Source organism: Callorhinus ursinus, unplaced genomic scaffold, assembly GCF_003265705.2.
Source record: "Callorhinus ursinus isolate GAN/ISIS: 27379988/994484 unplaced genomic scaffold, GSC_fseal_2.0 scaffold66, whole genome shotgun sequence".
Classification (NCBI taxonomy): domain Eukaryota; kingdom Metazoa; phylum Chordata; class Mammalia; order Carnivora; family Otariidae; genus Callorhinus; species Callorhinus ursinus.
Genome location: NW_027397128.1, coordinates 1,914,481 through 2,031,159, shown reverse-complemented (window position 1 = coordinate 2,031,159; position 116,679 = coordinate 1,914,481). Strand labels below are relative to the sequence as shown.

Genomic DNA, 116,679 nt, shown 5'->3' with positions numbered 1-116,679 from the left:
TTCTCTTTCTTTCTTTCTTTCTTTCTTTCTTTCTTCTTTCTCCTTTCTTCTTCCTTTCTTCCTTCCTTTCTTTCTTTTTTTTATCTAGGTTCTTTTAACAAGGAGACCAAAACACATCTAGTTAAAATGTACTACACGTGGACAAAGTTCAAACACCCCCCCCCCAACAGCAGGCAAGGAGAAACTCTGAAGAGGACTGACCTGACAGAAGGAGCCAAAACACAACAACAGAGTGCATATAGAACCACCCCCCTTTTTTTGGACCTCTTCTTAATATAGCCATTACTCTTAAGAGCAGGAATATAAAAGCCTTCCTTAAAAATCACACACACACAAACACACACACACACATACACACACACACACAATAAACAAAACAAAAAACAGTGATCTAGACAAAAGGACAAGACAGAGGAATTTCACCCCAAAAGAAACAACAAAGAGAAGTAACAGCCAGGGATTTAATCAATACAGATAATAGTAAGATGTCAGAAATAGAATTTAAAACAACAGTTGTAAGGATACTAGCTGGGCTTTAAAAGAGTATAGAAAACATTAGAGAATCCCTTACTGCAGAGATAGTAGAACTAAAAACTAGTTAGGCCAAATTTTAAAATGCTATAATTGAGATGCAAAACCAAATGGATGCCATGACAAGAGGGATGGACAAAGCAGAGGAATGAACAGTGATATAAAAGATAAAATTATGGAAAAAATGAAACAGAAGAGGGAAAGAAAACTATTAGATCACAAAGGTAGACTTAGAGAACTCAGTGACTGCTTAAAGCATAATGATATTCAAAGCATAGGAGTCCCAGAAGAAGAGAGAAAAGGGGACAGAAGGATTAAGAAATTATAGTTGAAAACTTCCTTAGTCTGAACAAGAACACAGACATCAAAATCAAACAATCACAGACAAATTCCATTAAATTTAACAAAAGCCAGCCATCACCAAGACATATTATAGTCAAATTCACAAAGTACACAGACAAGAAAAGAATCCTGAGAGCAGCAAAGGATAAAAAAGTCCTTAACCTACAAGGGAAGATATTTCTTTTTTTCATAGATTTATTTTATTTTTTAAAGATTTTTATTTATTTGTGAGAGAGAATGAGATAGAGAGAGAGCATGAGAGGGGAGAGGGTCAGAGAGAGAAGCAGACTCCCTGCTGAGCAGGGAGCCTGATGTGGGACTCGATCCCGGGACTCCAGGATCATGACCTGAGCTGAAGGCAGTTGCTTAACCAACTGAGCCACCCAGGCGCCCTACAAGAGAAGATATTTCAAGTTCACAGAACATCTATTAACAGAAACGTGACAGGTCAGAAGAAAGTGGCATGATATTTTCAGCATACTGAATGGGAAAAATATGCAGCTAAGAGAACATTAGACAGGAATAAGAGAGATAAAGAGTTTCTCAGACAAACTAAAACTAAATGAGTTCATGACCACTAAACCAGTCCTGTGAGAAATATTAAAGGAGACTCTTTGAGTGGGGGAAAAAGACCAAAATCTACAAAGACAAGAAAGGAACAGAGAACATCACCAGAAACAACAACTTTACAGGTAACACAATGGGACAATTCATATCTACCAATAATTACTTTGAATGTAAATGGACTAAATGCTCCAATCAAAAGACATAGTGTGTCAGAATGGATTTAAACACACACACACACACACACACACACACACACACACACACACACAAGACCCATCTATATGCTGCCAACAAGAGATTCCTTTGACACCTAAAGACACCTGCAGATTGAAAGTGAGGAGAAGGAGAACCATCTATCATGGAAGTGAATTTCAAAAGATAGCCCGAGTAACCATCCTTATACCAGACAAACTAGATTTCAGACCAAAGAGTGTAACAAGAGTTGAAGAAGGGCATTATATCATAATTAAGGGTTTATCCAACAAGAAGATTTAATAATTGTAAATATTTATGCTCCCAACTTGGGAGCACTCAAATATATAAAACAATTAATAATAAACATGGAGAAATTCATAGATAATAATACATAATAGTAGGGGACATTAAGACCCCACTTACAGGAATGGGCAGAACATCTAAGCAGGAAATCAACAAGGAAACAATGGCTTTGAATGACACACTGAATCAGATGGTCTTAATAGATCTATTCAGAACATTTCATCCTAAAGCAGCAGAAAACACATGACTTTTGAGTGTATATGGAACATTCTTCAGAAGAGATCACATACTGGGTCACAAATCAGCCCTCAACGAGTACAAAAAGATCAAGATGCATATTTTCAGACCTCTGAAACTTAAAAGTTTTCAGACTACGAAACTTGAAATAAACCACAAAAAATTTGGAAAGACTTCAGAAAAATAGAGGTTAAAGAACATCATACTGGGAATGAATGGGTTAAACAGGAAATTAAAGAAGAAATTTTAAAAAAATACATGGAAAAAAATGAAAATGAAAACATGACAGTCCAAAACCTTTGGGATGCAGAAATGGCAGTCCTAAGAGAGAAATATATTGCAATACAGGCCTACCTCAAGAAGCAACAAAAGTCTCAAATACGCAACCTAACCTTACATCTAAAGGGGCTAGAAAGGGAACAACAAATAAAGCCTAAAGCCAGCAGAAGAAGGGAAATAATAAATATTAGAGCAGAAATCAATGATATAGAAATTTTTTTTTTAAAAAAAGAACAGATCAACAAAACTAAGAACTGGTTCTTCCAAAGAATTAATAAAATTGATAACCCCCTAGCGAGACTTATCAAAACGAAAAGAGAAAGGACCAAATAGATAAAATCATGAATTAAAGAGAGATCACAACTGACACCAGAGAAATACAATTATAAGAGAATACTACCAAAAATTATATATCAACAACCTGGACAATCTGGAAGAAAGGGACAAATTCCTAGAAACTTAAAAACTACCAAAACTGAAAAAGAAAGAAATAGAGAATTTGAAAAGACCCATAACCAGCAAAGAAATTAAATCAGTGATAAAAATCTCCCAACAAAAAAATGTTCTGGGCAAGATGGTTTCCCAGGGGAATTCTACCAGACATTTCAAGGAGAGCTAATACCTATTCTTCTAAATTTGTTTCAAAAAGATTGAAATGGAAGGAAAACTTCCAAACTCATTCTATGAAGCCAGAATTACCTTGATTCTAAAACCAGAAAATACCCCACCAAAAAGGAGAATTATAGGCCAATATTCCTGATGAACATAAATGGAAAAATTCTCAATAAAACACTACCAAATCAAATGCAACAGTACATTAAAAGAAGTATTCACCATGATCAAGTGGGGTTTATTCCTGGGCTGCAGGGGTGGTTCAATATTCTCAAATCAATCAACGTGATACACCACAGTAATAAAAGAAAGGTTAAGAAGCATATGATCCTGTCAATGGATGCAGAAAAAGCATTTGACAAAATACAGCATCCATTCTTGATAAAAACCCTCAATGAAGTAGGGATAGATGGAAAATACCTCATAAAGGCCATATACAAAAGACCCACAGCTAATATCTTCAGTGGGGAAAAACTGAGAGCCTTTCCCCTAAGGTCAGGAACAAGACAAGGATATCCACTCACACCATTATTATTTAACACAGAATTGGAAGTCTTAGCCTCAGCAATTAGACAAGAAAAAGAAATAAAACGCATACTATTTACAGATGATACTCTGTAGAAAACCTGAAAGGCTCCACCAAAATATTGATAGAACTAACACATGAATTCAACAAAGTTGCAGTATATAAAATCAATATGCAGAAATGCACTGCATTTCTATACACCAAAATGAAGAAGCAGGAAAAGATATCAAGGAATCAGTCCCATTTGCAATTGCACCAAAAACAGTAAGATTCCTATGAATAAACCCAAAAAAATAGGTAAAAGATCTGTACGCTGAAAACTATAGAGGACTTAGGAAGGAAAGTGAAGAGGACACAAAGATATGGATAAGAATTCCATGCTCATGGATTGGAAGAACAAACATCATTAAAATCTCTATACCCCCCCAAAGCAATCTACACATTCAATGCAACCCCTATCAAAATATCACTAGCATTTTTCACAGAGCTAGAATAAACAATACTAAAATTTGTATTGAACCACATGTAAAGACCCTGAATAGCCAAAACAATCCTGAGAAAGAAAACAAAACTGGAGGCCTCCAGATTTCAAGCTATGTTACAAAGTTGTAGTCATCAAAACAGTATGGTACTGGCACAAAAATAGAAACTGAGATTAGTGGAACAGAATAGAGAGCCCAGAAATGGATCCACAACTCTATGGTCAATTAATCTTCAAGAAAGCGGGAAAGAATATCCAGTGGAAAAAAGACATGTCGTCTCTTCAACAAATGGTGCTACGAAAACTGGACAGCCACATGCAGAAGAATGAAATTAGACCACTTTCATACACCACACGCAAAAGTAAATTTAAAATGGATGAAAAACCTTAATGTGAGAGAGAAAGCCATCAAAATCCTAGAGGAGAACACAGACAGAAACCTCTTCAACCTTGGCCATAACAACTTATTACTAGATACGTCACTGGAGGCAATGAAGACAAAAGCAAAACTGAACTATTGAGACTTCGTTAAGATAAAAAGTTTCTACACAGCTAAGGAAACAATCAACAAAACTAAAAGGCAACCTACAGAATGGGAGGATATTTGCAAGTGACTTATCTAATAAAGGGTTAGTATCCAAAATCTATAAAGAACTTATCAAATTCAACACCTCCAAAATAAATAATCCAGTTAAGAAATGGGAAGAAGACAAGAATAGACACTTTTCCAAAGAAGACATCCAGATGACTAACAGACACATGAATAGATGCTCAACATCACTACCATCAGGGAAATACAAATCAAAACCACAATGCAATACCACCTCACACTTGTCAGAATGGCTAAAATTAACAACACAAGAAACAATAAGTGTTGGGGAGGTTGTGGAGATAGGAGAACCCTCTTGCATTGTTGGTGGAAATGCAAACTGTTGTAGCCACTCTGGAGAACAGTAGGAGGTTCCCCAAAAAGTTCATAGAACTATGCTATGACCCAGCAATTACACTACTAAGCATTTATCCAAGGATACAAAAATACAGATTTGGAGGGTTACATGCACCCCAATGTTTGTAGCAGCATTATGAACAATAGCAAAACTATGGAGAGAGTCTAAATCTCCATTGACTGATGAATGGCTAAAGAAAATGTGTTTTATATATATATAAGGCATCAAAGAGAATGAAATCTTGCCATTTGCAATGACATGGATGTAACTACAGTGTATTATGCTAAGTGAAATAAGTCAGTCAGAGAAAGACAAATACCATGTGGTCTCACTCATATGTGGAATTTAAGAAAGAAAACAGATGAACATATGGGAAGGGGGAAAAAAGGAGAGAAACAAACCATAAGAAACTCTTAATGATAGGGAACACACTGAGGGTTGATGGAGGGAGGTGGGTGGGTGATGGGCTAGAATAGTGATGGGTATTAAAGAGGGTGCTTTTTTGATGAGCACTTCGCATTTTATATAAGTGATTAATCACTGAATTCTACTCCAGAAAGCAATATTGCACGGTATATTAAGTAAAATTTTTAAAAATGTCTAATTCATCTGATATAAGTATTGCTATTCCAGCCCTTTTGACATCCATTTGCATGATAAATGTTTCTCCATTCCCTCACTTTCAATCTGCAGGTGTCCATAGGTCTACAATGAGTCTCTTGTAGGCAGCATATAGATGAGTCTTGTTTTTTAATCTATTCTGACACCCTATATCTTTTGATTGGATCATTTAGTACATTTACATTCATAGTAATTATTTATAGATGTATATTTAGTGCCATTGTTTTATTTGTTTTGTCATTGCTCTGGAGATTTTCTCTGATTCTTTCTTGTCTTTGTGACTTTTGGACTTTCCTTTGCACTCACAAAGTACCCTTTAATATTTCTTGGAAGGCTAGTTTAGTGTTCATGGACTCCTTTAGTTTTTGTTTATCTGAGTACCTCTTTATCTCTCCTTATATTCTGAATGATAGCCTTGCTGGATAGAGTATTCTCACGTGTAGATTTTGCCATTCAGCACTATGAATATATCATGCACTCCCTCTGTCTTGCCACGTTTCTGCTGAGAAATCTCCAGCAAGCCTTATGAGCTTTCCCTTTTAATTTAACGACTTCTTTTGTCTTGCTACATTTAAATTTTTCCTTTATCACTATATTTTGCAACATTAATTATAATATGTATTGGTGTTAGCCTGCTTTTGTTGATTTTGATGGGAGTTCTCTGTGCCTCCTGGATCTGAATGTCTGTTTCCTTTCCCAGATTAGGGAAGTTTTCAGATTTTATTTGTTCAAATAAATGTTCTGCCCCTTTTTCTTCTCTTCTCCTAATGGGACTCCTATAATATGAATGTTATGATTGATGGAATCACTTAATATCCTAAGTCTATTCTCATGTTGCATGAGAATAGACTTAGAATCTTTCTATCTTTTGTTGAGCTTCATTATTTTCCATTTTTTAAATTGTTATTATTATGTTCAATTAGCCAACATAGTACATCATTAGTTTTTGATGTAGTGTTCAGTGATTCATTAGTTGTGTATAACACCCAGTGCTCATCACAACATGTGTCCTCCTTAATACCCATCACCCAGTTACCCCATCCCCACAACCCCCTCCCTTTTGTAACCCTCAGTTTGTTTCCTGGAGTCCAGAGTCTCTCACGGTTTGTCTCATTCTCTGATTTCTTACCATTCAGTTTTCCCTCCCTTCCCCTATGGTCCTCTGCACTATTCCTTATGTTCTACATAGAAGTGAAACCATATGATAATTGTCTTTCTCTGTTTGACTTATTTCACTTATTATAATCCCCTCCAGTTCCATCCATGTCGATGCAAATTGTAGGTATTCATCCTTTCTGATGACTGAGTAATATTCCATTGTATATATGAGCCACATCTTCTTTATCCATTCATCTGTTAATGGACATCTCTGCTCCTTCCACAGTTTGGTTGTTGTGGACACTGCTGCTATGAACATTGGGGTACAGGTGCCCTTTTTTTTCACTACATCTGTATCTTTGGCGTAAATACCCAGTAGTGCAATTGCTGGGTCATAGGGTAGCTCTATTTTTAACATCTTGAGGAACCTCCGTACTGTTTTCCAGAGTGGCTGTACCAGCTTACATTCCTACCAACAGTGTAAGAGGATTCCCCTTTCTCCACATTCTTGCCAACAAGTGTTGTTCCCTGTCTTAATTTTTCCCATTCTAACTGGTGCAAGGTGGTATCTCATTTTGGGTTTGATTTGTATTTCCCTGATGGCTAGTGATGTTGAACATGTTTTCATGTGTCTGTTAGCCATTTATATGTCTCCTTTGGAGAAGTGTCTGTTCATGTCTCCTGTCCATTTCTTGACTGGATTATTTATTTTTTGGGTGTTGAGTTTGAGAAGTTCTTTATTCATCTTGGATACCAGCCTTTTATCTGTAATGTCTTTTGCAAATATCTTCTCCCATTCTGTGGGTTGCCTCTTAGTTTTGTTGACTGTTTCCTTTGCTGTGCAGAAGCCTTTTATCTTGAGGAAGTCCCAAAAGTTCATTTTTGCTTTTGTTTCCCTTGCCTTTAGAGATATGTCTTGCAAGAAGTTGCTGTGGCCGATGTTGAAGAGGTTACTGCCTATGTTCTCCTCTAGGATTTTTATGGATTCCTATCTCACATTGAGGTCTTTCATCCATTTAGAGTTTATCTTTGTGTATGGTGTAAAAGAATGGTCCAGTTTCATTCTTTTTATTTTGTCTTCCAAGTCACTAATTTGTTCTTCTGCTTCTTACCACCTGCTGTTCATTGCATCAAGCCTGTTTCCAATTTCATTTATCGTGTTCTTCATTTCTGACTGATACTTTTCTAACTCTTTTATCTTTGTGTTAAGGGTCTCCTTGATGTATTCAATTCTTTTCTCAAGCCCAGTGAGTAATTTTATGATTGTTGCTTTAAATTCTCCATTTGGCACGCTACTTATATCTGTTTCACTAAGATCTCTCATCCTAGTCTTATCTTGTTCTTTAATTTGGGATAAATTCCTCTTTCTTGGCATTTTGTCTGTGTCTCTGCTTTCTCTCTTCTACAAAATCCAGTGGATCAGAATCCTGCTTCTGAATATAATGGCCTTATGAAGAAGAGGTCATGTAGTGTCCAGGGCCTGGTGCTTCAGAGAGTGTCTCTGGTGTGTGCTGTGTGCAGTCTCCTGTTATGTTGTGGGTGCTCTATCTTTCAGACTAGCTTTCTGCAGAGGCTCTCCTTGCCTGCTGTGGGAAGTGTTTGGTTCCTGGTCTTAATGTCCAGTGTTTTAACTAGGTGTGCTTTGGTCTCCTTGTGAAATGAGACCTCTGGGGCAGGGACCCACTGTGCTGGGACCAAGGCAAGCTTGACTGAGAAGGGCAGTCCTGCCAAAGCACAGGAGTTTGTTGTTTTATGTAAGCAAGTTAGTCAGCCAGTGTCAGCACTGAGCTGAGTCTCTCAGGTGGCTCTGTGTTTATCCTGAGGGGCATGGGAGGTCAATGGCTCCAGCCAGCTCCTTTGTTCCCAGTGAGGTCTCTGTGAATGCTGTCTCTCAGGGATTTGCTCCAAGAAGAGTGAATAATCTCCCCACTCTGTGCCCCAAGCATTTTTCGGGTCACTGTTTCCATGCAGTCTACAACGCCCCCTACCCCCGCTTGTTTGCCTGCCTTCCCTTCAGTAGTGCAGTGCCTTCCACGCTGTGTCACAGCCAAACCCACTGACATTAAAACTCCAGGCTTTAAGCTGTGCTGGTTGCAAGAACTCAAGAAATTCAGCCAATGGCTTTGGGGAAACAATTCTCCTTGGGCATTCCCCTATGTGCTCCTCTCTCTCTCTCCATCTCTCCTCTGCACTATGGCTCCCTCCCCCCCCGACAGCTCCTGTGATCTGTTTCTCCCCTAAACCATGTCTCCACATTTCCTACCTTCTTCAATATGGTCTCTTCTCCCCCTTTAGTTGTGGAGTTTTTTCTGTGTCTTCAGGTCAATTTCTGGGGTATTTAGGATTATTTGATAGTTACCTAGTTGTGTTCATGGGACAAGATGAGCGTAGCGTCCTCCTACTCCACCACCATCTTTCCTGTCCTCCCTGGTCATGGGCCTTTCTGTGCAGCAGGCATCCTGGCAGGACAGGGTCTTGGCTGAGGTGTCCCAGTTCTGTGCACAGAGGACACCATAGCAGGTCAGCTGAAGTTGTAATGGGTGCAAGCCTGCATGTCCTAGGGTGCTCTGTGCAAGGATGGCTAGAGCTGAGGCAGTGTGTAGGACTGGAGGTCACTGGGCTTATTGTGCAGAAGGTGCCTTGACAGGATGGCTGAAACTAAAGTGGGTACAAGCTGGGGTTTTCTAAGACTCTACATACAGAAGGAGGTGTGGTGGGAGGGGTGGCTAGAGCTGAGATGTGGTACAGTCTAGGGGGTTCCAAGCAGAGGTAACTAGTTAATTTAGGAATGGAGTGGTGTGGTCCCTGAGTTGTCCATGCAAAATGTGTTCTAGCAGGACCGTGGATGTTGAAGTGGTTAGAAGCTGGCTTGTCCTGGGAGTCTCCACACTGAGGGTGACCTGGCGGTAAAGCTGAAGCTGAATTGGATGCAAGTACAGGTGTCTCAGGATACCCATCAGGGGGTTCCCTGGCCAGGTGACTCAAGCCAGGGCTGATATGGTCAGGGATGTCTGGGGTGCTCTATACAAGAAGGCACCCCTGGTGGGGTGGTTGAATATGAAGCAGACATTATCTGGGAGGTTCTGGAGCACTATATACTGGGGGTGTCCCAGCAAACCATCTGAGGCAAAAGTGATATGGGCCCAAAGTGTTCCAGGGTGCTTCGTGCCAGTGCTACCTTGGTGCAAAGGCTAGAGCTGTAGGGAGCACTAACCAGTGGTGTCTCATTGTGCACCACCTTGTGGCCATTTTGGTAGGATGGCTGAGGCTAATATAGGTTATGGGCCAGGGCTCACTGAGACTAGTTAAGGACCCAAAATGTGCACTGGTCTGTGCTTTCTAGGTGGTGGAGGACTGTAAACTGTGTCTTTCAGCTCCTCCCATCAGGAGAGAGTTCTAGCAGCTTCCTCATAATTTGGTGGAGTTGTAGGACTGGCTCTTTTATACGATAGTTGCTCTTTTAATCCATGCCTTTTTTATATGCCCTAGGGCACCAGGATTGTTGTGGGGACCAGGTGTTTCCTGAGGTGGCAGGCCAGCTTGGCATCTACCCTGCTCTGGTCTTCACTTTCAAGGTAGAAGGGAGGTATAAATGATGTCATTCTCTAGACCCTCTGACCAAAAGAAACTTCCAGCAGCCCTTCCACTGTTTGGCAGAATTCTAGGGCTGGATCTTTTATATGTTAATTCCTTTTTTAAATTGCCAACGTTTTTTGTGCCCAAGGACGGAGAAATCTGCTCCTGGTCCTTCAGTACTATCCTTCCCCACTGCAGTTTGAAGCATCAGGGATGGGAGTTTCCTTCGTTGCTGTGTCTCTGTCTCACTTACTGTTCTCTTTCACCATTCTCTCCTACCTTTTCTTGTGCAGAAGCTGTTCAGTCAGCCCTTAGCTCTTGCTCAGGAGGAATTGCTCTATAAATAGGCGTAATTTGGTGCATTCCACAAAAGAGATGAGTTCAGGGTCTTCCTACAACACCATTTTGTTATCGTTGTTGGTAGTGGTGTTTATCCATTCAATCATCTTTTCTTCTGATTGGAGCATTTAGTTAGTTTACATTTAAAGTAATTATTGATAGAAATGCATTTATTGCCATTTTGTTAATTGTTTTCTGGTTGTTTTTGTAAGTTTTTGTTTTATTTCCAGTTAACATACAGCATAATATTAGTTTCAGGTGTACAATATACTGGTTCAACAATTCCATACATCACTCATTGCTCATCATGGCAAGTGCACTCCTTAATTCCCATTACCTATTTTAACCCATTTTCCCTCTGGTAACCATCAGTTTGTTCTCTATAGTTAAGAATATGTTTCTTGGTTTACCTCACTCTCTTTTTTTCCATTTGTTTGTTTGTTTTGTTTCTTAAATTCCCATATGAGTGAAATCATATGTTATTTGTCTTTCTCTGACTGACTTATTTAACTTAGCATTATACTTTCTAGCTCCGTCCACATCATTGCAAATGGCAATATTTCATTTTTTATGGCTGAAAAATATTCCAGTGTGTGTGTGTGTGTGTGTGTGTGTGTGTGTGTGTGTGTAGCAGTTCACTTGGACTGCTTCCATAATTTGGCTATTGTAAATAATGCTGCTAATAAACATAGGGGTGCATGTATCCCTTTGAATTAGTGTTTTTGTAATTTTTGGTAAATACCCAGTAGTGCAATTACAGGATCATAGGGTAGTTCTATTTTAAATATTTTTAGGAACTTCCATACTGTTTTCCACAGTGGCTGTACCAGTTTACATTTCCACAAACAGGGCACTAGTGTTCCTTTTACTCCACATCCTCGCCAACACATATTGTTGCTTGTGGTTTTGATATTAGTCATTTTGACAGATGTGAGGTGATATCTCACTATAGTTCTGATGGAAAATGATGATGAACATATTTTCATGTGTCTGTGGGCCATCTTTGTGTCTTCTTTGGAGAAGTGTCTGTTCGTGTCCTCTGCCCATTTTTAAAATCAGATTGTTTGTCTTTTGGGTGTTGATTTGTATAAGTTCTTTATATATTTTTGATGGTAACCCTTTATCAGATATGTCATTTGCAAATATCTTCTCCCAGTCAGTAGGTTGCCTTTTAGTTTGTTGACTGTTTCCTTCACTGTGCATAAGCTTTTTATTTTGATGTAGTCTCAATAGTTTATTTTTGCTTTTGTTTCCCTTGCCTCTAAAGACATATCCAGAAAAAAGTTAAGGCCAATGTCAAAGAAGTTACTGCCTTTGTTCTCTTCTAAGATTTTTATAGCCTTATTTCTTACATTAAGTCTTAATCCACTTTGAATTTATTTTTGTGTATGGTGTAAGAAAGTGGTCCAGTTTCATTCTTCTGCACATGGCTGTCCAGTTTTCCCAACATCATTTGTTGAAGAGACTGTCCTTTTCCCACTGAATATTCTTTCCAGCGTTGTTGATTAATTGACCATATAATGTGGGTTTATTTCTGGGTTTTCAATTCTGTTCCACTGATCTATGTGTCTATTTTTGTGTCAGCACCATAGTGTTTTGATCACTACAGCTTTATAATATAGCTTGATGTCAGAATTGAAATGTGTCCAGATTTGCTTTTCTTTTTCAGGATTGTTTAGCCTATTCAGGATCTTTTGTGGTTTCATACAAATTTTAGGATTGTTTGTTCTCCCTCTGTGAAAAGTACTGTTGGTATTTTGGTAAGGATTGCATTAAATATCTAGATTGCTTTGGGTAAGTATAGACATTTTCACAATACTTCTTCCGATCTATGAGCATGAAATGTCTTTCCACTTATTTTTGTCATTGTGAACATATTTCATCAGTGTTTTATAGTTTTCAGAGTACAGGTCTTTCATTTTTAGTTAGATTGTGTTCCTAGGTATCTTATAATTTTTGGTACAATTTAAATGGGATTGATTCTTTGATTTCTCTTTCTGTTGCTTCATAGTTGGTGAATAGAAATGCAACAGATTACTGTACATTGATTTTGTATCCTGAAACATTACTGAATTCATTTATTAGTTCTAGCAATTTTTTGGTGGAGTCTTTTGAGTTTTATAGAGAGAGAATCATGACATCTGTAAATGATGACCTTTTTCCTTCTTTACAATTTGTATGCTTTTTTTTTTTTTTTTTTTTTTTTTTTTTTTTTTTTTTTTGTCTGACTGCTTTGGCTAGGACTTCCATTACTATGTTCACTAAAGGTGGTAAGAGTAGATATCCTTGTCTTTTTCCTGAGCTTAGGGAAAAAGCTCTCAGTTTTTCTCCATTAAGGATGATGTTAGCTGTGGGGTTTTCGTTTATTTTGTTGAAATATGTTCCCTCTAAACCTATTTTGTAGAGGTTTTTCATCATGAACTGATGTTGTACTTTGTCAACTGTTTTTACTGTGTCTATTGGAATGGTCATATGGTTTTTATCCTTTCTCTTATTGATGTGTTGTATTACATTGATTAATTTGCAAATATTGAACAATGCTTGCAACCCATGAATAAATCCCACCCTCATGATGAATGATTTTTTAAATATCTTGTTGGAATTAGTTTGCTAGTATCTTGTTGAGGATTTTTATGTCAATGTTCATTGGGGATATTGGCCTGTAGTTCTTGTTTTTAGTTGTGCCTTTACCTGGTTTTGGTATCAGGGTAATGCTGGCCTCATAGAATGAATTTGGAAGTTTTGTTCCTTTTCTAGGTTTTGGAATAACTTGAGAAGAATAGGTTTTAACTCTTCTTTGGTAGATTTCACCTGTGAAGCCATCTGGTCCTGGACTTTTGTTTGTTGGGAGTTTTTTCATTACAGAATCAATTTCTTTGCTCTCTATTGGCCTGTTCAAATCATTTCTATGAATTTTTCCGTTTCTACCTGGTTGTTCAATTTGTTGGCATATAGTTTTTCATAATATTCTCTAATAATTGGTTGTATTTCTTTAGTGTTGGTTTTTATTTCTCCTCTCTCATTTATGATTTTCTTTCTTTGAGTCTTCTCTTTTTTACTTGATAAGTCTGGCTAGATGTTCATCAATTTTACTGATTTTTTTTCAAAGAATCATCTCCTGATTTCATTGACCTATTCTATTGTGATTTTTGTTTGTTTGTTTTTTAGTTTCCATATCATTTATTTCTGTTATAAGATTTATTATGTCCTTCATTCTGATGGTTTTACATTTTGTTTATTGTTCTTTCTGAAGCTCCTTTAGGTGTAAGGATAGGTTAGATATTTGAGATTTTTCTTGCTTCTTGAGGTCGGCCTGTATTGCTATAAACTTCCCTCTTGGACCATATTTGCTGAATCCCAATGGTTTTGGACTGTTCTGTTTTCATTTTCATTTGTCTCCATGTAATTTTTAAAATTTCTTCCTTGATTTCCTGTTGACCCATTCATTGTTTAGTAGCATGTTATTTAATTTCCATGTGTTTATGGGCTTTATAGATGTTTTCTTGTGGTTGACTTCTAGTTTCATAGTGTTTTGTTCAGGAAAGGTGTATGGTATGACTTTGATTTTCTTGAATTTGTTGAGGCTTGTTTTGTTGCCTAATAGGTGATCTATTCTGGAGAATATTACTTGTGCACTTGAAAAAAATGTGTATTCTGCTGTTTTATGATGGAATGTTCTGGATATATCTGTTAAGGCCATCTGGTCCAGTGTGTCATTCAAAGCCATTGTTTTCTTCTTTATATTCTGTTTAGAGGATCTGTCCATCAATGTAAGTGAGGTGTTAAAGTCCCCTACTATTATTGTGTTATTATCAATTAGTGCCTTTATGTTTTGTTATTAAGTTTTGTGTATTTATGTGCTCCCATGTTGAGTGCATTGTGGGTTTTTTTAAGTTTTTTTAATTTAAGTTCAATTAATTAACATATAATGTATCATTTGTTTCAGAGGTAGAGGTCAATGATTCATCAGTCTTATATAATACCCAGTGCTCATTACATCGCATGCCTTCTTTAATGTTTATCACCCAGTTATCCCATCTCCCTACCCCATTCCCCTCCAGCAACTCTCATTTTGTTTCCTATGATTAAGAGTCTCTTATGGTTTGTCTCCCTCTCTGATTTCATCTTGTTTTATTTTTTCATAAGTGTTTACATTTGTTATATCCTCTTACTGAATCATCCCCTTAATTATGATATAGTGCCCTTCTTTATCTCTTGTTACAGTCTTTGTTTCAAAGTCCAGTTTGTCCAATATAAGTATTGCTATTTCAGCTTTCTTTTGACATCCATTTTTATGGTAATGTTTCTCCATCCCCTCACTTTCAGGCTTCAGGTGTCTTTATGTGTAAAATGAGTCTTTTGGAGGTAGCATGTAAATGGGTCATGTTTTTGTTTTTGTTTTTGTTTTATCCATTCTGTCACCCTAGGTCTTTTGATTGGAGTATTTAGTCCATTTACTTTCAAGATAATTATTGATATATGTGTATTTATTATCATTTTGTTATTTGTTCTGTGGTTGTTTCTGAAGATTTTTCTCTCATTCTTGTATTTCTCTCTTTCATGGTTTGCTGATTTTCTTTGGTGATATATTTGGCTTACTTTCTCTCTATTTTTTCCATATTTATTAATGATTTTTGATATATGGTTACCATTAGGTTTGTATATAACCTCTTCTGCATATAGCAGTATAATATGTTGATGGTTGTCTAAGTTTGAACCCATTTTTTACTCCTCTCCTCCCCACATTTTAGGTATATGTTGTCATATTTTACATCCTTTTATTTTGTGAGATCATTGATTTTTTTTTTTTTACAGAGATATTCATTTTTACTGCTCTTGTGTTTCCTACCTTCATACTGTCGCTTTTGGTTTCTGCTTTTGCTCAAAAAGTCTTAAATATTTCTTGCAGGGCTGCTTTAGTGGTCATGAACTCCTTTCATTCTTTTTTAAGATTTTATTTATTTATTTGAGAGAAAGGGAGAGAGCATGAGCAGTGGGAGGGGCAGAGGGAGAGGCAGACTCCCCACTGTGCAGGGAGCCCCAAGTGGGGCTTGATCCCAGGACCCCGGGATCATGACCTGAGTCAAAGGCACACACTTATACTGAGCCACCCAGGTGCCACCCCCCCAATTTAGTTCTTATTTTCCTGGAAAATACTTTATCTCTCCTTCTATTTTGCATGATAGCCTTCCTGGATAAAATATTCTTGGCTGCAGATTTTTGCCATCAGCACTGTGAATATATCATGCCATGCACACTCTGGCTTGGAAAGTTTCTGCTGAAAAATCCCTTCTTACCCTTATGGTTTTTCCTTTGTATGTTATTTTCTTGTTTTGTCTTGCTTTAATTTTTTTTCTTTATCAGTATATTTTGCCAATTTAATTACAGTATGTGTTGGTGTCAATCTGCTCTGGTTGATTTTGTTGGGGGTTCTCTGTGCTTCCTGGATGTGAAAATGTTTCCTTCCCTGGAGCAGAGAAGTTTTCAGCAATTATTTTTTTTCAAATAAATTTTCTTCCCTCTTTTCTCCTTTTCTTCTGGGACTTCTATAATACGAATGTTATTGTTTGATGGAGACACAGAGTTTCCTAAGTCTATTCTCATTTTGTGTAATTCTTTTTTCTCTCTGGCTCAGCTTGATTAATTTCCATTACCATTTCTTCTGTCAATTCATTCCTCTCCTTCTTCCAGCCTGATATTCATTCTACCAAACATGTTTCTACTATCATTTACTGAGCGCTTTAACTCTGCTATGTTATTCCTGATCTGTGTTAAGTTCTCACTCATGTCTTCCACTCTTGATCTCAAGTCCAGTGAGTATCCTTCTGATCATTGCTTTAAGTATTTCATCATATATATTATTTACATCTGTTTTGCTTAAACCCCTGGCCATGGCTTTGTCCTATTCTTTCATTTGGGATAAATTCCCGTCTCCTCTTTTTGTCCCAGTCTCTGTGCCTGTTTCTGTGTGTTTTATATGTCTGCTGTTCTTGAGAGTAATGGCCTTATTAAGAACAGGTCCTGTAGTCCCCTGCCATGTAGTGTCCCCTGTTCTCCAGGGCCTGGAGAGTGTCTCCAATGTGTGCTGCATGTGCTCTGCTTTTTGTCCTGGCCAATTTTTCCTTTAGGCCTTTCATTTGCAGAGGCTCTTTTTGCCTGTTATGGGCAGTGTTTGGTCCCTGGCTTTAATGTGGCATGTTTTAACTAGATGTGTTTTGTTCTCTTGTGAAATGAGACCTGTTTCCACTGTCACCAAGACTCTGCAAATCTCCCAAGTCATGAGATGCAGTGTGAACAGTGTTTTGGGCTGGTCTTCTGGGGGAAGAGGGCTCACAAAACTGGGACAGAGGCAGGCAAGAATGGGAAAAACAGTTCCACCAGAGCACAAGGAAGTGGGGCTTAGTGCAAGCAAGTTAGGTATCAGGTGTTGGCACTTTGCTGGTTCCCACAGGTGGCCCTGTACTTATGCTGAGGGTCCAGGGAGGGAAATGGTGCCAGCCAGTTCCTTTTTTCCCTGGAGGGGTCTCTCTGGGATGTGCTTTGAGATGACTAAATAACTTACCCACTGTGTGCCAGAGGCATTCTTCAAATAGCTATTTCCATATTGTGTGTCCATGGGTTGTTTGCCTGCCTTCTCTCCACAAGCAGCACAATGCCCTCTGGGCTCCATCCCAGCCAAGCCTGCTGACCTTTAAAACTCCAGATGTTAAGCCACATGGATTGCCAGAAGTCACAAAATTCAGTCCCTCTCATTTTACAAGCCAATTGGTATACGGATGCATTTTCCTTGTGCATGCCCCTGTGGGTTAGTCTATCACCCTTCTCTGCAACCAAAGATCCCACCCCACTATGGTTGCCAGGAAACATTTCTCTGCCAATCCTCCTTTCCACACTTTCTTCCTTCTTCAATGTGACCTCTTCTCTACCTTTGATTGTGGAGTTTGTTCTGTTGGTCTTAGGGTCAATTCCTTGGGTATTTACAATTATTTTATAGTTATCTAGTTTTATTCATGGGGCAAGGCATGCCTAGGCTCCTTCTACTCTACCATTTTCCAACCTCATGTTGCTCTGCTACAGCCAAGTCTACTTCTCACATGGCTCCCCACCCGCCTGTTAACTGCTGTTTGCCATTTATATAACATTGTTATTTCAAAAATGGCAAATTTTGAGAAATGGATAATAATATTTTACTGGCCTAAAACTACAAAAATCTATTACCTTACTCTTCTGGAGGTCAGATAGAGGTCCAAAATGGATTTCATTGGGCTTAAACCAAGGTGTCAGCAGGGTTGCATTCATTGTAGAAGTTCTAAGGGAGAATGCATTCCCTTGTCCTTCCCAGTTTATAGAAGCCACTTGCATTCCTCACCTTGTGGCTCCTTTCTTCATCTTCAAAACCAGCAGCACAGCATATTCAATTCTTTCTGACTACACTGTGACAACCTGGATGATATAGCATCATCTCCCTGCCTTAAAATCCTTAATCATAACCCCAAGTCCCTTTTGCCACATAAGGTGATATATCCACAGATTCCATGGATTAGTATGTGGACATCTTTGGGGATGGGGTGAGCATTATTCTGCCTACTATATTTATCTTCCTGGAAGCAGAAGTCTACCTTTAAAAAAAAACTGCACACATATAGCCCCACATATAGAGCATACAAAAGCAGACATCCTCTGATTGTTGTTGGAAGGAACCAAGAGTTCAGTTCCTTTTCTCCCCAAAGCAACATTTAGGACTACCATAAGCAGAAATTCCTAAGGCTCCCTCTTACACTGATATTCTATGGCCCTAGAACGCTATTTGCTACCTTAGAATTGAAGCTCGGTATGTATCTCCTCTTTTCAGTGAATGTCTGTCTTTCCCTAGGCCCTGGTAGGAATGGTAGAGAGAAGGTATAGTGCAGTGGTTAAGAACATAGGCTGATGAACTAAATTTCCTGTGTCCATGTCCTGGCTGTAATACTTCTATCTCTCTGACCTTGAACAAATTAATTATTCTTGTTGGGCCTCACTTCCTCCATCTGTAAATGGGGAAATAGTATGTCCTCAACTCATAAAATTACAAATGAAAAAGAAATAACCAATACCACAGAAACACAAATAATTACAAGAGAATATTGAGAAAAATTACATGCTGAGAAATTGGACAAACAAGAAGAAATAGATGAATTCAAAACTGAAGCTAGGAGAAATAGAAATTTTGAATAGACTGATTACCAGCAGGAGATTGAATCAGGAATCAAAAAAACTAATGAACAGAAGTCCAGGATCAGATGGCTTCACAGGTGAAATCTATCACACATTTAAAGAAGAGTACTGGAAGTCTTAGCCACAGCAATTAGACAACAAAAAGAAATAAAAGGAATCTAAATTGCTAAGGACAAAGTAAAACTGCCACTATTTGCAGATGACATGACACTATATAGAAAACTCAAAAGACTTCACTAAAAAGCTACTAAAACTGATCAACGAATTCAGTAAAGTCACAGGATACAAAATCAATGTGCAGAAATCTGTTGCATTTCTATATACTAATAATGAAGCAGCAGAAAGAGAAATTAAGAGAACAATCCCATTTACAATTGCATCAAAAATAATAAGATACTTAGGAATAAACCTAACCAAAGAGGTGAAAGACCTATACTCCGAAAACTATAAAACACCGATGAAAGAAATTTAAGATGACACAAAGAAATGAAAGACATTCCATGCTCATGGATTGGAATAACAAATATTGTTAAGATGTCCATACTACCCAAAGCAATCTACACACTTAATGCAATCCCTATCAAAATGCTGTTGCATTTTTCACAGAACTAGAACAAACCATCCTAAAATCTGTATGGAACCACAAAAGATCCCAGATTGCAAAAGCAACTTTTAAGAAGAAAAGAAAAGCTGGAGGTATCACAATTCCAGACTTCAAGTTATATTACAAAGCTGTAGTAATCAAAATAATATGGTACTGGCACAAAAATAGACACACAGATCAATGTAACAGGATAGAAAACCCATAAAGGAACCCACAACTATATGTTCAATTAATTTTTGAGAAAGCAGGAAAGAATATCTAGTGGGCAAAAGACAGTGTCTTCAACAAATGGTGCTAGGAAAACTGGTCAGCTACATGCAAAAGAATGAAACTGGACCACTTTCTTACACCATACACAAAAATAAATTCAAAGTGCATTAAAGATCTAAATATGAGAACTGAAACCATAAAAATTCCAGAAGAGGGCACAGGCAGTAATGTCTCTGATATTGGCCCTAGCAACATTTTTTCTAGATATGTCTTCTGAGATGAGGGAAATAAAAGCAAAAATTAACTACTGGGACTACATCAAAATAAAAAGCTCTGCACAGTGAAGGAAACAATCCACAAAACTAAAAGGCAACCTACTGACTGGGAGAAGATATTTGCAAATGGCATATCTGATAAAGGGTTAGTATCCAAAACATATAAAGAACTTATATAAATTAACACCCCAAAAAACAAATAACCCAATTAAAAACTGAGCACAAGAAATGAACAGACATTTCTCCAAAGAAGATAACCAGATCACCAACAGACATATGAAACGATGCTTAACATCACTCATCATCAGGGAAATGCAAATCAAAACTACAATGAGATACCACCTCACATTTGTCAGAATAACTAAAATCAAAAACACAAGAAACAACAAGTGTTGGCAAAGATGTAGAGAAAACGGAACCCTCTTGCACTGTTGGTGAGAATGCAAACTGGTGAAGCCACTGTGGAAAACATCATGGAGGTTCTTCAAAAAGTTAAAAATAGTACCACCCTACGATCCAGCAATAGCACTACTAGGTATTTACCCCCCAAAAATGCAAGGACACTGATACAAAGGGATCCTTACACCCCTATGTTTATAGCAGCATTATTTACAGTAGCCAAATTATGGAAGTAGCCCAAGCATCCATTGATAGATGAATGGATAAAGAAGTGGTATACACACACACACACACACACACACATACACACACACACACAATGGAATATTACTCAGCCATAAAAAGGAATGAAATCTTGCCATTCTCAATGACATGGATGGAGCTAGTGAGTATAATGCTAAGTGAAATAAGTCAGTCAGACAAAGATAAATGCCATATGATTTCACTCATGTGTGGAATTTAATAAATAAAATAAATAAGCAAAGGAAAGATATAGAGAGATAGAGAGGCAAACCAAGAAACAGACTCTTAGCTATAGAGACCATACTGATGGTTACCAGAGGGGAGGTGGTGGAGGGATGGGTGAAATGGGGGATGTGATAAGGAGCACACTTGCTGTGCTGAGCACTGGGAGATGTATGGAATTGTTGAATCACTGTATTGTACACCTGAAACTAATATAACACTACATGTTAACTATACTGAAATTAAAATAAAATTAAAAAAAATAAAAAGTGTTAAAAAATAGTATGTCTTCAGAGCAGTGGTTCCCAAGTCTGTCTACACATTGAAATCATCAAATGTACTGATGTCTGTATTCTACTACTACAGATTGTAATTTGATCTGAGGATGTGGTCTAGGCTTTTCAACCTTTAAAATTCCAATGTTCAAACAAGTTCAGGTGCCCTGGTTCAAAGGTTTGTTGTGAAGGATTTAAAGCTCACAGAATACCTAGTTTACTTTCCCTGCAAGTGTTGGTTCACCAAGAAGGGGACTGGTAAGTGAGATAGAATCACTTGCTTGTTTTTCTTTTATATCGCATATATATATGGCTCTAAACAATATAGTTTAGTTTGTTTTTTGAACTCTATATAAATGGAATCGTTTATATAGTGCTTCATGCACTCAATCTGTAAGATTCATTTGTGGTATTGTAGTTTATTCATTTTATTGCTGAATAATTTTCCATATGAATATGAATATGTAGCAATATATTTCTCTCTTCTGCTGTTGATGCCCGATAGGGTTGTTGAGGTTATTGTCAAAATGCTGCTATGTGTCAGGTTCAAGACAGCCTAGAAATCTTATCTGGGTCTCAGTTTCCTCATCTGGAAAACTAGAATAACCCCATTTAGGCTACAAAATTGACATGTTTTGTAAGCCATAAAGTACTTCCCAACAGCTTTTGTACATACTCCATCTCACTTCACACTCCACTCCTCACTGCCTTTTACAACAGGGCTCAAGGTAATTTTTCTGACCTTCACTGGTACTGCAAAAAGTGAGGGTAGTAGGAAGTTGGCAAGCCTGGAAGATTTCCTGACAAGAAGGCAGTACAAGGCCTAACTATCCCAGGAGGAATCTAGAGATACAAACCATTCCTCACAAGCAACCCAAAATCCCAAGTGTAAGTGAGCCCCAGAGCATCACATGGTCAATGCAGGGCCCACTACACTGGAAAAATTGGCCTGGAGCTGTGGAAAGGGCATAGGTGATTAAGACAGTCCTATGCCCTTGGGCAGTTATTCTTTTTTTTTCAATTCCATTGGCCCCTCTCTAAAATGAGGATGGTCATATCCACTTTCTATAGGACTGAAATGAGGATGAAATAAGACCAAGGATTGGAAGGTGGTCTACAGAATGGAAATTACAGTGTAGTATCTTATAGCCACCCACTCACACCACAACAAAAAATCAAATAACAGAGAAGTCTTCCTAAATTTTATTGGCACTGAAATAGAACATGGGTTGAGCATAAACCCCTCCAAAAACAATTTTTAAAAACCCCAAAAATACACACAAAAAAACTGAATACAAAATATAACCTTTCTCCCCAGCCTCCCTGTGGGTGCGTTATTGCCCTTAAGGCAGCTAGATTGCCCCACAATTCCAGGTTTGAATTTAGCCAATATAGGGCATATCACCAAGAGACTGTCAATATAATTCACAGCAATGCACGTAAGACTCCCCAAGTCAGGCAGGATGGAGTCAGGGAGGGATTGAAGCCAAGGGCTTTGGGCTAGGAGCACTGCATGGAGGAACAGTTTGACCCTTTGGGGACTTAACTCTGGGGAGAAGAGAAAATAAAAAGAACAATAAAACCAAATACCAAGTACTTTAAGAATGAACTGTATGACCTATAGTGACAGGTGACATCACTAATACTGAAAGCTTCTTACAATAATGTTTCTGGCAAAATACTTTATAATATAGTATATGCTTCCCAGGTGTGGGGATGGTAAGGAAATGAGGCCAAAATGATCCTGCCTCAAAACTAATATCTTCTAAGGGTGCATTAGCAAGAAACACAGAAATCAATATTGAATTAGATGCCACTAGAATATATAATACTGGTAGGAAAAAAAAGAGCACACATGAAACAAAGAGGAGGAGGTTGCTCCTGTGTTGAGAGAAAGGGGTTAGAGTGTAGAAGGGACCAGGCCAGAGCCCCCAACAGCTCTCTGAAGCTCAGTGTGAACTTTTCCCCCCATTGGCAAGAGTCCTGGATAGGGCTGGCTAGGTTTTGGGGTAACCATCCCTACTATTCTAGCTGGAGGGAATTTGGGGATTAGAATGAGGAGGGGCAGGTCCCAAGAAGGGAGGAACCCAGAATAATAGTAAGGGATACCTCTGCCCATAGAGCTCACTTGAAATAAGCCTAGGCTCCCATAAGGCATTGGGGGAAGATCTTCTAAACAGCCTTGCCTGAATAGAATGGCCAATAGCCTTATAAGATGTTGGTGAAGTCTCTTAAAAGTACTGTCTCCTCCAATCTCACTGTGGAGAAAAACCGAATTCCTGAACTCAGGGACAAGACTTGTAAGAATTTTGTAACAGGTCCATTCTGGGAGGTATAGAGAAGAATGACTGAACATCTTTTTCGTTTCCAATCATTATGAAGCCTAAATAACTCTAGAAGAAATGGACATAGGAAGGTCTAATCCTTGGTCGGTTTGATACCCTAGAGCATATACCCAGAGCCCTGCCTCCTTCTGTAAACCTTGTGATGCTCCAGTTCTGCAAATCACAGGACCCTGAAAAGGAAGGCAGTTGTGGAGCAGGGATGGGGGCTAGTTTTCAACCTACACCATGCTTAAGTCCTACAGAACAGTAAATGTGGGGGTATTTCCCCAGTCAAGTGGGAAGTGTCTCTGAGCTTCAGAAGTGGTCTCTTCTAGTAATCTAGATTAAAATGGGAGAGGGAAAAGAGGGTCCAATTGGTGCCATAGTGGGCCATTTATTTGCCCAAGGAAGTGAGTGAGGGCTGAGGGGCTAGGTTTGGTCCCATAGGGGCACTGAAGGCTTGGCATGACTCCAGGGCTGCTCTAGTTAGTAGCTTCAGCACAGTGTGAGTTAGGCAAGAGTATAGGAGTGTGGGGGCAAGGAAGAAGGGAGGAGGGGTCCCTAGAGGCTGGGTGACCATTACATGGACTCAAATTCATCAATACGCTGCTTGGTATTGCCCTGCCGGATTTGACGCAGGGTCTTGTATTTGTCTCGGCCAAGTCGCATGTTCTCAGCATGGATCATGTCATTGGCAGTCTTCTTGGACTCATCGCGGGCATTGGCCAGTTCTGAAGTGAGGGCCTGTGAGGGTTTAAGGGGATGAGAGGTTAATGGTTTGCTCTCACTTTATCCCCTTATTTAACCAGATTCATCAGATTCATTCTTTCTCTCTCTCTCCCTCTCTCTCTCGCGGCACACACACATACCCCCTCACTGCTCTCTTTCTGCACACAAACACATACACCTATTTTTGAGGGCCATTTTCAGCCCTGTTGGGAATGCGGTGGGGCAAGAACAAAACAAAAAACCCCACAAACTTAGGGGACCAATGGCAGGTATTCTCTGAGAGTAGAACAATGTATCAAAGATTCAGGTAGACATTGGGTCAGGGTATTTTCTGAATATAAGAGATAAATGGAGTGTGGGGCAAAAAACAAAAGGAAGAGGTGGCCCAAGTTCTGACTGATAAGTGATGGGTGCCTATCCTTAAACTCTCATTAGAGAAAGGCTCAGACTCTCATACTCCACTGAGACAGGCTCCTCTACCTAACCCCATGATGATCTAGGGAATGCACATGGTATCTTTGACCCTTTGGCCCTGCCAGGATACCTTCAGGTGCTTCTGCACACGCTCATTCTTCTCTGCCTCAGTGGTACGTTCCTCCTCACTTCGATCCTTGGCCATGGCATCAGCCCGCAGGTCAGCACTGGCCTCTGCCCCATTCTCATCCTGCTCATCCTGCTCATTCTCCGCCGGCTCAGCTACATGAGGTGTACTCATAGCAGTCTTCAGCTCAGCACGGGTCTTCTCCAAGTCTTCTTGTACCATCTGAGCCTGTCCAGTAACAGAGGGCAAGAAGAACCAGCAGTCAGATCAGGCTAACTTGTGGCATCCTACAAGTGCATAGAATGGCTCAGCAGGAGGCAGGCACCAGGTAGGCCAAGTCACTTTTTCTGCCTTTAGTTTCTGCACCTGTACAATAGGAACAATTTACCAACTTCCCTGGTGTACTGGAGAGTCCTGGGAAGTATTTGAGAAAGCCTCGAGCTCCTTCTCCCGTGATGCCTGCTGTCAAGGAAGGATGGAAGGAGTAAGGAGCCCAAATCTGAGGAATCTAAGGTATCCTCTTTCATAATGTTTTTACTCTGGGCATTGTGTCTCACCTTCTGCTGCCATTCCACAGCCTCACTTTCCTTCTTCTGTCGGGCCATCTCCAGCTGGGAGATTCGAGCTGTCAACTCTGCCATTTCCAAGGCCTATGGACAAATTGGAAGCTTGTGAGAGCTGAGCCTTCTGGTCCTCAGGACCTAGGTATCTTCAACCCCAGTTCCCCTGGGGAACCGATAGGAAACTTTCTGTTCTACTTGCTTGCTGTCCTGGAGGCTCTTTTTACCACACCTCCTCCAGGAAGCCTGGAAGACCACTCCTATTCTCAGATCTCCTATTCTTATTAACTCCAAATCATTTCGTTAGAAGTCAGAGATCCACTCCTAGACTACAGACCTCCTGAACACAAACATGTCATTTCTCTCTTCCTCATCTCTCTCTCTTTCTCTTTCTCTCTCCCCCCCCCCTTCCCTCTCTCCCTCTCCCTCTCTTTCTCTTGTGCATGCACTGTTGCCCACTGCATATTTAGGGCCTTTGTAAAGATTTGGAAATCACCATGTCACTGCCTGAAGTGCCAGACTCTTTCCTGTTTTCCTAGAATGCTCCACTAAGACTTCTCTCAGGACAAGTATAGGAAAGACACTATAGTGTCACAAGGCAATCTGAACAAGGGAAAAAACTTAGGCACACCCTCACACCTTGGACACATCTATCTCCTAGAGGAAGCTTTCCCCTGCTAATTAGGTCTTAGTTCCTGCATTCACACTCCAAACAGTAGAAGGAAAGAACATACATCAAGGAATTTGGGACACAGGTTCTTAGCTTTTGAGTGACAGAAGTAAATGAAAGTAAGGATGCTCACCCTCTTCCCCTGAAAAGTGCACAGACACATAGTTTTACATACAATTTTAGTGAACAAATCCTTCAAAGAGAGGCAAAAATGGGTTCTCATCCTTACTTAGCCACACTGTGTGATCTTTGACAAGTCTCTTAAACCTCCCTGAGTCCTAATTTCCTTATCTGGGCATAGTATCCCATGTGGGTTAATCCCGTAGGATTATTGGGAGAGGAAATAAGAAAGTAAGGGGAAAGGAAAAGTTGCTAGCATAGCTTTTAACACACAGTAGGTAGTCAATTAAGTGTCAATTCCTTTGCTTCTTTCCTCCCTCCCTTTCCTTTGTCAGGTCATCAGCTCAGATCCCCAAGGGCTAAGAAAGTAGAATAAAAGTAAGGGTTAGGGAAGACTGCAAAGCTTTCTGGGCCACATCAGTGACTTTGCAGCTTGCTTCTGAATAAGCTATCTGCTGGGGGCCTGTTGACTGGCACCCTGCTGGAAGGAGCCAGCCCTGCAGGCAGGGGCAACTGTGAATAGGTAGACAGACAGGGAAGAAAATTCAGGTACCACAATCCTAGTCCATTTTGTAGCTTTACCAGCTGTTCCTGAGTCTTCTTCTGATCCCGGGAGGCCTGCAACAGGGCTTCCTTGGCCTCTTCTGCTTCTTGACGCTCTTTGGCCAGTTTTTCAGCCTCGCTCTGGGCACGCTTCCGCTCCTGTTCAAGCTCCAGAGCCCTGCGGGTCTGTTCTTCTAGTTCTGGAAAGAAAAGAAGGGGGAAAGGTGGTGAAACATGCAGACATGGAAGGAACACCTAGTTTCCTTCCTGGAAATGCTTCACCCCACGGCACAGCTGGCAGAAAGCTCTGGGTACTCTTCCTTTTGCCCCAACTTTCATCTATCTGTAGCCACATATGGATTATATAGCCTGAGTCTGCAGCTCAAGCAGGAAAACCCAGTCTCCAAGGTGACTGACTCTAAGCCTCACCCTGTTGAGCCTTCTTAGTCTGTTCCTCAATTTGCTTCAGCCTCTCCATCAGTTCCTCCTTTTCCCGTTCAATCTTCTCCTTCTCCTTTTCTGCCATCTCACGCTTCTTCTTCTCATTTTCCAGCAAAGCACTAAGAGAAAGGGATGGAATAGGTCACATGGAAAGGCCCTAAGGCTCCCTGGCCCTGGATCCTCAGCCCCTACCCATCCAACATACTTAGAGCCTGTCAGTTGGGACCACGCTTCTGTATCTCCACATCCTGTCCTTACATCATAGCCCCACATGGGTCAGTACACTCAGGACCCTGTCATTTGTCCCAGAGTCATGAGATCCAACCTGAATTCCCAGCTCTACTACTCACCAGTGGGTAACCAGTGGGTAAACTTAGCTATGTCACTTCTTTGCTCTTGTTCTCAGTACCCCTATCTGTAAAATGGTCTGATAAGTCCTGCCCTGTCTACTGTGCTTCAATCCCAGCCATCTGGGTATCAGTCCTTAGGCCTAACTCTGCAGGCCCTCTGAAGCCCAGCTCTAGGCTCTTTTTTCCCATAATTTGTTGCAAATCTAGAACAACTATTCACTTTTTCTTGCCCCGATACCTCTTCCAGGAGGTTGCCTTTTCACCCTAGGTTAGGTGTCTTTTCTTTCTCTGGGCCCTCAGAATACTTGGCCTATCCTTCTCCCCATCCCTCTTCTTTATTATTTTTCTCCACAGCACTTCCTTACCATTTCACATACTGTATAATTTGCTTATTTGTTCTGTCTCTTTCCACTAGAATGTCAGCTTCCTGATAGCAGGGATTTTTGTCTGTTTTATATTTCACTGCTCAATAAATATTTATTGAGTAAAAAAAATGATACAGCATTTGTACCTTGAACAGTTATGTGTATATTATTTTTCCTCTTTCTCCAACCAGACTGTGAAGTCCTTGAGGGCAAGGTTCCTGCCAGTTCTGGCTCTGTAAACTGTCCCCAATCTCAGTAAAATTTTTCTGAATAAGTAAGAACTTCGGGTGTCTAACTTCTCAAACATGGACTCCTTTTCTAGCCTACTAGATTTAGAAGCCTCCTGAGGTTCCAAACTCTTTATGACAGTACCTACTAGTACCTACTAGAACAGGGCTCTCAAACCTTAATGTGCAGAGGAAACACCTGAGATCTTATTTTTTAAATAACTTATTGAGGTGAAATTCACATAATAGTAACCACTATAAAGCAAACAATTTGGTGGCATTTTAGTACATTCACAATGTTGTACATTCACCACCTCTATCTAGTTCCAAAACATTTTCATCACTCCAAAGCAAAACCACATACTCATTAAGTGAGTTTCTTCCTATCTCTCCTCCCCATAACCCCTAATAACCACCAACCTGCATTCTGCCTCTACACATTTATCTATTTTGGATATTTCATATAAATGGAATCATATGGTATATGAAATTTTGTATCTGGTTTCTTTAACTTAGCATAATGTTATAGAGGTTCATTCACATTGTAATATGTATCAGTACTTCATTCCTTTTAATGGCTGAATAATATTCCATTGTATGGCTATACAATGTGTTTATCCATTCATCTGTTGGACATTTGGGCTGTTTTTACCTTATGGCTATTGTAAATAGCACTGCTATGAACACTTGTGTACATGTACTGTTTTTAATTATATTGAATATAGACCTAGGAGTGGAATTGTGGGATCATATGGTAATTCTATGTTTAACTTTTTAAGAAACCACCAAATATTTTCCATAGTAGCTGAAACATTTCCACCAGCAATGTACATGAGTTCCAATTTTTCCACATCCTTGACAATAGTTATTATTTTCTGTATTTATTTATTATATCCATATTCGTGAGTTATCAAGTGATATCTCACTGTAGTTCAGATTTGCATTTCCCTGATGACTAGGGATGTTTTCACATGCCTGCTGGCCATTCGCATAACTTCTTTGGAGAACTGATCATCTAGGATCTTAAGAAGCAGATTCTGAATCAGCAGGTCTGGAGCATGGTGTCAGATTCTGCCTTTCTAATAAGTTCCCAAGTTGCTGTTGCTGAGCCTTGCTACACTTTCAGTAGCAAGGGAGTTACACGGCATAAGGGCTTCATAAGGAAAATTCTGTTGGCTCTTCCCAATTCCACTCAGAAATCCCCATAGAGTCCATGTTTAAATGTGCATGGAGCCTTCTGCTAATGCCACTACGCTGGTCAGATAGCCCGGAGCAACCCAGAGTCTATCTAGAAGAGCAATGGCATGAGGGTCAGAGACAATGTGGAACTATGAAATACCCCTCCCTCCTCTGAGCCTCTGAAATCCTAGGCTTCTGATGCCTGCTTCTTGGGGAAGGGGATGCCTGAGACTTAATGGAGGAGGTGATAACCCTGTACAGCTCTCTCTCCCCCCATCCAAGATGGTTTCATGTCTTTCCTTTATCAATCTTGACACTTTTGAGAAGCTTCTTTGCCCTAGCCTCTGCCTCCACTCCAGTTCCACAGAACCTACCGTTCCATCTGTTTCTGGTGCTTCTCCTCCCGGGCCTGTGCCTTCATCTGCTGTACCTCAATGGTGTCAGGCTTGCGACGGCGCATGTATAGCTCATGGTTCCCCATGCACAGGGCCAAGATACGCTTGTTAATCCGCAGCCGGGGAGCATAGAAGACAAAGTCCTGGTGGGAAACCAACAATCAAAATGAGATTGGAGGGACAGATGAAGGTGAACTTCTGCCTTTTGAAAGCACTGGAAGGGTTATTTAGCCCAGTTTTCTCATGTTACAGATAGGAAGATTAATTATCAGAGTGGTGAAGTGAGTTGCCCATGGTAACACAGCAGACTAGTGGCAAACCTGGGACTAGAACCCAGGCTTCTTGACTCTGAAACCAGTGCTCTTTCCACCAAACCACAATTTCTTTCAACCTTTGCTTGTGAAAGCATCACATCCTAAAATATCCTCAATCTAATTGAAAGATAGGAACTGAATCTATCTGCTAATTAGGGATCCTGTTAAATCTCAGGGGCCTCTCTTTGAGGCCCAATAATCCCTGCATAATACACTGGTATATACAGTATGGGGGGCAGGACTGTTTCTGTAACCTCCTAAAAGCATATCCTAGGCATAGCCCCTTAAATCATTTTTGGAATAAGGCAAGTTGTAAATATATACATAAATACATAAATCTGAACATTGATTGTCCTGGCTGTCATTTTTAAAAATAAGCCCTTGATCTCAGCTGGCTTTGTTACTTACCTTTTTCCAACAAAAGTTGAACACAGCAGCAATTAAAAAAAAGAAAAAGAAAAACCACACACACACACAAGAAAATCTAGTTTGTTTGTTACTATAAATACCACTGGACCAAGGTTACCAACTCATTGGCTAACCACCAGTTCCTCTGCCATGGAACCCAAACTACTACTGTTTCATATGGCTTAGTGTACAGCGGACGGAGCACAGGCTCTAGAGGTCAAATAATGTATATATAAACCCCAGATTTATCATTTTTAGCTGTGTGATCTTGGGCAAATCACCACAATTCTTTGAATCTTAATTTCCACAATTATAAAACAGGTATGCTACTACCTACCTGACAATGTTGTTGAGGGTTAAACAAGATAACATATATATATAGTGCCTAGCAGCAGAAGTTCAGAGACCTTATAGCTCTATAGGAGCTTATAGGAGAAGAATTGTTGAGGCTTCATGAGAAGGGTCTGTCTCAGCATGGCCTTTGACCCTTGTTGGACATGAGGTACACCAAAAGACAAGACCCTTTTCTGTTTTCTATCCTACTCTCAATCACCAGCTTTCCAGTCTTATCAACCACAGGCAACTGAGTAGGTGAAAAGTGTGGTGAGCATGTTAGAGGAATGACTGGACCCAAACCCCTTTCTTGTTCTTGGGTTGCTCTGGAGATAAGTCTTGAGCGGACAGCAGCAAAGTTATACCAAAAAGCAAGTTTGGAAGATCATCTTTGGATCTGGACTTCTGGCTTTGTCTTTTCTCCACAATTAAAAATAAATCAAGTACATAAACAATTTCACTTTCTGGAGCCTAGAGGCTTTAAAAAATAAGATGCACTCTCTGTTTCCACCCCACAGCATCAGGGCAGCAGAAGACAGTGGTGGAGAGGCAGTACTTAGACTGCCTGTGGCTCTCCCTCATCTCTGCTTCTCCTAACATACAGGTAGCAGGGTGGCATCAGCTACAGGATGTCCCTGGTCATGTCCTGTCATCAATATCCCCTTCCACTGCCAATCTCCTTTTGTGCCTCCTATTTCCAGTCCCCGCACACATACACACACACACACAAAAAGCCAGAAAAATGAGAGAAAGATACAATAACCTGATTGCTCCTAGCATTATCCAGGTCTTGGCAAGTACCTGTCTTGTTCAGTAGGAGGAATCACTTACCGGGGCTTTTTTGTCAATGGGCTTGATGACAAATTTCTTGTCATTGAAAGAAATATTTCTGATTTCACTCCAGGGAAAGCCTATCTTGGGAGTCAGTCTGTAGAGAACAAGAACATTAGGACAAGGGAAAGACAGGAAGGACACAGAGGGTCGGTGGTGTGCCCTCTGTACCCAACTTCTTCCTTAAGGAGGTAGATTCATTGTCAGCTCAGCCAGTGTTATCACATGCCACCAAGTCAGTTGCCAGCATTGAGGGTGCAAAAAGGACCTCCTGATACCACAACCAACTTATTATTTCTTGTCCCAAACTCTGAGGTTTGTTTTATTGTATTTTTTGTTGAGGCATGGACCTTGTAAAAATCTCTCACAAGAATCTCCAGCCCTATTTTACTGGGACTCTTTCACCCAAGGTTGTAATAGTTGGGGAGAATGTAAACAATGAGCTCCAAGATTCAGAAGTTACATGGAACAATCATTTATTACATCCATCCTCACCAAGAGCAGACCAAGGGAAAAAAAATAAGTGAGAGAAGTCTGTAGAAAGAGGGAATATAGGCCAAAAAGCATTTAATCATCATATGGGAGTAGAATTAATTACAAATCCTGACAAGGCAGGTGCTAGGCTAATGCTGTCCAATAGAAATATGAGATTTTAAATTTTCTAATAGCCACATGAAAATAAGTAAAAAAAGGAAACAGATGGGAGTAACTAGAATAACAGTTCATTTAACCCAGTACATCCAAAAGACTATCATTTGAACATGTAAATTAATATTTAAAAAATATCAATGAGACATTCATCATTCTGTTTTTCATACTAAGTCTTCAAAGGCTTGTGTACAGTTTACACTTACAGCATATCTCAATTTAAGAGTAGCCACATTTCAAGAGCTTAATAGCCACATGTGGCCAGCGACTACCATAATGGATGGTCAATGCAAGATTTTAGAGGCCTGAGAGGTTATGCAATCATTTGGGCTGATCTAACTAGGTAGAAAAAGGTGGGACCCAGGTAGGACCCAGAGGTACAGTCCTACTTCATGATGAGCCCTAGGTGTAAGAGTGGCCCAAATAAACTAAGATAACTCTAAGCTATACCTGTCATTCTGCTCATAGATGTTGAGACCTAGGGCATCCACTCCCAGCCACAACTCTGAGCCTTTCTTGTTCTTGATGCTGAAGTAGTTCACACCATACATCTCCAGGTCCTGGGCAATCTTCAGATATTCTAGAACAGCATCCTCCCTAAATAACAGATTTGGGAGGGGGGGTTATAGAGGGAAACCTGTGAATCAGACCCAGGGGGATAGCCTACCTACTCTGCACTTCTGACAAGAATCTTGCCATTAGGGGAGAGAAAGGGGATAGAAGGTGAGCAGATGATGGAAAATAGAGCACAACATGACTTTTGTCAAACAAAACTTGCTAACAGGAGCCGAAGATCTGAGGTTCCCAAGGGTAACAAGGGTGGGCTGACCCTCGCTGGCCTCTGGCATGTTAGCTGCAATAAAGCCTCTTATGTTCTTAGCAGAGCCCAGATGGTGTGGTGATGGCAAAATGATAAGATTTGATCCTCAACTAGACAACACCAAATGATCTGCCATGTTTAGAGAGCTCCTTTCACATTTCTTTCTTGGGGAGGAGTCCCTGGTACTCTAGAAGCTCCCTAGGGATCCTGAGGTTCCTTTTGTTTCTTTATGGTCAAAACTCTTTGGGCTATCAGTTGCCATCATTCAAAAAAATACAGCTTTATAATGATCCTTAATTGCCTTCTATCTCTAATTTCCCCTATAAATTGCATTCCTGTCCCTTTCTCTCCAACATCCTCTAGTGCCCCTAGTCCTTTGCCTCTTTCCACCAGAACCTCTCTCATTCTCCTTGAAAAAGCAGTAGAACCCACAGTTGCTAGGGTGATCTTACCTGAGCATGCCCCGGTGCTCCTCATGCCACACCTGGATCCGCTCCTCCCACTGGTCCTTGTTGAGTTTATGCTGTTCTAGAACCCTGGAAAGACAACAGATAGTAGTTTCAAGCACAAAACCCAAATGCAGGAATAAAGGGAAGCCCACTTAGCTCTCTGACAGGTTGATGCAAAGAAGATATGAAATCAGCCCACTGAGATCATACTGGAAGTAGACTGAAATTATAGCAGGAGGTATTAATTAGACATAGGGAACTGCATGAGAGGTAGGAGAGACACAAGAATGGGTGGAAAATAAAGACAGTGGAAACACCTTCCTTTGTAGTTTTAACCAGAAAATCCAATAATATGCTATGATTTCCAAGTAGGGCAGTAATGTATCAAGAGTCTATGCTGACTTGAGGGGCTAAAAGTAGAGATGGGCCTCATGGAGGAGGCATGACTCTCTCTCCTAGATCCTTATGGAACAAATGATTTGTGTTTATGAGAAAATTGCTCAGAGATGAGATTACAGCCTACAGCTAAAGAACAGAGAACTGAGCCCAAATGGCTTTAGAAGAAACCAACAGGCTCACCCTCCCAGATCTACTAGATCATAAGCAAGACTTGTTTTAAATATGCCATCTCAGACATCAAAGCAGTGACTCAGGTAGAGTTCCAGGGCACAGCCATTATCCATAATACCTCCAGTTAAGTTGTACATATGCCACAGCTCCAATAGGACTGAGGATCCCAGAATGAAGAACATTTCCTTCCATCCAAAACCTCATGAAAATGGCCGCTGGATGCAGTAGGGAAAAACCCAGGGTTAAAAATTCAAAAGACTGGGGGTTCCAGGTCTGGCTCTGCCTCAAACGAGCTGTGGGAGATCTGGCAAGTCAGAGTGAGCACTCTGCTCTATTTCCCTAGCCAGGAAATAAGGATAATGCTTGCCTTATTCGTTTTGTGTGTTGTTGTGATGCTAAAACAAAAATGAGTGTTTGAGAGCTTTCAGCTTTGAAGTTTATAAAAGCAGAAAGCTCTGTACACTGGTTATTGATATTAAAATACTGTTGGAGCTCCCCCACATCCCTGGCTTGGGTATTTCTCTCTCCCTCCTGTGAACCTCTGATACAAGAGGTCTAAATCAGTGAAAAGGATTGAAAAAAATGGAACCAGGGTGGGAGGAGTCAATCTGTCTCTGGTAATCTATATAAGCACCTGTTTCCAGAGTAATGCAATTCTGTAATCAGGCAAAAGAAGAGAGGGGGTAAAAGCTTTCTATTTTGAGAGTCAGGGTAACAACCGGGTATGGTGCCATATGCAAATGTGTGTCTCATATACCAACTGCCCCCAAATTTTGAGGTTAGGCTTAAGAAAGCTCCTCTTTTAAGGCTCCCCCCACAACACCATAAATTAGCAAAGTAAAAACCAGTATGCATAACATGGTCTTCGGACAGACCCTAGTAGAAAGGAACAGATCTGGCAATCCCTGTATGACAGGGCTTAGTCAGCCACGGACTTTCTTCATGTGAGGGCAGATGACCAAAGGCACCACCTCACCTCTGCGGCAGCAACTTGTCCCCAGCCAAGTAGCCAGACTTGTGGACTTCCTTATTGAAGTCGCCATACTTAGACTGGACAGCATAGGAGGCCAGCAGCACAGCAGTCTCAGGTGGGCAGTAAATATCATCATTGAGAATGCCCTCTTTCACTTGCAGGAAGAACAGGCGCTGTGTGATATCCTGGATCAATTCCTCTGATACATCCTCAGGATAGAACTTGGCCCGGAACTTGAAGAGCAGGGGGCTTTCCTTCCGCACATCCTGGGCAGTCACCTGGGAGCAGCAAGGGGTTATGGGCTCTTAAAAAATAGTCTTTGGCTGTCGGGTGGTGAGAGACACTGAAAGGTCATCAAATTTGGGTAATCCCAAAGAGCCAGGTGGCAACTGTTCTGGTAATTCCGAAAAGAGAAACACTGCTTTCCCTGGGAACCTGATCCCATGTCCATAATTGCTTCTTTTTGGGGATTACTTCCTGAAATGACCTTACACCCACTGATGATCATAAGCCTTCAAGCCACCATCTGACTATATACCAACTGCCCCTAAATCTTGAGGTTAGGCTTAAGAAAGCTCTTCTTTTAAGCGCCCCCCAAACACCATAAATTAGCAAAGTAAAAACCAGTATGTATCACTGAGGCCTAGGAATTGGCTAGACATGAGAACAAACTAGACTGTCTTTTAAAGCCCGAAATTGGCTCTTAACAGCAACACATTTGTCCAGCAAAAGTCTCCACTTCTTGGGAAACAAGACTCTGCCAACACAAGGTGAGGCACCTATCCCCTAGACACAATCAGAAACACAAGCCACAAGACATTGGAAACCTCCAAGGAAAAAGTTAGGAAGTTTGAGGATATTGTGATAGAGGACTGCCATGTTCCTGCAGAGACACTGTTTAGAGGTGAAGAGCTTGAATGGACTTAACTCAAATCATCTCATTTGGAGCTCAGTTGAGATAGACAATCAAGAAAGAATGGGTTAGATAGGTGATGGGTATTAAGGAAGGCACTTGTGATGAGCACCAGGTGTTGTATGTAAGCGATAAATCGCTAAATTCTACACCTGAAAATAATATTGCACTGTATGTTAACTAGCTGGAATTTAAATAAGTACTTGAGGGAAAAAAAGATGTGTTAATAAACTTATGTGTAGATGCCTATGGGAGAAAAAAAGAAAAGAAAGAGAGAAGCATCTGTATGGAGCTAACCTCCATATCAGGTGACAGGTGGAGAAGGGACAAGATAAGATTATGAGGCCTTCAACAGTCTTTCCAGTTCAAGAGTCTGTTACTCTCCTTTTAACAAACTTCCTAAAGTCCTTGAGTTTGGAAAGAAAAAATAGGATGCCAATCCCCTCTTGAAAATGCATTAATGACTATGGTATAAAACAAGTCAACGTTTTAAGACAGAGCTCCCAGGAGAAAGGGAAAGGTCTCTTTCTCCTTGGACACTGGCCATTCTCACTGTTAGAAGTCAAAGTGGGGACAGAGCAGGAGCTCTACCTTGGCTGAGTTCTCTGCCCTTATTCTGTTCTAGTGGTCAGTAGACCACCCAGTGAAAAGCACAGCCCTGGATTTGCCAGCTAGCACATGTTACCCCCTTGAATATAAATATGATGGAGGAATGAATTCCAAACCCAACAATGGGGTAAGCAGTTACCTTCTTATTGAGTTTTAGCCAAGTGGAGAAATTTTTAGTGTCCTGGTATTGCAGACCAAAGAACCAAACTTCCCTCAGGCCAATAGTTTTCACCACCTAGAAAAGAAAAAAAAAAAAAAACAGAAACAAAAAACAAAACAAAACATTGACTGAATGCCTACTTTGTGCCAGACACAGAGGACACAAAAGTGAAACTAACATGGTCCCTGATTTTAAAGGATATAAGGCGTCCAGGGTCTGGCAAGGAAATACACCTGGGCAGCAGTCAAGAAATGATGGCAGCATCTCTCTACACAAAGTACTTTTGCTAAGGTAGGAAACAGGTTTATCACTTTGGACCACTACCACACACCAATAACTCTATTCATTATCCCCTTTGATTTTCACAATAGCCCTGTAATACTTTGACAATTAGGGCCATTTTATAGATAGTAAAAGTAAGTTTCCAAGAAAAGGTTCAGTTAGTGAGTAGCAGAGTCAGGTCTGTTTGACTCCAAACCCATTCAAATCCAGTATTTACTGCCACTTCTTCCTTCTATTATGCCAGGTGCCTTTCTACTCCCAGGATGAATTAAAGGCTGGAAGTAGAAAATGTTGGCTTAACTCCTATATCTTCTTCTCTTGGGTTGCTCCATTATCTTTAGCAACTAGGAATATGCTCACACTCTTCTAACTGAATCCCATTTACAATGCCCCAAGAAAGAATGTTCAGGGAGACATAGCAGGTATTGTGGTATCTATATACTCCAAAGATGTGCTGTGTCTGGGTGCTGAGATGCTTCTTTCCAGCCCTGATTAGAGGCTAGTCATGATTCCCTTTACCACCCACACAAGCTGAGAATAGAAAAGAGGGTAGAAACAGGTGAGTACCTCAGTATAGTAGCTAAGTGGCCCCCGGTGTTCTAGACCTCTTGGCTAAGCAGTGGGTAGGAAAGGGAGGCCAGCCAGGAGATGGAGTTTGTTTTCCAGTCCCTGAGACCCTGACATTAGTATGTTAATGGTTCGGGCTGATAGCTGAACCCCAGCATGCCCACCACTAGAGATGGAGGCAATAAAGCTGACTCATATCCTAATGAGGTTATGCTGATGGTCTTCTTTCTTTTTTTCTTTTTTTTTGGGGGGGGGAGTGGGCAGGGGAAGTAGGGGAGTGAGGTGAAAGAATTTACCTGGATATAGAAATTGGAAAGAAGGACCCAATATTGCTAACGTCCCTCCTTGTGAATAAATCATATCTCCCCTCAACACATAGACACACACACACACACACACACACACACACACACGCATGCGCACACACACGTACATACCTCCACTATATCCACAAAATTTCTACCATGCATCCAAAGCCAGACCCCATAGTCACTCCTAAAGCTTAAAATCTAGAGCTTTAGAGGCCCAAAGGAAAAAGTAGCACATCTCTATTAAGTACTTACTGTGTACCAGGTACTGAACAACCCTGAGATAGCTATTATCTCTATTCTATAAACGAAGAAACAAAGGCTTAAGGGGCAACCTGCCTAGAAGACATGAATAGACACTTTTCCATCCAGATGGCTAACAGACACATGAAAAGATGCTCAACATCACTTATCATCAAGGAAATACAAATCCAAACCACAATACCACCTTACACCTGTCAGAATGGCTAAAATTAACAACACAGGAAACAATAAGTGTTGGCAAGGATGTGGAGAAAGGGGGACCCTCTAGCACTGTTGGTGGGAATGTAATGCAAACTGAAGCAATCACTCTGCAGAATAGTATGGAGATTCCTAAAAAAGTTAAAAATAGAACTACACTACAATCCAGCAGTTGCACTCCTAGGTATTTACCCAAAGTATAAAAAAATACAGATTCAAAGGGGTACATGAGCCCTGATGCTTATAGCAGCATTATCAACAATAGCCAAACTATGGAAAGAGCCCAAATGTCCTTCGATGATGAACGGATTAAGAAGATGTGGTATGTGTGTGTGTAGAATGATAGATAGATAGATGATATATATATACACACATATATATGTATAGATATAGATAGAGATACAACGGAATTTTACTCAACCATCAAAAAGAATGAAATCTTGGCATTTGCAATGATGTGGATGGAGCTAGAAATATATTATGCTAAGCAAAATAAGTCAATCAGAGAAAGACAAATACTATATGATTTCACTTATATGTAGAATTTTTTTTTTTAGATTTTTTTATTTATTTGTCAGAGAGAGAGAGGGCACAAGCAGGGATAGCAGCAGGCACAGGGGGAAGCGGCTCCTCACTGAGCAAGGAGCCAGATGCGGGGCTGGATCCCAGGACCCTGGGATCATGACCTGAGCCGAAGGCAGATGCTTAACTGACTGAGCCACCCAGGCATCCCTATATGTAGAATTTAAGAAACAAAACAGATGAACATATGGGAAGGGGGAAAGAAAGGAGAGGGGGAAACAAACCACAAGAGAGAGACTGTTAACAATAGAGAACGAACAAGGTTGATGGAGGGAGGTGGGCGGGTGATGAACTAGATGGGTGATAGCTATTAAAAAGTGCAGTTGTGATGAGCACTAGGTGTTGTATGTAAGTGATGAATCACTGAATTCTTCCCCCGAAACAAATATTGCACCGTATGTTAACTAAAATTTAAGTAATTTTTTTAAAAAATTGCACACCCCCCCAAAAAGAGGCAACCTGCCTAAAGCCATAGAGACTAGACTAGAATCTTGATGTATATGACTCCAAAACCTGTACCCTTTCTTTTCTAGCATGCTCTCTTTTATTTATTTATTTTTTTAAAGATTTTATTTCTTTATTTGACAGAGAGAGAGCACAAGCAGGGGGAGAGGCAGAGGCAGAGAGAGAAGCAGACTCCCCGCTGAGCAGGGAGCCTGACTGACATGGGGCTCGATCCCAGGACCCTGGAACCATGACCCGAGCCGAAGGCAGCCGCTTAACCAACTGAGCCACCCAGGCGCCCCTAGCATGCTCTCTTTTAATTCCAAGGATTCATATGAGCTTAGAAGCCCTGGGGTTCCCAAGTGACTAACTGCCTTGTCTCTCTTTTGCCCACATATCTCAGCCCTGTAATGAACTTTGATCATCTCTGCATATAGATACGGTTCCTGGCTTTCCACTAGGCTTAGTCAACAACCACTTTGGAGAGAAGCCATATCCCCAAGTCCTCAACTTTCATTGCTCACTGAGGCATGCATGATGTTCACACTTCCTTTCATAGCTTGAATCAGGTGTCAGGAAACCTGAGTGAAAGTCTCACCTCTGTCTCTAATTTGCTATGTGATCTTAAGGCAGCACATTTCCCTTAGCTTCCCCATCTATCTGGCTTCCCCATCTACTACAACTGGTGACTTAAATGGCCTCTTTCTTCCTTCAAGTTCATTCCACTAATTAGGTTATTTGTAAATGAAAAGAAATACAGTCCCATTTCCCACCTACCTCTTGCTGATTTGAATAACCAGGAACATGTTTAGAAAAAATAAGTTGTGTGTAGGGGGTGTTGAGGGAAGATTAAAAGACTTCCAGGATTCAATGGCAAGGTGAGTCCCTGAGTCTAAGTTAATAGGCAACAGGAATTGCCTATAAGTTTTAGATGGAGAACATAAAATGCTCATGTTGAAATTGATATTGGCTTTTTTTGCAGAGGATAGAGGGGGAGGGTATTAGAAAAAGATTAGAGAAGATTATTTAAAGCACCTCTTATCTCATCCTCGATCTAACTAGAGCCCAATTAACAGTTCTAAAGATTTTCCACAGGGTTGTAGAAGAATAGTGTGTCCAGATGCAATTGCTGGAGAAGTAATTCAGTCCCAGTAAGAAAGAGACACACTGAAGATGCTAAAGATGAACCATTAGGGCCAGGACACTAGGTCATGTGATGGCAGACTCAGAATAGAACTGGTAGGGCAGCAACTGGCCTCTGCCTATACCAACTGTAGAGGCTCGGCGACCCCAGAATTAAAAGGGACTAAGGCAGGTACAGACTACATAATCAGTCCTAGAGGTCCCAGGAATGAGCTCCTTAGCCTCGTTTTGCACCATGTTGTCTGTTTCACTAGAAGGATGAATAGGGGTGTAATGAGAGGAAGATCACAGGACCAAAATAGTTCCAGGATGTGGATTATCTCTGAGGAGCAGTTGGACAAATAACAGCAAAAGTGATATTAAAAAAAAAAAGATTTCAGGATCAGTAGCAAATTTTATCTCTCTGAGCTCTGCCTCTTCCCTTATGAACATAGAGAAATCAGATGCATATAAATTTTCCACTTCCTTAGGCTTCAGGGCTTTGGAGAGAGCAATCTCTCTCAGCCTCCACTGAAGTCCCAAAGTGAGGAAATAAGGGTGTGGAGGGAAGGAAATATGATCTAAGGTCAGAATTGAGACTGAAAAAGAACAAAGGATAAAACAGATGACCCCTAGACTCCAGGCTATAAGGAAATCTCCAATTAAGGTACACAGGGTACTGGGAATCATTTGATCAAGCAACTCTTGTCTCCACTTGGGAATGAGGCCAAGCTTTGCTTACTTCCAGCTTTGCTTCCAGCTGAGACCTCCACCCCAGACAAAAAAAGAAATCTTATTTTCTAGTGGGAGAGAGTCTCCAGGTCCTTGTTCCAGGAACAACATCTGTGGCTTCAGTGACTAGGGTCCTTCCCATTCCACTCTGAGAAATGACTCCATCTCTGATAAAATATATATATATTTTTTTTTTCTTGGCTCCCTTTGACCCCAGACTGCCAATTTATCTGGCCTGAGCTAGCATTTCTCAAAGCTTCTATGGAAGAAATCCCTAAGCAGCAGAAAATAATAAATGCATATACCCCAGGGGACACAAAGGATAGGGGGATATAAGTAGATGGCTAAAGCCAGAATTTCTTTGAAGACTCAGGTTTAATGTTAATTACATGTGCACATTTTACAGTCTATTCCTTAAATATCTATTTTTTTTGTTTTTTAAGGTTTATTTATTTAAGAGAGAGCGTGCACGTGCGTGCGTGACTGGGGGGAGGGGCATAGGGAGAGAATGCTCAAGCAGACTCCCAGCTGAGTGTGGAGCCCCAGGTGGGGCTGAGTCCCACAACCCATGAGACGGACAAGAGTTGGACACTCAACCAACTGAAACACCTAGGCACCCCATTGTTTTAATAATGAAATAGATAACATCTACAAGTAAAACTGATGCTCCAAGATACTAAATCAAGGGACACCTGGGTGTCTCAGTAGGTTAAGCGTCTGTCTTCAGTTCAGGTCATGATCCCAGGATCCTGGGATCAAGCGAGTCCCACATCGGGCTCCTTGCTCAGCAGGGAGCCTGCTTTTCCCTCTGTCTGCTACTGCCCCTTCTTGTGTGTGCGTGCTCTCTCTCTCTCTCTGACAATAAAATCTTAAAATAAAAGATACTAAATTACTAAATCAAATTCATCACACAGCTCTGTGTACTTCCTAAAACCTGCCATATACACCTACAGGAACTAGGACTTCAGTTTTTAAGACACTGGCTGTGAATTCTATTGAGCCACACAACACAAACCCTCACAACAGACTGTGAAGTATTATCGGGTCCAAGCAGCATAAACTAGAAAACTGAGGTCCAGTGAGGGGAAGAGATTTGCCTCTAAGAAAATCCTCACTAATTACTAGGAGCATTTGAATGTAAGAAAGAACCCTCTTTTGTCTCTCCTCTGCATGTGAAGGCCGCCTACATCTGAGATCTATGGAGGGAAGGGGCAATCAGGTCAATTCCAGAGCCCAGAGCCCTCCTCTCCATATCCCCCATGCATCTGAGTAAACCAACTAGTGATGTAATGAGCCACTTCAGAAGCCCAGAGCAAAATTGGGAAGCAAGGCTGGAGCCTCAAAAGGAAAACTGTGTAATGTGCAAAAATTATGTGCAAACTCCATCAATGCCCAAACACTTTAAGGCCCACTGAGATCCCATTACAGGCTTGGCAACAGCAGCATCAACCACCTACCTGAAAACAAATCAATGCACAACTGGAAAGTTCTGGTAGGGGCTGTCACCAACGCTGTTTCTGCTACTCTACACTGCCTGTGTTCAAGTGGCCACCTGCTCTATAGCATAGAACACACTCAGCTAGGATTCTAAGTTTAGGGACAAATTTCCTCCACTCAGAATGGGAACAGGCAAAGAGAGGGGAGGTCACAGAAGACACAGTTGACAAAAGGCACTGGGAAAACTGCAAATGATATATGCCTTGATTCAAGCCACTATACCACTTCCTTGCTATCTAACCTTAAACAGGTCTTTTCCCCCCCCGTAAGCCTCAATCCTTCAACTACAAGATGGGGATATTACTATTATAATAATAGATGGTAGTTATTTTATAAAATAAAAATGGAAGAAAAAGAAGAAAAGGTTGTTGTCTTCAATGCAGAATCCACAAATCCTAAAGACTTTACCAAGCCAGAAAAATCTTCCTGATTTAATGGCTCCCTTATCTGAACTCCCAGGGCAATTTCTACTACTTATTTAGCCCTTAATAAGAGCAACCAAAATTCGAGTGTCTGCTATACATCAGACACTTTACTTATTGAGGATTAAATAATACTACAAAATCTCTGAAATTAGTTTGATTACCTTTTTACTGAGAAAATTCAAGTCCTAAGAGGCTAAATGAGCCATCCAAGGTCACACAGCTAAATAGAAGAACATAATTTGAACCCAAGGCTGACACTAAATCCCATAGTTTATACACTATATATCACTTCTATACACAACCTGAACTTCAAGGGTGTTTTATTCTATGTGAGAAGAGAGTTGTGTTGCATTTACTTTTCTCTGCTTCTATAGGTAAGGAACTCCATGGTCCTTAAGGACAGAGATGGTGTTTAATAGGTCTAGAGATTTTTCTTGAGACACAGTATAGACCTTCTGTCAACAGTCAATTAGTCAATGAACAAATGAATGAATGGATGCTCTGAGATTTCACCCTTCTTGTAGAGCTCAGTATCTTGAAGGGAAGAGGCAGATAGAGTTAGAGCCCCTGGCTGGGCAGGGGGTTCTCAAAAATGGAACTAATGGTGGTGGCACTGCCCCTTAGTGGCACCTAGGTAATCAAGAGCCCTCTGAAGAACCTCAGGCTTTAGAAGTAGTGACAGAATTGCTGTAGCAAAACATGTTCTCTCCACTCCCTAGCTGTGTGCACACTCATAAAGGTAAACGGAGGAACTATAGGCCACACTTCCCTTTCCCACCAGGTCTTGTGTCTCCTTGGGCTATGACCTCTCATTGTTGCCTGTTATTTATTACTGATGCCAAAGAGGGTGCTTCCTCTCCAGTCAGCTTCCTCTCTGGCTACTGGCCAGATAACTTCTGGGTTCCAGGGTGGCCCCAGAGCTTTTGTCAATTCCTTCCAAGGAGTCCAGCTCCTTCCTCCTAGGCCCCAATTCCACCAGGAGGGCCTCCTTGAATAATGGGTCTCAAAGGCCAGACAGAATGGACTTCTTCCCTTAATGACTCACTCATCAAGTTAGAGAGAGGGAAAAGATCATATCCCCCAACAGCCTGTGAATACATACCTCTGTGGATTCCCATCCAGACCTGCCTTGGCCCTGAGAGTGCCAGATGCTCAACTCCTTGTTTGAGTTCAAATCTTTTTTCCCTTTTTCACCCACGGGGTCCCAGTTCTGCCCCATCTTACCTCACAGAACATTACTGCTCCCTCCTTCCTATGACAGCCCCTCAGAAATCTCAAGACAGAGAACACATCGTACCTTAAGTCTTCTCAACCCAAACAGCCTCATTTACCCAGACAGAATACTGCAGTGGGAAAACTATAGTTTTGCAGGCAGAGCTGTATTTGAAACTCCATATTACAACTTACTAACTGCATAACCTAGAGTATGTTCTTTTACCTCTTAGAGGCAGAATCATTGCAAGGATTAAAGCATCTAGCCAAGGCTGGTCCATAGTAAGTGCTCAATAAATGATAGTTCTCAAAACAACACTGATCTTCCAGATGAGAAGTCATGAACTTACAGGCTTTCTCCCTTTCCTCTCTCCAGCCAGCATGAAAGCTTCAAGTCTCTCAAAGGTTTTGTTTGGGAAGTAGTTGCTTTCACAACTAGCATACCATCTGTCCAGGGCTCCCTACCATCTGGGCTTCCTACAGAACAACACCCACAGTACACAAACCAAACCAACATGAACAAAGAATTACCATGCTTTGTGGCTTTTTGAAGTTAATAAGCCTCTTTGTTCAAGAATTTTTCTGCCCTAGGTTCTAAATGATGCCTTCCTCACCCTCCTTCCACAGTTATCCCCCTCCAATGCAAATGAACAAAGCCCCCAGTGTTGAAGGCAGGGGATGGCATCATTTGGCTTGAGAAGGGTAATGTGTAGAACCAGGGGTCTGAGAAGGAGTCTGAGAAGAGGGTGAAGGAGCCTTTCTTCCTTTCCCTCCCCAACTCTGGGTACGTTCTTAAGACAACAGAGAGACTCAGAGGGCAAACGAGAAAGAGGGCCTGGAAAATCCATCAAGGTAACATATTCTAGACAGTATCAGACCCCCACCTCACCAGAAACTGGTAGAGAAATGGGATAATGACCCATCTGAAGGGATTCCAGCCTTTGGAAATGGGAATCCCATTTTTACTCCTGGAAGTCTGGTCACAGATGGCACATTCCCTTGGCCCATGGAGAGTCTTTGAATGCTGACAGAGTCTGTGGCCCCCCACCCAGCTATTAGATTATATATAGCATATCCCTTCTGATAACAGTGACTCCTCGTGAAGGGACATCCCTTGCGTTGGAGATGGGAATGACATGTCATCATTATCTCTATGGCCTGACTTCAGGCTATGAAGTACCCTCATAATGCATTTAGCACTCCCAGTGGTGTCCTAAGTTCCAATATTCTTTTGAAGGAAATGTACATAGAGCACACTACCTCAGAGAAAATAAGTTGGTTTCCTTCTACTAGGAAGCAAAAAAAAAAAAAAAAAAAAAAAAAAAAGTGACATGGGGTGCAGTGATTAGAATGCAGATTGAAATCCCAGCCAGATACTGGCTAAATACAATAAGTTATTTAATTTCTGAGTTTCATCATTAAAATGGGGGAGAGATCACTTGCATCTTTCAGAGTTGAGAGGAAAGCTCCATATGCTAACATTTTTAGAACATCTAACAGAGTCATACCCTGCTCGCTTCTCTTTTCTACCATGTTCAGGACCAAGGATAAGATTAATTGGAGCCATCTGAGGTACAGGCTGCCAAAGTTAAACGTTGCCTCCTTTGTTATTAAAGCTGGGATCAGCCTTTGTTTGGACCTATCTTGAAGGAGCATGTAGGAGAAGAGATTCCCAAGAAGTGGGCACTACGGTGGAAACTATTGGAAGAATTGGAAGAGGCTAAGAAACAAATAGTCTCTCCCTTACCTGGTCAAACAGCTGTTTGCCAGTGGTGTTGGGCTGGATGGCAAACTCCAGCTCTGCGTCCATGGTGGTCACACGCACATTGATCTAGGATGAGATCAAAAGAGGCGAGTTAGTTGTCTGGCTCTGTGCTTAGCAGAGCCTGGAACAAGTGTATCTGTTCAACCAAAGAAGAGGGAGCTAGGATGCTAAGAATCTGAGCAACTTAGATATTGGTGGGAAGGAAGGGAGAATACTGAAATAAACAAACAATAACCAGACCCTAGCTCCCAACCAGCTTATGAAGACAATAAACATAGACACAGAGCAATGCTTACCAAGGGGCAAACACATAAATGCAAATCAGCCTACTATCAAGAGGAAGCAAGTGCTGACTGTACTTCTTCCAGGAAGCCTTCCCCACCTACACCAGCCAGCTCTAGACCCATAGCATTCTCTTCCCACCTCTGATCCACAACCTGAATTATCTACAGTACTTCTTTGCAGACACAAGTTAAGGGCAAGATAAAGAACGTTGGGTTCTAAGCCTAGCACTGCAACTGTCTCAATCTATAACCTTGGATAAGTCTTATCTCCTTCCTGGAACCTAGTTCACCTCATCCGTACAACAGTAGTAATGCAGGGGCTGGGTGTCAATTACACTAGGTGATGACCATTTCAATGCTGGTGTCTATGGTTCTATATACTGACTTGCATTGTTAATATTTCTTGCATTTATGTCTCATTGCTCTCCCTAAGCACAAAAGAGAAGAGGGGCCTTAGCAAAGGTAGGTAGGTGTGGTGGCACAGAGATACTACCAAAGCCAAGTCAGCAGAGGGGAAAAGGAAAAGGGGCAGGCACCAATGAAAATAACAGGTAGCCACACACACAATTTATAGTCACTGGAAAAAGTACCCTCCGCTTTTACAAATAGACCCCCTAGCTCAGGTAAATGATAGCTGAAATTTCATCAGTGGAGATTTGTTCCTTTGGCTGAAAACTTGGTAGTAGTGGTAATAGTAGTAGCAATATGCAGTAGCTTTCATATGTGGAGACTTGCTATTCACTAGGCGATTCACGTGCACTATCCCATTTAATATCAACAATCACCTTATGAAGTAGATAATGTTATCTCCACATTAGGGATGAAGAAATAAATATTTGTCTAAAGTCATATCATTAGTAAGTGGGGAAGACAGGGTTTGAATTCAGATTTAAGTCCAAACCTCAGTTTAAACCAATACACTAAACGCTTTGTACATCAAAGTGTAAAATACCCCCATGAGAAGAAATCAAAGATTAATTCTTTAACTTGTGGGACATTTTGCGTAAGTACTCTATATAGAACAGCCACAAACTGGCTTGTTATATAAGGTCATATAAAATATTCTGAAGACTATTTCATGCCCAGGGAAAGTACTTCAGTAATATTAAGCAAAGAAGGGAAAGCAACAAGATTGCATGAGCTCAATTCTATAAAAAGTATGCACAGAGAGATAATTATTGGAATCATGCCCAAGTATTAGTCAGGCTTGGTTTTAGGGTGGTGATGAGTGTGTTCTCCCTTCTTTAAATTAAAAAAAAAAAAACCCTAATCTACATTTTCTAAGATGCTTATATACTACTTATACTATTGGTTGGAGACTAAAAATAGAATTATCAAAAATGCAAATCCCCATGGAGTGGGTAAGACATTAAGCCTTATCAGTCTTTGACACCTCTGGGTCTTTCCTGAGCATAGGGGTCAGTTAGCGGGGAAGAGGGGGCCAAACAGCCATTTTGCCAGCTGAACAATTCTGATGAGGACCAGGCCTGGGGAACAACTTTGTAAATAAATATCACTAGGGAGTCAGGGAGGAAATCTATTTCAAGATTGACAATGGGACAGGAAAGGCCCTGAAGGCAGGAACAAGTAAGGCAAGTTACCCCAGAGGGAGACAACGGGCAAGATTAGCCACCTTGACTTGGTGTTATCCTAGGCTTCCTGCCAATCCAGTGACCGCTATAGAATGGGCCTTCATAAGGTAGTGAGAATAAGGCCCAACGGGCTGGAATTTGGCCTCAACATCTAGCCTCAAATCACCATTGAGCTGAGTCAAGGGAGACCTCAAAACACCAATGACTGAGGACATAGGAAAGAGTAGAAAAAAGCCAGTAGGGCTTTTAATACACTGGATTTCATTATCACCTCAAGGTTTCTGTCTTAACTTTGAGTTACCTCTCCAGTACCCAAAACTCAGTAGGAGTCAGAAGATGGTTAAATGAGCAGTTCTAAGCATGGAGATATAAGAAATACAGAGATCTACCATAGTGTAAAGATCCAGAGATGGGAAGATTTTGTATCTTGATCTTTTTACTGTGCCATGGGCCCTTCTGGGCAGTCTGATGAAGTCTATGGACCCCCTTTCAGAATATTTGTAAAAGCATGAAATAAAGTGATACAAAGAAACCAATTATACTGAAATCGTTATAAAAATATGTGCTTTTTATGATATTAAGTAATTGCCTAGCACTGTATCTTATTTTTATTACTACTGTTAATTTCAACATTGTGTTGAGCATAGAAATATTTTGAGAAATCTACAATATAGAGAATTGAGTGATGTATTGAATTGTCAAATTACCATGTTGTACACTTGAAACTAATATAACAATGTATACCAACTATATTTTAATAATAAGTTTTTAAATAAATAAAAATAAAACCACAGCAAAAAATTGTGATATAAAAGTTTTTTAGATTTCCATTAGTGACAAAGTCACAGGTACTGCCATTTTTACCACTTCTTTTTTTGCCTGTATTCTTTTTTTTTTTCATTTACTGGTTTATTATAAACAGATGTAACTCAGAAACAGCCAAATGGAAGACATGCACAGGGCAAGGTAGGCAGGGGGTGGGGGGATACAGAGCTTCCATGACCTCTCCAGCTGGGCCACCTTCCCAGCACCTTTATGCCTTCATCAGCTCTGAGGCTCTCCTCATTCTGTCATTTAGGTTTTTTTTTTTTTTAATTTCACATCTTTTTTTTTTATTAAGTTCAATTAGCCAACATATTAGGGTTTTTTTTTGGAAAAATAAAAATTATATTTTGTTTATACACCAGTGAGTTGAGCTTGCTCATTAAAAATAACTATGTTTATTAGTTTAATTTTTTTATCCTTGGTCTATTTTTCTATTGGGCTGTTCTCTTTATCTATTAATTAATTAGTATATATCTATTATATACTAAGGAAGTTCATATTTGGTCATAGGTTGAACAAATATTTTTTCCCAGTCTGTTATTTGTGTTATCCCTTTTAACATTTTTTTTCCTATAGCATTTTTCACATAATTAATTTGTCATTATTTTCCTTTGTAGATTCTGGGGTTTGTATCTTTCTTTTCTTTTCTTTTTTTAATTTATTATGTTCAATTACTCAACATATAATACATCATTAGTTTTTGATGTAGTGTTCAATGATTCATTAGTTGTGTATAACACCCAGTGCTCATCACATCACTTGTCGTCCTTAATACCCATCAGTTTGTTTCCCAGAGTGAAGAGTCTCTCATGGTTTGTCTCCCTCTCTGATTTCTTCCCATTCAGGTTTCCCTCCTTTCCCCTATGGTTCTTTGTGCTATTCCTTATATTCCACATATGAGTAGAAACCATATGATAATTGTCTTTCTCTGCTTGACTTATTTCACTTATTATAATCCCCTCCAGTTCCATCCATGTTGACGCAAATGGTAGGTATTCCTCCTTTCAGATGGCTGAGTAATATTCCATTGTATATATGAACCACATCTTCCTTATCCACTCACCTGTTGAAGGGCATCCCGGCTCCTTCCAAGTTTGGCTATTGTGGACATTGCTGCTATGAACATTGGGGTGCATGTGCCCCTTCTTTTCACTACATCTGTATCTTTGGGGGAAATACCTAGTAGGGCAATTTTGCTTGTATTCATAACTGAAGGAGGTCTAAATCTCAGTGAGAGGTTAGTAAAAACAAATATGTAATTTTTTTCAATCCAGGTTCATAGATCTTTCCCACTTCAGATTATATCCATGGACCCCCATGGAGGCCTAAGAATTCCAGGTTAAGGAGCTTCCTATAAATTTATTTCAATTCACCCAATATTAAGGGAACACTGCATTTAAGGAACTATGGTTAGAGTAGAGCTATAGGACCAGTCCTTGACCCCAAGGAGACCTACTGAATAATAGGAAAACTATAATATACAAGGAAGACCCAGAGGAATGCCATAGCAGAACACAAGAATCTTTTTGTGGAGATAAGAAACCACAGTTCAAAGTGATATTTGCACAGTCCACAAGGATAAGCTGCATTAAAAAAAAAAAAAAAGGAGATTGCAGGATGGGGGAGAAGAACACTCAAATGTCCCAGGTAGAGAAATCAGTATGTGCGATGGCCCAGAATGATACAGGGATGGAGATGGCCCATTTAGAAGCAGGTCTACTTCAGGGTGAATGAGGCCTACAAAGTGAAGAGTAGGCAGAGAGGCTGGGAAGGTAAATGGAGGGCCTTGAAGGCTATGCTAGAAAGCTGGGCCTTAATCCTGTTGGCAGTGGCCGGCCAGCCTGGAGGTTCTGAGCAGAGTGGGGCAGAATCAGAACAAGGCTTTTTGGAAGAAAGTGCCCACGGAGGAAACTGATGAAAGAGGTAGGACTCCAAGGAAACATTCCACAGCCTAGGAGTTCTCTTTAATTCACACTGTTGGGAAGAATTTTCAAAGTAAATAAGCCAGTGTCAATCATAGATCATATCAATCACAAGTCACGTCAATGTAACATCTTTAGGGCTTAGCTCACAAGCCCAAATATTTACATCAAATATTTTTTGAAGAAATGTTTCTTGAATAAATCAACTGGTAGAAAAGGACCCAGCCTGGGTTAGGAATAAGCATGTCATACACACTAGTGCTGTCTGTGCTTCCTTCCTCCTAAATAGAGCACGACCCCAGAACAAGGGCTCTTCTAAAAACTAAAGATGTCCAGCCAAAACCAAACTGGAACCTACTTCTCCAGAATCCCTGTTCAGGGTTTCTGCCATTTCCACAGTAGCTGCTACTCCAGGGAGAACAGCCTAAGATCTCCTGAATTTCACTGAGGACAAATAATCTTAGGTTTAAAAAAAAAAAAAAAAAGAAAGAAAGAAAAGCAAACACAAAGGGACTTCTATTCTTGCCACCACTTAACTCAGAAGAAAATGTGAGTCATGAGGACAGGGTCATAGGTCTGTACTCTCCTGTTTTCTGTGTGTCAGAGGTAGGGGGGGAATTAGGGTAATAACATAGTTGGGGGGCACCTGGGTGGCTCAGTTGGTTAAGCGACTGCCTTCGGCTCAGGTCATGATCCAGGAGTCCCTGGATCGAGTCCCGCATCCGGCTCCCTGCTCGGCGGAGAGTCTGCTTCTCCCTCTGACCCTCCCCCCTCTCATGTGCTCTCTCTCTCTCATTCTCTCTGTCTCAAATAAATAAATAAATAAATAATCTTTTAAAAAAAATAACATAGCTGGGGCCTGAAGGTGATAGGTAGAACAGAGTCTTGATCAAAGAAGATCCCTTGTTCTCCCTTAGACTAATCTGGAACCCAAGTGTGTAAGATGAGCTGCATGCCCAGACCCACTGCCACACAGGGCACCCTGGACGCTCACCCTAGTAGGTACCCATTGCCTTCCTTTGAGGACTGGTCTCTGCAATTTCTATGAGAAGAGGGTGGTCTAGTTTGGGAGACAAGAACCTGAAAATAAAACCTCCAAAGTCAGCAGAAAGTTCCCAGGCAGCCCCTCAGCTTGGCAGGAATGAAGAAACTGGCCTGGGTGGGGTATTATTTCAATATGTAGAGAATGAAATCCCTTCCAAACCCTGTCCCTGAGGATCTAGGCACAGCCTGAGTTTAAAGACTGTGTCTCTGGAGAACACTAAGGGTTTAGGGAACAACAACAAAAAGTTTGGGTATGGTAGGGACGGTGTCACCCTCTCACACACTAGCCCTCCCACCTCTAGCCCAAGAACAATAAATACACTGTTATTTATTGAACAATTGAACAGACACTTCCCACACCAATGTCCTTCACTAATGAACCCATCTTAGTGGTCTGCCATCCAAAGCCCTCAACACACTGGGATCTCTCCTGTGTCCCCAGTGGTCTGGCCTAGAAAACAAAAATAACCAGGCCAGATGCTGCAGCAGCTAGGGTACTTTGGATTCTGGGCCTGGCCAGCTTCAAAGAAAGGACCAACCCTCTCTTTTTCTAGAGCCAGGAACATCCAGGTAAGCAGTAGCCAGACCACAGTGAGGAGATGAGGGCAGTGTTTCCCCTCACTTGTCCCATATCACTGAACTACAAGATGGCTCTTCCTGGAGAGGAGTTTGGGGGGGGGGGGCAGAGGAGAAAGTAGAGAGAGTTGAATAACCACAAGTAATTTGCCTGAAGTATGGACATGTAAACCAGAAAGAATTAAAATTACTGGCCCCACTTCATAGATGATGAAACTGAGATACACAGAGGCAGGTGACAGGAGGATGGAAATGAACACTTACTGAATACCAACAATGTGCCAAGACCCATCACCCTCAGTATCACTTAACATCACTGAAGCCAAATTTACTCAACCAGCAAGTGGGGAAGACTGGTCTTCTAGACATTCCTGGAGCTCCTTCCATGACTCCACCCCACTCTCTGATCATGCTGGTTTCACTGCTGTCTTCAGACACTGCCTTGGCAACTATTTTGTCCAAGGCCAAAATACTCTGGCATTGAAAGCCTGAGCACATCTGGGAAGCACTCCTTGGGAAGGCCCCCTCACAGGGGCAGAGCTTGTGAGTCAGCGCAGTTGTGTCCGGGCTCAATGACCTCACCCCCACCTGCCACCTCCACATTCTCCTCAAGGGCCCTCCCGCTCTGGCATTTCAGTGGAGCTGCTGGTATGAAGAAGACAAAGGCAAGTGGGGGAAGGGGACAAAGGCAGGACAAGCCTTACCAGGGCAACCTCAGAACTTCAGTCTCGCCACTGGACAGAGAACAGTCACCACAGTGTTACTCAAACTACCTAATCCCCATTATTTAGGCTCCAGCACCCACCATTTCCTGCTGCCAGAACTGAGGCAAGGGCAGGGCAGGGCAAGGCCTGGTCTGTCTTGCCCCTTGGGATGACAGCACTGCCTCAAGCAGCTGTTTTCCATAAGAGGGAAAACAAGGGTTGCTTTGAATCTCCAGCCTAGGAGGCATTCCCCCTCTTCCCCTCCCCCTCTTCCACTGACTCACTCACTTCCCAGCAACTCAGCCACTGTTGACTTGGAAATTGGTACCTGGAGCTGTTATCTGTTCTGACCTCTTCCTGCCCATCTCTAGACCCTTAACGCAGCCATCAAGACCTGCCTGGGGTTAACCCTTCCTATGCCTGTGCCTTTTCCCAGTAGTTTCTAGAAAGGAGAGCCACATCCAACCCCATGCACACCCATATCTTAATGGGTCAGCAGTTCTTCAACCACTTCAACTGCTACAAAGGCCATGGGAGAAAAGGATTCCCCTTTTACTTGGTTTGACTCAGTCTTGCCCTCCAAAAGCTCCCCAAGAAGCATTGGGAGACAAGGGCATATTGGAAATGGGGTGTTACTCTACCAGTCACCATATATTTGGGGGAGTAACCCCTACATGTAACTAACTTAGCAATGAGAACATACCTAGTCACTATGGGAATGAGAGTTCAGAGCAGAGGACAAAGCTGTAAAGGTCAGAAACAATGAGACTACCTTAGCAAGCTGAAGCTTCACCATTAATCCAGCCTTAATTGTATGGCCTTTTGATCAAGCTCAGACTGAGGTAGAGTCCCCCTCTCAATACATGAAGGTCAGGAAGTAAACTAACTTTTTGCCATTTGCATCCAACTCCAGGACTTACTCTCAAAATCAGCTCAGCCAAACCATACTCCAGGATCAAACAACACCTACTCACTTACCCCCCACCCCAGCTCATCTCTCCTTCTTAGTTACAGAGGCTGCCTCACCAGTTCCTCAGCATAGCCATTCCTCTTTACAGTTCCTCAAAATTTAAATCCACTCATTCTAGAATCTCATCTGGCTCCTCCAGAATAGCATCCTTCTGAACTTCCCATCCCTGTTCTCCAAGAGAATAAACAGTCCAGAATCCCAAACTATCAGACCTGAAAGGAATCTTAGAGATCATTTGGTTCAAACTCTGCAACATAACAGCTAGGGAAACTGAGGTCCAGGAAAGGAGAGGCATTGTCCCAGAGTCACACAGCTGCTAGGCAGCATGAGATCAGGGATTAAAAAAATCTGGCTCTTGATCCAGTGGCCACTTAATAAGCTATAGAACCACCCTGGCACTTAGAAACAGTAGATACAGGGCGCCTGGGTGGCTCAGATGGTTAAGCGTCTGCCTTCGGCTCAGGTCATGATCCCAGGGTCCTGGGATCGAGTCCCGCATCGGGCTCCCTGCTCCTTGGGAGCCTGCTTCTCCCTCTGCCTCTCTCTCTCTCTGTCTCTCATGAATAAATAAATAAAAAGTTTAAAAAAAAAAAAAAGAAAAAAACAGTAGACCTCAGGTAAACCACTGCTAAAGACTATGAAGACTATGTAGAGGAAGCTGGGCCATCTTGCTTCCATGAAAAACTCCAAGCTAGCATGGCTTGGAAGTCTAGCTTTCAACAGAGGGCAGGCCTAACTTTCAGGCTCTGAGACATTCACTAACACTCATTCTAGGGAGACTAAACCTTTCATAACACCATAGAAGAAAACTCAAAAATCCTTGCTTCCAAGACAGCTTCTTTTGCAAAAACTTGGATTGCAACTGCTTGGCAAGTTCCCCGATAGCAGATACAGCCAAGATCTGAGATGGAGGTTGATGAGGAGAGGGTGGGATGAAACAGGGAAAGAAGCAGGGAATTTGAGGAACAGATTTATATCTAGGTAGCTAAGAACAGCAGATTTTTCAATTCCTGTAAAACTCTGAAGCTGCTGAAACAAAAGGGGACAGGGCCCATCATTAATAAAGTGAGTCTCCCAAATGGGCAAAGCCCCTCTCTGGGGATACACCCAGCTGGATTTCAGTCATTCACACCAGTTGCCTGCTTGACCAAGCTTCCTGCCTGCAAGTTTCATAAGAAGTATTTGTAGGCTGGAAACACAGATCATTTGCAGCTGCCTAGAGATGCCAGGTCTGCCCAGAGCACCAGAAGAGGGCTCTACTTTCTCTGCTCAGGAACCCACCCCAGAAACCTCCAGCATCACAGCTCTGAAGCACACTGGAGCTGATCCAAGCCTCAGTTTGAGTTCTAGCTAATGCTCCTGGGATTTCTTCCCTGTCTTATGCTTCTGGGTGTTAAAAATTGCTGAAGCCAGGATCAGTTAACTCTACAGGGGCGGGAGGAGGCTTCCAGGCCAAGTCAAAAAGCTGTTTTTAACCCCAGAGGTAAGCTAAAGCCAGCTTTCTGCCAACCTTACTGGGAAGCCAACAGCTAAATCCAGTATCTGGGAAACCCACATAATTGCAGTCCTTGTCCCAGAAATAATTGTCTCAGCACTTTGAAGCATGGTATAACAGAAAAAGGCTTTGGAGCTTCTTTCACCTCCCTTTTTTTGAAACTCAGTTTCCTAATCTATAAAACAGGTCTAATAATATCAACTTCGTAACAGGGTTATTGGGAGATTTAAGTTAAAATAATAGACATGAAAATATATAGCACATCACAAGTAGAATAGGATGACTACTAACCCCTTTTTTAGCTATATATTTTTTTAAATATTTATTTATTTACTTATTTATTTGAGGGGGGGCGAGAGAGAGCACAAATGGGGGGAGGGCAGAGGGAGACGGGCAAGCAGACTCCCCGCTGAGCAGGGAGCCCGGACACAGGGCTCAATCCCAGGACCCTGGGATCATGACCTGAGCCGAAGGCAGACGCTTAACTGACTGAGCCACCCAGGCATCTCACGTTTTTAGCCATATTATTACAAATATCCTACCTCTTAGAAATGATTTAAAATGAAAATGTGTTCAACTGCAGAGGTCTAGGGACTACCCAAGACGACCTCCAGAGAGCCCTTTCAGCATAAGGACCCTTTCACTTTGGGGGCAAACTCTAAAATGTGATTAGATTTCTAGTTGGTTAAAAAATGCGAAGCCATGCACATCAGCTTCACACACACATATCCTTGCATGCATTGTTTTAAATGCCTTCTCTCTTGGGAGGAATGGGGATTTTCCCCAAGAAGCAGAGCCCTGAGAAGAGGTAGAACACAAGAGAGCACCTATGCTACCTTGTCCTTTACAGGGGCTGCCTGATCTTCCTTAATCTGGGCTCTGCCTTGCTGTTTTCTCCAATCATGTTTCACCAAAATACACAAATCCCTACCTCCTCAACACAACCCACCAGGACCTCCAAACTTTCTTCAGCTGGTATCCAGAAAAATCACAAGCTGGGTCTGCAAACTGGCTTAAGAGAATCACCTAAGGAGATTTTTGAAATACAGATTCCCTGAACTCACCCACAGAAATTCTGATTTATTGTATCAGAAGCAGGGCATGGACATCAGAAGTTAAGAACTTCAGATAATTCTAAGGCCCAGCCAGATTTGGGAACCTCTGTCATGGAATACAGTTCCCTGAACCAACCAGCCTCTCATGGGCTAGTGTTATGGTTAGAGGGATGCTTGAAGGAAGAGAAACACAAGTAGAGAACAACTATGGAGATATTTAGGCTGCTGGGCTTCGTGAACAGCTCTCTAGAGTTGAATGCAGCCCACCTCCACAAAAGATCAGCAATGCAGACAGTTTTGCTACTGCCACCAAACACCTCTGCAACCTGGTCTCCCTATTTGTAAAATAGGGCAGGGATTATCCTTGTCCCTTGCTACCTAGTATCATCACTCCTCACCACCACGGACACAATTGTGCACTAAATCAATGTCTCTGTTGTAGGAAGAACGTAGCTTTGTATTCTGAACATATATGCAAGATCCAACTCTACCAATAAGCCATGAGCTCTCCACCTTCCCACCTGCAAAATGGGCATAATGATGCCAACCTGGCAGAGTATTGTGCAGTCCTAATGTGGTGTTTCCCAAACTTAACTGATCATAAGAACCATTAGGGGCACTAATTTAAAGACTCAGATTCCTGGACCCCATTCCAAACTTACTGAAACAGACTCTCCAGAAGAGGATCTTGGGAATTAGTGGTTTTGGCCCAGGTGATTCTTATCCCTTAGGAAATTTAAAGAAAATCACCTGGCACAGACACTGTTGAGAGGAGATGAGGGGTTGGATCAGAGGTCTGGTCTTCTAAACTGCTTCTAAACTGTCCAGATATCCTCATTACAGGGACTTTGAGGTTAGGGCCCAGCAGAGCAGACTCTGCAGGCAGTAGAGGGAGACTCTGGAATTCCAAACAGAAAGCTAAATGCTTTCTGGAATGATCAAATGCTCAGGTCATTGCCCAGAGCCTCCCACCATCCTCACATCTAGTTAAGAATCAGACAACTGGAGAAAACAGCTGATGCAGATATCTCACCAGCCAAAACATATGGATCAAAATGTTCTAATTAGGGTTCCCATCAAAGCCTTCTTGAGTTCTCTGTCCCTTAAGCACTCTATATTCACTCTTTCCTGGGAGAGTTTTCAGGCAAGGAGCACCTTAAATGATACTTTCCCTTTCCTGGATGATCTGGGAACTTGGAGAACAGAGGAGACATGGTGAGGGGGTCCTATATTTGCATTGAGATGTCAGCATGCGGGGAGGGATGAGGGGGTGAGGGGGATGATTAATAATGGTGCACTGGAACCAGCTCACACTAGCCCTGATCATGTGCATCTCTTTACAATTCCTCCCTCAAGGACCACACTTTGGTACCTTGGAATCGGCCATGATGAGAGTATTTACAACATGGAGATCAGTAAACAGTATAAATCTTGACTTCACCAGATAACTTGTTTTTAAATATTTACCAGCACATGATACACCTGCAGGTAAGAATCTTTAGCCCCATTTTACAAATGAGGAAACTGAGTCTCACTGAAGGGAAACAACTGCCATCTTCTAGCTTCATGACCTTGGCCAAAAGCCAAGTCTGTCTGACTAGCAACAAATCTCTGATTCTCCTTACCAGCACCCCAAGGGAGTAGGAAGACCCTCTTGTCAACAAAAAAGTGGCTGACCCAAACGGCTTCTCCATCAGCTAAAGGCCAAAGAAGGGCACCTAAATGTGCCTGGTGCCAAGGAAAGCTGGGGGTAAAGAACCCAGGACTGAGACATGAAAGCAAAAGAAACAGTACCATCACTACTATAGGAGAGAGGCTGGAGTGAGTCAGGGAATGGGTTAGAAAGCCCCAGTAGAAACCAAAGCACATTCTTAGGGTCTCTTCACAAATATCTGGCAGTGTGGGCTCTGAAGGGAGGCCCTGGGACAATGCAAGTCCACAGATTTCTTGAAGCCTCAATTTTCCTACAAGTAAAATGGGAGAAATAATGCCTACCTCACAGGATTGTTGTGAGAACCATCATCTCCTTTACTTTTAAAAAAAAACCTGGCTTGGGGCACCTGGGTAGCTCAGTTGATTAAACTTCTGACTTTGGCTTAGGTCATGATCTCAGGATGCTGGTATTGAGCCCCGTGTTGGGCTCCCCATTTAACAGGGAATCTGCTTCTCCCTCTCCCTCTGCCTCTCCCCCACTTGTGCTCTCTCTCTTTCTGTCACTCAAATAAATAAATAAAATCTTAAAAAAAAAAAAGAACCTGGCTTGGCACTTAGCATGTATTAGATGTTTGATAAATTTTAGTTCTTTTTTTCCTGCAACTTCATTATCCAATCCAGATTCTTCCAGGGTTCCTGGTTCACCCTATACAATAATAACCCTAGCCCCATGTACACAGTGCTTTAGAGCTTAAAAGACACTTGTTCACATGCATTTTCTCACCTAATTCAATTCTATGTGAAAGGCAGGGCATAGACAAGCCCAGTTTTACAGAAGGGAGAAATGGAGCCTCAGTGAGGTATATAGCAATTTGCTCAAGTGTGAAGGAGACAGGACTAAGAACCTAGGTCTCCACAACTACTAGTATGCTGTTCTCTACCCTTCCAAGTTTCTTTTATTTAAAATTAAAAGAAAAAATAAGGTTAAAAGAAAGTCCAGTGGCTTACTTATTGTCATTTATTTCATACAAGAAATCAAGTGGCCTCTAGCTCTGTCTCAGGTGCTACAAGAACTATCCTTGAGATGGGAGAAGATCAATGCAGCAATGAGGTAGGCACAGTCTTCTTGTGGTAGAGGGAGCTACACCATTATCTAGGAGCAACCAGCCAAGAACAGTGGGCCAGAAATTGGTCCTGGGTCTGGTCCCAGTAACCTTGGGATAATCTCTTCCCCTTCTAGGTAGAGTGTCCCCAACTGTACTGGGTAGGTCTTGCTCAGTGGTTTTCAATTTTATTATATTTTTAGCCGTTTCTTGCCTCTTTGCTCTTTCAGATAGAAAACCACATGAAACTTCAAAATATGAAGTACATAAAAGTAGAACTGTTCTAGTTAAAGGGGGACTGCAGCTGCCCAGGCAGTTCAGCCAAATACAGTTTGCAAACCACCGGACTACCAGCTTAGGGAAAGGGAAAGACCTCCAGGTATAACTTTCTAGAATTTTACTCATCTTAACTCTGCCACTGATTCTTTATAGGACTTAAAGGACTCTCTTGGCCTCAGTTTCCCCACCTAAGGTAGTTGGACCAATTGGCCTCTAAAGGCCATTTCAGTATTGGGATTCCAGGAAAAGGAAGCCCAACAATCCCCATGATGAACTGTGAAGAGAGGCCATTAAGAGACAAGCCCCATCCCTTTGCCCTTGGAAAGCCCCTCAGCCTTTGGTGACTCTGAACTCTTCAGTCAGTTCCTCAAGCACTGGGTAAATGGCAACTGGGCGGGTGGGCAGACAGGCAGGAAGGCAGGCACCCCACCCTCCCTTGTACAGGAAGCTAGCTACATCCTCTTTTCCCCACCCCAGGCAGCATATCTCCAAAGGTCCCCAACAGAAGTAGTGGGGGCAGGGAGAAGAAGAGAATGAGGCCTGAAAAGAAACTGAACATGCAAATCACCACAGTATGCTAGGGAGCCATCTGGGGGGAGGGGAATGACTAGGGCCCTGGGAAAGAGAAACAAAGCAGCTCCATTCTTTACTGGGGTCCAGCTCCCCCAACAAAACCTTGCCAAATGGCCTATGGCTGCAGGAGACACAAGGCGTGAGCTGGCAGTGGGAAGCGTAGGCCCACCCACTCCTTACCACTGAGTTTCTCCAGCCTGAAGAGTTGGGCTTTATTCACAGGTGTTTATAGTTCTTTATTAGGGTAAGAACACAGACAGGTACGTATAAGTGTACACATAAGTACACATAAGTGAACCCTTAAGAATACAGGGGCTTTTCATGCCTTTCAAAGCCAAGGAGGCAGGTACAAACCCGCATGCCCATACCACCAACCCACTTTCCCGTGCCCTCCCCAAACCCTGTGACTGGGGCCCAGCCCTCCCCACATCCTGTTCTCAGAGAACACGTGGCTGCCTGGGGAAAGATAATGTCATTACCACACTTCCCTTCCTTGGAGGAGGCTTTGGTTGACTGGGGAGGGAGCTGGAGTTCTCTGCCTGATCAGGCTGAATAATCTACAATAAATCTCCCGGCTTCACAGACAGGGACAGGAAGTTTGACAAGTTAACACTGAGCACCTTCCACATTACAGGATCCATGCCTAGAGACAAATGGTGATGATCCAAAGTACTTCTGGAAAAACGAATTTTCTGGAAAAACACAAATTAGCAACTTCTACATTTGGAAACTGGAAGACAACATGCTAATGCTCTTCTTTGATTAATGAACCAAGAGATGCAAAAATGCAGTAAACTTATTGTTTAAAAAGTCTTCCAAACATTACTCAAGTTACTACATATGGGTTTTAGATGCCAGTCTCAGCATTTCTTCTAAAGCAGCCTGATCTGCAGGCAGTCTTAATGGGCCTAGAGTGGCTTTGGCAACTATGAAGAAGAAAATGGCTTCAGACCCATAATAAACAGCCCCCCCCAACACACTCAGAGTAAGGGATGGCAAGAGGGTACCACAGCCTGAGCCTACTCATTGTTCAATTTCCTTTCACTTCTCTCTGACCAGCTGACTCCCTGGCTCTCCCTTGTCTTCACTTCCTAAACTATAAGTAGCAAAGAATGTGGCTGAACATTCCGAATGTTCAGGGAGAACCTCCTCATTCATCTAGAGTGAAGCGAAGAGGTAGATGCCATTCCACAGCACTGCCTCACTAAGCGTGAATGTTTAGGGCAGCATGATCCTTGGCTAGGCTTATATGGGGGACCTTGGCCAACCACCCCTAAGCAGGATGTCCTCAGTCCCACCCAGCCTACTACTCCCCCACATCTAATCTTATAACCCAATCTAACTCTTGCCCCCAACAAGGAACAAGGTTTATCACATAGGCTTTAAGAAAATACCAACTTCTCAGCCCCTGCCTCCAGTGGATGTGCTGAAGGCTGAAGAGTACTCTCATACCTGCCCCAGGTATCTCTGTTTGTGGCCATAGCTTACAGTCTTCATTTTTGTCATGGTCATCTTTCTGGAAGCAAAGGTAAAGAGAGCCTAAATAATGCCCTTGAGCTATATGGATCTATGATTATTTTGGAAAAGTTGCAGAGTGCGGGTGGTCAGTAAGAGAACAGGAACATAACATCCAGCCTATTAGTTTGGGTCCCTATATAGACTGATGTAACATTTTTTTTTACGTTATGTTAGTCACCATACAGTACATCACTTGATATAACTTCTTTAAAAGATGGCTTTATATTTTTTTTTCAGTTGATAAAGCCACATCTTGCCCTCCAAACTACAAGCTCAGCTACCAAATTACTGAGACTGGTAAAAACTGTTTAACCTCTTCAGACAAAATTACCAGGGCACCCCTACCACCACAAACATACAATCTTTGCACCCCTAATGTGGAGGCGAGCATGCATGAAACCACTTACCCTACACACACACACACACACACACACACACACACACACACACACACACAAAGTTCTTTGGGTAGACTCAGAAGCCCTTTCCCCCACTACCCTAATTTGGGTCTAGTTTCTTCAGACAGCTTCAGGTATGAGGCCTACCAGAATCTCTATAGTCATTACCCACAAGCCTTCCCAATGGCCCAGGCAATAGACATGTTCCAAAGTAAACCCTAAAATTATACCTACAATTCTAGTAAGATCTAGAAAAGCAAATAGGGCCAACTCTTACCTACCTCAGGTGTTTTAGAAAGGATCTCCCCTCTGATACAGTTGTATACGCATACATGCTTGTTCCATACACCAACTTATCAGATACCAAATATGGATCAGGCCTTGAGATAATTTTAATGCTTGCACATGCGTGTGTGAAAGTGAGTGAATGAGCACGTAACAGATTTTTTTGGGGGGAGCAGGGAGGCAGTAGCATGCAGACAAGTGAATGGGTAATTACCATTCTATACAGCAAGAGCTGTGATAGCGGTAATCAGAGGGAACTGTGGAAACATAAAGGGGCACTCAGGCCATAATGGAGAAAGTAGAAGGGCAGAGGTCTTTAGAGGAAGAGCTGACATGTCCTGAGATAAATAAGACTGTCACAGGAAAAAGATGTTGAACGGAAAGGGAAGCTTATGGTGTTCCGGTTAGAGAAATATCATGTACAAGGACACAGAGGCAAGAAACAATGTATGCCTCCAAATGCTACAGGGAAATATACAACATGTGAAAATCGTTCCTAAGGTACAAAGGATCCAGGCCTCCTTTCCCAGCTCCCAGACTCTCTCCCCAGAATTTATCAAAAGAGAGTAAATTACAGACCACCACCAAAATACTAGGCACAAGATCATCAGATTTGGGGGAGAGTTGTTACACAGGCAGAGAGAGAAATTCCTGAAGACAAAGCCAGACAACGTGGCCTAATATACATGATATAGATAGGAAGCTGGCTCTGTTCTGCATAGCCCCACTGAGGTATCAGCTTAGCTTAATGAGTACTCCCTACCCTAGCTCCCACAAACATGGGAGGAACCACTCTCCACACCTCAGGGGAGCCTACTACAACCCATTCAGTCCATATGGAAAACGTGTCTACCTACAGGTAGACCTGGAAAGGCAACCAGACTAAGATTTCCACTGCACCCACACCCCACTACATACACAAAGAGGAAGTGAAAGCTACCAGCACAGCAAGAGCTTGGGATGGGCCTCAGCCACAGCTGCCTGGCTTCTGCAAAGAGGCGGGGCACGCTGATTTCACAAACCACTTTGCCCTCTTGAGTAAGGGTTCCTCTAATCATTTTCTCCTCTGCACATCTTCTCTTCTTCCCGCCCCATAACCATCCAGTCTCACATCGGTCTCAGTATAGCTCTTCTTTTCCCCCACTCCCTCATCCTGGAATTTTCAAGGCTCCCCAGAGCTGGGGTTCCTCTTCACAAAGCAAGACATGCCCACATAGATTCTCAGTCCCCCTCGACAGGCCGCAATGGAAGGTACAGTGGGGTTCACCACAAACTAGGCCAGTAATTGGCATCATTGCTTCAAGTATCAGTTTCCTCATCTATTAAAAAAAATCATACAGATAGTGCTATTGCACACAGGGAGAACACTTAAAAATAAGAGGCAAAGCCTAACTAGGGTCCTGAAATGTTTTGATCTCAAAATACATAAAAGAAATTAAGAGAAACGGGGTATTTATCAAGCACTTTCAATATGCCAGGCACCCTCCTAGATGTACTTTCACACTTGCGAACTATTTTCTCTCATAAATCCCAAGGAAGTGGGTTTCACTATTACCCACATTTTTAAAATGGAAAACTCAGGTTCAGAAAGGTTCAATGCCTTACCTAAGGTCATACACCTATAAATAGTTGAAAACGATCCTATATAACTGGCCTACTTAATTTATCTTGTGGATACCACCCTTCCTTTCTCTCAAGTCACCTTGAATAATGCTGACCAGACACCTACCCAAAAAAGTCACGGGAAAACCTGAGGCAACTCTACTTGGAATGCTCACCATTAATTGTCATATTAAAACCATTTAAGCTAAGTTTACTCACTGACTATCCACAGAATGCTTCAGTCATTAACGGCAGAAACATCTTTGCATATTCCACAAGTCTTCTATGTGTTGGGTAGAGGTGTAGGGTACTGAGGACGTTACAGAAGGCGAGAAGAGCAGCTCTGATGAATGCTGTTTACCCCCTTTGTCACCTCAGGTCAGGAAGCTCAGTAGTTGAGTCTCCCTAGTAGTCTGCAGTTGGGTGTGTATCACAAGTCTAGGTGTGTTTGGCAAAGGGTAGAAGGGAGAAGAAAAGGCATTCCAGAGCAAATCTGGTACAGCTCCTCTTAAACTTTGACCTTTGCAGAAGAGTGACTCAGCCTTGGCACCACATTCTCACCATCTCAGGATTCCCAAAGATTTTGCATGAACAGGCACAGGTGCCCAAATAGGTGCCTACATAAACACACAACAGCTAACATAGTGGAAGCCCCCAGAACACTGGATGTAAGGGCTACAGATGGAGCTGGGAATGTCTCCGTGTCTCAGTAAGCCAATCACTAGAGCTATACTGTAGTATCATCCCCATAACTCCAAACAGTTTCTGTGTCATACTCCAAAAGTACCAGGATTCCTTCTGTTTAGGCATGGTCTCAGAAGAACACAAAGGAGGGAATTTCTCAAAAAGCCAGACTGGATTTTAGGAGGCTCAGCAAAGCCAAAAATAAAGTGTGGGGGAAGGAACAGGAAGAGCTAATCCCAGCTCTGGACTCCCCTGTTGAGTATAGCTTTGGACTTTCATGTTTTCATTTTCAAATCTCCCTAATGACTATCAACAGCAGCTGCATACTTACCAGATTTGGGGCCATCTGAGATGAAAAGTTACCTCTTACATAGGAACTGTGAGCTGAAAGAAAAGTATCATCTACCAGGCTCTTTTCACCCTGAGAAGGATACAATTTTAATTCTAACCCTAGTGACTAAGACCCCAAATTCCACCAGAAGGAGACAGAGTGGTTTGGTTAGTTAGTAACCAATATGGAAAGGGCTGAATACAAACAACTCCATCATAAATCAGGATTCAGAGGTCTACCATATATGCATGGCTCAGGAATTAGGTGACTATAATGGTGTCATGAGTTTATAAGAAATTGGTATATAAGAAATTGGTAGTATAAAGCACAGACTGTCAGGGATGGACGAACTGTTTCTGTGAGTCACATATGGTCTCTGTTGCATATTCCTCTTTTCTTTTTTCTTTTTAACAATGACTTTTTTGTGTGTGAAACCTATTTCTACAATACATATAAAAAACAGGACTCATAAACAAGTTTGCCAACTGCTAGACTGGACCAATATTGTCAGGGTAGTAACTCCACTCACTATTAGTAAGGCCTCAAATCTGGACTAACACCTCTCTTCACATTCTACTTTCCATAAAAGATGGGCAGCAAGGGTCTTATCCAAAAGTTAGCCAAAGATAACTGGCCCTAACAATCATACACAGTGGGTTACTCCCTTCCTAAGTAAAAGCACTGGGAAAAAAAATAAGCAGTAAGCTTAGAGCACTAACCATCTTCCCCAAAGGCTCATTCACATACCAGAAAGGCCCTGGGTCATGCTGGTCCCCCTCAGTAGTAGGCCCCAGGCCAGGAGCTGAGCCATGGAGTACCTAACCCCTAGGCCTCTGGCTCAAACCCTAGGCCTTGAAGAGGCATGCATGAAGAAGAAAGAAGAAAGAGACCTACCCAGTTGGCCTATTAAGGGCTCAAGAAACTAAGTTACATGTGTGGCTTGCTTCCCTCCCTATCCCCTTAGAAAAGGTTTAAAGAATAAAAAGAAATCAAGTCAGAGATGCCTAACACAGTGGGAAGGAGAGCTAAGAATGAAATTAGTGCCAAACACAAAGTTCCAAGGCTAAAGACCTCCATTAGTGGTCAACACTACACACAAGCCTTTCTCCTCTGGACTAGGTCTAGGATCCTCAGGTTCCAGTTAGCACTTCTCTCATAAGGAAGTGGTGAGAAAAAACAACCATTCAGAAGTGCCCACCTCCTGACCTCCCACTCCATGCCCTGGATCCTCACATGTACCCCTTCTGTAGAAAAAAAGAAGTAAAAGAAAAATATGTATGTGTGAAATCATATGTACCCTAAAAATTACTACTAAGAGCTGTGGGCTTCTGGATACAAGGATTACCACCGATGGCCAATGCTCAGATGTAGCCCTTTTCTCCCCATTAGCTTCCAGATTCTTCCCTCTGGAGATGGAGGGCTTCTAGAGAATCTAGTCTGACTCAAGGGAGAAACAGGAGAAGAAAATTCAGCAGCTATTGAGTACCTGCAAAGTGTGGGGCAGAGTATTGGGCATTGAGAATACAAAGATTATGACAAGCCCTTACTTCAAGGGGTTCCCCATCTGTAGTGAAAAGATATAATTATTGGGTCCCACAGAATGTAGTATGTGCAATATCCACCCTAAAGCTCCTGACCACCTTTCTTCCCAAATAAAAAGTTCCTTTGGAGGCTGGTGGGTGAAAAGAAATCAAGATGTTCTCCTGGAATTCCTGGTTCTCCACATTAAATACCTTCTTGTGCCCCAGGGGGGACTTGGAACAAAATCCCCTTTCCTACCATAGAAAAAGCTTATGGTGATGGGTATTAAGGAGGGCACATGTTGTAATGAGCACTGGGTGTTATATGCAAATAATGAATCATTAACACTACATCAAAAACTAATGATGTACTATATGGTGACTAACATAACATAATAATAAAAAAAAATGTAATCCCAGCCATTGGATGCAGTATTTGAAAAAGAAGTTTATGTTCTAATTGGGGTGCCACATATAAAATAGTGAAAAAATAATTAAAGACCACATTGTGATATGGTGCCAGGCCTTGTGGGAGAAATTGGTGTACTCTAAAAGTATAGAAGCAGCAGAGCCTGGGGCCTAGTCAGAATCTAGCTGAAGCAGGAAACAGAAAACAAGCAATCTTCGGTTCTTAAGCACTTGGCTTTGAACACAGGGCAGGATCCCAGCCCAGCACTTCTATATGGAACTGAAAAATGAATTCACAGGGTCCTTAGGCTCTTACTCACCAGCTCCCTATAATGTTCCCACTAACTGAATGCCTTGGAACCCACAGAATTACTCACTTCCCATCCTGTCTTATCCTTTCTCCCCTACCACCACTGGTCCACACATGCCCAGACAGTGACTTTCTGCTCTAAAGAGAGCTGTTTACTTCCATTGGGCCCAGTTAGTTACTTTGAATCCCACTCCTTCCTCCAGCATTTGTGGTGGGGGAAGGGGCACATAACTTCCATCTCTCTAGGCCCAGGGACCAAGTTTAAAGACTGCCCAATTGAGCTATCAGGGCCACCTTTAACTACGGCTACAAGAGTGGAGTGAAAAGAGCCCTGGACAAATCGCAGCTCAGCTCAGCTCAGCTCTATTTCCACTGTGTGGGCATTAGCATGGGCCTCTACTTTTCTCAGACTCCATTTTCTTGGATATAATATGAAGAGGCTTTGATTAGAGGTGCAGTTATCAACCCTAGTTCAACATTAGAATAGGGGAGCTCTTAAAAAATACTGATGCGCAAAGCCCTAAGCCAGAACAATTGTCAAATCAGTCTAAACGGCTTCCCAAAGCTGGCCAAGACCAACTGCACAGACAAGCTAGACTTTCCCACTGTTATCAGAAAGTAAGGAACCTAGCTGACCCCATGCAAATCTCAGCCCCCTACTATAAGAACAGCAGCTCTAACAGTTGAACTCCACCTTCATTCTGGCCCCTAGGGCCACTAGGATCATGAGTTCAAATTTCTCCCTTTCCCCAACCTTACTTCAGATCTGTAAAAATAAATAAATAAATAAATAAATAAATAAATAAATAAAAAAAAATGTATTGGCACTAGTAAATTCAATCTCACATGCTTTGAAATCAAGCAAGCATTACGACTTTTCCTTCTTCTAAAGGACCAGGCCTATCTACCATTATGACCTAGATTTTTCCATTTTCCACTTCTGGCCTCTATGGCCCAACTTTAAGGAACCTGCACCCTACACAGAGGGGATGGTAACGAGAGAGCTGTTCTTCCTGCTTCCATAGGCTCTGACTGCTCTAGTGACACACTCCCATGTGACAGTGTCACATTCCTGAGGGCTTAGCAACTACTTGTGACCAGGGACTATCTGGCTAGGAACTATACTAAACCATCTACCTCATGATGTCATTCTATCACCTGTTTCTGGTGGGTTCCCTAAGAACTACCTGTCCAGAGCATCTCTTCCTGGACTGATTCTTACCACCCTGACTGCCTATCCCTGCATCCAGTTATGCTCCTAAACATTTCCAAGGCCTTTCTATAAAGTTCTCCCCTCCAAGAGCCAGACATACATGATCTCAGGGTCCTGAGATCGAGCCCCACATCAGGCTCCCTGCTTCTCCCTCTCCCTCTGCCCTCTCCAATTCTCTCTCTCTTTCTCTCCCTCTCTATCTCTCAAATAAATAAATAAAATCTTTATAACAAAGAAACCAGACACAGCCAACCCCTTCCAGCCTCTCAAAGCTGGTGGAGCTGCCTCTTGCCCCAGTTCCCAACACAATGAGAACATTTCTGAGATGTGGCCACCATCTCCCTACCCAAGGTGGGGCATACCCACGTCCATTGTCAGGGGAATATAACATTTTTCAAACAGACTTTCAGAACAGGAATAGCCCTCAGAGATTAGGCAAACCAACTCCTTGTAGAACAGACTATGGTCCCAAAAGGGCAAGATTGCCCTGGGAAGCTTGCAGCAGAGCCCAGACAAAACTCCAGCTCTTCAGGGACACTTGGGTGGCTCAGTTGGTTAAGCGTCTGCCTTCAGCTCAGGTCATGATCCCAGGATCCTGGGATCGAGTCCCACATCGGACTCCTTGCTCAGTGGGGAGCCTGCTTCTGCCTCTCCCTCTGCCTGCCGCTCCCCCCTGCTTGTGCTCTCTCTCTGACAAATAAATAAATAAAATCTTTAAAAAAAAAAAAAACTCCAGCTCTTCAACTCTAGAAGAGTGCTCTTTTCACAATTTCCCAGCACCTCCTCCATTCAACAAGTTGGACCAATGCTCATGATCCCAAGGTACAAACAAGACCCTACATTAGCTAGGTCAAAGCAGTCCCCATACAATTCTCATTTCCTAACAAGTAACATCTATGTGTTCAGAAGTAAAGTTCAGACAAAACCAAGTAAGTTATTGGCTCAACCAGGTGGAAACCTCGACTAGCCCTGAAGGCAGTGGTCTGACACTAGCAAGAAGGGTGACACAGGATACCAGCTGCAAAACAAGAGTGAGGCCTGCCTCCAAACAGGCAGAACATAAACAACTGACAGGTGAACATCCACACACCAATCCCAATTACTAGAATTCTCTCTAAACTTTATTCTTGACTCATGATATATTAGAAGGAGAAACTAAAGGGAGGTTGAGCAACTATTGGTACAGGGGAAGGACCTCATGTTTAAACCTGAAACTTCCTTTCTAGCCTTAGAACTCTGACCTAACCATGACTAGAGCTTAAGTCCAGGCCTTTGTGAAACAACATTTATCTCCCCTTCCCACACTCCACCTTATACAGAGTCTAAAACTAAAGTCTTCTGTTTCCCACTCAAGTCCTGTCTCCCTTATTCATTAGCTGAGTAATTTTTGCAGAGTCCCTTAACCTCTTTGAGCCAGTTTTCCTATATGAAAATATGGGGATAATAATTCCTAACCTGCCAACTGAAAAGAGCTAATGAATATCAAATGACATAATAATTGTGGTAAAAAGGGCTTTGACAGCTATGATGCATATCACAAACATAGAGAATTATCAATATTTGTGTTGGAGACCTTTTTGTTCATTTTTTTTTTGTCCAAGCAAGGGATAAGGAAAGCTAGAAACACTGGAAAATAATTGCAGGGCAATGTTAGCAAACCTATAAAGGGATTCCTTCAACTCACATCTGTCAAAGTTGTCTTAAAGAGGGAACTACTTGGAAAACAGGCAGCTATCCTCTAAACTTGTAACTCCCTCGCAGCTTCCTAACTCATGTATTCCTTTTTCTGGGCTGCTCAACAGCTAGAGGCTCCAGAGGAACTTACCTAGAGGGGTCTCTAAGAGCTTTTTCAAGATTTCTTCAGTCTTGGCTCCTCGTGACAAAGGCTGAAACCCAATAGAGTGGGGAAAGGAGAACTGTTCAAACCCTCCCTGGAATAACATCTATGTAGGACAATCTCATACATGATCTTTTCTATCTCCACTCTTTGAAGGGTTGCCTCCTTCTCAATCCCAGTCTCATAAATTTGTCACCCCTATCTGAGTTCACAGCCTGGAAGGATGGTACTGAGGGCACAAATGGCCAGGAAAGTAGAAGCCTATTTATTTCCTTGTTCCAGAAGCCAAAGTTCACTGTTTTCTTTATGGTTAAGGTCAGTTATCCACATCAACATAAGAGTAATACCTTATGGATAACTCAGCAGTAGCACTCTAACCACTTTTTGTCTGGGAAGTTGTTTGGAAAATATTTCCCTAATTATTCTTGTTTGGACTGTCAGAAGAGCCAAGAGAGTTTGCATTCCCTGGGCTTACATGGCTTAGGAAAGTCAGTACAGGTAACTGGAAGAAGAAAGTGTTGTTATGGATAGTTGAGAGCTGATTATACAGCAATGCATCACTGGTCCCAAATGGTCTATAAATGAGTTATTCCACAGAAGTAAACTCTTCCTAGTAACTGAGGCTTACTCTTTCAAGGATAACCATTCTTAATGATGAGATGAAAGGCTTTCATCCACTGGCACACTCTACTGCCTTTGTCAACAGAGGCTGTTAAAACGTGACTTAAGCATTTCTGAGGACCTGAATCCTGTATGCTGATTTTCTACAGAACTAACATTTGAGGGTTTTCCAGTATTATCTTATTCAAGTTTCCCATCAACTCTGAGGCTAGCATTATCATCTCCACTCTACTGATGAAGAATGGGAGGCTCAGGGAGGTTAAGGGACTTCCCCAAGGTCACACAGCCAATATGTTAAAACACAGATCCTCCTGCAAGCTTGGCCTACAATAAGTGCCTGGAGATACTTTCGATCCAAGTAGCCCAAAGACTAAAGTATCCCAAAGTATCATCCTCTTTCCCTTTTTGGAGTCTAACCTCAGAGCCTTGCTCTCCTTGCCCCATAAGATTCAGAAAGCTCCAAACACTCAGAAGCTGCAGGCAGCTTCCTGTTTGTCTAAAGAAGGCAATAATGCCTGCTTTGGCCTGTAGGCCTGGCCCAATCAAGGTCAACTTCTGGTGTCAGAGGCTCCCGGATTAAAGGTTGGGCAAGCAGAAACTCTGTTCCATCCACTGTGAAAGTCTGGGAACTAAGAGACAAGAGAAGGGAGGGGCATGCCATGAGTGGGCAGAAGAGATCCTGCATTTCTGGTAATTCTGCTTGTCCTCACTGGGTCTGGCTCCTTTCAACATGATCAATATCTTTAAGCTAGCAAGCTTCTAAGACCAGGAGAAGCCACTGGGCTAAATTTGTTTTCAAAATATATTGTATATTTTTGGGGGGATTCACAAATCACTATCTTCCTCAACTCTAACTGGATGGCTTAATTACAACTGAATACTCTGCAAAATTCCACTTTCCTGACACCTGAACAAGATCCCTGATACCTATGAGTAGTGGGGAGAATTTTAATCCAGCTTCAATGCTCTTCTTCGGGGAAAACTGGAAAGGCATGTGACCACCACCACTACCCCCCCCCACTACACACACACACACACACACACACACACACACACACACACCTTCTTTCCTTAACTTCAAACAGCTTTGGCAGCCAGAGGTCTTCTGGGAAATAGGGTTCTCAGTCAGGTAATGTTTGGATTCAAGCTACCCCAAACTGGCAAAACCGCAGGAAAGAGAAGGGTCCATGTAAAGCAGAGGAAAGTGGTTTACCTACTGCCAAGCATTCCACTAAGATCATTTAGACACAGATGAAATCACAGCAATCTCTAGATGTGGGACTTGGAAAGGGAAATAATTTTCCTCATCTTATCCTTCATGCTAACAGAAGGGTCCACAACTCCCACCCCCTCTAGGAAGCCTTTCTCTCTCTGGCAGGTAAACATTTACAATGTCCTCTTCATTTTCCACTAAACAAAGAATATGGGCCCTTTTCATTTCTGTAGATTTTATGTGTTCCACCCATTTGATAATACTAATGAGGCCATACAGACATTAAAATATGATTTGACATGAGATGGCCACCGTGAAATAAGTAAAAAAAAAAAGTTGCAGAATAGTATGGATTTGTGTTATGCATGTATTTAAAATTATATGTGTGTAGGGCGCCTGGGTGGCTCAGTTGGTTGGGCGACTGCCTTCGGCTCAGGTCATGATCCTGGAGTCCCGGGATCAAGTCCCGCATCAGGCTCCCTGCTCGGCGGGGAGTCTGCTTCTCCCTCTGACCCTCTTCCCTCTTGAGCTCTCTATCTCTCATTCTCTCTCTCTCAAATAAATAAATAAAATCTTTAATAAATAAATAAATAAATAAATAAATAAATAAAATTATATGTGTGTAAATGCATTTACAAAGGATTCTAAGTTCATATAACTGGTAAATGGTCATTATCTCTGAAGAATAGTCAGGGGCAGAAGACAGGGAATTTGATATTTTTCAGTATTATTTTATTTCTTACAGCAAGTATGTTTTAGTTTCATAATGAAAAAAATCATAAATTGTAAAATAAATAGTCTGTCTTTAAGTATGTCCTACCAAACAGCACAGACTTTTAATATACCTCATATGGTGTCTAGCTGAGCACTTTAAGAACAAATGGAGAAATCATTTAAAGACAAGATGACGTTCTGAGGCACTTACCTATTTTGGAGCACCCAACTTTATCTAGTAGGCTTCAACCTAAACCTACCAAATGCTAGCCACACCCTACTCTTGGGAATAGGTAGGAAAAAGAGTACCTCCTATTTCTCCCCAAATTAGCCTACCTTGATTAAAACATGCCCAAATATGCAAAGATATGCAGCACTGGGCCCTAAAGCAGCCTGGATAATGGTGGTGGCAGTGGCAGTGGCAACAGTGGCAACAGCAAAACACAGATGCTGAGTGCACCAAAATGATGATCTATAGAACTTCCCGCTGTCCTCCCTGATCTGTGCTTGGCCCTGCCCATCCCTGAGCATAGGAGTCAACTCAATCTCTAAACCTCAGGAGCACATATCTCTCAGGATTAGATTATACAATGCAGCCCTGCCTGCTGGCTATGCCACAGTGAGCAGCACACATTAAAAAAATTTAAATTTAAAAATTGGGTAATGTTTCAAATATGTACTCTATGGCCAAAGTGTGGGTTGCTTCACAAAGGCAGATAGAAATGCTTGCATGGCTGCCTGTTAGAATCCACTAAAAACTTTGATTCAAATATTCCCCCTTGTGAATGCTACGAATATTGTGTAAAGACTCAAAAAGATGAGTGGAAATTGTGAACTAGCTGACCACTCACAGGTAAACAGGTTCCCTAAGGTACACAAGAGGGACAACCCCTCCCCATTCCTTGGCACTACTCAGCTCCATTCTGCCAGGGCCCAGCTGGGTCTACATTAGCTAATTTCCTGTGGGCCACTGGAATTGTTGTTTGGCTTTCTAGTAGACTTAGCCAAAAAATCTGTGAAAGACAATCGAACTTGACAATAGTAGCTATTAATGTATCTATTCAACATATATTTGTTGAGTACCTCCTCTGTGCCAGGCACTGTACTAGGTACTGGGGATATAGTGAGTAGTGGGAAACTCTCCCTGTTCTCATGAAGTTTACATTCTTAGTGGCATAGGCTGATAGAATGGAAAGAACACACTCCTGAGAGTCCTGGCTTTTAGACCTGATTCTGCCCCTGACTCACTATGGGACCTTGAGCAAATCCCTTCCCCTTGTTGTATTTTGTAATTAATGGACCTTCCATAGATTCATATAATTTGGTTCCTTTATAAAACAAAATCCTGGGGTAACTTAGGGGTTTTCAAATGGCCACAACAGCAGCAAGAAGCTGTGGTAGTATTTGGAGAAAACAAAAAAGCATCCAAAGACCTTGAATCTGGCTTGGATGGTTGCCCATGAGCTATTTGGCCAAGACAGGTGGGATGGGCAAGTCTTTGAATAACATATAGTCAGTGACAGACACAGAGACCCTTCCTTCTATCCATGGCAGGTTTGGGGCCAGAAGGCCCGAAAGGTACCCAGCTTCACTGCAGCTTCTATAAATACTTCCACCTCCAGCTGAAGGGATAGGAAATCTTCTACTGTAGTACCAGTCATTTGATGCTAAAGAGCTGGAGAGAAGGTGGCACACCTCCCTTTCCAGCCATGTGGGGCTATTCTTGAGTAGTGCTGCACTGGGGCCAGTTGGAGCCATGCTGCTTAGGTGAGTGGGGAGATGGGACTTCCCCACATACCTTCCACTAAAGCACCAAGCTGTAGGGCTTGCTCAGGGAAACCATAGCATCTGGCATTCTAGGCTCGGAGGCTTTATAGGAAACACACATAGGAAAGAACGTTAAGAGGACAACTAGAAAAATTCTGGGATATCCTGGACCTACCTTCCCTCCCTTGTACCCCACACCTCACAGAGCACTTTCAGATGCATTAGTGCCTGAATCTTTGCCACAAGCCTAAGAAGTAGGTGCTATTACTCTTTCCATATTGCAGATATGAAACTGAGATCTGGAATGATTTAAGAAGTTTGCACTGGTGGGTCAAGGCCAACAAGATTCTCTCTCAGGCACCTATCTGCCCTATAGGGGCTAATCATCTTTCCCTTCTCTAAGGTGCATTTTTTCTATTACTATTGTCTAGTATATCCTACCAGGTTCTAATTCAACATTCTTGGATCCCTTGCATACATTAGCACTGCTTCTCTCTAAGTCTGTCACTGACTATACATTCTTCAAAGACCTAACCACCTCCACCTGGACAAGAGCCCCTTCTTGAGGCAGGGTAGTTAGAAACTTTCAAGTCCATGAGTTTACTGAAGGAGAAAGTCTGGGAACCCAGATAGTTGTAACACCACATAGTATGTATCATAAAAGAACTTCTTATAAAGGAAGTACAGTTAGCACACAGAGGATGGTGCAACTAATACTACCTAGGAGTATTAAAAAAAGCTTCCAGTGGAGATGACATGGAGTGGAGGAAGGTGAAGAAGACACTCCTGACATTTCAAACTGAAAGAAAAGACATATGCTAGAGCTGAAATATATCAAAGGTACGGCTTACTTGGAAAACCTTGATCCCACAAAGCCATAATATAGCATACATGTAGGGAGGTAAGTCCAGAAAGTAGGCTAGGATGGAGCCAGGTATCAAATGGCTCTCTATATATACCATGCTAAGGGGTTTAGATTTTCTCTTCCTCACATTCACTGCAGTGTTATAAATACTGGCAAATGCTGGGAGTAATCTAAATGACTCCTGAAAGTAATGGTAAATTATGGCACAACCATTGGATGGAATTTTATAAAACCATTAAAGTGTTCATTTTTAAAAACTAAGCAGCATTTACCTAAGTTTTTAGTGATATATTAAGTAAGGATAAAGTAGTAGTACTTTTTTATACATACTATGACTGCACCATGGAAAATTATAATACATATATGAGCTATGACAAGAAATATAAAAAAATAATAAATGCTATGTTAAAATGGTGGATTTATAAACCATAAGATACCTAGGAATAAATTTAACCAAAGAAGCAAAGGATCTGTACTCAGAAAACTATAAAATACTCATGAAAGAAATTGAAGAAGACACAAAGAAATGGAAAAAGGTTCCATGCTCATGGATTGGAAGAACAAACATTGTGAAGATGTCAATGCTACCAAGAGCAATCTACACATTCAATGCAATCCCCATCAAAATACCATCCACTTTTTTCAAAGAAATGGAACAAATAATCCTAAAATTTGCATGGAACCAGAAGAGACCCGAATAGCCAGAGGAATATTGAAAAAGAAAAGCAAAGCTGGCGGCATCACAATTCCGGACTTCCAGCTCTATTACAAAGCTGTCATCATCAAGACAGTATGGTACTGGCACAAAAACAGACACATAGATCAATGGAACAGAATAGAGAGCCCAGAAATGGACCCTCAACTCTATGGTCAACTCATCTTTGACAAAGCAGGAAAGAATGTCCAATGGAAAAAAGACAGTCTCTTCAACAAATGATGTTGGGATAATTGGACAGCCACATGCAGAAGAATGAAACTGGACCATTTCCTTACACCACACACAAAAATAGACTCCAAATGGTTGAAAGACCTAAACGTGAGACAGGAGTCCATCAACATCCTAAAGGAGAACACAGGCAGCAACCTCTTCGACCTCAGCCGCAGCAACTTCTTCCTAGAAACATCGCCAAAGGCAAGGGAAGCAAGAGCAAAAATGAACTATTGGGATTTCATCAAGATAAAAAGCTTTTGCACAGCAAAAGAAACAGTCCACACAACCAAAAGACAACCGACAGAATGGGAGAAAATATTTGCAAATGACATATCAGATAAAGGGCTAGTATCCAAGATCTATAAAGAACTTATCAAACTCAACACCCAAAGAACAAATAATCCAATCAAGAAATGGGCAGAAGACATGAACAGACATTTTTCCAAAGAAGACATCCAAATGGCCAACAGACACATGAAAAAGTGCTCAACATCGCTCGGCATCAGGGAAATCCAAATCAAAAGCTCAATGAGATACCACCTCACACCAGTCAGAATGGCTAAAATTAACAAGTCAGGAAACGACAGATGTTGGTGGGGATGCGCAGAAAGGGGAACCCTCCTACACTGTTGGTGGGAATGCAAGCTGGTGCAACCCCTCTGGAAAACAGTATGGAGGTTCCTCAAACAGTTGAAAATAGAGCTACCATACGATCCAGCAATTGCACTACTGGGTGTTTACCCCAAAGATACAAATGTAGTGATCCGAAGGGGACATGCACCCCAATGTTTATAGCAGCAATGTCCACAATAGCCAAACTGTGGAAAGAGCCAAGATGTCCATCGACAGATGAATGGATAAAGAAGTGGTATATATACACAATGGAATATTATGCAGCCATCAAAACAAATGAGATCATGCCATTTGCAACGACGTGGATGGAACTGGAGGGTGTTATGCTGAGTGAAATAAGTCAATCAGAGAACGACATGTATCATATGACCTCACTGATATGAGGAATTCTTAATCTCAGGAAACAAACTGAGGGTTGCTGGAGTGGTGGGGGGTGGGAGGGATGGGGTGGCTGGGTGATAGACATTGGGTAGGGTATGTGCTATGGTGAGCGCTGTGAATTGTGCAAGACTGTTGAATCACAGACCTGTACTTCTGAAACAAATAATACAACATATGTTAAGCCAAAAGAAAAAGAAGAAGATAGCAGGAGGGGAAGAATGAAGGGGAGTAAGTTGGAGGGGGAGACAAACCATGAGAGACGATGGACTCTGAAAAACAAACTGAGGGTTCTAGAGGGGAGGAGCGTGGGGGGATGGGTTAGTGTGGTGATGGGTATTAAGGAGGGCACATTCTGCGTGGAGCACTGGGTGTTATGCACAAACAATGAATCATGGAACACTACATCAAGAACTAATGATGTAATGTATGGTGATTAACATAACAATAAAAAAATTTTTTAAAAATGGTGGATTTATAGAAGATTTCTCCATTTACTAAACTCTGTCATATGTCATGGTGGGTTTTATAAAAAGGGGAAATAGAAAAATAACTACTCTTCTTCCATTTGACTCCTCTTTCCTTCTCCCCTTCTCACTCATCCACCTGCTTGCTTACTCTCCCTCATGAACAGTCATTCTAATCTACCACCTGAGAGGCCTCTAGAAAGGAAAGGCTGACAGCAAGGTGGCTGTACCCAGCAGCAAGTTCCTACACAGCCTGGAGGCTATTTCAGCCCAATGTTGGGGAAGAATCTTCTACCCAAAAGCACTGCCCAGCTCTACCCAACTAAGCCTTCTTTGGTCAAACTGTCCTAGGAACTTGTTACCAAACAAAGGAAGACAAATACCAAGAATATTTCCATCATGCCCTCCCTCCGGGGAGCTCAGGGTAGGTGAAAATCAAATTCATGGCCAACTCCTAGGTGGCTGAACTACAGCCTGAGATCCTTGATTCACGAGTAATAACTACATAAAATGTCACTAAAGAGGAAGAAGATGGGTGAAAACAGATCCAGCCAAGAGCACTTCATTTCTAGGAACTTGCTTATGCCCCATCAGCCCATTAGACTTTGACGGGAAATTCAGAAATCACTCTCCTTTGATCTACAGGTCTAACCCCAAAGAAAGCCATATTCACAAAATACAGGATCAGTTGAAGGCTTAACACTAGGCATGTGGCAATCTCCCTCACTAGAAATTCCTCCCAAGCCCAAATCACCTATCTCTTCCCATGCAAGGGCAACATAGATATCAGTGACTCAGAGAGAGGAAAAGGAAGGGGACCTTAGCAATTTAAGACTTGGCCAAAAGCAATTTCATAGCCCTAAGAAGAGGGATATTGTAGAGGAAGGGGGTAAAGGAAGTCAAATCTCATTTGCATTCAGTTTTGGTTCGTTTCTTAGTCTCCCCCTTCCCTGCTGGAACAATGACCAATTCCAGGGTCTTCTATTCTTCCTGGAGTCACCAATGACCCAAAATAGCCAGCAATTGTGGTTTGCAGGCTGGACTCCAAAACCCCACCCAAGGTATTTAGTTAACAGTTGTCTCTCCAAGCCAGGATGCCCACAGTGAGCTCTGTGGTAGGTGGATCCAAGACCTCTAAGCTCACGGAAATAAAGAGGGTTACTTACACATGGATAACTGAGGGGGGGGCAGATAATGTTCCCAATGTCATTGTAAAGAGAAGGCAACTTCTCCAAATAGTCACTGCTCTGTTTTGTTACACTCTTTCCAAGAAGCCTTACTATCTTCTTAAAGACTGGGCACAAATAAAAGAATTTCAGGAAAAGCCAATGTTCTCATTATAACAGATATTAAAACTACAGCCCATAGAAATGACTTGTTCAAGGTCACACAGGCAGAGACTAAGAAGCAGATATCCTGATTAAGTACACTATTCTTTTCATTGCACCATTTCTATTAAAAAGCATTAAGAAAAAAACATCCAGACAAATGTGTCAGGATTTAAATGTCAAAAAGCTCAGCTCTTTTAACCTAATTCAAGACTGAGGATGGGAGGCAGAGGGACATTGGACCCATTCCACTCAGGAAAGTCAAGTGAGAAGCTTGGGTATACAAAAGGCACACACAAACTGGAAGGCTTTACCTACTCTAAAGGAATAGTTTAAGATGCTGAGAGGCTCAGGATGACCCTGCCCTACCTCATACTCTGAGCCTTTTTAGGTGAAGCAAGACTACCCCTAAGCTGTCAGAGAGCTACGTAAGAAGCTAGACAGGGGTGACCAGACTGTGTCAAGAGAGCCAGGAGAGATAAAAAAGAATGGGGAGAAATGAAAGCGGGGTGGAGAAATCACAGTCATTCCAGAGCTCCTCCATCTTTCTCTCTTCTCTCCCACCTCTCCCCCACCTCCATCAAAGAGCCTCAACCACCTGCTCTGAGCAAGCCCCACACTAGGAAAAAAAAGAAAAGTTTGCAGATGGCACCATATAAACTTGAGAAAGGCATTCCCTGTACCAAAAAAGAACAGGGGACTAGTTGAGGTGGTAAAGGGCATTTGAGGGGGGAGAAAATAGCCAAATAAGGCATACTTGACTGGTAGGGAATCATCAGGAAAGGTTCCAAAAGCTGACGTCGCAGAGAGGAAGCGTTTAGTCACTGGTTTCCTCTGGCAACTGGCCTAAGGCCAGGAGGCAAACTCCCAACCTTAGGAAAATGCCCAGGCTATGGCAGAGAGAAAGACAACCAAAAGAGATTTTCCCCAGGCCCACCCTCAGGCTCTGCTGGAGCAGCTTTTCAAGTACCAGCAGAGAGGTATAGTGTAACTTTGAAGCAAAATGCCAGATGTTCTCACTAAGCATATTCTAGATCCACCATGGCCTAGGTGCCAAGAGAAGTAAGAAACCTGGGGAAGAGGGCTCTGATCTACTCCAGTTACATATTGTTGATAGTTTCATATTAGAGAAAAGAAAATTTCAAAGGCAAAGAGGTTAAGTGACTTTTGTTCTCAGCAAGGGGATTTCTGAGTTATTAATCTCCCAAGCATATCTGCAAGGATGTTTGAAGGGGAGTTTTGCTCACTTAAAACCCTTGAAGATAGTGGGGTGCCTGGGTGGCTCAGCTGGTTCAGCGTCTAACTCTTGATTTCAGCTCAGGTCATGATCTCAGGGTCATGAGACTGAGCTCCCCAGTGGGCTCCAAGGTCAGTGTGGAGTCTGCTTGAGATTCTCTCTCTCCCTCTCCCTCAGCCTCTCCCCCTGCTCGTTCCCCCGCCCCAAAATAAATAAATAAATAAAAGATTAAAAAAAACCTTGAAGATAGCAAAGTTTTGTACAACTTAACTTATGACACTCAAACAGATGACATTATTACCTTGACCCCGCCCTATAACTCCATACCACAGATTAGTCAACCTCAGTCAAAGATTACAACAGATAAGAACCTCTTGGTGTACTTCATCTAACCTTTAGGCTGAGATTTCTGAAAAAGGACAGGGTAGGGAGTGGTAGGGGGCAGATTAGACCAAGACAGTAAAATCAGGGAGGGACCTTATCTAAACACACTACACTGAAGAAAAATAAAGCCTCAATCCTTCCCAGGTATTTTTTTTTAAGATTTATTTATTTTAGAGAGAGAGAGAGAGCACAAGTGGGAGGGGCGGAGGGAGAAAGAATCTCAAGCAGACTCTGCACTGAGCATGGATCCCCACACGGGGCTCCATCTCACAAACCTGAGATCACAACCTGAGCCAAAAGCAAGAGTCGTTAACTCAATTGACTGTGCCACCCAGGCACCCCCCTTCCCAGGTATTTAAGGGAGTTCAGTACTAAAGAGAGGGAAGGAAATGCTGACCAAGACTGATAGGTATGCATTATTCCCCCTTCTAGGCCCTGACCCCTGTCACCTCCCAAATACATATCTAGGAAAGGATTTCTTGAGATTATACTTTGTTTTGTGAGACCAAATGCCCACATCTCAACTTTTCTCTCTCATTAGGCCCTGACTGATACTCTGCCACACAAAATATCTACATGGGCAACAAAGACAATAAAATTTACTTCAGTAAATTCACCCAATTCTAGAAAACCCAAGGTGCAGTCTTCCCCAACAAACCCCTTCAGAATTATTGGCTCTAACTGACCTTCCAAGGAGTAACTTGGTCTATGCTTACATGTACTCTGTGGCTCTCCTTGAAACACCTCAATGCTTCCTTCATTTCAGACAAACTCACTTTCTTTTTTTTTAAGCTTGTATTTATTTATTTGAGAGAGAGAGAGAGCACAAGCATGAGCGGAAGGAGAGAGAGGGAGAAGCAGACACCCCACTGATCAGGGAGCTCAACTCAGGGCTTGATCCCAGGACCCTGGGATCATGACCTGAGCTGAAGGCAGACACTTAACCAACTGAGCCACCCAGGCGCCCCCAAACTCACTTTCAAGAGAGCACTGGCCTAGGGTTTATGTCCACATACCAAAACCACATCACTCTCCCACCCAGAACAGCCACCACTCACAAGTATACACTTCCTTCAAAGCCCTGTTCATGTCCCATTAAACCCCCTTCTTCTCAAAATCTATAGAGAATGCCATGTAAAATTTATTTTTGTCAAAGTGTTTTTAAGTGAGTTAGCCCTAAATCTCCAATTAAATAGGAGATCTGTTAAGGCAGCAATTTATACTCCATTCATTTATTTGTACAAACACTCAATAAATGGTGAGAATGCAACTGCCTGCCTTCTTTCTTACCTATCTTACCTAGCACAGGGTCGGGCATATAATAGTTCAGTTACATAAGTAATTATAATAACAAACATTTGCATCTAACTTATTAGATGCTAGGCACAGTTCTAAGCACTTTACATAAATTGCCTCATTTAATCCTCAGAACAAGCCCTGTGAAATAAGTACTACTATTATCTTCACTTTACAGTTGAAGAAAATGAGGCATACAAGTTAAGTAACTTGCCCAAGGCTACATAACTAATTGGTCACAGAGCTGGGATTTGAGTCCAAGCAGTCTGGTTCCAGAGTCTGTGCTTTCCCCACTACTCTATGCTACCTTTCTATGAAGTCCTGAAAGGTCTTTTTTTTTTTTGGCGGGGGCCTCTCTACCTGCCCCAGGCTTGGCTTACAACACCTAGAGGTGAGTAGTGAGGGTTGAGTCCAGGAGACTCCAGTCTGAATCCAAATGACTGCTACAGAAGAAAATACTTCCACCAAAGTACTAATGGAAGTACCATAATGTTCTCCTAATTCAAGGAACAGGTCAAGCTGGAGCATTGAGTCAGATGCAGAGAGGTCAGAACTCAAAATTTAAGAAGGCAAAGAGAAAGCAATAATTTGGGTGAGGAGTGATCAGGAAGAGAAACAGTCATTCTGGGGCCCCAGAAAAACTGAGTCACCCACTGACTGAAACCTGCTACAGCAGAAGCTATTTAGGGGAACTCCACTGCAGCCATCTTGTTAATGTAATCACCATAGAGCCAATTCTCTGGAAGTCTGTGTCCCCTTGGTGAACAGAGTCATTCTTCCAAGACAGGCAAGTTAGTAAGAGACCACTAACTCAGTAATTGGGAAAGCTAAGTTCTCCTTTCCAACTTTATGTGACCCTGAACAAGCTGACTGACTCCTCTAGCTATGAATACTTAAAAGAAATAACTCCACTCCATAAAAACTTTTAGGACAGTTGAGGCCCAGTCTCAAGCAGGAAAATGTGGCTAGTCTCCTCTCTTTACCTCCCTTCAACACACACATCTGTTTTCTATCACTTTTAGCAAACAAAGCAAAAAACATTTACCTTCCTGGGAAGTGCTACAAAAAGTCCCAAAGGCACTGTCAGAGCCTGAACCATAACCATATAACCTCTGAACTCAGCTCTACACACTCAGAAGGACTTGCTCTTCCCATGACCATAATAACACTATGGTCAAGTCACCCCCAGCACAGAGGTAGGAAACACTGAGCACCCTGCACCAAGTGCCATTTAAAAGGTAAACCTTAAAAGTTCCTCCCGTAGGGGTGCTTGGGTGGCTCAGTCAGGTGGGCATCTGACTCTTGATTTTGGCTCAAATCGTGTTCTAAAATAAATGAAAAAGTCTTAAAAAAAATAGTTCCTCCCCTACACTGAGGGCCAGCCAATTTGGGTTTTAGTCCCAACCTTATTACCATTCACTCATATCACTTCCCTTTTCTGGCCTTTGCTGTCACCATCTAAAACATAAAGGTAGAACTCAAAGTTTAAGGCCAGGTCATTTGCTCTGTGGTTCAAAACACCCATGTGAGAAACCTAGACCATCCAGAACAATCAGCTCAAGTGAAGCTTAAGGCTTAAGTCATCTTAAGTGGAGATGCATTTGAAATGTTGTACCTCAGCTCACTGGTGGTAGATATCTTGGGAAGTTGGTTTATGCCCACCAGCTCCTCAAAGTCTAACTACCACTCGCAAGGTTAAAAGTACATTTGAAACATAACTAGCAGATTCCTAGCATTTCAGTAGAACTACAGGAGGTATATGCTACTGGCAGCCAGTGAAAAGAAAGGGAGGGAAACCCATTCAGTTTTCAGTGTTTGTCTGAGGCTCTTCAGTCAACCTTCACAATACAGTGTCATTGATTTCTTTCTTATTCCTCAGTAAGGAAAGACATAGCCCTTTCCCCTCTATAAACTTAAGAAGAAACAGCCAAGAACACTCATGCCAGTGTTTCTGTTAAAGCTACTAATGAAACAAACCAACTCCCAAGCTAGAAATTCCATTCCGAACTCAGTACCCAGGAAAAAACAGTACTTCAGAGGTGTAAGGGAACAAAGAAGGTACATTCTGGTAAGTGCTGCTGAACTGTGTATTCCCAGCAAAGCCTAGCACACTGTCTGGTATATAGAAGGCACTCAAATGTTGAGGAAAAAATGTCTGAAGGAAAAAACATAGAAATGGGAGGCTTGAAGCTGTATCATCAAGGCTTTCAAGGACATCAGTTGGAAAGGTCCCTAGAGTGTACTTACTACTTTTTATAGTACCCTCATGACAAACTGAAGAGACTGAGAGCCTAAAGAAAGGACTTGCCTAAATATCTACTTCATTTGGATCACTTTATTGAGGACAAGGAAGATGTTCTTCTTACATGGAAAGACAAGAAAAATTCTCAGGTCAGTGTTACTTGCCACTTTCCAAATCAATGGAGTCCTGAGCTACCCTTCAAGTGACTGCTCCTATACTACAAATCAGAACCTGGAATTGAAAAGTTTTTCAGCTCTATCAGGCATGAAATGGGAGGGATGAACAGCAAAGCCAGCCAATCATGACAAGACCACCTCTCCACTTGACCACTAGACTGGCCTAAAGGAGACCACCTTTGTACTTTGGTTTTTGTTTTGTTTTGTTTTGGGGCAGAAGAGTGGGGTGTGGTAGCAGGGAGAAAAGACTGGGAAAGATGTACATGATAAACTCAGTTCTATCTTTGAAAAATCAGAAACACACTATTCCTAACTTGTAATAATGCCAATTTTCATCAACTCTAGCCATTAAAGGCCCAACTCTGGTAGTGTTGGGAGCCAGATATTCTCCCCTCTGGGGACCTTGAGTGTGGAAATTCCAGCGAGGGGGACTCCCAGGAAGATACAAAGGAACCTAGACAGACTGTTGCTGAGCAACACTAGTAGAACAGAGTTCAGAATAAATGTAGCTGTCATCTCATTTCATGGAGATAGAATTGGATTTGGAGTCAGGGAGACAGACCAGATGACCTCTAAATACCACTTCACCATCCAGGAAAGCAGTCTCCTGAGAGGAGGAAGAGAAAAAAGTAAAAATAACACGCTTAAAACAAAGCTATTGTAACAGGTAGCTAGAGAAGAATGGAAAGTTAGCAGACTAGTGGTCAATACCACCTCAGTCACCCACTCACAGAGCAACTTTCACCTCTACGAGACTAAGTATAGATAGTTGGTGCCTTCAAGTGTCCTCGCCCCATCAGCCCCTCTCTGCCCAGAGGGCTATTCAAGGACCAGCCTAAAGGAAATCCCCAAGATGGTTCCTGCTTTATCATCTACACTTTCACAAAGAGCCGACTGAACTGGAGAAATAAAGAGGTGGAGAGATGCAGGATCCAGAGTCACCCTCTCTCACATATAACCTCCATTCCTAATCCCTTGCTTCACCCTGAAGTCTGTAGGTAGGGTTGCTTCAAGAGTTAAAAGACTGAGATTTTGCCTTCTTTTCACAAAGTACCATTTTAGTGCCACTCGAGTGGCTCAAGCAATGCTAGGAATGGCAGGAGAATAAACAATCCACAGAGTCCCTGTTAAAGTTTAGCTGAATGCAGATCCAGAAGCCTTCAAATACTTCAAGGAGGTGGACTCTACATCTGCTCACGTGGATGGTCCCATCAGCAATCATTTGATCACCTTTCCCTGACCTGTTGAGCTAGGGCTAAAAATCCAGCAAACTGAAAATGTCTTACCAAGACTGATACTCTAAGACTTAAATTCAAGTCCTGGCTTTGCTACTGACATGCTATATCATTTTAGGTCAGCCCCCTCCTTATCTGTGGGTCTCAGTTTCCCCATCTATACAATGAGAAGCGTTAGACTTGACAGTTGTGAAAAGCCTTTTCAACTCTAACAAACCTAAAACTCAAGAAAACCTTGAAATTCAAAACAATCTCTTTTTAGGGAATCAAAACGTCCCAAAGACTTTGTGACCTAAAAAAATTTAAAGAGGGCAGGGAGGGGGAAAGCTTTTTTTTTTTTTAACAACTGTCTTAGCAGAAAATGTAGATGTCAGTAAATAAGCTTCTTCATTCCGGCAGACTTAGGAAACTGGCAACTAGAAGCAGAATCCAAGAATTGGCAGGGAGAGGGTGCAGAGAAGCATGTTTTAACAGATTTAATGGAGGTTGGGATGACTACAGGAGACAACTGGCTGTAAAACTGAAACCAACTCTGGACAGACTGTAGACATAGTTAATATGAATGAACGGATTTTATTTTTCCACTACCCTTCCCTATCTGTCATAATCCAGAAATAGCCTAATAGTCTAACTAGTGAAGAAGGAGCAGAAAATAGGAATATTCTTCCTCCATTAAAATTACTAGCTGCCATGCAGTGAACTAGTATATGCCCCTGGATGCTTCAGCATTGGGATGGGGAATGAGAAAAGTAACAGGGGGCACCTTGTGAAACCCCCAACTCTCACCAGGAGACCACCAAATGCCAATGTTACTTTGTCTAAATTATATACTTCCTTTTATTGAGGACCAGGAAGTCCTAAGAACAGGGGGCAGTTTGCTTTGGGCAGGAGAGAGGACTCAACTTCAAGAACCTAATCATTGAGTCAGAATAGAGGGTCATTGAGATAAGCATCAAAAAGCCTGGCCCCAATCTTGGTTATGTCACCATGTGCTCCTAGGTAGGTTCTTTTCTTTAAGCCCAACATCCTCATTAGTTAAAAGAGAGAAATAGTGGGGTGGGGACAGGAAGAAAGTTGTACTAGACAGTCTCAGAGGTCCCTTTCAGGTCAAGATTCTATGGTCTTAATAGGCATGATATAGTTGTTTCTCCTAAAAGTTGACCATTCCTTGAACTGAACAGCATGGAAAATTCTCCAAAGCTTTCAGACCATCAAAATTCAGCCCTCTCCTTCCAATTTGATTCAAGTTTCAATCTGCATAAAAATACTTTCAATATTCAGGTACCTTCAGTACCCTAGGCCTGACCTCAAACAGCTCATTCTCCAGCCTCTCTCCAAGCCTAGGAAAAGGATCACCAGGCTATCTTCTTTGCCACTTCTGACTGAGATGGGATGGTTAAGGCAACTTTGAGAAAATTTCCAGGCCCGTCAGGTTGCATTTAAAGGTGAGATATTTTAGAATTGAGGATGAAAGATGCCAGTAGTGAAGAGACATCATGGGTCAAAGTCTGTTCCCAAAGATCCACCCAACTATTTAGGTAAAACCACCCACAGAGAGATAAACTCAAAAAGGGTCTCCTGGAAGGATCTTTATAATCCTCTGTGTTGGCAGAGACCCGGAAGGATCTTTATAATCCTCTGTGTTGGCAGAGACAACTTTTTTCCCCCTCTTTCTCTTTTCAAAACCATTCTCTCTCACTTTATATGTGTTGGGGGAGGGGGAACAAGTGTGGAAAAAACCCCATGTCATAAAACCATGAGTAATTTTAAAAAGAGAATGTAGAAGCACATACTTGTTGAAAACTTGGTGTTTCTAATAGGGTTCTGGAAAGGCAAGAATGACTTGGCAGAAAAGCTGGAATATAGCAACGTGGCAACCAAATTCAGCACACACCCAATGAACCAGGCCCCCCACTTCTCTCCTCCAGGGACCCTCAGACCTTCTCAAGGCTACTAGTCACTATCTCAGCACTACAAGGCTCAAACAGTCCTCTAGGGAGAGGGGTCTGGAATCACAAGCTGCTTGCCTTAGGGACTTAAGCCAGGGTAGTCACCAGGCCTTCCTGAACAAGAGAAGGGCCCCAGTAGCCTCTTGGTATGACTTGCACAAAAGCAAGCAGGACTCATTATTCAGGCACACCCCTCCCATGCCCCTCCTCCCTTCTGGGCATCCGGCCTCCCTAGGCCCCACTCCCAGGAGGCTTCTGTTCTTCTATCAGCCAGTGGGGTGGAGATCAAATCCTAGAAGCTACCACCATTCTAGAAATGTGAGGCCCTCACAGAACAGTCTGGAGGGGATAGGAGGAGATAGAGAGCCATTAAGCAAAGGCAAGGGCAAGGATCTGTCGGTGGAGAGGAGGAAGAAACCAGTCTTCTACCCTAGGAAGTAGAGCAGACCTCCTCCTCCCAGTGAAGTAATTAGTGATCCTGGGTAGAAGCAAACAACCTCTGATGATGAATCCCTCCACAACTCTCTCCTCCACCAACTCTTTCCTCCCCTACTAGTGGGAAACATCTGGAGCCTCCAGGGGAGACTATGAGAAAGGTGAATGGGGGTGCAGGATCAGCCCACTGCAGCTCCCTACTCCCTTCCCATGGCCCCTCCTGGCCCCCGGAAAGGCGCCAATTCCTGAACTGGAGGAAGTGTTCCTCTCCCCTGCCCCCATAGCCTGTCAGGAGCAAGAGGAGACCTCGGGCCCCTAAGGAACCTTCCCTACTGCCTCATCCCACACGCAGGAAACTGGAATCTGAGAAAGAGGCCGGTCCCGCCCGGTCCACACTTCTAGCCCGGTACCCACTCACACCCGAGGGGCTCACCAGACCGGGACTCCAATCTCGCCCCTCCCCAACCCAGGCCTTGGTGGAGGACGCAGCGTTCTGAGTGGGCGGATGGCTAGCCAAGCCCCTAGCTTAGGCTACCAGAGTCAGCTAGAGCCCCCAGGGCGGCTGCGCACATCCCCGTACTCACCGTCTTAGGCATGGTGGCTGCAAAAGTGGCAGAGTTGATAAAGTTCGGCTAGAAGCTGTCTGGCAGCAGTGAGCACACAGTACACACGGCACGGACTCTGGGGGCTGGAGGTTCGGATTGGGTCCCTCTCTAGCGTTGGGGCAACTGCTCGGCTTCCTGTTAACGGGCCACGACTTCACAAACCCCACCCAGGAAAGAGCCGCCCTGTCGCGTCGCCCGCTTCTTTATGTGGCTGGGCTTCCGCGCTGCTCCCCGCCCTCGCGCCCGCCTTCTCGCCGGCCGCTGGCCTCGCCCCGCCCAGCCCAGCCCGGCCACACCAGCCACGTGGGGGTCAGGCTGGGCCTGGGCGTTCCATGGGGAACTCCCACCCCCCACACAGGCCTACTCTTTTTCCCACCCCTTTCACAGCCCCTACCCCTTCAAATCCAGGCCATCCGGCCCCACCCCCAAGCAGGGCCCGGCCCTGGGCGGCACCCTGGCAGAGGCTTACAGCCCCTGACTGCAAGTTTCCACTAATGGGGCGCTAACTACCTATCAAAACTGTCTGTTCCCTCTCAAGACAGCTCTGACTCTCAGAAAGTCCTTGTGTGTAGCTGAACTCCTTTTCTCTGTGACTTCCCCTATGGCTCTCAGCTCTGTTCCCTGTGGCCACACAAATCCCCTACTGTCCCTAATAATTCCTGAGAGCTCTGAAGATCACATGTCCCCCTGAAATTTCTCTTCTCTTGGCAACACTGCCTGAAGTCTTTCAACACCTCATTCGTTCTCTTCTGTAGGTCTCTATATCTCTTTTCCCATCATATTTCCTCCCCACTTCTACTCAATCCTCATTTTCTTTTTTTGTATTTTTACAGATTTTATTTATTTATTTATTTGACAGAGAGACAGTGAGAGAGGAAACACAAGCAGGGGGAGTGGGAGAGGGAGAAGCAGGCTTCCCGCTGAGCAGGGAGCCCAATGCCGGTGCTGAGGTCGATCCCAGGACTCTGGGATCATGACCTGAGCTGAAGGCAGACGCTTAACGACTGAGCCACCCAGGTGCCCCAATCCTCATTTTCAAAAGAATTTGGCTTCTTTTCTGTATCTGTCCTCTATTCATTTTCCTTCCTTCAAATCCCAATCTTCACCTTCTTCCCTTCCCCAACACATTCATGATTTATGTGTTTACTTTCTGATAAGGCTATAATCTCCCAGGTTGGATGCGCCCTCAGTCCATGCCTTTGAGATGTGTTTGCCAGCAATCATTCTAGTTCTTTCAAGGTCACAGAATCCCAGGACAATAGAGCTCAAGACTAGCAGTTATCTGAATAAGTTTGAGTTTTACTTTTTTTAAAAGATTGATTGATTGATTGATTGATTGATTTGACAGAGAGAGACACAGTGAGAGAGGGAACACAAGTAGGGGGAGCGGGAGAGGGAGAAGCAGGCTTCCCATGGAGCAGGGAGCCCGATGTGGGGCTCGATCCCAGGACCCTGGGATCATGACCCAAGCCAAAGGCAGACACTTAACGACTGAGCCACCCAGGCACCCCAAGTTTGAGTTTTACTTTGAAAATGACTGATCATAGTTCTTTTTCCTCCTATCCATAGGCAACTGTGTGCGGGTATGGTCTGAGTATCCTTTACAATGTAGGGCACCACATACCTCAAGGATGATGAGCCAACTTGGAGAAGTGGAATGGATACTTGAAAGGGGTGGTCAGGACACCTGGCTTCTAGTTGTAGCTTAGCCATTAACTCACTCTGTGACCTTGGGAAGTCCCTTCCCCTCTCTGGACTTGCATTTCCCCTTTTGTAGTAACAAAGGACTGGATTCCTGGGCTTCCAAGGTCCTTTCCCACTCTGACATTATAAAAGGATGAGAAAGGAAGTAGAATCCCTAGAACAATAGTTGAGTCTAGTAGGGTTGCATAAGGACTGACCTTGCATTTGCCCTCAGGAATCAGCTGTCCTATTCCCTGCTCCTCTACTTTCCCAACTCAACAATGTGCATGAATCAGTGTGCCTCAGTTTCTCTCAGTGCTGTCAAGATTCATTGATGTGTGCTAGGGTAAACAAAGTTCCCTGCTCAACTCATCATCAGGGAAATGCAAATCAAAACTACAAGGAGATATCACCTCATACCTGTCAGAATGGCTAAAATCAACAACACAAGAAACAACAAGTGTTGACAAGGATATGGAGAAAAAGGAAATTTCTTGCACTGTTGGTAGGAATGCAAACATGCAACCACTGTTGGAAACATATGGAAGTCCCTCAAAAAGTTCAAAATAGAACTACCCTATGATCCAGTAATCATACTTTTGTGTATTTTTACCCAAAAAAATACAATATCACTAATTCAAAGGGATACATGCCCCTCTATGTTTATAGCAACATTATTTACAGTAGCCACATTATGGAAGCAGACCAAGTGTCCATCAACAGATGAATGGTCAAAGAAGATGTGGTATATATACACAATAGAATATCATTCAGCCATAAAAAGGAATGAAATCTCACCATTTGCAATGACATGGATAGAGCTAGAGAGTGTAATGTTAAGTAAAATAAATCAGCCAGAGAAAGATAAATATCATATGATTTCACTCATATGTGGAATTTAAGAAACAAAAAAAGCAAGCAAAGTAAAAAGAGATAGAGAGAAAGAAACAAACCAAGAAACAACTCTTAGCTATAGAGAACAAACTGATGGTTACCAGAGGGGAGATAGGGAGGGGAGGATGGGTGAAATAGGTGATGGGGATTAAGGAGTGCACTTGTTGTGATGAGCCCTGGGTGATGTGTGGAATTACTGAATCACTATATTGTACATCTGAAAGTAATATAACACTGTATTTTAACTATACTGGAATTAAAAATAAAATTTAAAAAATAAAATTACTTTAGATGTATTACAGAATTGAAAAAAAAAGTTCCCTGTCCAAACTATTTTCTTAAGTTGAGCAGTTGACACTCCAAGGAAGAGCAACACTCCCAAGAAAGTCTGAGCAGCAGGGATAGCAAGAGCAGCCAATCACATTCCTTGACATTACCATGGCCCTTTACTCCCAGAAATTCAAAGAACTCACTGATTCCCTCATTTATTAAAGCCCACAAGGGCCTCAGACTAGGCTAAGTGCTTAAAGGGGGAAAGGAAGTTGATTGGAGACTCCAACTTTCATTACCATTCCTGGAAAATGGAAACCCCCTGTGTGTCATTCCCCATGTCCCATGTCAACACTCCCTGTAACACACAAGAGAGAGCTGGTTAGGGAGTGTCAAGGAGCTGAACATACTATTAAAAGGGAAAAGGGGCACAGGAATTCAAATAGGGAAAGGGAGATCCGAGGGTGGGGAAGTTAAGGAAGTTGATGGAAAGAGGGACCAAGAGAGAAGGATAGGGTTTGCCCTTTGGGGAGGAGAAGGGTGGGAAATAAGAAGAAAGCATAGACTATCAGAAACTGTTTAGTCAAGCCTCCATTCAGGTTGAGGAAACTGAGGATCAGAAATAGGAAAGAACTTACCCAAGATCAGGCAATAAGTGTAAAGAATGGATTCAGGGATAGTAGAGAAGACAAAGAATTCAGTTAAACTGTTGCGATAATACAAGCAAGAAATTTTGAAACCTAGAACAAGAGAAGTAGTCCCCCCTCCAACTTCACAAGACAGAAGCTGGTTATGGTGATTATGGTCAAGCAGCTGGACATTGCTTGAAGGTTACATTTAAAACCCTCTAGGCTAGGAGGGCCCCATCTTAGTTAGCCCCCCATCTCCAGAGCAAAGTGGAAGCAGCTGAGGTGCTCTCTTGTTCTTCAAGATGGCCAGAGAAACACATCTTTGTTTCTTATTTGTAAAACACTTTATACCTATATGGCCAGAACTTCTGATCTCCCCCCACCCTACTTTCTACCATGATCCCATGTGAAATGAGAGTTAGCTCAATATTCCTGTGGTCAGAGTAATCCCCACACTTAGGTTTAGATATGATGGCCTTTATGCCACTGTTTGTAGAGAGAAGACATGTGAATAAGGGCTACTCTGGGTGAGGGAAGTAAAAGGTATAAAGATGGATATTCAGAAGATTTGAATTCAGAAGGTTCAAGGAGGAGTTAGCAAGTATTTTTCAAGCAGTAAAGGTAGGTGAGGGCCAGTTATGAGCAGAGGTGGTACAGAAAAATTCTAGAGCTGGAGTCCAAGGAAGCTGGAAGCATCTGTATAAGGGGACAAGAGATGCAAAAGATCTGAGCTTTAGGGCAAGACATGGGGTCCAAGTGGAAAGGCTCAGAATTCCTGGGGGACTGGGGCTATTCTGGAGCAGCAGCAAGTCTGGATATCAAAGTCAAGGAAATTGAGAGCAGGAACTGCATAATGTAGATGTATGTGAAAGCCTATGCCAAATTCAAGAGAGAAATGAGATTAGACTTGTAATCATCTCCCACACCTGGGATCTAAACTCACTGCAATAAAGAAGCTTCTACATTCTAAATTGTATTTCTCCTTCAGAGGACACAATAGTGCAGGAGAGACAATACCAGAGAGGAACTGGATAGGGAGCAGTACTGAAACCCAGAGATACTTTGGATAAAGAAGCACCCTTGCCTTCCCATTTATTGGACGGTAACAGTTGAAAGATTCCATCACTTAGAACTTTCTGAGGGCTGCTTTTCATTTTCATCACAGCTGGAAAGTCCTTCTTTACATCTAAATTAGATCTTTTCTGCTTCACTAAGCACAATTGCTCTTGGCTGTTGATTAGGGAAGGAATTAACTAAGCCTCTGAAGTTGCTCTTCTCCTCTACCCACTTTTTTCTTTTTCTTTCTTTCTTTCTTCCTTTCTTCCTTCCTTTCTTTCTTTCTTTCTCTCTCTCTCTCTCTCTCTCTCTCTCTCTCTTTTCTTCCTTCCTTCCTTCCTTCCTTCCTTTCTTTCTTTCTTTCTTTCTTTTCTCTTTCTTTTTCTTTCTTTCAAGTAGGCTCCACACCCAGCATGGAGCCCAGCTTGGGGCTTCAGCTCACCACCCTGAGATCAAAACCTAAGCTGAGATCAAGAGTCCGACGCTTAACCAACTAAGCCACCCAGGCGCCCCTCCCCCATTCATAAAAGAGAAATTTGTCAGAGATGAGAGCAAACATTACTCTGAGGCCACACACTCTAAGGCCTTTCTCTCTCTTCCTTCCTCTGGGTCAGTATCCCAAGCACTAGGCTAGCTGTACTCTTTACAGAAACAAGAGAATTAGTAAAAATATATACTGCTATCTCCCCAAAGAAAATAGGTCCTCCTGGTATAATATGGCTGTGAGTAGAGTATACTTGAACAGTAGAGAAATATTGTTTTTGAGCATCCTCAGCACCCCTACAGTTCAGCGGTCACATTAGACAGCTTGAGATAGCGGGGGGGGCGGGGTAATAATAAACAGTGGTGATACAGGATCTTGCCAATATCAAGTGCCCAGGAATATTTATTATTAATCATACTAATGGACCACAGTGAGAGGGAAGAGCTTCTCTCTGGCTTTTCCTCCAAAAAGCGTGGAAACTTTTCAAGAGCTTCCCCCAGCCAGCCAATATCAATTCAATTTGAGCCAGTGTCCTCTTGGAATATGAAATTAGCCCTGCAGAAGGGGTCTCCCAATAGAGTCACTAGCCCCCAGCCCTATGCCCGGTGACCAGAGACCATATGTGGCCAGATAGCCTGCTGAGCATATGGCAACCTCCATGAATGACTCACAGTTCAGTTCACAACTCAATACACCTAGAAGGAAACTATTGGTCCACTCCACCCATGCCTCTAGCAGTGACCAGATGCCTGGTTTTATATGAGGCTCTGTAAGGGGTGTTCACCTCTTCCACCCTAGGAGCTCTCCTTCCTATTGGCTCTGTATCCATTGCTGGTTTTGCTGTTGGTGCTGTCCTTTGTGTGCCTACTGTCATCATCTTTAACTCCCCTCTGCCTGACCCCTACCATCTGGTCACCAAGCTCTGCTCTCTGTCTTTCACAGCTTCTCTGCCCCTCATCTCCACTGTCAGTGCCCTAGGTCAACCCTCAGTGGCTCCTGGTCTCCCTGCCTCCAGGCTGTCCCATCCAGGCCATCTTCCACATGGCCATCCTCCACATAGGCACCATGGTGATCTTCAGAAATGTAGCCATCATTTGTGCTTAGAGTCGTCGGATGACCCCCTCTGCCCAACGTACACACTTAACCATTGCAGCCTTCTCTTCCTCCCACAGCTCCCCAGAACAGCCCTTCCCCTGAAGCCAGGTTACTCCCACTACATGTACACAGTATAGTGTGCTCACTCTTGTCTTTGCACAAAGCCTTCCCTGATCTCTCCTGCCCTCCTTTTACTCTGCCTCTCCCCAGCTCCTGTAGTGCCCAAGGTCCACAGGGCTCATCTGGCTTCCCTCCCACATCTTGCTTTGTCTTGTCAACTGCTGTTTTTTTTTTTTTTTTCTTTTCCTCCATTCAGGCTGGGCTATAATTGCTCCTGGAAAGGGATCATATTTTGTGTTCCAAGCAGAAGGAGTCCAACACACTTCCAGGCATATCTTTGGAGCTCAGGACCAATTGCTCAGCTAGGCCAGGGGAAGAGAGGGATCCATTCTCATGTCTAGCCCTGCAGGCCTATCAAGTTGTATTATGTCCAAATTCTCTAATGGCCCAAATTTCCCCTTACACTGACTTAAGTTCTCCTGTTAGGAGACAAAACTAATAGAACAGATACTCCTATTCCTGTCTCATTACTCCTCCCTCCACTTACAACTCTCTCTCTCTCCCTCTCCCTCTCTCTCTCTCCCCTTTTGTGTGTGGTGTGTGTGTGTGTGTGTGTGTGTGTGTGTGTGTGTGTGTGTGTGCCAGCTCTGCTACCAGTCTACCTTAGGGAAACACTCTGCTGTTCACAAAGAGAAATTAACAAGAACATTTACTATGATACTCTAATAATTAAGGGAAACAGACTAAATATCCATCACTAGGGGATTAATTATATACAATATACAATATGGTATATCCATTCAACAGGACGCTCTTCAGCCTTTTAAAACCATTAACTACCAGTAAAAGAACTACTATGACTGTGAAGTTACAGAACTATATGAATAATATGATACTATTTACAAATTAAAATATCCATATGCTTATACATATGTAAATCCCCAGAAAAGGGGAAATATGCACAGCAAATCATACCAGTTGTTATCTCCAGAAAGGGGACTGGGATTAGAGAGGAGAGTAAAGAGAAAATTTTTACTTCTTAATGTATATATTTCTATATTATTTAATTTTTTCAGTGAGCCTGAATTACTTTTGTAATTATATAAAATGGTAAAAAAAAAAAGAAAAGAAACATGAATAGGAGGAGGAAAAAGAGGAAGAGAAGAGAGAAGAAGAGAACAAAAGAGAATAAAAATAAGAATTTGGAGAGAATGTAGATAGGTTAGGCAATAGAGTTAGGATCCAAAAAGATTGTGACAGGCCCAAATAATGGTAAAACTTAAAATTAGAACAAATGTAATGTTTGTGCTGGAGTCCAAAAAGTTGACGTCATGAGGAAAAGATGGAGAAGATGTGACTAAACCAATGTATGGAATTGTTGAATCACTGTATTATACACCTGAAACTAATATAACACTGTAAATAAAAGAAAATGAAATAAAAATAAATAAAAAATAAAATGAAATAAAATAAAACAATTGAAAAGACCTCTGAGGTTTTACTTGATAATAAATTTCATAAATGTTAGCAGTAAGCTGTGGTTTCCAGGAGACTTCATTCAAACCTAGAAGACCAAGGTCCAGGAGGAAAGGGCAGTTCTATCCTCTTCTTCCCTAGTCAGACCCCATTTGAAGAACTGTATGCTACTGTGGTTCCCCCACTTTAAGGGGAGACACACACATTGGGGTATACCCATAGGAGAGTGAGCTAGTTGGGGAGGGCCTGGGACCCAGGATGCATGAGAAACAGTTGGAGGATCTGAGATGGTTTGAGTTTGAAAAGATTCACGGGGATGTTGTCTATGTGTTTGGACTTCAGAATGGTCACCTTAAGGAAAGGTAACAGATGGGCTCTATATGGCCCCAAAGGACAGAGCTGGGAGAAAGCTATAATGAGATGCAAGGAAGAAGGTTCTTATCATATCTGTCTAAAACTGGAGAGTCAGTGACTAAGTACTGAAGTCATGAGGCGCCTGGGTGGCTCAGTCAGTTGTGTCTGACTCTTGATTTTGGCTTAGGTCATGATCTCAGGGTTATGAGATCGAGCCCCACATAGGGCTCTGTGCTGGGCATGAAGCCTGCTTAAGATTCTCTCTTTCCCTCTCCCTCTGCCGCCCCCAAAAGTACTGAAGTCATAATTGGAGATGTGTTAGCAAAGATTGAAGGAGCCCATGCTCTGGGAGGTTGAAGAAGAGATTCCTATACTCTAAGAATCTATGAAACCAGTATGTTAAAAACCCTCAGGTGAAAACAAAGCCACTTTCAAATCATTATCTCATTTACTCCTAAGAACATCTTAATTAGACAGAATAGGTATCAATCCTTATTTGACAGTTAAGGTAACTGAGGCTCAAAAAATTGAGGTCACTTGGCCATGATCACATTACAAGTAAGAACCTGAAATTAAGCCATTTGACTTTATTATTCATCCAGCCATTCATTTTATTCATTCAGAAAATGTGTGTGTATGCTTACTATACACAACACACTGCACTAGGCTCCAGGGATATAGACATAGAGAAGTCACTACTCTCACAGAGCTCCCAGCCTTGTGCAAGGGACAGACAAGAAACATTATGGAAATAATGTGTTCTTTCTACCACTCCTTACATCCTAAGCATTGAGGTAGAAAATCAAAGGCTTCATATTAGCAAGGTCAATTGAAACTCTTTTCAATACTCTGAAAAAGCATAGGTAAATGGACAAGGAACAGAGGGAGAATGCCTCAAAGTTTTGAGCAGACTCCTCCCCAGTTACTGAGGCCTCCAAAAGAGCACTCTGCTCAATACCTTCTGCTAATGGCTAGAGTTGTATATGGTTGATTCGTGTGTGTGTGTGTGTGTGTGTGTGTGTGTGTGTGTGTGTATGCAGCTAGATAGCTGCATTATTTTTTTTTGTCTATGCATGAGAGAGAGAAAGAAAGTGTCACTTAGAATGCAGCATAAGATAATATAAAGAACAATGAATTTGGAACCAGAAGATCTGTTTTTAACCTCTGTTTTGTCATTTACTGGTCCAAAAAATTTATGCAAATCAATTGATTAACCCTAAGCCTCAGTTTCCTCATCTGTAAAAACTGAGGTAACAATAACTGATACCTCCCAGGATTATTGTCAAAAGGATATATAAGGTTGAACATGAGAAGCATTTTTGCAAACCATAAAGGACAAACCAGGAAAAAGGATGATCATAGCTATGTGGGTGGAAACGTAGGTTCCAGGGTGCTCCTGGGTTTAGATGTGCCTGTTTGGTCATATGTGTATTGTCTATACATTCCTATACTTGTATGTTTTGTTTTGTCTTTTAAAAGATTTTATTTATTTGACAGAGAGAGACACAGCGAGAGAGGGAACACAAACAGGGGGAGTGGGAGAGGGAGAAACAGGTTTCCCGCTGAGCAGGGAGCCCGATGTGGGGCTCGATCCCAGGACCCTGGGGCCGAAAGCAGACGCTTAACGACTGAGCCACCCAGGTGCCCCCTATACTTGTATATTTATGTATCCTTTTGGGTGTATGTGTGTTGATGGGCCTAATTTGCATTTTCAAGTTGCTGATAAGTAGATTCACCTCAGAAACACTTTTTCTCATTCCTTAACCCCTAGTCTCAGACCAGAAAACATTCTAACATTCTTTTATCTGAGAAATAAAGGTCTCAAAATATGTTTTGAGAGCCCTTCCTCTTCTTCCCATCCCCTCAAAAGCACTTTGCTTATGTTCAACCCAGCCATGTGTGTACATGCAAATGAGAGCCCATATGCAGATATGTCTCGGTGAGGAAAATGCAGGGCCCTCCACCAAGTTTGACGTGTCCTCCAGAACCAGCTACATCATGTGTTCCTGGACTTCCCCAGTGGCTCCAGAGGATATGTTGCTGGCAGGTGTAATGCCTCAGGGGAAGAGGAGGAGCTGTTCTCTACTTCCTCTCACACACATATCACTACCCAACCCCCTCAGCCTCCCCTTCTCCAAGGCTTTGGGATTAGAGACTCAGAACAACAAAACCTCAATGTGCTGCCAGATGACTAGGCTCAAAGATATCCAGCTAATTTTTCTGTGTCAGAATGTTTAGAAGAAAGAGAGCCCAAAGGGAGAGCCCTGTGTTTAACTCAAAGAAACACTGAATCTTAGAGCAAGCCTAGTCTTTCATCATTGTCTAACCCCACCTTGTGAAAGGATGAAAACAGAGATCAGAATCCTAGAATATCACACCTTTGTCCATCATCTAGGCTACATGTCCCATTTTGTGTGTAAGGAAACTAAGGCCAAGAGGAGCAAATGAACTTGCTCAGGGAAAAACCTAGCTCTCATGATTGCCAGGCTAGTGTTCTTCTGCTGGGCCTTCAGACTCAAGAGCAATAAAGATCAAGCAAGTTAGTTAAAAAAACAAAAGGTCTTATTGTTCTATTGTTTTGGAGACATATCCTAAAAACAGAAGCTGAATGATTCTCAGGGAAGAAAAAGAAATACAGAGGCTGGCCGTTGGGTCTCTCTGCTAAAAGCAAATCCAGACGGGGTATCTACCATGGCTCAGGGCAGGATCTGAGACCCAGGAAAAATGTGGGCTTCTGTTGTCCAGCAACTGATCTGGAAACTGGGGAGGTCTTGCTCTTCTTGCAACATGAGTTCCAGATCTGCAACAAAATTTCCTAATGTCAAAGGTTATGGCTTGCATTTTCTTCTCATCTCCCAGAAACTTGCACAGCTCCAGGCTTTCCTGAATGATGGTGTTTGTCATAGAGATGAAATCATCCTGGCTTCCTGGGCAAAGGCCTCTGTCTGGATCCACCCACTGACTGGCTGTGTACCAGAGCTGCAGGTGTACTAGCCCTCTGGTGCTCCACACTCTAGTCGTTTCCATTTTCTAGGGAGGTGGATAAGCACAGTATACCCCAGGGGTCATGGGGTTACCTGCTGGTCTAGGGGGACTGCTTCTCATCCCTAAAGGCTCTGGCCTCATAGATTATATGGAAAATGGAGATGGAGGTGATGAAATCACTTTACCTGATTACATTTATTCATTTATCATCTCCTTTACTTCTACAAGGTGTTCTGCTCCTACCTGAGTTCTCCCACTCCCTATGCAAGGCTGGACATGGGATACTTCTACTTCCTGTTCAGTGTCCTACTTTTCCTACTTTAGGGTCTCTGCAGATGCTGTTCCTTCTGACTGGAACACTCTTCCTGGGACACTCTTCCTCTGGATATTTGCATGGCTGGCTCTTCCCCTTCCTTTAGGTCTCAGCTTAAATATAACTCCTTTCCTTAACCATTGTTTCTAAAACAGAATGCCCTATACCCTCCTTCCAGAAAAAAAAGAATCTTTATTTTCTTTTTTTTTTAAGATTTTATTTATTTTTGACAGAGAGAGAGAGAGCACAAGCAGGGGGAACAGCAGAGGGAAAGGGAGAAGCAGACTCCCCGCTGAGCAGGGAGCCTGGTGCGGGGCTCGATCCCAGGACTCCGGGATCATGACCTGAGCCGAAGACAGACGCTTAACCATCTGAGCCACCCAGGCGCCCCAAACCTTTATTTTCAATGTCAGAGATTTGTCTTCTTCACAGCATTAACTATAGTTTGCAATAATGTATTTTATCTATGTATTTACTTGTTTAATATTTACCTTCTTACAGTAGGCAGAATAACAGAATAATGGTCCCACCAGAGATGTCCACATCCTAATCCCCAGACCTATAGATGTGTTATATTACATAACAAAGAGGAATCAAGATTGCAGATGGAATTAAGGTTGCTAATCAGCTGACCTTGAGATGGAGATTATCCACAGCCAAGGAATGCAGGAAGTCTCAAGAAACTGGAAAAGGCAAGGAAATGGATTTTCCCCTGGTCTCCAGAAGGAATGCAGCTCTGCTAACCCATTTTAGACTTCTGACCTCCAGAATTGTAAGAAAATAAATTAGTGTTGCTTTAAGCCACCAAATTTGTAGTGATTTATTACAGAAATCATAGAAAATTATTACACTCTCCATTAGGCTATAATGACAGATGTTCTCTTTCATTCTTTCATATATACAGATGGCCGTTGGGTCTCTCAACCAAGAACTTTTTCTAGAGCACCTGCTATGTGCCATGTGTAATGGTAGGAGCTTTCTCACATGTTATTTGCAGTGGTGGTGATGGTCTGTTTTTTCACACATTATGTCTTATTATTCATTTATTCCTTTCTTTTGAAAGGTAGATGTTCCTCAGAGAAGGTATGAACCCTCTCCAAGGCCCTACAAGCTAGTGAGTATAAGAGCTAGAATTAGAATCACCACTCCCTCATACATAATCTCTCATACACTGGACCTATCTTATATCTTCCTTTAGACTACATCTTGAGCATTCCACCTTCTCCTTGCTGAAGTGATACACCCTGCCTTTTAGCAACTATTTTTTTTCCATTTTTCTCCTGGTGAAGTCAACACTAAGTTGAGTAGAAAGGTCACATAATTTGGCATCTTGGCCTAGGTTTGAGTGCTCACTTGATGACTTAAGGACAGCAATCTTTGGCACTCTCTCCCCATCCACATCCAAGCCCTACCTTTCATTTCCAGCTTCACTTATCTTTTTAAATGCAGCTGGATATCTCTTGTCAGGCTGGTATCTTTATTGTTCACATCTGTTCCCCACTCTACCCCCACAAACACTCAACACAGTAACTACAGTCAATATTGAGTGCTTATTATGTGTCAAGCACCTAATTACTTGATATGAATTATTATCTCATTTAATCCTCACAGCCTCAAAGCATGAGTATTATTATCTCCATTTTATAGCTGAGGAAGTTGAAACTGAGAGAGATTAAGTAACTTGCTCAAGGTCATTGGCACCTGAAGATGACAGGATATGAGCCCAGATGCTCTTACACAGGACCCACACTTTTAACTACTACTTTCACTCATTCTATATTCACACACACACACACACACACACACACACACACACACACACACACTGCAAAGTCACACAGACTTTCCTTGAGCTACTCCTTCCACTTGGATAGTGGGAATGGAGGGGAAGAGTAAGGATAGTGTTGCATCAAACAGAAGGAACAGAATCTACAAAGTCAAGGAAGCAAAAGAAATCACAGAAACTTAGAGATCTGCAAGTTGGATCTGGATGAAGCCGGAGCACTAGGTCATATGACAAAGAGGTTCCACCTCACATATGCCTCCAATTTAACATTTTCAAAACCCCTTCCAATCTTCCCTATTGAACCTGTTCTCCTTTGAAACCTAAGAGTCATCCTTAACGTCTCCTTCTTCCTTATCCTCTGCCATTTGAGTCCATTGCCAAGTCCTATCAATGAGCCTCCTAACTAGTTCTCAAATCTGCCCATTTCTCTCCATCTCCACTGTTGCTACCCTGGTCCCAGCCAAGTTGAATGGATAGCTGCAGCAGGTTCCTAACTGATCTCTCCACATCCTTTCTGGCTCTCCACCCATGTAATTCTCCACAAAGCATTCAGAGGACTCTTTTCAATATGAAAATCTGATCATGTCATCTCCAGCTTAAAAACCTTCAATGGATTCTTCTCTTTGCTCTTATGATGAAGAACAGAATCTTTGTCATGGTCTTTAAAAGCTCTTTGTGGTCTGGCTCCTGCCTACCTCTTTAACTTCTCAACCAACACTCCCTGTTGCAACTCGGATCCCAGCCACACTGGCCTTCTTTCTGTTTCTAAAACGTATCATTCTTCCTCTAATCCACCCCTATAAAGATCTTTTCGTGCTATTTATTCTGCAGGGGGTACATGCTTCTCCACTCCCACAGTTTACCTAGTTAGCACCAACCCAATCCTTCCTTTAGATAAAATGTTACTTCTTGCGGAACTTTCTAAAACTTAGTAATGCTCCCTGCCATGTGTCCTCAGAGAACTAGCCAGTCTTCCTCCAGATAACTTAACCACAGTTTGTAAGTAAACATTTGTTTGCTTCTTGAGTTGAGTAATATCTATATCCCCAAGTAGACTATAAATTCTATGAGAGCAGGAACAGTGTCTATTTTTTTATCACTATTGAATGCCAGTGCCTGACACAGTGTTTGGCATATAGTATAGTTGGTACTCAATAAGTATAAATAAATGAGAGGTAGTAAGTTTGCAAAGGGCCTTGCACCAATGTCATTCTCAGGACAATGAGAAACTGCTGATGTTTTCAAAACAGGGGAGTGACTTGACCAGGTTTTGCTTTTAGAAAGGATGACACTGCTGAACAGAGGAAGACCAATTAGAGGAGATGAGATAGAGGGTGGGATATAGAACTCAGTTTGGAAGCCATTGTAGGTAATGGGAATGGCGTGCACAATAGTTTAGGCAAAAGTAATAAGGATCTGAACATTTTATCTCTTGTGGGCCAACCATCTCTCAATTTATCCATCTCTGAACTCATTCCACAAATGATCTGAGGCAACTTACCACAGAAACTCAATAAAATTACACAAATAAACAAAAATTTTAAATAAAAATGACAGATGTCAGAATCAGGAAGTCAAAATTGAGGAACCCTGTTGATGATGGTGAGAGAAAAGGAGAAATTAGTAAGAATAAAGCACAGATATGGAAGCCTCTAGGGCTCACACAGTTGAGCTGTGAATTTGGCTCTGAGAATCCTGGAGTCTATATGGAAAGGGAGATGTAATGAGTTACATAGTTTTCATTATAGGAAAAGAAAAGACAGTACTCTTCAGTTCTGACTAAGGTGATAGTAATAGGAATTGAGAGAAAAGGATAAATTAGAGAGAGATTAAAGAGGTAGAATTGCTAAGACTCGGTGATTAAAAGTCCTAAAAAAGGACCAGTTTGTGGGGCAAGGAAAAGAATTTTTGGGGCATGGTGGGTTTAAGTTACCCATAAACCACCAGGTGGAGATGCCTAGGAGTAGTAGAGCTGTCTCATCTCAGCATTTCCTCCCCCATTCCCTACTCTCCCTCATTCTACCATGCATTCCCTCTCTGTTGGAACCACACCTAATCATCCTCAAGTAGGCTCAAAGCTCTGTTCCTTTGAGCCTACTATTCCCTCAGTTTTATAATCCTTCTCCACTTGACCAACTCCTACTCACCCTTGATAACCCAAGCCAAATGTCATTTTATCTGGGAAGCTGCTCCACCGCCCACAAAAACTCCCTTCCTTCTCTGTGCTCCCACTATGCTTTGGATACCAAACTCTCCCACTCTCCTCTAATTACTATTGTCTGCCTTCCGCATTAGACTGTCAGCTAAATGAACATGCTTTAGATAAACTCTGTAGAGGAGAAAGAAAGAGAGAACCCCATGCTATGGTGACCTGAAAGTAGGAAGGGTCATTACATGAAGCCCAGAAGACAGATAGGGAAAACTCCTCCAGTGCAGATGAGAACAAGGACCAGAGCAAAGATCCTGGGGGACACATTGCCAGGGGGCAGTAGCTGCCAAGGGTAGAAGGACCAGGGGCTCTGGGCCCCTTGCCCTAGAGCAACCAGGGACAACCTGAATGTCTGCCAGCCTAGGCCCAGATTATTCCTGGTTCAGCCCACACAGGAGAGGGTGGGGCTGAACCTCCACGTAGGAGCTGAGTCTCCTCCCAGCCCAGTATCACAGAAATGAATCAGTCAGGTCTAAGCCTCAGTTCCATTACTGGCAGCTTGGGCCAAGAAAGTGTTAGTCTTGTTCTGAGATTCAGGATAACTAACTTTCACACTGTTTTTGTTAATCCCTCTCTATTTGCCCCGGAGCTACAAGTAGTTCAAGAGAGTTAAATATCTGACCCAAGCTTAAAAACCTTCTGTGGTATTGACACCTACAAACTAAAGTCCAAACTCCTTAGCAAGGCATATATGACTAGCCTCATTTGTCCAGCTAGCCATCACCATGCTCTCCAGTCCATACAACAATGAGAGTGGACTGAAAAACCGTATTTTCTGACTCCTTTGGGCTATTGGGCACACCATTCCCATTACCTAAACTGCCTTCCCCCTACTGGCTTCCCCCTTCCCCCTCTGCCCCCATTTACCTGAAAAACTAGTAATTTTCATTTAGTCTCAGCTCACCTTATCTGAGAGGTCCTACCTGACTGCAGCCACTTTCCCAGACTGAATTTTGTTACCCTGCCCTGAGCTCCCACAGTTCCTTGAGCTTCCTTTTCTCTTTGAACTCTGATAGTGTTTGTAGGAGAAATTAAGTATGATGCCCTTAAAAAAGACATATGGGCTTATGGGAATCAAGGAGATGGTTTGACAATGTTTTGTGACTCAAATGAAGGGGCTGAGCATCAAAGTATGCTGAGTTTGAGTCTCAGGTCTGCCACTAATGAGCTGCATTATTTTGTTATCTGTATTATCACTTATTTTACCTCTCTAGGCCAACATCTCTCCATTTGATGATGGAATAGGACTGAAAGGTGTCAGTGGTCAATTCCAGCTCTGATATCCTAGGATTTTTTAAATGTGGAGGAAGAGATAAATGAACCCATGGGAGAAAAGAAAAGGATAAATGAGAGCCATCCCACGACTACAACAGACATTACAGATTTAACTGGCAAGAATCCTGTGACCTTTCCAGCCCGGCAGGTACTGCTTATTATTTATAATATTCTATCCACTATTGTATGCATTGCTTTACAAATCACTGAGCCCTTTCACTTGCATTATTTCATTTTACAGCAGCCAGTGAGAGAGGCAGAAACAAGCTTTAAAGGCTGTTGGTGTTCTTTAGAAGAGGAAACTGAGGGAGAGAAAGAAGTGGTTGTCCCAACAAGTGCTCAAATGACTTAAGATTTAAGTACTTGCAGTCATCCTGTGTAGGGTCACCAACGTTTCAAGTTTACTGGGGATGCAGGACTTTCAGTTTTAAAACCAGAAAACTCCCAAGCAAACCAGAAAATTTGGTCATCTCTATAAGTAACCAGCCCTCCTGCTCCTGATCACCCTCGAGGCAAGCAGATATAGCTGGGGAGCAGTGGAGTAGTACCATTCCTTCCCCATGGTCCTGCCCTACTGAGGACCAGGAAGCTAATCTAGCCTTGTTTGTTCTCCCTCAATCTGGATTACATCTGACTGGGCTTCTCTTGGCTTAGTGGTTCACAGCTCTGGCTGCACATTAGAACACTTGGGGAGATTTACAAAAATTACAATGCCTGGACCCCACACTAGACCAATTAAATCAAATCTTCTGGCTTGAGTAAAGTCTGTTCACCAGTATTTTTAAAAGCTCTCTGGGTGATTCTAATGTGCAGCCAGGCCTAGGAACTACTGAGTCTAGCTGTTCTAAGCTTTAACCACAGAATAGTTTGGGTCCCTGGATAGAAAGATTCTTCCCCCAAAGACTGCCTCCCCTCTTCTGCCTTGCATAGCCTTCCAGCATACAAAACTTCCTCTAGACACTCAGAAGAAGCCTTCTGCAGAATGCAGAAGCCCTTCCCCCCCCTTTTCCTGTCAGCTTAAGGTGATCCCCTTCCTGGAATTATTGGCATTTTTGCAAAGGGATTTTGGAGAGCATTCAAAAATCAAGGGACAAAGCACAAATCATGAAAAATCAGACTTTGGGAGGTCTCTTAAAACAGGGGGATTGATCTAGTACCCTTGGAATCATACTATCTAGGTAACCTCCTACCTATAGGCCTAATTAGTAATGGAGCTAATTTAAACTCTGACCCAGACAGAGAAAGAGTTGTGGAAGCTCTGCAGTTCTCACAAGTCAGATGTTGTGGGAGAAGGGGGGGGGGGCTGGTGGGGCAGGGAGGCCAGGCAAGGGAAAGAGAGATCTCTATGAGGGTCTGACTGGGAAGCCAGGATGACTGTTTTTTGCTCTAAATCACTGCAGGTCCCACTGGGCTTTATTCTCAGGGTCCCCTGTCCTTGCCTTCCCTCAGCCCCAGGCAGGCAGTGTAGGCCCACAGCATTTGTTAAGTCTGAGACTCTCAAAAACTAGAAGGAAAGTGACTTGGAGGCCACCTAACTGCCTCCCTGACCCTGCCCTTACACACCTCCTTTGGTGATAAGCTCATTCCAATCCTTAGCTGGACAGCCTACTCAATCACAAGAGAGCTAGGACATTCAAAGAGTTTCTTTTATTTAAGCCAAAATTGGTTTCCCTGGAATTTTTACTTTTTGGCTCCAGCTCCTTCAACTATTTCCCTGAGTTAGGTCTACTTCCTCTTAGCCCACTCACCTCCCTCTGGACATACTCTAATTTGTCTTTGTGCCTGTTAAAATGCCATGCCCAAAACTGGACCTGGACTCTGCCTAATATACAGATGAACTTTTTCTAGAAATGATACTTCTATCAATATAGTCCAAAATATCACACACACCATAATTTTCACTCTTTACATGCTGATTTATAATCTGCTTTTTTCACTCAACACTATTTCATGGACATCTTTTTATGTCAACTAATATGAGTCATTCATCATTTTAAGTGGTTTCGTTGCATGGATGTACCATAGCTTATTTAATCATTCTGCTATCAAAGGACACTTGGATTGATTTCTTTATTTTATTTCAATTAGCCAACGTATAGTACATCTTTAGTTTTTGATATAATGTTCAATGATTCATTAGTTGCGTGTAACACCCAGTGATCATCACTTGGATTGTTTTCAATTTTGTACTATCAAACAACACTGTGATGAATAAACTTGTGCATATATCTGTATACACTGGTCCACATTTATTTTTCAGTTAGTCAAAGGGTAAGCAAATTTTAATTTTTTAAAAGATTTTATTTATTTATTTGACAGAGAGAGAGACAGGGTGAGAGGGAACACAAGCCGGGGGGGGCGGTGGGAGAGGGAGAAGCGGGCTTCCCGCTGAGCATGGAGCCCGATGCGATGTGGGGCTTGATCCCAGGACCCTGGGATCATGACCTGAGCCGAAGGCAAAAGCTTAACGACTGAGCCACCCAGGTGCCCCTCAAATTTTAAATTTTGATACATACATTTATTTACTAATGAGATTGAGCAACTTCACCTGTTAAGTTAGTCATTTATATTTCTTCTTTAATAAATTATTTATTCATATCCTTTGTTCAGTTTTTCCTGAGGTGTTCTCTTTTAATTATTGATTTATAAAATTTCTTTATATTTTAAAGATGGCAGCCCCTTTTATACTGAATATCTTGCAAGTTTGTCCCTAGTTTGTCCTTTGTCTTCTGTTTTTAATTTTTGCAACATAAAATATTTTTTTTATTTTTTATGTCATCAACATTTATCAATATTCCTTTTGTTATTTCTGTCTTATCCTGCCAAGGTTATAAAAATACCAATCCATATTTACTTTTAATACATTAGGCTTTCATTCCAGCTACTATGCTTTTCCTTCTCTTACCTCTGCCCTCCATCAGAACTTACTACCTTGTATCCACTGTTCTCTGGTTTTGGCTAGGTAACTGCTATATTAAACCTCATAAACTGAGATCCACTAATAGCTGCCCATATGTCTCAGGTTCCCAGGTGTGCTATCCTAATAAGGATAGGGAATTCTTGGATGTAACTGTTATCCCATAGGAGTATCTCTCTAATGGTGTCATTTTGAGCACTAAGACAGGTAGGTGAAGGAAATGATTTGGAGGCTGTGGTTCAGGGATGTAGGTGGTATAGTGGAAAGAGTACCAGGTTTAAAGTTAGACAAATCCACATTTTGGATCAGCACTAACTGTGTTTTGTGGCCAATTCATATTCCCTCTCTGAGACCAAGTTTCCTCATCCATCAAATGAGAAGACTATGTGTTCTTTATAGTTATTACCTGTTTGCCATCTGTGTCCTCCCCCTCCAGTTTCATTACCACTACACTGTCATCATCCAGTATAGCACCTATAAATAGTAGGTGCATAGCAAGTGTTTACTACCTGAAAGAATGGACACATGAAAAAGTGGCTGGCAAATAGTAGACACTATATATAGCAGTTCCTGTGCTTTCTTTTCCTCTCAGAATCCCCCCAGAGCAGGCCCAACCTTTAGCTGACCCTCATGGATGAAAACTCCACCTTCTATTTCAGATAATAGGAAATGGCCTCCCACTCCCTGATTAAGAAGATAGCCAAGAATACCTGGGCTAAGGCAGAATTGAGGACAAAATGAGACCACTCTCCATTTTCCTCAGTGGGGTAGCAAATGCTGCCAAGGATGTGCCAGTCTTATCTGAGGGCAACAACACCATACCCACATGCTGGCTTAGGAGCCAGGAACCCTGGAGTCCATAACCTTCTTACTTCCCAGACAGACAGCAAGCTTCCAATCTGGAAGATTCATATTAGGGTCCTGACTCTGTCACTTATTTATTCTGCAACCTTGGAAAATTCACTTTCACTTCTCAGGGTCTCTGAAAAATGGAGTTCATAATATTTGTCCTACTTCCCTCATAAGGAGCAAGTGAGATAATGAGAGGTCTACATACTTGTTACAGCACTTTATGTATACAGAGTTATTTCATTGCATCCTCATCATGACCCCATGTGGTGAGTATCATGATGCCTATATTACAGGATATGAAACTGGGACTCAGCAGCGTTAAATAAGTTGCCCAAGATCACATAGCTGTAAATTGGAACAGTTGAATTTAAATTCAGCTCTGTCCGATTACAGCTGCTCCTACAGAATTTCAGGCACTGTGCTAGGCACTAAGGATACCATCATCAAGTCCTGGTCCCTCAGGGTCCCTACAGTTTACCAAGGGAGGCAGATGTGTAAATAGATGACCAAGTCACAGGGTGATAATTGCAATGGCAGAGAGATTATGAGAGAATTGAGGAAAGTTATCTAATTCAGCCTTGCAGAAGCAGAAAAGTTTCACAAAAAGGTGGGGAGCTTGAGCTGAGACTTGAAGAGTAAGCAGCAATTCCCTACATAGACCAGGGAGGGGGAAACTCATGCCAGGCAGAAGGTACAGCAAGTACACAAGTCCAAAGTGTGAGAGCATACATCAACCAAAAAAATCTGCAGTAATTAAAGCAGTTTGGTACCAAAGAAAGAACAAACAAATCAGTTGGTCAGCATAGAGTGTATTTACATTCTCAAATACATAAGAGAATTTATGGTTATCACCTTTTGAACTTCATTCAATGAATATTTTATTGAAAACCTATGATGTGATAGGTTCTCTATTAGGTACTGAGGTTACAGCTGTGTGGAAAAATCACTGCCCGGGCGCCTGGGTGGCTCAGTTGGTTAAGCGACTGCCTTCAGCTCAGGTCATGATCCTGGAGTCCCAGGATCGAGTCCCACATCGGGCTCCCTGCTCAGCAGGGAGTCTGTTTCTCCCTCTGACCCTTTTCCCTCTCGTGCTCTCTATCTCTCATTCTCTCTCTCTCAAATAAATAAATAAAATCATTAAAAAAAGAAAAAAAGAAAAATCACTGCCCTCGTGGAAGTTACATTCTAGTGGGAGAGACAGACAATAAACAAATAAATCAGTCTAATATATAGTAAATTAGATGGTGATAAGTGCTACATAATAAAGTAGGGGAGGAAATAAGGGATGTGGGGGCAGTTGTAAATTTAGATAAAGAGGTCAGAGAAGGCCTCACTGAGAAGGCCACTGTTAAGTAGCAACATAAAGGAACTGAGGGAAGAAGGAAGATATATGAGGAAAGAGCATTCCAGGCAGAGGGATCAGCAGGGCAAATGTCCTGAGGTAGGAGCTCTTGTGTTCTTACAACAAGGAGACCCTCATGGCTGGATCAGAGAGCGAAAGAATAATAGGAGATTAGGTTGCAGGGGTGGTTGCCTTTGGATGGCAGTAGGACATGGAAAGCTTGAGGGGTTTTACTTTTCTTTTTACTATGTTGTTTGAATTTTTATCTGTAGGCTTGTGTTCTCTTGTGGGTTGTTTGTTTGTTTGTTTGTTTTCAAGAGAGAGAGAGTAAAAGAATGTTAGGTTAGGAGAATGTGGAGAATGGCAGTTTTGAAGGTTCCAAAGGGAAACATTGCAAGTAAGGGAAGAATTTGGAAAGGTAAGTGGAGGCTAAATCACAAAGAGGCTTAGGCTTGTGTGTCAGGCTAAGGCGTTTTGGATTTTATCAAAGTACTCAAGAACTAGTGAAGTCTTTAAGCAGAAGTGACATAGTCAGAGCTGGCTCTTCAGTCCAACCCCCACCCCCAAAATATGATAGGATTCTCTGGCCAGTATGGACACTAGATTGCCCAGGGAGAGTCTGGAAGCAGAAAAACCAAGCTATCACAACAGTCCATGCCAGAAATAGTAAACTAGGGTAGAGGTGAAGGGGATGGGTCTAAGAAATTCTTTTTTTTCTCCCTTCCTTTTGAAAGATATTAATAGCACCCTCTTCAGCCTTCCCCACACATATATATTGTGGGGAAAAGACCAACTGATCTCTAGGATCCCTCTCAGCTGAGACCTTTGGTGTCTTGGGATTTGAGGTATTTTATTAACCTCCTTCCTACTTTCTGGCTGGATCATTATCTGTTGTCACTGCTCCCCTCTCCCTTCATGCCCCACTCTGGGGACAGTGTCACTACTGTTTTCTCAGGGCTGGTAGGAGCTAAGGAAGAATAGAAAGCAGTCCTCAGTTCTTTTATCATCGATGAATCCTCTGGCATCCCAGGCTGAATGGAGGGGTAGGAGCCTTCTGGGATATTTGGAAAGCATCTAAAAATAGCCTCAAGGCCTGTCAGAGAACGCAGGGCCAGGACACTGACTGAACATTGGAACTCACAGTCTTTGCCAAGTTCCCACCCCAGGCTCCATCCTCTTACTAAGTAAGCCAGTTTTCCCTCCTTCCTTAGCTGTCTCTTTGAAGGCCCCACCCAAGCCTGAAAAGTTCAAATTTAGCCCTAAGTCTCCATCCCTAACTCTCCTGGAAAGAAAGCCCAAAATATAGCAGCGTATCCTCTCTAAAAGTCCCTGTGGGTTCTGGCATGGTAAAGAAAATGAGACAGGGAAAATCTGAGACCAAGACACAAGCCCACAGAGGTTAAGAAGCAAAGGAAGAGATACCGGGCTATGAGAAAAATAGAGAAGGAAAGAGAATGAGAGAAACAGATAGGATAAGATAAAAGGAAAAATGGAGTCTGAGACTGGGACAAAGAAAAAGAAAGACTCAGGGGTGCCTGGGTGGCTCAGTTGGTCAAGCGACTGCCTTCAGCTCAGGTCATGATCCTGGAGTCCCGGGATCGCGTCCCGCATCGGGCTCCCTGCTCAGCAGGGAGTCTGCTTCTCCCTCTGACCCTCTCCTCTCTCGTGCTGTCTCTCATTCTCTCTCTCTCAAATAAATAAATAAATAAATAATCTTTAAAAAAAAAAAAAAAGAAAAAGAAAGACTCAGAGATAGAAATAGAGAGGGCAAGAAAAAGGCAAAAAGAAAGAGCAAAAGAGATATATAGAGTCAGAGACAGGCAGAGAAAAAGGGAGAGAGGGAACCAGAGAAAAAAGAAGCCTCAGTTCTTTGTTCTGTTCCGAACTTTTGCATCAAGCCAACAGCCTGTGGCTAGAGGCCTGAATTGAGCACTGGAGGTAGACCCTATGGAACCCTGTTGCTCAGGGGTGGGAGCAGGCGGGGCCTCCCGAAGGCATGACTGACTGAGAGACCAAGATAAGCATGACAGTGAGCCCAAGCAGCCCTCATTTTTGCATGGTGCTGTCATTAGACACTCACACCTACCATGTACTGCAGACAGGCCAATAAATAGTCACCCTCAAAGCAAGGGCACAAAAAAATGGTCCCCCAAGTAAGAACACTTTCCTATTTGATATTTAAAAAGACTTCAAATTAGTCATCATAAGCAATATCAGAATATTAATGAACTTCTTTACACTGATTTCAATGGCTTATTATTGTTTTTATTTTTAATTACATATGAGCAGGGGCACTAGAATCTGTTCATCATTTAGGGCCTTTAAAGATCTGCACCTGACCTGCCACCATGTTCTGGGTTATTAGGGTAAGGTGATAGAAAGGACATGCTCCCCTTCTGGGCCTGTTTGGATGCCTCTTTAACTACTTTCTCACATCTTTGCCAGGGTCTCTGGACAAGTAGAAGCTTTTTAGCAAAAACCTCTTTTGGGAGTTGTGGGGAGAAAACAAAGAGATTTGGCCAAGAAGGTGAAGAAAGGGTGTCTGGTCTGGTGGCAAGGCATTGGACCATATAGGTTTAAGGTTTAATTCTGCTTCTGAAATGCTGTGTGATCTTGGGTACTGACTTCAACCTTCTGAAACTCGGCTTCCTTCTAAATAAAATGGAACTATTACCCATTGTGCTAGAATGCTCATGAGATTTGCAGAAGAATAAGCAATTAGAAACTATGAGTGTAAGAATAGTTCCTATTATTACAAATAGCTTTAGGAAATGTCAGACCATTAAGGTGAACACAGCTCCTGGTTCAGATGAGGCAACTGAGGCTCTTTGAATTTTACTAGGGCAGAAACAAGAGGAGAGAGCAAGAAAGTCTCAGAGAAGCCTGGGAAAAAACAGGGGAAACTGGAGCCGAGAGTTAAAAAATGGAAATCTGACTTTATTGTATTAATAAGAACTGAGATGTGATTGATTTTTTATGGCCTTATGGGCATTGTTTGGTGATGTGTTAGAGAGGAATTGTAAATATGTCTACTCCAATGCTCAGAGCAGCAATGTCTGCAATAGCCAACTGTGGAAAGAGCTGAGATGCCCTTCAACAGATGAATGGATAAAGAAAATGCAGTTCATATATACAATGGAATATTACTCAGCCATCAGAAAGGATGAATACCCAACCTTTACATCCACATGGATGGGACTGGAGGAGATTATGCTAAGTGAAATAAGTCAGGCAGAGAAAGTCAATTATCATCTGGTTTCACTTATTTGTGGAACATAAGGAATAGCATGGAGGACTTTAGGAGAAGGAAGGGAAAACTGGGGGGGATTGGAGGGAGAGATGAACCATGAGAGACTATGGACTCTGAGAAACAAACTGAGGGTTTTAGAGGGAAGGGGGTTGGGGGATGGGTTAGCCCAGTGGTGGGTATTAAGGAGGGCACATACTGCATGGAGCACTGGGTGTTGTACGAAAACAATGAATCGTGGATCACTACATCAAAAACTAATGATGTAGTGTATGGTGACTATCACAATAAAATAAAATTTAAAAAATAAATAAAAAATAAAATAAAATTGGATCTACATAAACCTAAATAAATAAATAAATAAGTCTAATATGTAAAGAGTTCTTTATAACAGAAATCCTTGAAAAGGGAGCATGGCCATCCCACCAGGGGCCCAGGAAGAAGCTAGCTCTTTGTTAGCAGGAAACTGGGCAGGAATTCCTAAGAGGTGGGTACCATGAAAGTATCCAACCTGGCCAAATGTTACTCTTAGGGATTAAATTGCTCCTCAGTGCCTATGAAGTTAATTCTAAACTTTTTGTAGCATGTAAGTCTTTGCTTCATCCCTTATCATGTTCTCCCCAGACTCTGGCTTCTCTCCACCTTTATATCCCTGACCTATAGCCATATTAAAATTCTGGCCACCATAATCTATATTTACACTCTGCCTGAAATGCATCCATGTCATCCTTCCCTTTGGTTAGCTAAGTTAACGAAAGGACTTAGCTAAAGATCACCTTTACTGGAAAATCTTCCCGAACCTACTTCTATACCCAGTCTGGGATCTGGTTCATGCCTCCTCCACTCAGCAATCTGGATTGACATTATGTGTTTTCATGTCTATGTTCCCCAAAAGATAATGAATATTTTGAGGGTGGGGACAGTATCATCTCCATCTTTTTAATAATAATGGGAAGTGAAGGATAAGGTACACAGGATTTATTTTTATAGTGATGAAAATGTTTTATTTTTTTAAAGTTTTTATTTAAATTCCAGTTAATTAACATATAGGGTAATGTTAGTTTCAGGTATATAATTTAGTGATTCAGCACTTCCATACATCATGCAGTGTTCATGACAACAAGTGCCTGCCTTACTCCCCATCACCTATTTAACCCATCCCCCCATCCACCTCACCTCTGATAACCATAACTTTGTTCTCTAAAGATAAAAGTCTGTTTCTTGGGTTGCCCCCATCTCTTTTTACCCTTTGCTCATTTGTTTTATTAAATCCCACATATGAGTGAAATCATATGGTACTTGTCTTTCTCTGACTCATTTTGCTTAATATAATACACTTTAGATCCATCTACCTTGTTGCAAATGGCAAGATTTGATTCTTTTTTATGACTAATATTCCATTGTCTATATATACCACATCTTCTTTATCCATTCGTCAGTCAATGGACACATGGGCTCTTTATATTATTTGGCTATTATAGATAATATTGCTATAAACATCGTGGTGCATGTATCCCTTCAAATTAGTATTTTTGTATTCTTTCAGTAAATACCTAGTAGTAAAATTGCTGGATCTTAGGGTAGTTCTGTTTTTAACTTTTTGAGGAACCTTCATACTCTTTTCCAGAGTGGCTGCACCAGTTTGCATTCCCACAGTGCAGGAGGGTTTCCCTTTCTCCACATCCTCACCAACATCTGTTGTTTCTTGTGTTGTTGATTTTAGCCACTCTGACAGGTGTAAGATGATTATCTCCTTGTAGTTTTGATTTGCATTTCCCTGATGATGAGTGATGTTGAGCATTTTTTCATGTGTTTTTTGGCCATCTGTCTTCTTTAGAAAAATGTCTATTCATGTCTTCTGCCTATTTTTTAACAGGATTCTGCATTTTTTTAATGTGTCATAAATTCTTTATATATTTGAGATACTAACCCTATATCAGATATGTCATTTGCAAATATTTACTCCCATTCATTTGGTAGATTTTTATTTAATTACTGATTCAATTTATTCTCTGGTTATCGATCTGTTCAAGTTTTCTCTTAATTCCTGTTTCAGTCTTTGTAATTTATGTTTCTAGGAATTTATCCATTATTTCCAGTTTGTCCGATTTGTTGGCGTATAGTTTTCTATAATATTCCTCTTATAATTGTTTGTATTTCTGTGGTGTTATTTCTCCTCTCTCCTTTGTAATTTTTTTCTTTAATAATTTTTTATTGTTATGTTAATCACCATATATTACATCATTAGTTTTTGATGTAGTGTTCCATGATTCATTGTTTGTGCATAACACCCAGTGCTCCATGCAGAATCTGCCCTCTTTAATACCCATCACCAGGCTAACCAATCCCCCCACCCCCCTCCCCTCTAGAACCCTCAGTTAGTTTTTCAGAGTCCATTGTCCTTAATGGATCATCTCCCCCTCCGACTTACTCCCCTTCATTCTTCCCCTACTGCTATCTTCTTCTTCTTTTTTTTTCTTAACATATATTGCATTATTTGTTTCAGAAGTACAGATCCGTGATTCATCAGTCTTGTACAATTCACAGTGCTAACCATAGCACATACCAGCCCCAATGTCTATCACCCAGCAACCCCATCCCTCCCACCCCCCACCACTCCAACAACCCTCTGTTTTTTCCTGAGATTAAGAATTCCTCATGTCAGTGAGGTCATATGATACATGTCTTTCTCTGATTGACTTATTTCACTCAGCATAACACCCTCCAGTTCCATCCACGTTGTTGAAAATGGCAAGATCTCATTCGTTTTGATGGCTGCATAATATTCCATTGTGTATATATACCACTTCTTCTTTATCCATTCATCTGTCGATGGACATCTTGGCTCTTTCCACAGTTTGGCTATTGTGGACATTGATGCTATAAACATTGGGGTGCACGTACCCCTTTGGGTCCCTACATTTGTATCTTTGTGGTAAATACCCAGTAGTGCAATTGCTGGATCGTATGCGAGCTCTATTTTCAACTGTTTGAGGAACTTCCATACTGTTTTCCAGAGTGATTGCACCAGGTTGCATTCCCACGAACAGTGTAGGAGGGTTCCCCTTTCTCCACATCCCCGCCAACATCTGTCGTTTCCTGACTTGTTAATTTTAGCCATTCTAACGA

The 116,679-nt window shown here is 42.1% G+C and overlaps 1 protein-coding gene across 1 annotated transcript; it reads right to left on the bottom strand.

Annotated features, from left to right (window-relative positions):
- Positions 1-22,284: 22,284 nt before the first annotated feature.
- On the bottom strand, positions 22,285-88,809 carry MSN (moesin). Its single transcript, XM_025862833.2, has 13 exons — positions 88,603-88,809; positions 45,949-46,032; positions 36,548-36,643; positions 34,890-35,164; positions 33,347-33,430; positions 32,525-32,671; positions 31,427-31,523; positions 29,520-29,683; positions 27,013-27,143; positions 26,623-26,783; positions 25,248-25,340; positions 24,694-24,918; positions 22,285-24,164 (listed from the first exon to the last, which is right to left on the bottom strand). The coding sequence occupies exons 1-13, from the start codon at positions 88,612-88,614 to the stop codon at positions 24,000-24,002; spliced, it is 1,734 nt and encodes a 577-aa protein (XP_025718618.1). The 5' UTR covers positions 88,615-88,809; the 3' UTR covers positions 22,285-23,999.
- Between the last annotated feature and the right edge of the window lie 27,870 nt (positions 88,810-116,679).

Bases quoted from the DNA above. Each gene is read 5' to 3' on its own strand.
- MSN (XM_025862833.2), bottom strand. The intron at 35,165-36,547 runs GTAACTGCTTAC...TGCTGCTCCCAG, and splicing joins GGCTAAAACTCAATAAGAAG to GTGACTGCCCAGGATGTGCG. The intron at 25,341-26,622 runs GTAAAGCTACAA...ATTTGTCCATAG, and splicing joins AGAAGACTCAGGAACAGCTG to GCCTTGGAAATGGCAGAGTT.